The sequence below is a fragment of the Amphibalanus amphitrite genome, unplaced genomic scaffold (assembly GCF_019059575.1).
Source record: "Amphibalanus amphitrite isolate SeventyFive unplaced genomic scaffold, NRLGWU_Aamphi_draft 001567F_arrow, whole genome shotgun sequence".
In the NCBI taxonomy this organism is placed as follows: domain Eukaryota; kingdom Metazoa; phylum Arthropoda; class Thecostraca; order Balanomorpha; family Balanidae; genus Amphibalanus; species Amphibalanus amphitrite.
Window position 1 is genome coordinate 7,419 of NW_024883060.1, and position 134,147 is coordinate 141,565.

A 134,147-nucleotide genomic window follows, 5' to 3' on the forward strand; every position below is an offset into this window, starting at 1 on the left:
TGGAGGCCGCCGCCGGCGCTGAAGACAGCGGCTCGCCCCGCGGGACCACGCCAGTGACGTGCCAGAGGTCGGGTCGAGCGCGCGCCCGTGCGGCGGGCACCCTGTGTAGAGGCGCGCGGCCCGGGTGGGATGGCCCGGCCGGAACTCGCTCACAGGGGTGCACTGAGACCCAGTGTGGAGCCGCGCGGTCCTGGGGCGGTGACCCCGCCGGTAAACGCTCACACGGGGAGCGCCGTGCGCCCGTGCAGCGCTCATGTGATTGGGAAACGTGCGTGTGCGGTGGAGCGTGTGCGATGTTTGGCAGGGATGCGCTCGGCGCCGGGAGAATGGCGGGACGAACCGCTACTGACCCGGCTTTGAGATGGTATTGTTCGCATCAGCTAAACCGACGGAAAACTGGCCCGTGTGGGCCACCCAGTGTTGGCTCTGCTGATGCTATGAGAGGACGATTGTGTCGGGGTTTACTACTATTTTTGGACGGTTTCATATATTTTTGCCTATAGCTGTATTCGGCATCCTATTGCTATGAACCGTTCAGGCCTATCGGACAAAGTCTGCTGAACGTGGGGCCAGCGCAGTTGGTGAATCACACTGTGAATACGAGTATGGAATGGGAACTTCCATGACGCGGGCTGCCCTACTCGGAGAGTATCGTGACTTCGAGACGTGTCGAATTCGCGCCCGGTGGACATTTATTACCATCACGGCGAATCATCTATGTATCGTACCAAATTCAATGACGAGAGAATCATGCGGCTTAGTGTATATTATGCATTTATGTATTATGCATGTGAAATAGCTTGCAATGTGATTGGAAGGCCATCAACGGCTGTTGCATCGTGCGATGAGTATATGAGCGTCTGAGCGGGGCGGGGCGGCAGGTCGTGAACGCTGTCTGCTCTGGCTAATGGTGAGCCGACCGGGCCCGCCGCCGACCGCCCGCCCCTACCGTTACTATTTTACCTTGTTTGGTGCTCCATTCCGATGCCCGGTGTTTTACCTTCGCTGAACGTGAGTAAAGCAAATACATTTTCGATGAGGAAAAATTTTCAGGAAAGTGAACGGCATCTGAAAAGCATAGTGAAGGGTTTGACGTATTTAAAACTGATACTGACCAACTATAAAAATGTGTAATGTACAATATAAAATATTTCTATGCGCGAAATCTACAAACTTTTAACCGGGAAATTTACAGGGATGACAAAAACAGTCTTAGGTATCTCATACATACACAATATCCCGTATATGAGATATCTATGAGAAAACTGCACCAACGCAATTCTTTTAGTTGACTGATCTCACTCGACACTCGACAGCTTGATCTGAATCTGACCTTATGTGACAGTTTATTGATGTCTTAACAGTTGACCTTATGTGACGGTTTATTGATATTGATGTCTCAACAGTAATACCACCTTTTCTGCTCACGCTTCAGAGGGTGGTCCTTCAGTCTTCGCCCTTTGCCCTCGGTTGCCTATTACCAATAGGCAACCGAAGTTCCTACTCCACTCCTACTCCAAAGTTCGCTATGAGTAGTGAGAACGCGTTTGACATTATACCACCGTTCCGTGCTTCTATCCTCAGGATACTGAAATCCTTCTTCTCCACGCCGCAACCCCCCCCCCCCCCTCCGGACTGGACAGGCAACTTTATCTCATGCGGGCTGCTCCCTTGGAGCGGCACCACTGCTCCCGAGGGAGCGCACCCCGTAGCCGGGTGCAGTGAGTGCCTTGGGGCTGGGTGGCCTGTCCTCTGGACGGGCTCAGCCCCGGCGACTCACTAGGGTGCCTGCCCAGATCAATGTCTCCCCCTACATCCTATCATCCTCCCGGCTCTGAAATGGTCTTACTGGACCGAAAGGGCCTAACCCAACAAAACAAACAAAAACAAGACATTATACCTACCCCGGCCACGTGAGCCGGCGCGCCGTTCATCCGCCGGTCCGCAGTGTCGCCGCCGGTCCGCCGTCTGGAATCGATGGCGGTCTGCCCGGGGTACGGGCGGTCTGTCCGCCCCCGCGGCCTCCGGGCGGCCGCCGGGACGGTGCGGCTCGTGTTGCCGGCTTGTTACACCGGTGTGCCATTAGTGGACGGAAACACGGCGGGCAGGAGACACGGCCGAGAACAGAGGGAGCGTTGGGGTGGATCGAGACGGAGCGGAGACCGGCGATAGGGAGACGGCGAGTTGAACGGGATACGACCGCAGACGGTCACCTTTCCAGTTGACGCCCTGAAGAGTACTGCATGCGTCTGAAATAAAACAGGGTTCTTTAGCTTCTCTGAATGGTTACAGCAGCATAGATGCATCTGCATTCTGCACATTGATGGTGGTAAGTCTGTAGCGCAATACAAGCACTTGATGGTTAGGCTGTAGGAACCACGCTACACGCACCTGGTGGTTAGGCTGTACCGCAGTACACGTGACTGGTGGTTGGCTGCACCGCACTACACATCAGAGTTACGACTCAATACACAATGGGTGGACTTTACCCCAGCATATTTGATGGTTAATTGCTGACTGTTGCAGTGTAGCCATACCGCCCTCTCATCTACCAATTATCACCGCCATGGTTACGCTCCATTGAAAGTTCGTGGAAAGTTCTATGTAGTTTCGTGACTGCGTAGCTCGTGCCCATGTTCTTGTCGTCGAAGTTCTCGGCGGCTGCGTGTATTCTTAAGCAATAACATCGTGATAATTAGTGTTGCTCGCCCAAGAATACACGTAGCTCTGCCGAGCCGGGTGCTCAGGTGACCGCAGGCCGTCTTCCGTTCGGGTCTCCCATCGACTTTCGAGCCACCGCTGCACTTCGAGTCCTCCAGACAGATATGCGGTCGGCTCTACGACATTGTGACATGCTTGCTGCATGCTCAATCTGTAAACATGACATTCGCTCCCTGCCAGCAGGGCTGGAAATCCTCAGCATCCAAAGTCTCCTGTATCCAGTAGACACAAGACAAACATTATAGTGAACCTCAAACCTCTCTGACCAGTGTAAGGTCCTCTTAGGCTAGCATTTTTCCATTCAGAGACCTGCATGAGACCTCTGAGGCGCGGCGGATCACCCGACACGAGAGGGCCCTCTGAGGGCTTTTGAGGCCCTTTCAGAATATTGTTGGTCCACCCATTAGCGTCGCCACGGGGGGGGGCAAGCGGGGCAGCTTGCCCCCCCCCCCAACCTCGGACCGGGCACCCCCTGAGATCGATACAAATCCGATGAGATTTTGGAGTGGGGGAAAAATGGGGGTACCTTTCTGAGAATGCCTGTGAGGTCAGACTCTGTTGGAGCGTGCAGTTCAAACCAAAGTCAGATTCGCAGTCGCCAAAATCTTCAAGACTCCGACTCCAGACTCGGAAATGTCAATGCATGCCATGTTCCTAGTTGGTTCTTTATTACATTTTGTAGCTGATTTTCATAAATTTTGGAGTGCTGACACATAATTTTCGTTCAAAGCGTGACACGAAATCTTCGGGGCCCTTCTCAACTCTCGTCAAATGTCTGCGACAGGCACAAGCACCGTTCAAGTGCCGCAGGGCTCATGAGCCTGCTTTTCACACAGGCTCCTAAGGAGCTCCACTGAGCTCTAAGAAGCTTTCGAAGGGCCCAAACCGGTCTCTGAGAGTCCCACTGGTGTCCATGTTCTCTAGAGGGCCCATACAGGGATCTTTGAGGACATTATACATACGTAGACCTCTGAAGGGCCACACGAATCTTTGAGGATGCCTTCGAAAATTTCTGAAAACCTCAACTGGCCTATGATAGTTCAGCCGAACTTTTGAGGCGACAGACTTTACTAACCCCAACCCGGCATCTGAGGGGTCACAACTCACGTGTCCCTCTGAGGACCGCAACACATGTTTCTTATGTCCCTACCAACGTAGGGTCCTTAAGGATTCGACACAGACCCCGACGGTTCACACTGTTATTCGAGGGCTCCAGGCTCACCCTGGGCCTAGTCTCTTAGCGCCCGCCGCCCACACTGGCTTCTGAAAGCTCGTGTGCCCTAAGGGCTTTCCGGGCCCACCTTAGGCTCGGAAAGCCCTAAAGCACCACATACACGTAAATATTTGGGGTGACCCACGCCGATCTCCGGGATCCTAAGCAGGCTTCTGAGAGTCCACACTGCCGACCCTGAGTGGCGTGAAATGGCCTGGAAGTCGCAATCCTATCTCTAAGCACCCTTGCCGTTATGCCGTGCGTAACTTTTGGCTCCGTTAAATATTTTTGGTCGCGTTTGCAGCGCTTCCCTTCACTCGAAAAACCAGAAACTTTTTGTTCACACTCGAGTGAACAAAACACTTCTTCTCACTGCAGCAAGGATGAATGATGTACTTCCGATTCACACTTCCGACATTCTCTCTCACTCTCCGCCGAATGCCCAATTCTTAGCTACAATTGGCGGCTGGGATAAGCCCTATGCATTTCACGTAAAACCTCGGCATGCATGCGTGAATTGAGGTTTTAGCGAGGTGATCCGATTCAAATGGAGCATTTTTCACCTTCTTCTGGGTAATGATCATGAGCGACGAGAGTCTGCACAGGGACCCTCTGCAGTGCGTCGGCAATCGCAGCCACTGTAATTCTAACGGTCGTTTTTGTCCAGAAATTTCAAAATTTTGATTTTTTTTTTGTAAAAAAATACATGCTATAGCTAGAAGGAAAACTTTGTCACCATCGGATTCCTCGCACCATTGCGCGTCGAATGATATGTAAAACAAGTGAGTAACGGCTGGGGAAAGGCAAGATTTAACACAAAACTTGATTTTGCCCCCCCCCCCCAACCGAAAATGTCTGGCGACGCCTATGGGTCCACCTCCCCCCAAATATGGGGCACATGCTTTTGTAGGCCGCAAGGTTAACCCTACCAAACCTTCCCCAGCCCCGTTTGCTATATCAAAATGTATCATGAATTTATTTATTTATACATACAACAACATCCACAAGCATCGTGGCTTTTCAGTTGAGGTGATTACGAGGTGATCCGTAAAATACTTTGGCAAGGATACGGATAGGATACGGGACGTTGTGATAGGATTGTGCAGGACTGCGAGTGCTGCTACTGCCCAGTTGGCGCTGCGCACATCTGCAGCCTGGCAAGAAGGATAAGTATGAGGATATCACCGGGGCCCTAAGAAATGAAAACTTGACGAAAGAAAAGCTGATGAGTGCATGAGCTCGTGGATCGTGGTCGTAGTCGAGTTTCGTAGAAGTTCACCGATTTGTAAATCTTGCTTCCGTTCAAAAGTTCTCACATTTCTCGATAGCATCTTGGACACTGGTCTTGATCACATGTCGCTATTTATTTATCATAGCAGGATAAATAACCAAACGTGTCTTGATACCGCATTATGCGTTATCATATCTGAATGCACTCATTTGCATTGGAGCCGTCTCTTCGAGACCTAACTGACTCTCAACATGCGATAATTTTGATTATCCGCATGCACGGATAAGTTAGATATATAGATAGATAAGCAGATAAGTTATCCGCGATTCGATCTCTTGTAATGACCGTAAGCACTAAATAAGGTTGATCAGACCGGTATTATTAGATTACATATAGGCAGTATTTATAGGAATGACGGCGCGGATACAACAACTGCGAACTCCATATCTGGCCAGAGGGCTGACCGTCTCTTCATAGAGGGGGACCGTCTCTCCAGAGAGGGGACCGTTCCTCCAGAGAGGGGGCGTCACTGCATAGAGGGGGAACGTCTCTCCAGAGAGAGGGCTGCTCCTCCATGCGAGGGAGGTCTGTCCCTCCATAGAAAGTCCCGCCTTTCCAGCGAGGGAGCCGCCCGTCTTTCCAGAGAGGTTTCCCGTCTCTCCAGAGAGGTGGCTGTCCCTCCAGAGAGGGCACGGATGTCCTCCACAGAGAGCGACTCGTCCCCCAGGGAGCGGGTGTCTGTGAGGGGGCGGGGTTCTCACCAAGGAGGTTGACTCGTCCCTCTGCACTCACCCAAGGCCCTAAAACATACACTCACCTGCCGTGGCGTTGGCGCTCGATGGAGCCAGTCCGACCTCAGTCGTGTCACCGTCTGCCGTTTCCGCTGATCTCGCTGTCGGTCAGGTCAGCGGGGTCAGCTGCCGGCCAGCGGTCAGCTGCTGCGCCCCGGGACGGCCGTCAGCTGGCGGTCGAGTCTGCGCCGGCTCGGAGCGCTGCCGGGGGCGCCGGGCGCACGCGCGCCGGCACCGCCAATCGATCAGACCCGACAGCGCCGAGTAGGGCTGCGCGCTTATTCACAAAGTACAGCGAAGGCACACGACAGACGACATTGTAATAATAAGGCTGTGGCACATTGTAATAAAATGGGACATTTTATCAATGAGGTTCGGTAGGCAGATGCTGACTGCAGCATGGTCCGTTGATTATTTTTACTGATCGCTATTGAGGGTTCTTTGATCATTATTGTCAGCAGCCTTTTCTATTGGACGCGATGCGAGTGCGACATTTTCTTCGGTCATTTAGCTCATCCAATTTTAACATTCCATTGCCGACTGAGCGGATACTGGACAATACATATTGTCGTCGGACGTCTCCCTTCGCTTCTAGCTGACCATATTGACGCTTATATAACTGTGTCTATCGCCTACACTCCAAGAACAGTGGCGGTGACGTCCGGATCGCCATCTCAAAGTCGGTGCTGATCGGGTGGGCGGCTGCGAGTCTATCTAATAGACGTTTTTATGAACGATAAGACACTCTTCACGTCACGAAAAACTAAGTTGCAACGTAAAAGAAAAACATTCGATGGACGCACCGTCTCAAACTGTATACCTATTCCGGTGCTACCTATGATACAGCTACATACGTAGGCGAAGTAACAGTAAAGCCTGAAACAGACTCTGTCCGCGCCTACCAGAGCTGCGGTGCCCCACATCGGCCACCTCGACTAATAGAGTCTCAGCGGGCTTTATCGGGGTCAGTCGGTTACGACCTAAAATGTGATGTGGGGGCAAGCTACGAGGTACGGCTCTCGCGAGATTAAGCGGTAGGTTTTGCCCTTTTGCATTTCCGGTTATATCTCAGAAACTAATCGATCTACGATGAAGCCATTTTAAAACGGTCATGGCAGGCTTGTGAACGAACAAGTCTATCGCATCTTCAACACTCAAAATCGTAAGACGACCAAGATTTAGCCTGAAGTACCTACTAAATTTCACAGGTGCAAAACCTGCCGCTAAAACCCGCGAGACCTGTACCTACGTCACGGCATGAAGACATAGGCGGCAGAACGGGGAGGGCACCGGGGCACCGTGTCCCCTTTGATTTTGACATTTTAACATTAGCCCTATGGGCGTTGCATGGAAAGAATGGGACCAAAAGTCGGCAGTGCCCCCCCCCTTAATTGAAGGTGTTCCGCCGCTACTGCATGGAGGAGTAAACCTGAACTAGTGGGAGATCCTGTATTTTCATTTGAATTGCTTCACACGTTGAAGCCAACCAATCGGGACCCAATATTGTATGATGTAGGTAGCTGCCTTCACCGAATACCGATTTCTAGGAACATGTAGGTACGGTTTTATTCTGGTTAAACTTACAATCTTAGCCAGAAATATTTGGAGTGCGGTAAAGATGAGTGTTGTGACTTGTGAGATTATATCCGCTTTTAACCCTCGCCCTGGCAGGGCATTTTTCATAACACGGCCTGGCAGGGGGGGGGGGGTCGATGCGACCCCCCCTCGCGATTGGCCCCTATGGCACCTAGAAACACCAAATTTGGTAGGTAGGTGGGCCCCCCGAAGCTCTCGCCCCTGTGCAAATTTGGTTGCTCTAGGTCAATATTTAGGGGGGTTTTGGGGGGTATAAATGTAAAAAATTCGCTAAAAACAGGTCAAAAGTTTTTCGCTTATAACTTTTGATCTAATTAAGATAGAGCAAAAAGAAAAGCACCAGTGAACTCAGCACGTCAAGGCACGTCGAATGATATACGTTTTAGCTTTCTTGCGTGTACTTAAAGTTTTTCTTAATTTTTAAGTAAACTTTAATTAATCAATTAAGTTCAAGTTAACCAAATTGCATCATATCGCATATCATTCGATTCGGCTGATCACCAGGAACACAATGACACTATTTTTTAAGCTCTAGCGTCATTATGTGCCAAGTTATTGGCAAAAACGTCATTTGACCTCAGTTGACCTCATTTGACCTGACCCATGGATAAGTACACCAAACAAAGAAGCACCAAGTGACCTGCTGTTAAGTACTGTGGTTTCAAAGCACAAAAGTGATAGAACGAAGCGGATATCTCCAGTATTTTCCGAATTTAGTATTTTCCCATAGGCTTAACATTACGACCATGGGTGTCGATTTGTATACCTTTGGGGGTGCTGCAGCACCCCCAATGCTCAAATGAGCACCCCCAATGGTTTTCCGGGCACCCCTAATGTTCCAGTTAGCACCCCCAATGATTTTGTCCCTCAGTAACTCCCACTAACTCTGCTTGAAGAAAATAATTGGTTCTGCAGTCTTTCACTACTAAAACTAAAACAATTACACAACTTGCAATGCATGAAATAAAGATGTAAAGAAAAGAAAAGTTAGTTTTAAGAAGAAGGGCAAAAAAAACGGTAAGTTGCAAAGACACTGGTGTGGGTCCGTCGTACACGGATGTCGGACCCTTAGAGCTGCTGGCGCGTACCCTTTACAAGCCGGCAGGGGGCTCCAGAGACCGGCGACGGGCCCTCAGAGGCCGACAAACAGGGACGGCGCCACAGGGGGGGCAGAGGGGGCAGCCGCCCCCCCCCCCAACTCTGAACACTGGGGCCCTCTTTCAGCCAGCAGGTCAGGTATGGGCGGAATACATTCATTACAATACATTCAGAATGTATTAATACATTAATGTATACAATACGGAATACATTCTGTACTCTCTGACTGTGCAGAAAGAAGACTTCTGGGCAGAGCTGTAGAAATGACTTCAGGAGTGGGGAATTAAGCCAAAAGGGGCCTTCTCAAGGTGCCGCCGCCAAGATAAAACTTACGGGCTTTGGCCCATGTTTTTGGAAAAGGGCCCAATTAAGCACAAAAAAGTGAAAGAAAATCATTTATTTTGTATCTTGGGTGATTGTGGCCCTGTCCTATCTTCCCAGCCTGTAGAAAGGGCCCGGGCCAAAGAGGGCCCATGCCATGTCTGAGAGGGCCCATTCAATATTGAAAGGGCCCAGGCAAGGTCTGGGAGGTAAGTACCATATTATGTCTGAGAAGGGGAGGGCCCATACCAGTCATGACAGGGCCCGCAGCGGTGCTCATATGGCCCTTGGAAGGAGTGCGAGAGCCTGTAAAATGCCTGAGAGGGCCCATACCAGCCGTGACAGGGCCCATATCAGTACTGAGAGGGCCCATAACAGTATTGAGGGGGCCATCGCAAGTAATGTGAGGGCCCGTACCTTGACATATTACTGAGGGTTATGTCAGTCAATGACAATCATGGAAGGGCCCCCAGCAGTACTGAGAGGACTGTTGCAATGACATGGGAGGGCCCGCACCATATCTGAGAGGGCCCATACCACTCATGCGAGGGCCTGCAGAGTGCAGCAGTACTGAGAGGGCCATTAAAAGGTCTGGTAAGGTCCTTAGAATGTCTGAGAGGGTACATAGCAGGCCTCAGGAGCCCCCTAGTAGTATAAAAAGACCCATATCAAGCCTCTGAGGGTCCCTACCAGTCAAAAAGGGCCTTTACCGGGCTCCAATGGCCATGCCAAACTGAGGATCTACCGAACTTCAGAAGGCCCATACCAGACCTCAGGGGCCCCAACTAGGCTTCAGAAGGACCATATCAGGTCTCAAGGGGCCAAGCCAGGTCTCTGAGGCCTCTACTAGGCCTTAGAAGGTTCATAATAGACTTAATGGGGACCAGGCCACAAAGTGCCTATACCAGGCTTCAGAATGTCCATACTAGGCCTAATGGGGCGTAACAGGTCTCTGAATGCCCATTCAAGACCTCAGAGGGCCCATATCCAGTCTCGGGGGAACATAGAAACTAGGCCTCATAGGGTCCCTATGATATCGAAATCGCCCGCGAGTACGCCGCACTAAACCCTGGCCGCCGGTCAACCTTCGGGGTCAACCGTACCATACTTGAGAGGGCCCATACCACTCATGCGAGGGCCTTAAGGTCAACCTAATCGCATTACCCCAGGCGCCGCTCCTGTGTCATGTGTGTAACGGTGTTTTTGGGCCGGCCCTGTCGAGCCGAGCTCCTGTTTGAGCCACTCTGTCCGTCCGAGTCACTTTCCAGCCGGGAGGCGGGGCATGATAAACTCGAGTATTGAAAACACGCTTTTGTTCAGAATTTTGGCTGCTCAGGCTGATTCAGGTTGTTTACGTGGAATTCGTTGGTCAGGATAGTAAACAGCTTCCAACAAAAAAGGTTATCTACAAGGCCCTAAATACAGTTACCTATTCATGTTACCACACGAACAATGTCTTGCCTGTTGTCGAACGGATCCCCTCGGTTTTTCGCGAATAACTCGCGTAAAGAGCGGCTGATCGAGACGGAACTTTCAATACCTTCGCGTTGATCAATTTTACACCTATCCTAAAGATTTAATGACCCTGACCCTAATGAACTTTGACCTGTGACCTACTTTTTTAGACCATGTTTGGCCGGAATCGCGATTCAGCGTATGTCGGCTCGCATGAGCCGCGCGTTTGCAGTGTTTTCGTGGTTTCAAGCGTTCAAACATGGGATATGATGCTGCTTCCATGAATTAGGGTGGGTGACAAGGTCACCGGAAGGTCAGGTCAGCTCATTGACCTTTGATGACCTCGGTTCACTTTGTTCGAGTTTTACATGTTTATAGGCTAGTTTTTGGAGCTGAATTCAAATTTAGCAGCCATTTGAACATTTACGAAGTAATTTTGGTGCTTTCGTAACATGTTACGAAGCTGTCAGAGGCGGTTGCCACCTACTACGAATACGCGGCAAACCCCTTACTGGTTGACCTGACTTGACCTGACCCGACCTGGCCTAAATGCATGAAGATATCGTCTAGGTTCATCACTTACATGATATTCGTGATCATCACCTCGAAAAAACCATAGCAGCCATCCTTTACGACGTTCTAACATGTCCCGATTTTCCCGACTTTTGGGTCATTGGCCTGACCTGGAAGGTTACCCGATGACCAAGGACCTTAAAATTGGGTATCATCGGCTTCCTTTCGTCACGGGCAGCACGCTCGTTTTTTTCTGCGAAGGTCTAGCTTGATCAGGGGCGAAACGGCAAGGGGGGCAACGGACTCCCGCCCATACGTTCGTGGCTAGAAAAACACCAATACGGGCGAGGGTTAAGAGTGTGTCTTTTAACACAAAAGTTATTGTGTAGAAGGCAACGGTGGTGGGAATGGTAGGTCAAGGTACAAATAAAGGCTTGCATAGTATTGACGGTATTGACGATATTTCGGAAAGTTTGGGCCCCCATCTTGTTTGGGCCTTTTTTCTGAAAACCTGCCCCCGCAAGGCAAAATCCGTGGCGCCGTCCCTGCCGACAAAGGGCCATCAAAGGCCGGTGGTACCTTAAGAAACCCTGTGGGGTCGTCTTTAGAGACCGACACGGACTCAGCGCCGATGGGGCCCTCAGAGTAGCCGGTGTGGGGCCTTCAAATGTCACCGGTGGGTGGCCGTCACATGCGCACTTGGGGGCCTTTAGAAGCTACGATGTTGGGCCCCCAGAGCCGCCGATATAGGGCCTTAAGAGGCACTAGTGTGGGGCCCTCAGATATGGCAATGTGGGGCCCTCGGAGCCGCCGGTGTGGAGGGTTCACAGTCGCCGGTGACGGCCCTCACAGGCGCCGTTGTGGGGGCTCTCAGAGACACTGGTTTAGGGCCATCACAGGCGCGCGTGGGGCCCTCAGAACTGCTGTTACGGAACGGACCCTTCATAGGCCGACAAGAAGATATTAAGAGGTCACCGGTGCCTTCAGAAGCCTTGTGGGGTTCTCAGAGACTGGTATGGTGCGCTCAGACGCCGCTGGGATCCTCCGAGTCACCTGTGTGGGATCGTCAGGGTCGCTGGTAACTGACAAGGGCCCTCAGAACCGCCCATGTAGGGTTTTTAAAGCCATTGGTGTAGGGCCTCAGAGTTAGGGGTGTGTGGCCCTTAGAGACGCCGGTGTGGCGCTCAGGGGCGCCGGTGAGGGCCCTCACAGTCGCCGTTATAGGGGCCCTCAGAGAAATGGGTGTGGGGCCATTACAGGCGGGTGTGCAGCTCCTAGAGCTGGCCCCCTATAGGCCGGTTAGGACCCCCAGAGGCCGGCAAGTGGGCCTCAGAGGCTGGCTTGGGGCCCTTATGGAGATCTTAATGTTGGTACTTGTGGGCCCATGAGGTGTTCTTACGAGCCCTGTGGGGCCCTACTTAGTCCAAATATGGCCAACGTGGACCCTCAGCGGCCAATTGGCGCCGCAGGGCCCCTCAGGCCCGAATAACCCGAGGGGCCCCTGAACCTGATGGGGGGGGGGCATGTGCCTCACAGGCCCACCTGGCTACGCCACTGACTGGAAAATCGTAAACCCATAAATATCGAAATGCGATCACCTGTCATTATCAGAGATTATTGTGATCGTCTGATTACCGCCAGAGCTTCGTAGCTACCGTTCCCTCCGCGCAATATCCGCTCCTGCGGACCGCAGGGGCTGCTGCACCGGTGCTAATCGCCGTCATCGGTTACTGTCGCCTTATTACCGAAGTGCCGGGGCTGCAACCAGCTGCCGGCAAATGTACGACTTTTTTTCGGAGACATATTTATGTAATAAGGTAGCCAAGTACCTACCAGGACGAGCAGAATGATGCTGAAGAACGTTCAACCTTTGGGAAATATTAGTGGAAATCCCAGGATTATCAGTAGGTACCTTATGAGGATACCCAACCATGCCTTGTATGTACGGTTGTCCCCCATGGCAAAGCTGCAATCTTTCACCCGGTGCAGGGGTTGAGCACCCCCAACCATTTTGAAAAATCGACACCCCTGATTACGACGTAATGACCTCTAACTGACCTCAGGTCAGTGACCTCAAAAAACCCGAACTATACTATATGTTATACAACTCGGTGAACTTAGCACACCCTGAAAGTTTGAAGGAAATCAGTTCAAAACTGTGAGCAGGACAGGTGCGAAAAGAAAATTGAAATTTGACCATGACCTTGTACCGGTTTTTCTGACCTGGTGACCTGACCCAAGGTCACCCGGACCTGAAATTTTCAGGTCATATGTAAAAAGGTTGCCCCATAGGCTGTGCCAAATTTGGCGGCGCTGCGCGCCGCCGTTTTTACGCTATCTTTGAAAAACCTTAGGGGGGGGTCGCATCGACCCCCCCCCCCTGCCAGGGCGAGGGTTAATCCAACGTCCAACGACCAACAGGCAACAAACCTCTGTGTGACTGCCTGGCCCGAACGAATAAGCCCATGCGCCCTGCCTGACGGGGGAGCCCTGCGGTACAGTATCCCTTCAGGCGTTCGATACCGGTGACATCTATCGGCTACTTTATAAGCAGGCTGAACGTGGGGAGCGCCGTCACCCTAGTAGCACATCAACATTGTATCGATGTTGTATCAATATTGACAACAATGTTGTATCGATGTCAATCTGTTAGCCACTTTCAACATTGATACGATGTTGAATTTCGACATCGTATCAATATTGACAGGACAACATTGTACAACATTGTTTCGATGTTGATACAACATTGTCTCGATGTTGATTTTTGGTTGATTCAACATTATCTCGATATTGATTTCTGGTTGATTCAACATTATCTCGGTGTTGATACAACATTGTCTCGATGTTGATTCTTGGTTGATTCAATATTGTTTCCATATTGATACAACATTGTCTCGATGTTGTCGACAGACCTATACGTGTACGAAATCACGTATCCCGTAATTATCTAAAATATTCCAGTGTCACCGTCACAGTCAATATTCGGGGGAAAATGTATTTCTATGATATATGCACAGCTCTTCACTTTTTCGAGTCAGCTACACTTCACACATCACGTCACGTCACACAACCTCGGCCGCCGCTCAGTCTCCGCCATTTTCACATCTTGAGCGGTTGAGTCAGGGCCGTGGGGGTTGAGTCGCCCGTCGAGCCTCGCACTCCTGTAACAAAGCGGAGATTCCTATGTAACAACGGTAATACATTGGGCCTTTGAGTAAATTCAGTTCAGTCATTTTGCTCAATAGATACTTATGTAAGTGCATGTATGACACATGTACCCTTAATGCATCCCACTACCCTGCATCTATTCTTTTATACTTACCGGGCCCTGTTTCAAGGCATGGCGCTACATTACGCCACCGGCAGCACTTTTTCCCTTTGCCGCAGGCAAGTAAGTGACGACGGTGATCGCCACCATTTTGAAGAGAACGTTTCAGCGCCAGTTTTTTTAAAACTTAGCACTGCAAGAACTAGGATAAATGCACTGATTGTCACACAGCAGAAACTGGCGGAAACCTACATGGTCGGAAGAGGAGACGCAAGACGACACTGGACACCACACACTCAACACACCCGTCCGCACTCTGCGAGCCGGCACAACGGGATGGGGACGCGCGGTCCCCTGTCGCGGTCTCCCCCTCTCTAGCCGGAGGCGAGGATGGGACCGCCCGCTGCCGGCCGCGTACAGTCTTCAAAACAGTCAGCGCCCAACGGTCGCTAGATTCCAGTCGGTACGGTCTCTGAAAGAGCTCAGCGCACGACTGGTAGGACCTACCGTGGTCCGTGATACTTGAATGGCACCGGTGGCACCCGAATAAAATAATGCCTATTACAATAATGCTGCTTAATTCAACGTAGGTTGAGGATGATATAAAAAGATTTATGAAGTAGAGCTATCTTTATTTAAGGATCGATTCACTTTATAACTCTCTATACCTGTGTCATATTCAAGACGTATATGCTTATATAAGATACCAATAGGTACTATTTCTATAAGACCATATTCGTCTAGTTGGAACCTCAGTGATCCCACCCTTACTAGTCCGATTGACGCCTTAGGACCTGTCGAGCTCATGGGACCCCTTACACCCGAGGGAGCATTCTCCCTTCAATATTGTCAAGTGTCAACACAACTGCGGGGCAATATAGTAATTAAATCACAATGTTGGAACTCTACTGTTATCAATATTGTGAAATCAACATCATGACAATGTTGTATCGATGTTGAATCACAATGTTGAAATTCTACATCTGTCGATATTGTGAACTCAACATTGGGACAATGTTGTATCGATGTTGAACTACAATGTTGAACTTCAACCAAGATTCAACAAAGCACAACCAAATTTCAACGTGATATCAACGTTGAATCAATGTTGAATTCGTGTTGAAGCACCAATATTGACAATCAACCTGATTTCAACATATCTCGATGTTGTATCAATGTTGTGTGCTACTAGGGCAGCGACTGCAGCGGCATCTACACGGAACTTACGATGGCGTTAACATGCCACTGCGAACCGCGGAATAACCATGCAACTGAATAGGGAGATGGAAATGCCAAGTCGCGCGGAAAAAGGCGTATGATATTCATGAATTTGATAATTCATCAACAGTACCACGCTTTCATCTTTGAGAGCTTTGATATAAGCTGTAAGACTGCGAGATCTGCTGAAGAAAACCTATGGCTAACATCACCCTTGGCGTGGTTATTTCAGCCGACAGCTTGCCAACTGTAATAAAACTCATTCGGTTTTATGGGGCCAATCAGTCACGTAGGGATGAGCTGAGATTTGTGACATCAAACTGGCCACCAATTATGAGCCGAGTGGCGGCGGATCATGCACTTGTCCGTCAGTTGAATTAAAGCCCTTTGGACGAGTGCGCAATGGCCCGTGATTTGAGACGTTACATGATAAGACACATCAGCCTAATTTAATTTCAATCCCCGGAACGGTCGCTTGTTACCTAATCATTTTATTCCTTACTGTTGCTAGCAACAGTTGATGATTTGGGCGTCTCGATTCACCGACAATTAATGCTCGCGACGAAATCACGCCAGCCTGATCCCCATTTCCACAAACTGAGTTCGCTGCTAGTTTCAGCGATAGACGGCCCGAGTTTAATTCCACCGCTCAACTGCCGCCTCGGAATGGACCCGGAGTTAACGGACCGACCGACCGTTCAGCGGCCCGGCCGGCCGACGGCTCCGTCCCTCCCGTCAGAGGCGGGAGCAGCTCAGCTCGGCTGGTGGCGCTACCGCGGCAGCGATAAAACCAGTCTGACGTCATCGGACCTACCGAGAGGAGGCGATTGCTTGATGGAGCAGCAAAGTGGTTGCCTAACGCAGCTCTTCAGAGATTGAAATGAGAATGACTCACGCGGGGAAGCGTGGCCTAACCACACAGCTTATCTGACAGAAGGCACTCTTAACGGATTTGGGCGGCAATCGTATCTAATGATTCACGAAACATTTCACCCGGCGATACGCTGTGCCATCGCGAATGTCACACTACATCACATTTCTAGGCACCGGTGTAGTACGACAATTGATTCAACGAATTCGGCAAAATACCTTTATTCTGCTTTTATGAACTTCACATAGATCATTTTGCGAACACGTCAACATCCATATTTGGACACATTATATTTTACGAAAAACGGCAGACGGTCCCCACCAACAATGCATGAGAAATAAAACAGTCACGAGATTGTAGCGGCGCGTCTCGGCGCTGCGTGCGTGCGGCGCTGGGCTCTGGTCACAGCCGGGCGGCGCCGACCTGCCGCCCTGCGCCCGGCGCCTCCGTACCACTCTCTCACACACACACAGTCGCTCACAGTCGCTCACTCACAGACACGGCACACACTGACTGAATGGCGGACCGGGCCGGCCGCCGGTCCGCGCTCCTCACACAGACTGGGACACCGTGGTCGGCGGGGGCGGCCGCGCGGCGCGCCGTGGAATGTTTGCGGGCAGCGGGCCGCCGTCACGCGGCCCGGGACGGAGCCGACGGGCGGCTATAGCGAGTCCTCGAGCGGCGCCGCCTCGCCGTCCAGGCTGTCCTTCTTCTTGTGCCCGAATTCGTAGTGCAATTCGTTTGAATTACCTGCAAAGGGCACGGGGCGTTTAATGATGTGGCCAAAAGACGCTGAAACCCGGCCTGATGAACACGTGTAACCGGGCTAGCGGAGGAGCGGCGAAAGAAAACCACCACTCTCCACCTATTCCACATACGAACACACATTTCACTACGGGTCATAATATCCTTAAAACGCGGCACTAAGTAGCCCGTATACGTCAGCTGCAATCAATACAGCCCGTTCTCAGTAAACAGCTTATCAACGTCTTTGTCGTCGATCCCTGCCACAACAGCCGTCTGCGTCCCCCGGGGACTTTATCCGTCTAGTGCGGCACAATGCTACTGTTGGTGGTGTGGTGACATCATCGACCGAGCCCAAGTCAGCAACACGAGAGAGCTACCACAGTCAGAACTCTGAGTGATTGTAAGTCCACCCCAGCGGTAGCTACCCAAACTTTGGGCAGTGCAGATTAATGGCGCGGGCAGGGCGACCTCGCACGACATTTACTGACAAACACGTCTGACGGGCGAAAACTAACGACGTGTTTGTAATGATAAATTTCCCCGCGGATCGATCGGGAAATAATTCAGAGACTTCTTTCATCAGTAGATTTTTCAGGGGTGATGGACGACCTAGTCTGGTAAAACCCGTTTCTTTCCTGTTCCAACAAACACTACCTAGTCTGTAAGTGTGCTATGTACTCTGTAGCGGATCCACACTCGGTGGCGGGTATGCGCGGGCAGCCGGCCGTCCGCCGCCGTACGCACCTGACGCCTTTCTGACGGAGCCGCGCAGCGACGAGGCGCCGCCCGCGATCGGCGCGTCCGGTATAAAGGCGGCCACCAGCAGGGCGCAGATGACCAGCAGGGCGCCGAACACGAACGGCGGCCCGGGCACCAGCTGAAACAGAGCGGCCACCACCAGTCAATGTGACAGGGAGCGGCACAGGGCCCGGGGAGCGCCCGCCAACGACCCAACGCACGGGGCGCCCGCCACCGACCCAACACACGGGGCGGCCGCCACCAGTCAACACACGGGGCGCCCGCCACCGACCCAACACAAAGAGCGGCCCGCCACCGACCCAACACAAAGAGCGGCCCGCCACCGACCCAACACACGGGGCGCCCGCCACCGACCCAACGCACGGAGCGCCCGCCACCGACCCAACAAACGGAGCGCCCGCCACCGACCCAACACACGGGGCGGCCGCCACCAGTCAACACACGGGGCGGCCGCCGTCCAGTCAACGTGACAGGGAGCGGCACCGGGCCCGGGGAGCGCCCACCAGACCGTCACCGTCACACAGAGCGACACACCCACCACCAGTCAACGCGGCACACTCACCGCCACCGTCCCACAGCGCGCGGGGTCTATACAGAGAGCCAACAGCGGATCAACAGGATAGCAGCTGCTTTGATGTTAGGCTCATGGGCCGTCATCCACCACCACAAAGCGTTAGAGCGTGCGTCACACCGGTATACACACAGTCCGTAAGCCGAAAGACACTGATGATATCCACCATGCATTATAGGCCACATAATAGTTACCAGCCACATCAAACCATCAGTCACTCGATCTCACAACCACCTCCCCAAAGGCCCGTCGATAGGCGTTAGAATACTGGAATGACGTGGTGACAATTCCAAAGCCGATTAAAAAAAAACTTTTTTTGGCACAAATATCTTTCCGCCAACAATAATTTTGCTAGTGTCTTAATTACACATGAATTTTATGAATGAGGGAAATGAAACCTTTTACCACCCATCCATGATATTCCATCCTACCGACAACTTTCTTTTCCGCCGAGCCGTGTCCGAGCACACCCAGACCATCCCACACCCGTCAGGTAGTCATCCCCTCCGCCCCGGTCCCTCGCTGCAGACCCCTCCCCGGCCCGCCGAGGGTCGCTGCTCCCCGCTCCCCCGCTCACCTCCGGCATGCCCGGGTGCTGCCGCGTGGCGTTGGCCGGCCGCACGTCGCCGCCCGCCTGCAGCTTGGCCTCGTCCTCGAGGTCCACGTGGAACAGGTAGAAGATGAAGCCGTACAGCGCCGGGCCCAGGCCGTTACACAGGCCGCGCATCCCCGTGATGACGCCCTGCACGACGCCTGCACGACCGGAGGGCGAGCGGTCAGAGACACGGGCGGTGGGGGCGGAGGAGGGCGAGCGGTCAGATACACGGGCGGTGGGGGCGGTGGAAAGATAACGTGCCGCCTGTCTGTCGCCTCACTATATATGGCATGGTAACTGCATATATCGGTACATTGATATAGTTCTGACGTTCAACGTTTTTTTCTCATGAACGCGCAAATTTTTGAAAACTACAGTGGAATCCGCTTAAAAAATCCACCTTGGTGACAAAGTGTTTTGGATTTATTAAGCGGCGGCTTTATTAACCGGTGTCAGCTTTCATTAAAAAGCATGTATCGCAGCTGCACGTTCCGTTCCCCTGCACTACAATCGTACAGGCTAGCATTCCTCATTGTCTTACTTATTACAATGAAAGTGACCACGGGCTCCACCGCACCGGTGTGGTCACGGGGGCCGGACCCCCAATAATTTGACTTTCGTAATGTCGCCTTATGCATAAAGGCGTGCGTTTTAGGGTTGGACATTCCCCCTCCCCCAGCTGCGACCGCAGTGGAGCCCCTGAAAAGAACCAGGGCACACTGCAAAGCTGTCACAGCGATTAAGTCGACATGCCCATCCACGATCACTCCCCGTCATGCCTGCTATGCCAGCGAAACAGTTGAGGGTGCCTGCTTTGCCGGGAACATTTCTCTGAGGTGCTTGGTGATGGCGCTCTTGATACCCCTGAACTCCCTTCTGTCATGGGAAGTCCAACTGCTGCAGACCGCTGCTCCAGTGCGGTTCTTTTTGAGCGGGTCGGATGCCACATTTTGAATGGGGAGATGCCACTGCGGACTTCGAAACTCCCGAGTGGCTTTATTAAGCGGAGTAAGTGGATTTATTAAGCGGATTTTAACTGCGGGTAACTATGGAGGAAATCCGTGAACAGCTCAAGCGGCCACAATAAGCGGCTGGATTCATTATCCGTGGATTTATTAAGCGGATTCCACTGTATTCAAGTAAGTACTTAGGCATACCAACGGCGCCTAGAAAGATAACCAAAACTTAACCGGCGTACTAAAACAAAACAAGCTTTTAATGCTTCCAAAAATACGTTTGCACCTGCGTCATTTTGAACATTCAAACAACTCGAAACGCAGTCCGCCTGCACAGCATTCAAACGAACATAGCTTCTGTCACGTACTGCTTTAGTTGCTGGTGGCCTAGCCCGTCACTCCTGACAAACTCCGCTGTTTGTCGGTGGACTCACCTTGTTTGTCGGCGTCGGCGTGCATAGAGACAAAGGCCGAGATGGCCGGGTACGAGATGCTGGCCATGGCCGCGAGAGAGCCGGCCGCCCACATCATCCACGTCTGGGAGCCGAAACCGTACCTGAACGGGGGACACAGGGGCAGAGCCGTCAGTTCACCGGGGTACAGCGTCTGGGAGCCGAAACCGTACCTGAACGGGGGGAGAAGGAGCTATCAGCACGGGATAACACAGAGTACCCACGGCACATCAGCCGCGTCTGGGAGCCGAAACCGTACCTGAACGGGGGTGAGGGAGCTATCAGCACGGGATAACACACAGGACCCACATCAGCCACGTCTGGGAGCCAACCCCGTACCTGAACGGGAGGAAAGGGGCAGGACCGTCAGCACGGGATAACACATAGGACAGGGCAACTACTCTCAGTGTTTATACACATCGAGTACATACAGAACATATTCAGACTACTATTTCAGAATACATATTCAGACTACCTTCTACCGCCCATCGGTGGGAAAACCCGCGGTCCCAGCCGACCGCAACCCACCGCACTGCACTGCTGAGTCAGATGGATTCGCTCTATTAGGCATAACACAGCCCCTCGCTGTGAGCCTCCCTGGGATCCTGTCGCTGGGCAGAGCTGGGCTGTCCTGGCTGTGAGCCCAGCCAGCACTATAATAGAGCACGGGCCGACCACGTGAGCCGACCCAGCCCGGTCCCAGCTCCCAGACACAGCCCAGGCGGCAGTCACCGGGGGTCACCCAGCTCCCACGTGATCCCAGCTCAGCCTGCGCCCAGCTCTGAACACCAGCCCAGCCCGCACCCGAGAAACCTAGCTCAAACATCACGTGACCTCCGAGAAACACACTCGTCTGAACACGTGACACTGAGCGCGGCGGTGCAAAGTTCATCATTTCCGCACGGCGTCGGCTGCCGGGGGCTGTCAGCGCGCGGCACGCAGCTCTGACCCTGTGCGCGACAATAAGGCCATAGCGGAGGCGGCCGGAGTCTCCACGGGTCGCGTCGGCCCGCGGAACGACCGCCGGAAGTTTCATAAGCGTCGGACCTACGCAGGCCGGCGTCGACGCAGGCGGGTGCCAGGGCTGGGAGGCGGAGCGGGGGCGGGCGGGAGCCAGCGTCCGGGTGGTGAGCGACTGAGCTGCCGGTGGCAGTCCGCGTCAGTGGCAGACGCGAACAGAGACCAGCCCACCGGCACAATGGAAAGGCCGGACCGTGGGAGGGATATGGACTGACATCACAGTCCAGTACGATGTGGGACGCGGGTGGGTGGGTGGGGGTGAGGGAATCTTTGCAGAGCGGTTGGTTAGCTCTGCTATAAACGCACTGAAGATAATATGACAGTGCTGTGGGTGTGGGTGGCAGATATTTTCGGTCAGTAGACAGTCCTTACAAGCGCGCTGCACTCACCACATGAGCTCGAGCATCTCGAACACGAGTCCGACCATGATGGTGTGCTTGGCGCCGATGGTGCGCATCAGGAAGCTGAGCACGGCCGTCTGCGCGATCACAGACAGGATGCCCACGGTGGCGATAAACATGGCCACAGCCTCCTGGCTGAACTTCATCACCTGTGAGCAGAACAGAACAGAACAGGTCAGAACAGAGACACCGCCTCCTGGCTGAACTTCATCACCTGGGGACATAGGCCAGAAGAGAACGTCAGCACGGGACACTGCCTCCTGGCTGAACTTCATCGACGCACACCAGCCGAAAACGGCAAAAGAGTACAAGCACACCATTCGACGTCTCCCAGGACATTGCAATCACCTAAAGGGTTACATCGCTCATCGCTGGAGAGTCATCCCACTTCTAACCAGAGTGACAGCAAGGAGAGCGGGCGCCATCTCCAGCACCCCTCCTCAGTACACAGCGAGACTCGCGTATACACTCACTGTCCGCCACTCCGGCCTCTCCCACGCACCTCTCACCTTTCATCACTCTCACTCCCTCCCCTCCTCCCGCCCCACTCCCACGTGCCCGCGGGAGCTCACATCCGGTTCGCTCCGGCACTCTGCCCGGCTCCGGGTCGCGACCTTCCGCCGCGCTCTTCCCAGCCGGCCCGGATCAATCGCCGGGCGGCTCCGGGGGCGCACACCGACCCCCTGACGTCATCCCGTCCCGACGGGAGTGACATCACTCCCCGGACAGTGACGTCACATCAGTGGCGGCGGAGGCGCTCCGCTGATCGGCCGGGTGAGCAGAGCGTTATGACAGCTACAGAAACTCTCCATGTGGGTGGTAAAGGTCACGGGGCGCCCCGTGCTGCGTACGCCCCAGCGCTGCCGCCGGTGCGCCGCACTGCACCAGACTCGGCGAGCGATGGTGCCTACCGCGGCGGCAGTCCCAGGGGGTACGGACCGATCGGAAACGAGGCCGCAATTCTGCCCCGACACGCACACACACACACCGCCCTCCTCCACTCTCCCCACTCTCCCGCTCTACAGATTACGGCATGTAATTCCATCGGGGACCGCCGGCCGATCTGTCTGCCCCCCTCTCTCTCTCCCCTCCCTCCCTCTGTCTGTCTCCCTCGCCGCTCTCACCAGTCTCAGGTAGACGAAGAAGCACGAGTACTGTCCGGCCTCAGGCAGATAGGAGAGGAACACGGCCAGACACAGAAGCAGCACCGTCCGGTCCTTGCCGATCTTCTTCAGAGCCTGTAGACGAAGGGAACGCACCGTGAACACACGGACCATTGGCACACATAAGTAAGGCAGGGAAAACAGAGCACACAATAGTGGTCTATGTGTGATACCACTTGACCGATTTCATTTCCTAACAGAGCTGCACGTTCTGGGTAAAAGCTCGTCAATAGGGCTATCCTATCGACCAACATAGTGAGTTACCACGCAACTAACGAACACATTACGTAAAAGCTTTCAGTGCGGCTTCTGTAAGACCATGTGACAACAATAAACACTAATGACATCATCAAGGTCACGTCAGCACGCGGCCATCGATCCAGCGAGCCAGCTCCTCGAGCTCCGAACACAGCCGGAGGAACGCCAGCGCCGTCAGCAGGGCCACGGCCTCCTCCCGGTGCGAGCCTCGTACCGCTCTCTCCTCAGCCTCCTCCCGGTGCGAGCCTCGTACCGCTCTCTCCTCAGCCTCCTCCCGGTGCGAGCCTCGAACCGCTCTCTCCTCGGATCGATGCGACTTAATCAGGCATACCGGCGGCGGGCGGTGGACACGACAGCGGCCGATCGGCGCAGACGGGTAAGGCACGGCGCCGGTCCCCCGGGGGGCGGTCGGCGCGCGGCCGCCGCTCCGGCATGGATGGCCACCGACTCCGCTATAGCTGGCTCGCGGCTGGATCATAGCTGACTCGCGGCTCGATCGCCCTTGGCTCGATCACGGTTGGCTCGCAGCTCGATGGCCCTTAGCTCGATCATGGTAGTTCGTAGCTCCATCACGGTTACCCTCGGCTCGATCATGGTTGGCTCGTAGCTCGATCCTCGTTACTCTCGGCCCGATCACGGCGGTGGCACTCCCATCAGCCACACGGCCGAACGCGCTGGCTGCGGCTGAGAGCGCTCCGCCCCGGTTCAATGGCCGGCCCCACTACCTTGTGTAAGACGCCACCCAATGCCAGCAATGGCAGCGAGTTCAGGCCCTCGTTAGGTCCCGTCACAAGACGACACCGTGACGTCATCCCACTGACGTGACGTACGTATGACGCAAGTAACGGCGCCATTACCGGCAGTTACCCTCGAATTACGCTCCGTCCGAGTCAGCCCGGTAATCGATCGGCGAAATGGCGCAATTGGACGAGCGTTTCAATGGTGTTGGAACATAGTACGCCGGGTGTGGGTGTCGGGGAGCGCATAGCGATGCCGTCCCGATGTTTTGATAACCCTAGCGCCACACAAAACTAAGTGCATGACAAACACTTCGGCATATAATGGGCGATTTAAAACGATAATACGTGAGGACTTTAAACGGACCATCCATCATTTTCCCTGGTAGAATTGATAGCAACGTGGCCCAACAAGCAGCCGTAGACGGTAGTCACTCGGAGTTCTGTCGGCATTTTGAGCGGCATGGGAAAATTGGAGTAATTCATCACCCGAGCGGCGAGCCACTACATTGAGTAATTATCACCACGCCACCCACTCGGCCAACAGCATACAATAAAACCCAGACCATATTTCATATTTTCACAAGAATTATACTTAACGTATATAGTTCGATATAAACTTCAGACAGCAGCTGCTCTTGAAAGTTTTAAAACAAAGTTTAAATAATGCATATCGCCATCATTTTATAAAGGATTTAAAAAGAATGGTGAAGAATAATCCACGATTTGCGTTCAAAGCTTCGTTTGCAATATGCAAATACGTACGCCAAACATTCACATCCCTTATCAGGAATTATTATTGAAGCCCTCATTTCTTGATGTCTTTCGCATGCTTGAGACAGATAACAAGAGTTACATAAGCAAGCTTCAACAAAGGGTTACATTTGCCTGAAAACAAGACGTTTGCCAGAAGACCGGTTCAATTCTTCTCCCTGTCCAACAGCAGTCGACAAGACGCCTGTGCCTCTGAGAAGACACGTCAGAGCGGACTATAGCTAACAGCGGTTATGTAATCGCCGACTGAATGGAACACAAACTTCTGATCGATGTAGCCAGTAGTTCACTGAATCTGCGCTGCTCTCTGTACCGGAGGCCTGATCAGAGGAGTGTGATACAGCTGAGCCGGCTGATCAATCAGACGTTCCCTATTTATTTCTGATCGTAATTGAATGTTTCTGAAGTCCAAACGAGCTCAAACCTAGTAGTAAAGTAATCTTGCTCACACCTATCTCTAAGTTCGTGGTGCTGAAGTGTGATAAAACACAATCTTACCGCTATTTCGACTCTAGGCTACTTCTGGCTACTTGGTTGGTGAAAGGTGGGGACGGCTAGTGACTAGCCGTCCCCACCTCCCACCAACCAGCTGTGACCGGCCCCAGCCACCCCGTCCCTCCCACCACCCCGGCCGTCCGCCGGCATCCGCCGCTCTCCGGGATATACTGAGCGTGCAGAGCGCTGGTGGTAGCGTGCCGTCCGGTAATCAACTCAGCCGCTGCCGAGCAGACTAGCGCCGCAGCGACCGACGCCACGCGGAGGCACGAGATATGGCGCCCAGACACGGGGTGGGGAGATGGAGGAGAGGCGGAAACACGGACGGTAGAGGCGCCGAGAGGGTAGGGAAGACAGGGAGCAGGAAGACCGGGGAGGTCAGGAAGTATGTACGTGAGAGGTAGAGAGCTTCGTTAAGGGCGTGGGAACAATTTAGGGAGGCAGGGCAGGATAAGGAAAATGACCAGTAAGACAGAGAAAAGACTCAAGCAGAAAGCTTAGGAAGACCGGTGGGTAAGAACTGGGAGGGACGCCGGCGTTGCATTTCCATATCCCTAGCTCAGCCGGTGCCACCCAGCTGAGCACAGAGCGCGTCAGGAGTCGCCGGCGGCCGTCCGCTCGCGCCTGGTCAGTGTCCAGGGAGACGGACGGCAGGGAGGCGCCTCGTTAGGCCGCAGGTGGCCGTGTGGGGACACGTGACGGCACACACACACCGACACGTGACCGGGAGCCACCGGTCAGAGGAGTCCCCCCATCGCCTGCTCTGTCAGCCGGCGCAGCCCACGCAAACGGCGGCTTTCACTGGCTCGGGTGAGAGCCGCACGGAAATGAAGGCGAAGCCAGGATCCAATATACCATCCGAATAAACTGATGAATAGGAGTTCCGCCTTTTCTTACTATCTCCTAGAAAGCTTCCCGTTGCGGGTTCCAATCATACTAGATGAAAACAACAGTTCGGCTAGCTTGGTAACCAATCACCCGCTTTCCACGCACCGTACCTAATTCAAGTTACCTGCTTCGCCGCCTTCCATTCGTGTACGGTACCCCTGCCTTCCCCACTACCCAAACCCATCCCTCTATCTCCCGCCCCACACCTAGCGCCCCCCATCGCCTCCTCCCCGCCCGCTTGGTGGCCACTCACGGCGAAGGGGTCGGCCTGCTCCCAGGTGATGGTCTTGTCCCAGCTGTTGGGGCGCAGTTTCTCCGGCAGCGACTCGGGCACGGCCACCAGGATGAAGAGCACGTCCAGCACGGCGATGGCCGTGCTCAGCGCAATCACCATGTTCTCGTCGTAGACCTGGGCCAGGTAGGCGCCCAGCGCCGGCGACGTCACCAGGCTGGCCGCGAACGTCGCAGACACCTGGCGGCAGAACCGGGCAACTAGGGTCAGACATCTGGCGGCGGTACCGGGAGTCAGTGAGGGGCGTAACAGACATCTGGCGGCGTAACAACGAAACGGTGGGAGCATGGTTTCCTCTCCATACACAGAGAAACAGTTCAGAATACAAAAAGTAAGCAGCAGCAGAGCATACGTGAATCAGCGAGGGCGTGAATAAGGCATTTCGTTTTGACAACGACGCAGAACATTTCCAATAACTATACAATCAAAAAGAGCAATATGATAATGCCAGCCGAGACACCACAAAGAACGCACCCGGAGTAGGAAGCCTACCATCAGTCATGGTACGATGACTGATGATCAGCTGACTGATGACGATTCGGGAAACAAAGGAGACAGGAAGAGCGATGCACACGAGCCATTATCACAGGAATGTTACCACCAGCCGCGAAAGGAAAACGAAATCGGCGTCTAATGATACCTCGATCCCTCTAGAATGCGCTTGCAACAACTTGATATGCTCACATTTGTTGAACACCATGATAAATTCGTTATATTTATACCACATACTCTCCACCCTCCTCCCACCTACCGCGGCCCGTCCCCTGCAGACCTCCCATCAATGAGAGCGCCACCGGGGGGCCGGAAGGCGGCGATGGCCCGGCGTCCACAGCCTGACCGCTGCCAGCCGTACCGACCATTCGCCCGACCATTCACTCCTTTCTCATCGCCGGCCCGCCCGGGAGCTCGGTCCATAGCACCGGGCGAATGTGGCGCTCCACTCCCCCGCACACTCGCCCCATCTCTGCCCCCCCCCCCCATTGAGATCCCCAGCGGCGCACTGCCGGGGACCCCGGGGCCGCCGGAGGACTCCGGAGGCCGACACAATACCGGTCAGCTCCGGCCGGCCCGGAGAACAGAGCACAGCGCCACCATTGTCCCCAATGGACTGAGACTGACGGGTGGAGACTGGAAAACAGCGAACAGAGAACAGGATCCGGGGAGGGAGGGACTGACGGCAGAGTCCCACGGGACAGGTGCTGGAGAGGCAGAGTCGCGCGGGATAGAGTTTGAGGAGGACCAGTGGTTAAGTGGGCGGCCGAGGTGCACACTGCACAGTCCGGCCCGGCAACACCGTCCCACCAGAGAACATTGAAGGTTAGCTGGAGCATTCTAAAAGCGCTAGTCCTGCTCAACCCACGACAGAGTCGGTGCAGCTGTCTGTCAAGTACAAAGTCGACCGAACGGAGCAGAAACGGCGGCGTTGTCATGCCGTATTTTAGCACCGCCTCCAGCTGACAGCCGCTGAGCCGTCCTTCTATTATCTCCTACAGAAATGGATGGATGCACCCAGGTGGGCCATTTGAAACTATTCTCTACTCACAGTTGAAGCGAGGTGAACGGTTTTAGCGCGGATGAATGACATTTACAGGGTAGTCACTGGGTTGCTGGGCAGAGAGAGGGCGGCGCCAGAACAGGCCAAGGAGAGTTTTTGAGCCCACAAACGTCTGAGAATATGTAGGAGGCACGTGCAACCGCACATCCGCATTCCCAACACGAATCTACAGCAACAAGTGCTTCTCTGCTACGCCCTCCAGAACACATACACCCACTTTTCGTTTATTTGTACGGCATCTGACGCAAAAAGTTCCCGTTGGCGTTCGACTAATATTCCAAAGGCATTCATTTTACTCATTGCTTAGAGTGAATGGCAAAGGATACTAGTGAGCCAAATTTGGTTCTCCTCGCGCAAGCTGCGCCAAAAATCTAACCCGTCAAACGAAATTGAATATCCAATCAGCGACAGGATATGATGGATAGGGGAGAGTGGGGTAAGATGCCCAGGGTGGAAAAGACGCCCCACCCCCTCTAGCGGCGAAACAAAGAATCGAACCGGGAAATTAATGTTTTTAGCGTAAAGCGGAAGCCTGCCTTGTTAACTGCACAAAAATTTGCGAAGCTCAGTCGGGCAACGGCTGGCTGGTGATTGCATGTTTTTTATTTGCTGCTTTCAAAAAATATTTTGGTGTCAAAACATTGTAAATATCAAAGAAAGTAGATAATTTTTGCGTCCCTTGCTACAGTCGTGATACATTAACATCGTGTACTGTGTCCCAAACAGTTTGTTTCAGGGTGTAGTTTTATGGCTAACAAATTGTACTGATTTAATGTTACTTCGGTATCTTGGGGTAAGATGCCCCCTGTCCTGATGGGGAAAGACGCCCCCCTAAATCCGTAGGCTGTCCTTCAAGCAGCCCGTCAAATCATTTATTGCATACTTGTGGTGAGAGGCAAAAGCCGATCTGGGACTATTGAGAGTCCAGTACGATCGGGTGCTCCCCATGCCGGTCTCTCGGCCCACACAGCGACTTTTTGGGCGGCATCTAACTCTGAGAGCCCTCACGACGGCCTCTGTGGGCCCCATTATTGGCTCCAGGGCCCCTCACGACATCCTTTGAGGGCTCGCACGTTGGCTCCACGGGCCGCGCTGGCATCTGAGGTCCCCACGATGGGCTCGAGGGCCCTCAAACATCATTAAGACCTATAAGGGCCCCACAGCGGTCTCCGAACGCCACCACGGAGGCTTGTTTGGCCGCGCTGGACTGTGATGGCCCTAAAGATGACCTCTGAAGCCCCTTACGACTACTTTTGAGGGCCCTTACGATGACGTTTGGTGTCTACTGCAGGCTCGAAGGGACTACTGATTCGTTCAGGCGATTCACGTGCCCATTTATGTCACTTATAGTGCAGGGGGCATCTTACCCAACACCAGGGGGCGTCTTTCCCACCCTGTGGGGTAAGATGCCCCCTTTCACTTCTTCAGGAAAATGCTTAATAGCAAAAAAGGTTATCGTGAGATGATGTTTTTCGTACTCCAGCGTAGATGGGTAGCCATACGGCTTCCACGGTTGACAGTGATGACATCAGTCATCTTTTGCAAGCTCGTTAAAGATTTGGGCTGTACGGGGACTCGAACCCCGGGCCTTTGGATTAGCGCTCCAATGCTCTACCTCTGAGCTATACAGACCAAGTACTTTTAACGAGCTTTCTGCCAAGTTTTATGCAAAAACATCATCTCACGCTCTCAGTCCCAGCGGATAAAAACAACACCTAAAAAAGGTTATCATATTTCAGGCTCGAAAGTGTGATATTTTTGGAAAAAAATGATGTCGGCTTCCGTTGAAACTCCAAATTTTTGCTTTCCGATCGTCATTTTCGAATAATATATGACATAGTAAAACCCTGGGCATCTTTCCCCACTCTCCCCTACCTATTAAGCAAACTGAACATTAAACGGAATTGATGGCTCCAAGTGTCCTACAATTCGTTGAAAAATAGGGAAGAAAAATAGGGAAGCATGCTAAAAGCGATAATCAAGAAATACAAGGAGTGAGTGAGAATGGAAGTGGGGCGCACAGAATCAGTCACATTGAGAGAGGAAATAAAATGGGAAAGGAGCGAGATTGTGCTGTAAAGTAAACACCGAGCATTAACGATATACCACAGAACGGGACGGTAGGGACACCAGTGGCCCGGATGCGGCGTGTTGTGGCCTGTGGGACGGCATGTATGTACAGCAGTGGCCAGCAAGAAGAGAGGAGCGGGGCTACTGCAGCGGGGACCCAGACAGCCAGGGTGGGACAGCATGGGGCAGCCGCCGGTGGGAGGGACAGGGCTGATGGAGCCCGGGTGGGACAGCCGCCAGTGGGAGGGACAGGGCTGAGGGAGCTCGGGTGGGACAGCAGGGGACAGCCACCAGTGGGAGGGACAGGGCTGAGGGAGCCTGGGCGGGATAGCGGCCGGTGAGAGCGCTCCCCAGAGACAGGACGGGTCCGGTTGGTGGGACAGCCGTCGTCATATGGTATGGCAGCCGTTGAGAGCAATGCCCAGCGACAGGACAGGTCCTGTCGACAGCGCCATGTTGGCCGAGGAACCCGATCCCGGCACGGTCTGCCAGCCAGCAGCACCATCGATCAGCTGCCGCTGTGATGACGGAGCACGGCGTCTGAGACGGAGCACTGTCAGACGCACGGCGGCGGCCAGCGCCACGGTAGGAATATATCCAGAACACCAGAAAACCATAATCAGCGGTGGTCGGTAGGTGTATCTGGGTCGAGCAAATCATGGGATTTATTTTTACATCTTAGCTCTCAGAGCACTCGACTGATCTTCCCACTATCGCAGCTAGCAACATATAAACCTACAGTCAGCCCAACTAGAGCCCCCACCTCGCCGGAGACCCACCCCTACCCAGCCCACGCCTCCCTCCCCACCCGGTTCCACCCGGCTCCATCCGAGATCGAGCGGGCGATGCGGGCGGGCGCCGTTTAACAGCCGGTCGTAGCCCCGTGTTCGGACGACCGAGAAGCTCGGCGGCGGCGAGCTTCAGGGCCGAGAGTGGCCACTGAGTGTCGGCGGAGCGGCGAGCCGCCCTACAAACAATGGTCCGGATAGAGGGGGGGATGGCCAAATCCGGCCGCCCAGACGGACGAACGGCCGGAGCGAGAGGGGGGGGGGGCTCCGCCGCCGCCGGACGGAGAAGAGAGCTCTATGGCCGGCCGGAGCGAGAGGAGGGCTCCGCCGCCGCCGGACGGAGCAGAGAGCCCCATCGCCGGCCGGAGCGAGAGGACGGTTCCGCTACCGGATGGCCAATCGGGCCCTCTCTCACCCAGCGGCGCTCTTTGCCTGCCGCTCGTGTCGTGCTACAAGACACCATTTGCGATCTAAAAGCGCACCTAGCAACAAGGCAGAGCAACAGCTGCGTCTTCCCAAATCACCTTGCCTTTCGCCGGTATTTAATCAGCCCAGACGACAGGCGCTAGCTAACAAGGTCAGGTTGCTAGGCAAAGATGAAGGAAAAATCAAACAAAAAGCTGGACAAAAAAGGAGCATATTCACAAGAAGAGCATACCATTGTGAGAAGAGAGGACGACCCACACTGGACCTCGCATGCGGGTTGCGAGTTTGTGGTTTAGCGGGTTTCTTCAAAGTTAGGGAATACACTCTACGTTTAGTAACCCAAGTCCCAAACTGCCATCTAGCGAGGGAGTCTGCGGGCTTTTGACTTGCGGGCGACCTCGCATCGCATTCCAAAAGTTGACTTTGAGTCAACTTTCGGTTTTCCTCGCTGCGAGGGCTGCGAGTTTTGATGTGTTTTGTTGATGTCGGTTCAGGGTGTTGGTTCGTTGTGCTGTTATTGAGATAATACATGATTTTCTGAAGGTGCATCGGCTTCACGACATTCATGGAGTGAGTATATGGGAATTAGAGGTGGCAAAATGTGGACCCGAGGACCCGGTCCAAAGAACCAGTCTGGACCCATATGGGTCCAGACCGGTTCCTAGACATTTGATGACGGGTCCAACCGGGTCCTACCATAAACTATACATCTTGCACACTGCAAATTATTGCAAAATATGAAGTAAATGAAGAGAATGTTTCTTTGCACACAGTAGCTCATGAGTATTCCCAGTGGGAAATAGGCTGTTTTACATGATGCAACTAATGACACCTAGTTTGCATTAATTGACTTTCGGGGAACGGGTCCAAATGGTTCCGATTCCAACTAAGACCGGGTCCGACTGGTTCCAGAAATGTCCAGCCGGGTCTGGTTCGAGTCTGGTTCCCAAAATTTTCATCTTTTGCCACCTCTAATGGGAATGGTGTTCTCACTCTATGTATGAGTGTGATATTCGCAAACCCGTAACCCGCAGACACGCAACCCGCATGCGAGGTCCAGTGTGGGGCGACCTTTATAGGTCGGCCGCTGACTACCCTTCTGACTACAGTCCGACTGATGCCAGTGCCCCAATACGTCCCAGTCCGTAGGCGGCCGAGCGGTCAGCCTCCTCTGTAACTATGACTGCTGACTACTGACTACCCCACTGATGCCAGTGCCCCGATACGTACCAGTCCGTAGGCGGCCGAGCGTTCAGCCTCCTCTGTGACGTCCGCCACGTACGCGAACACTACGGAGAAGGTGACGGCGAACACGCCCGATATACTGATGGTGGCAAAGTACCACCTGTGGAGGGAGCGTCAGACGTCAGTCACCGGGCAGCTCAGGAAGGGGGGGGGGGACACACGATGATCATGTAGATTCCCATGCGCTGCTTCTTTTCAAGCCTTTCTCTGTCGTGCGAAGAAAAAAATGCGGACAAATCGATAAACGACAACTGGTATCCGTCAAGCTTTTCTAGTACCTATCTACTTTACACACAATGAATCTCGGATAACTAATACCTTCCGCCACAAGATGCCACCAAAATCAATTCCATTGGCGAGAGCAAAAATGATTAGATCATATCATTGCAACTGACATGACACCCTCGCGACACAGACATCTAACCGGTGGTTTATTTTCCTAATGCAGCGGCACACAGCAGCAGCCGCTCGGTGTTTATACAGTGCGACAGCCGCGTCCCCTCTATCCACACCCGCCCTCTCAGCTCCGTCCCGAGGCGTCTCCTCCCCGGCCGCGCCGGTACGTACCACGTGTTGAGCCGCATCAGCGGGATGGGGGCGCACGTGAAGAACACTGTGACCAGCAGGAACACCTTGCGGCCCCAGACGTCACTGAGCGCGCCCAGCAGCGGCGCAGAGAGGAACGACAGCAGACCCTGCGGGGCACAGCGAGATGTTACCAGCGGGAACGACAGGAGGCCCTGCGGAATAGAGGGACGTTACTAGGGGGATCGACAAAGGAACCTGGATGATGGTGATGATGAATTGGGGTTTTTGGGCGCCCGGACTACACGGCGGGGCGTTGCTACGGGCGTTGCTACACCCGAACCCGCCGTGTGGCGACAGAAGCTGGAAGGGAACTTTGGGACTTGGGACAAATGTCACAGTCAGAAGACTGAATGACGCGCGTTTACAGAACAAGTCAGCAGGCCACTGAAAATAACTAAAAAGAGAACAAAGTTGTACAGGCTACGTTTCATATCAAACACTTCGTATCAAAGATATGGAGAGACGGAGGTTCGGCATTGTGCAATATGCAATTGCAGGACGCTCTTATTGCCGCGACAATAGACAGAGCCGACCGGACCGAAGCATAGAAGACATCACTGGTATGTCTGCAGAGTGGCCACGGTTCGGGAAGGACCAATACACGGACGGAGCAGTCCAAGCAACAGCCGAGCCCAGCATATGAGCCGAAACATAACATCCCTCAGCGCGACCATCACCACCCGGCTACCGGGTATGACACATGAGCGGGAACTGTGGGCTATGTGTTCTGACCGGCGCCGCCAGTGCTCACTCCAGTTATAGCGGACATGAGAGACGACAGGTGGCGGCGGCGAGGAGCAGTCTGTGTGCGGGACCGGGGCAAAAAATAGTCTGCGTGCGGGACCGGGCGTTATTACCGGACGGACCGAAATACCGCACCGGCGACACGTGGCAACGGCAGGTCACCGAGCAGCCGCCGGCGGGCAGGGCGACACCCAGTCCAGGCGTCCAGACCCCGCTACACTGTGTGCCAGAAATGTACAGATTCTGTTGTGGAAAAATATTTCCTTCGAAGCAGTATGGCGCCAAGTCTGAATATCCATTGTGCCCTATCACAAGTTCCTTCAGGACGCAGAACTCTGAAGTAGAGGCCAGAACTATGAGTAATACCTATCTCCAGATGACCGCTATCAGTGTTCCGTGTCCACTTGTACCGACAATTCCGACACCGGAGCCGACCACAGGACCGAGGACCGCTCCTCCCGCAGCCACCGTCGCGGTTCGGCACAACGACGCCAATTGTGGGTGTCGCCGCGCCGCCCCGAGAGGCGGCAAACGACGGCCAGTGTCGAGACGAGGCCACTGAGGGGCCGCTCCGGTCCGAGCAGTGGCGCACAACGGGGCCAATCCGAGCCACAGAGATCGGGGAAGGATGCTGGAAATGGTACAGACACTGATGGGGACACGGATATCGGCACCGGCACCGCCTGATGGCGAAACATAGCGTGCGGGGAAATATATGTATAGGACTGTGACGACTGAGATCTCGGAACTCGGAAACATTAGCGAAATGGATATCGGCGTCGCACCGGCAGACGGCGAGAACGGTAAGTAATGAGCGAATCGGAGAAGACTAGCGAGCATGATCGCTGAACACTGGAAACATCTCAATGAAGAGATAATAAAGGAAACTATAATATTTTTAGCAGGATACGCCCAATACAAACAACGGTTTAGCCAGAAAAGGATTCAAATACACTTACAACGTCGCTACAAGGTTTTACTTTAACCCGCGCCGGGCCGGTGCTCTGAGATTCCGCGCCGGGCCGCGGGGGGGTGTTTGAACACCCCCCCCTTCTAACTCGGCTCCTGGGCCACGTAGCGACACGCTGTAAGCGGCAATCGAAAGAACGTCACAAATAAGGACGAAAACACTTCGGTCATTTTTTGGGTCAGGTCAAAGGTCAGGTCACCAGAGGTCACCAAAGGTAAAATGTTGACTATTTCAACATTTTGGAAACTGCCAACGGCTATCTCGGGAACCGATAGAGTTACAGCGCCGCAAAAAAGCGCATTCGATAGCCCTTTTACAGACCTTTCTGAGTAATGTTCTCAGATTTGACCTCAGGTCAACGGTTTAGCCTCCAGAGGGCAAAAACTCCAAAAAAAGCCGTTTTTACGAAAAACGTTTTTTCGGCAATAACTTTTGACTCAAAAGAGCTATGACGTTACTTTTGCCAGCATCGTGTTCCTCTCGTCGAGACGCGTCGAATGAACTATAATTTAACCTTGAAAGGTCAATTTGAAAATTTGACCTCAGGTCAAGGTCATGACCTGACCGGAAAAGGTCATGTTGCATATCAGTCGATCCGCAACGTCGAGCCGAACAGATATAAGGCGTTTTCAGCGCTCTAGCACGCCTCTATCAGAAGTTATCATCGAAAAACTGTTAAGATTCTGTTCGTGACCTGAGATGACCTCGGGGACATAACGAGGGGTCACAGTTGCCATTTTCTGGTTCAGTGTGTCTATTTTACCTACGTCTCGATGTTTGAGAGTGTCTAGAATAGCGTTCGTGCAAAACAGACGCTTTTCAATTTTCTCTCATTGACTTATAATGGAGAGGCCGCAAAATTGACCTGACCTTAGGTCACCGATATCAAAATTCCGAGATATACATTTTATAGATAGTGTTGCTCTTATCAATCGCTGAAAGTTTCAAGGCAATCGTTCAGTCGGTGTAGCTATGACGAGCATTCTTATTTTTTCTGAGGTGAGGTCACTTGGCGTGACCTGGTGACCTGACCTAAGGTGACCTGGGTCTGAAATTTTCACAACATGTCCGGAAAAGATGTACGAACAGGTGTGCCAAAAACGGCGGCGCTCCGCGCCGCCGTTTTTGAGATATCTGCGAAAAACCGCAAGGGGGGTGTTCAAACACCCCCCGGCCCGGCGCGGGTTAAATAAATCGAGCTGGCATGTTTTTGACAACATGGCCTATCCCCTACACTCGTCTCCCCTAGTTCCCAGCACCTGAGCCGCTCACAACAGTCCCGCTCCTGCTCGCTACCCTCAACACGTCCACGGCTTCCTTCCTGCGTCTCCGCCGCGCAGATCCGCTCTCATTAGTCACCATGGGACGGCCACGGCCAACAGCAGCTGATAAATGCACGGAGCGGCGCGAGCGGCCGCCGCCGCTGCCGGCCCGACGCATAACGAATGGAGCTGAGACCACGGCCGTTGTGCTGGCCGACCGCCGCCGGGAGGTCGGTGGACAGTGGAAGAAGGGTCAATACCCCTTTCCGTGGGAAAGGTGGTGCTTAACAGCAGAGGTTGACAGTCGGAGCTCAGCAACTACCTGAAGACAGTGACGAGGAGTCCGAAAAAAGACATTGCTACCCAGATATGCGTTGGAAGAAAAATTCGGCATATTCGGCAACTCAAGAGACGGCCACCATCCAAATTGCGGAGGCACCATTTCCCTACAGAGCCCTAACATTGTGGCTGAGTAGAACACCTGACCCTCACCTCTTTCCTGCATAACAAACAATCCCCAAATCTCCCTCCCCCAGCTCTCGACACACTCTTCCCACCTCCCTATGCGTCGGTTGAACCACGCACCGCCCCTGCATCTGGCCTTCACGGCCACCCCGCGTCTCAGCGGCCACCCTCTCGGCGCCGCATCGATCCCTGACAGAGCCGGGTCGCTCCCAGTCAACACGGCCCACATACGGCCCGATTTAGTCGGCCCGGAGGCCAGGCACGTCCCTGGGGCGTCCGAGCGGCGCCACTCGTGTCCGGGACTTAGGAGGCCGCCGTGTCACCGTGACCTCACGACAGGTCACGAGATCAGGCGGTACAAGACGGCGGCGGCAGAGTGGCGTAACATTTACCGATCGATCGTTAGGAGTGGAACCGCACCGGGCAGGGAATGGATTCAGTGGGCGTGCTGGACGGCGGATGACGCGTTAGGAATGGAGCTACCGCAGTGGTCACCCGCATCACTATCGACCATCCCCATCGACCAAGACTGTCACGGTTGGAGACGGCCGCGGTCGATGGCACGGAGCGGTAGCGATCAGGACGGACCAAATGAGATTAGGGCGATCAGACCCGGATTAACCCGCGTCACAAGTTGGAGCGGAGACAGGACGTGAGCTGGACGCTGATCAGGGTCGTGAAACTGCACAAACGGGACATTGGGGAGGGGAGGGAAGGGAGGCTGGTTACTGCTATATTGTAACGTAACGTTAAATTGTTAAGCCGTACCGGTGCCGACATCTACCCAATGTCAGACGGAGGAATCTACCAGCACCGGTCTCCCGTAGTGGCTGTGCGTCGCACCAGGTACTTCAGTTTCAAGTGTTCCGTCTAATTTAGCTTCTGACGCACGTAAGAGAGAGAGAGCAGGCAGCTCAGCTCGGAAACTCTCCCAAAGTAATGAACAGCGGAAATAACGAATTAAAATGAAAGCGAAAGAACACATGATGCAACCAATCTCGAAATGTTGCAGCATATCTGAAGTGCAGCACCGAAAGCAAAGCCGAATGCCAGGTCCTTCCATGTTACGCCTTGTTTTGAGTGCTTAGCCGGATACACATTGTGGAGTAGTCTAAGAAGTTTGTGAAGTTCGAAAGTGATTAGTGGGAGTTCCTTAAGTGCCAAGCCTGCCTTTCTTAGGAAAACTAGCGAAAGTAAAGTTCAATTAACCATTCAAATTATAGCTAAACAGTTTCAGAAACTTGTTTACCCGTATTCATTTGTGCCTCCACATCAAAAATAGACATAAACTCACTCGATATCCGTCATAATGAGATCCTATTATATGGTCGTTTTGTTGACTTAAAGCCATAACGTTTGTATCGCATAGAATCACAAAATCTGACATATCTACAACCAAGGACACATACCGAAACCAGAATTGATTCGGTCTCTGCACCAAAAACTACCGACCCAGCAACAACAGCCCCTCCCCCCTTCCCACCTCCAGGCTAAGCGACAAACGCTGGACTTCCATCCAGCGGCTCCCAGCCCTGCATTGATCGCACTCGCGACATTACGTAAAGCCAATTCCGCGGGCCACTCGGCTATTAATGGACGGCATAGCTGAGCAGGCCGCTGCGACAGGAGACAATCGCACCTGATTACACCTGGTCGCACCTGTTTTGAACAGACGCGCCGTCGGCCGCTCGAGATAATCACCCAGTGCCGGCCGAGAGCCCTCAACTAGTGAGTAGCACGCGAGCCTCGCTATTCGATCTCTGGTAATTGCCATCTGCCACTTTCAATCGGGAACTGCAAACCGCTGTCTAAGGAACGCTGAGCAGGGAAGCACGGGTTTGAATGTGGCCACCAGACCATCGTTGTCGTCAAATGCAGAGATTGGCCAGAAGTCTAACTGGTTCAGAGGACTGAAACTACGACCTGGATCCCTCTAAGGAGAGCGACGGCCTGCTCTCCCGGTCGGGCCGATTGGAGATGGATAGCTCGATGAGGCACAGGGGAGCAGTAAAGTCTGATGTCACTCGCTGCGACCAGACCGATTGCAGGAGCTCCCTCTGCTACGGCAGAGAAGGGCCAGGGGTGCTTGTCTTAGATTTGGGATGTAGCCCAAAAGATACCTCAGCCATCAACGTTAGCCTATTCGAGACGTTCCATGATGATAAATTACGGATGCCCGGTTAGCTAAAAATATGAATTCGTATACAGAACTTCAGTTAAGGTGAGTTCTGCTCAAGAAGAAACAAAGTAGGGAAGGAAAACTCGCCACAACTTTCCGAGGCCTGTTCGAATCCGCGAGTTACATAAGGCCATCACCGCGGCTAAACTGGTGGCCTGGCCGCGGCAGCCGCAGCTGACAGGTTCTCACTCAGCCCGGCCTGACCGCCCGCGGCGCACAGCCGGAGGGGACAGCGGCCCGAGCTCCGGGAGCGGGTCCGGAGCTCCGGGAGTGGGTCCGAGCGCCGGGAGCGAGTACGGAGCTCCGGGAGCGGGTCCCGAGCTCCGGGAGCGAGTACGGAGCTCCGGGAGCGGGTCCCGAGCTCCGGGAGCGGGTACGGAGCTCCGGGGGCGAGTCCGGAGCAGGGAGCACAGGGAGAGGGGACGGAGCAGAGAGTACCGGGAGCATCAGGAGCGTCAGGAGCGTCCATCCCGGCTGCGGCGCGACCTTGGCGGACCGGCTAGGTGCGCACCAATCAATAGAGCCGGCACGCGCGGGGCGCCGGGGCGGCCGGTCCGTCGAAGCGGACAGCCCCCGTCGGCGTCGACGGACGGCCTCAATTGGACCAACTGGGTCGCACGCGCGCGCCTCACGGTCGTGTCAGGGATGCCGGTCAAGGCCGGCCCGTGACGCACCTCCCTGATGGAGATAAATGTCACGGCCGTCGGAAGCGCGCCGCCGAGAGAGAGCCTTATTACCCTCCGGAGAATCCGTCATGCTCATGTCGACGACGGACCGTCTGCTACCAAAGACCGTTTTTTGTCGGCTATGACGCACCCTGAGCGATGGAACTTAGCCGCCAATGACCCCATTTGGAAATGTCAGGCAGTGCGGTTGTCAAGGTGTAACGGCTATTTGAGGCAGACGGGTTATTATCACGAGGAAAAGAGCCGCCAAGTGTCACACTCAGACGCGCTCAGTCGGCAGTATCAGCTGTGTATGGTAGAAACCACACAGCACCTGTTGACACCACGTGGTCTGCATTCCACACACCAAGTGTTCGTTTTCGGCGGCGCTGAACGGGTACTGCCCGCCCGCCCCGCCAGGTGGGCCACGGTTCGAGTTATGCGGCTGTCGCCGTGAGCCGTCCGCACTCTGAGCGCGCACACATCGGACATTCACCTACACATTAACGTGCAGCACGCAGCGGCGCCCTGAAGAGCCCAGCGGGACCGCAACTTAATTGTGACATTAATCATTGAATACCTGCAGCAGACATTCAACAGGCAGTGGTCGCGACCAGGCTTGAATGGAATGGTTACATGTGGAGCACTTCACATGTACTAAATGACGGCGGCATTATTTGACCTACGAACGAGTTGTGTCGTCGAGTGTTGCATACATTTGGTAGATTAACCCGCGCCCAGATGGGGTCTGCCGAGCAACGCGGTCTGATGGGGGAGGGGGCATTTTGGCCCCCCCATCAGATCTCGAGAACCACGCAACATAGCGACAAGCGGTAAACGGTGTTGGATAGCCCCAGCGGGGAACTACCTTGTGACCCAATTTCATTGACCTCGGTCAAACCGATGACGTCACAGGTCAGGTCAAAGGTCGAATTTTCACCGTTTACAGGCATTTCAAGAAATGCGTTGTAAAATCGAGTAAAATGCATTTCATTGAAAATCATCGATGGAGAAATGTTCTTCAAACACATATTTTGCTATTTGAGGTCACTGATACCAGGTCAGGTCACAGAGGTCAGGTCACTGGGGGGGGGGGGGGGGGTCACAATATGAAAGTGTCGTGTGATACATGTTTTATGGTCCATTTTACATGACAAATGCGATTATGTGGGTCAGACAGACTTTAGGGCCAGCTTAGGTCACGTTTTGGTCAAGGTCAGGTCAAGGTCAGGTCAAATTAGGTCAAATTTCAAAGTTGATATTTTTGCATAAAATGGGTATCGATTCGATGCAGCTCGTCACGGGGAGTTCAATGGTGGTCTCCGTTTTGCGCTACGAGGTCTAGAACTGCTAAAAATTGAGTTCAAAAATTTGACGTCATCAATTTTTAACAGTTTTTTCCCTATAACTTGGCCAAAAAAAGAGGTATCGATCTAAAATTTGGTATGTATATCGAAGAGCGCAGGGACTATCACATATATTCCGGTTTTTTTTCGAAATTCGAAAAATTTTTGGAAATTTTTTGAGTTTTTCTAAAAAAATCAATTTTTTTGATTTTTGGGGGTCAAAATCCCAAAATTTCGAAAATCCGAGATGGCAGTTTTGTAGCGCCGTCTTTTCTCTACACAACCACATAAAGAACTTTAAAATTGCTTGTTAACTGTAGAATTGGTGAGCGTTTCAAGATGTCATGTTTTTTGCTCATTTTTGCTCGAACATGACCTCAGTTTGACCTCAATAACTCCTGACCTGAGGTGACCTGTGACTTGAAATTTTGTGTGAAGGTGTCAAATTGATGCCCGGTAAGGTACCCAAAATTTGGCGCCGCCGTTTTCTCGCTATTTAAGAAAAACCACAGGGGGGGGGGGCAAAATGGCCCCCCCATCAGGGCGCGGGTTAAGCAGCCGGCAGCAGTTCACGTAACACATATTGGGCGGCGACAGGCGACCCCGTACTGACCTTTATTCCTACGATAAGGCCATTCATGAGAAATGTGTGGTTCGGAAAAGTTTCATTCAGCACCTGAAACAACGAAGAAGATTGTCAAACTCTGAAAATGTTATCAGTGATGACCTAAACTCCAGCAATTACATATACACATTAAGTCTTCGTACATAATGCATATCCGAAGTTCAGCCGGACATAATTTCACAGCATTGCTACATTAATTGTTACAAAGTACCGTTATATTAAGTACTCCATACTGAACAGAAATAGAAATATAGTGTTTATAAAAGTGTAACAATGAAATTTAGGCAAACCAACATGAGATTAGCGGCACACATATAGAACACCTGACTCGCATATTCCGTTCATGCAATTTACGAGCTCAGACTAACCATAAACTCAGACCACCCCAGCCGGATCGTCGCGTCCCGTCACGGGGTACCGCAGCCGTCCTCAGAACCACTGACGTAGCCCCGAGTCCCCACCAGTACCCAGTCCTACTGAGGTACCCCCGGACCCCCACCGGGGACCATCCACCCGTCGGTACCCCCACCAGGCCCCAGTCCGACTGGGGTGCCCCCGGACCCCCATCGGGACCATCCCCCGGCCGGCGCCCCCACCAGGCCCCAGTCCGACTGAGGTACCCCCGGACCCCCACCGGGGACCATTCCCTGGCCGGCGCCCCGGGCCGCGCTCCGCGGTCGATCACAGCCTCCAACTCTGCCCCAGTGTTCTAAAATTGGATTTTGGTTGGGTGTGACGATGATGACCAAAAAATCTAGGATGAGAAAAAAAAAACAAGTGAAAACCTATATCACTTTCGCAATAAAGGCGTAACGCTACGCTGGCTGATAATAAAAGAACATACCATTCCTGACCACCAAAACTAACCGAAAAAGACGATGCAAATAGGTAAGGATGATATACGGCAGAATTATAACTAGCATCTGATCGCCAAGTGTTTCGAAATCCGTCCCATTTTATCCCAACCTTTGTGTTTGATTGAGACTAATGAAGTTAAGAATCACCCTTGTCTCTTATACAGCTAAGAATGAATACCTACTTCAACCAGTGAGATTTCATTTTCCTCACAAGTCAAAATGCATTGTCACAATTGAATGACTGTCCAGTGGCCATCCTTCTCCTTGCCTTAAATCAATACCTTCCTTTCCGTTTCAGATGCAGACAGCAGATCTTACCGTCAGCATCTGCTAAGTTCCTACTCATGCTTACTGGCACGCATCCAGGACGGTCCTTCTGAGTTCTGCCTGTATATTTCTCCTAAAGTTCATCCGCGGACCTCCATCCTCGCGACGCCAGTCGCCATCATGCGAGCGAACTAGGTCTTTAAGAAGCAGAAGATGCAATGATTCTGTTGAAATCTGTTGTCATATCTTAAGGAGGGTGGGGGAGGGGCGGGTGAGGGAGATCTCTCTATGTGTAGGCTTTGGTACTAGTGCCATGTGGAGAAGTTTTCTTTCTTTTTTAAGCAAAGGAAGTGGGAAGGAACCTGTCGTTGCCGTTGCAAAGGGTATCATTCTGTCGTCCTGTATTATTGATTAAGTGGAGTTGACTCAGACTGTGTATTTGTATGTAAGTGTGTAATGCGTGAGGCGTGGTCATCACTGTGACACTGTCAGACATAAAATCTTAGGTAATCATGATTCCCTTAACCCTGATGGGCAGTTTGTTGACGTAACTGATCGCTATGAAACCAGAAACCGTATAACCATGTGTTCTGGCCTCTGGGACGTTTTGCGCCTACAATATGGCAGCACCGCTTCCAAGATTACTGTATATTTGAGATAATATGCGGCAATATAAGTATGTAGTTTTCGTTCGCATCTGATCTGGTAATATTCGTACAGTGTACGCAGTATAGCTTTGAGCTTTCCATTTTCAACAGATATGACAATGGCCGGATGATACTGGAAATGGTGCCTTTGCTCTGGGCACACGGAACGGGACGCAGTATTGAGTATGCAATTGCAGTCGCACTATGCAGCATGACATACACCGGAAATCTCCCGGCCCGAACGCCGGAACGGCCAGCGATAGTCGGTACTCATTACGATAGTGAAAATGGAAACGGTGTCAGCGCAACTCTTCGAAAGGAACGGTGCACTACATGAGACTAGACAAAGGGTCACTGATTGGGGCACCCCAAACGGAACGATGTGCACTGCGCAGCATAATACGCAATATCGCAATAAAAAGCGTGCAACTAACCAGTAACCAGGGCATCCATATCGGAACGGAACGGGATGCAAAAAAAAAAATGATAAAAGGATGCCACCGACCTCATGGCCGGCCACCGAAACGGAGCGGTAGCTTCGTATCATGTCACGTGATAAGTGCTGAGTGAGAGCGTCAATGATCAGTGATCAGTGATCAGAGCACCCGCAACAGAACGGAGGGCATCAGTGATCACTGATCAGAGCAACTGCAACGGAACGGAGGGCATCGCTGATCAGGACACCCCAAGCGGAAGGGAAAGCGAGAGCACAACTGACCAGAACACCCGAAACGGAACGGGAGTGAACGGAACGCATTAGCGGCTCGCCGAATCGCGATTCCGGCCAAACATGGCCTCAAGAAATAGGTCACAGGTCAAAGGTCATTTGGGTCAGGAATATGAGATTTTCAGAGTAGGTGTCAAATTAATTGACTCGAGGGTCCTGAAAGTTTCGTCGCGATCGGCCGCTTTTTACGCGAGTTATTCTCGAAAAAACGAGAAGGTGGTTCGTTCGACCCCCCCCCCTATACGGGCGAGGGATAATTTATTAAAAAGCTAGGGCCTTCTTAATCCCATCTACCAGCTTCAGAACATGTATTGGGCAGATCTGGGAATACCGTATCTTAAATTTATCCCTAGAGGTGTGCCAAGGTATCCTTTCATTCATCTTGGCTTTCCCTCGGCCGAACGCTTCGTGTTTAAAAACCTTTAGAAACTAATTGAAATGAATAATTGGCGGTAAGATTATTGCAAAGGCATGAGAAATTAACGTAAAATACATCATTACCGGTCTTATAACCTCATTTCGCGTATGAAACCTGCCGGAGTCCACAGAGTTTCATATTCATCCCTAGGGTGTGCCAGGGTGGCGTGTCAGTCATCTTGAACCCCTGCCCGACCCGACGCCTCGAGTTTTAAAGACATCTAAAAACTAATAACGTAAATAATTTGTGGTGAAATTGATATAATATGATCAGAAAAGAACGCAGAATAAATTAGTATCGGTCTCAAAACATTATTTTGCCTATGAAACCAGCCAGAGCCCGCGGAGTTTTAAATTCATCCCTAGGGTGTGCCCAGGCTGGCTTTTCTCATCTTGGACCTCTACCAGGCGCGACGCCTCGAGCTTTAAAGTCCTCTAGAAGCCATTGACGGACATAATTTGTGGCGAAATTAATGCGATAGGATCAGAAATAAGCGCAGAATAAATTGGCATCGGTCTCAAAACATTATTTTACCTATGAAACCAGCCAGAGCCCGCGGAGTTTTAAATTCATCCCTAGGGTGTGCGCAGGGTGGCTTTTCTCATCTTGGACCTCTGCCAGGCCCGACGCATCGAGCTTTAAAGTCCTCTAGAAGCCATTGACGGACATAATTTGTGGTGAAATTGATACAATAGGATCAGAAATGAATGTAGAATAAGTTGGTACCTGTCTCATACCCCTATTTTGCATATGAAAGAAGTTAGAGCCCACCAAGTTTTAAATTCATCCCTAGGGTGTGCTAGGGTGTGCCCAGCTGACTGCGGGTCCAAAGATGAAAATTTTGTAGGCGTATCCTGCGCAACTTAGTCAAAAGCGAATTGCAGAGGTAGTGTTTAATTTGCGCAAGCAGCGGCTCATCCGTTTTGCGTTGGCAGCAAACCACTAATCATAGTTGTTATGAATATCCAAAAGCATTTATTCAGAACACAAGCCTGGTTTTTACAAACAGTTGAGGTGATCAAGGTCATTCAACGCATATATGTTATTAACAGCTGGAAGTGTGCAAGGTTATTTTCTTTCGTTGTCAGTCAGGGTGAGTTGTTGGGTTTGTGCCTTGATTTCGCTTTTTTTCATGGAAATTATGTATTATGTAGCAAACCTATAAGTTCTAACTGTATATATGGCGCTGCTAGGTATATCTGGTAATCTGGCTGTTAATTGTTGAGCATGAGTTGAGCATTTTTCAAAGATGAAAGAATTCCAATTTACCTGGTTTTGGGGATGAGAATATTTTACCCATTAGGTGTGATTTTCCACCCAAAATTTCCAAAAATGGAACACTGCATCCAAAGTTGGACGCACGCCGGCGGCGCTCGCTCCAATCGAGACAAACTCATCAGTCAGCTCCCTGGACGCGCGGTCGGTGACCGATCACAGCTCCGGCAGCCGGGCCGACGGAGCCCAGCCGCAGAACTTACGGCCCAGGGGCAGATCGACAGCTGAGGACCGCTGAACGGAACCACGCGCGGCAGGCTGAACCGTTCACCGTCCCAACTCTAGGGGGAGGGAGGGGCGGAACTATGACCGGGAGCATCCCCCGAGACCGGGACTGGGGCCCATCTCCGCCGCCTAGTAACCGCGGGCGGAGATCCTAGGCCCACCCACTGACCGTACTGGCAACATAGCCACTGAGCACAACGCTGCGACAAGCAGTCCGCTCCGTCGCTACACTCACTGTGATCATCGGCGTGGTCAGCAGGCCCCAGGCGAAAAACTCGAGGAAGATGACCACCAGCGCATGGTAGACGCTCGGCTCGCCGATGCCCGAACTCTGCAGGAGAGATGGGGACCACAGTCAGACAACAGTCGGGTATTGTCAAGGCAGCCGCGGCAGCCGCGCAATGTTCTCGACTGAGAGAGCCTGGGAGGATTGGGGAGGTGGAGGAACGAGAAGGGCAATACGGTGATGACATACCAGGATCATCACTCTCCATAAGTTCTGACTCTGAGACAGAGCAATATGGCCCAGAAGCAGGTCAGACCGCAGCATGATGCAACTTGGGCGAGTCAAAGCGGGGCAATGATGATGTACGTACGGACTCAAGAACACTGGCATATGTCTTATGAAATAAAATGTGCTGCATATGCACAAAGTGTCAGATGAGTAGCGCATAGTCATGGACATTGAATACCTAGCTAAGAGCGGGTAACCATTAGGTCGGCACATAGTCATATAAGCTATAACGCGGTCGACACTGCAATGATGTCAGGTGCATCCCATCACAATGTCACCACGACGGACACGCCAGCAAGGCACGCGAGACCGTCCAGGACGGATAACTCCCAGAATTACAAATTCACCACCACAAGGCTTCATTTGATTTCGAATCCCCGGCTGTGTGATAACCGGAAACGGTGTCAGTCAGCGGCCGTGGGACACAGCCCCCAGACACGGCGGCGGCCGCGGGAACCATCCCCAGACTCTGCGACAGACACGGCGGCGGGCGTGGGAACCATCCCCAGACTCGGCGGCGGCCGTGGGAACCATCCCCAGACTCTGCGACAGACACGGCGGCGGGCGTGGGAACCATCCCCAGACTCGGCGGCGGCCGTGGGAACCATCCCCAGACTCTGCGACAGACACGGCGGCGGGCGTGGGAACCATCCCCAGACTCGGCGGCGGCCGTGGGAACCATCCCCAGACTCTGCGACAGACACGGCGGCGGCCGCGGGACACAGTCCACAGACGCTGCGACAGACACGGCCGCCGTCGAGAATAGGATTCCGTGCCGGCCGCGCCAGTAATGGGCATTGAGTAAGGGGCTCTGATAATAGCCTTCATTTCCGTCCCCAGAGGTGGGTCCAATCAGGGCCGGTCGGTCGGACCAGCATCGGATGAACACGCGGCTATCGGAGTCCTCCTGTCCGTCTTTCTATTTAGCGCAGTGTCCGGTGTCGGGTCTTCAGCTTGCACCCATTACCAGTTCTGACCTCCAATACATTGCAACCGGCCGGATCAGCCACAGCCTTTTTCGCCAGCTCAGTCAAATATCGAGTTACCTCTATTCGCCTCACACACGCTTCCACTGCACGCGCTTCTCTAGTCAGTCCTCAGTGATCCCTGCTGACCGGACTTATCGCCCTCCAGTCACACCCTGCAGTGTTAACCCGTCCATTTCACTGTAGACGGGTGCCGTACCACCGCCCCGTCCCGCCGTATCCCCGGATAAACACCATTAGCGGATGGGCGCCAGGCTGTCGGCGGCAGCGGGCCGTGTCCTGTCCGTCAGACGGGGCGGCAGCCGGCTGTGTCCGGTCCGTCAGACGGGGCGGCAGCCGGCTGTGTCCGGTCCGTCAGACGGGGCGGCAGCTGGCTGTGTCCGGTCCGTCAGACGGGGCGGCAGCCGGCCGTGTCCGGTCCGTCAGACGGGGCGGCAGCCGGCGGTGTCCTGTCCGTCAGACGGGGCGGCAGCCGGCCGTGTCCGGTCCGTCAGACGGGGCGGCAGCCGGCGGTGTCCTGTCCGTCAGACGGGGCGGCAGCCGGCGGTGTCCTGTCCGTCAGACGGGGCGGCAGCCGGCCGTGTCCTGTCCGTCAGACGGGGCGGCAGCCGGCCGTGTCCGGTCCGTCAGACGGGGCGGCAGCCGGCTGTGTCCGGTCCGTCAGACGGGGCGGCAGCCGGCGGTGTCCTGTCCGTCAGACGGGGCGGCAGCCGGCGGTGTCCTGTCCGTCAGACGGGGCGGCAGCCGGCTGTGTCCGGTCCGTCAGACGGGGCGGCAGCCGGCCGTGTCCGGTCCGTCAGACGGGGCGGCAGCCGGCGGTGTCCTGTCCGTCAGACGGGGCGGCAGCCGGCCGTGTCCGGTCCGTCAGACGGGGCGGCAGCCGGCGGTGTCCTGTCCGTCAGACGGGGCGGCAGCCGGCGGTGTCCTGTCCGTCAGACGGGGCGGCAGCCGGCCGTGTCCTGTCCGTCAGACGGGGCGGCAGCCGGCCGTGTCCGGTCCGTCAGACGGGACGGCAGCCGGCTGTGTCCTGTCCGTCAGACGGGGCGGCAGCCGGCTGTGTCCTGTCCGTCAGACGGGGCGGCAACCGGCCGTGTCCGGTCCGTCAGCTGGCCGTGTCCTGTCCGTCAGACGGGGCGGCAGCCGGCCGTGTCCTGTCCGTCAGACGGGGCGGCAGCCGGCCGTGTCCTGTCCGTCAGACGGGGCGGCAGCCGGCCGTGTCCTGTCCGTCGGACGGGGCGGCAGCCGGCCGTGTCCGGTCCGTCAGACGGGGCGGCAGCCGGCCGTGTCCGGTCCGTCAGACGGGGCGGCAGCCGGCGGTGTCCTGTCCGTCAGACGGGGCGGCAGCCGGCGGTGTCCTGTCCGTCAGATGGGGCGGCAGCCGGCCGTGTCCTGTCCGTCAGACGGGGCGGCAGCCGGCCGTGTCCTGTCCGTCAGACGGGGCGGCAGCCGGCTGTGTCCTGTCCGTCAGACGGGGCGGCAGCCGGCTGTGTCCTGTCCGTCAGACGGGGCGGCAGCTGGCTGTGTCCGGTCCGTCAGACGGGGCGGCAGCTGGCTGTGTCCGGTCCGTCAGACCGTGTCCGGTCCGTCAGACGGGGCGGCAGCCGGCGGTGTCCGGTCCGGCAGACAGGGCGGCAGCCGGCCGTGTCCGGTCCGTCAGATGGGGCGAGACGGTTCCCAGAGTAGCCGGTCTACTCGGAGCGGAGCCGCAGCCGGGCTGTCAGCTCCGGGAGTCCGGGTCCGGACCGGGCTCCGGGAGTCGGAGTCCGGGCCGAGCTCCGGGAGTTCAGGAGCGGGCCGTTCTCAGAGAGCCGGCGGCGGTCCGGACAGGGTCGAAACCAGGCCACCAGGACTATTGGCTGCGGATAGGTCTGGTGATAGGGCAGAAACGGTGAACTAGCCACTGCTTTAGCCTATGCCTGACCAGCAGCATGAAACGTTGAATCGGCTATTGCCAATGATCGGTCTGAGCAACAGACGGCACCGTTGGACCGACCACTGCAAATGAACAGGGTCAAGAAGTGAGACGTCGGACGCCAGCAGCAGACAAGACCAGTAAATCTGCCGCGCCAGACAATACCAATCTGTCTGCACCCGCTGGATCTGGTGAGGAGACAGAAGCCGTTGAATCGATCACCACCTGCACTCTGTTCAATCGGCCTGTCGCTCACTAGGTGTAATCAGCTGACGGGGCCGTCAAATAGCCTCCCTGGGAGCCCCGCTCGGCTCGAGTAGAGGGTTCGCTGAACCAGAAATCGGAACTCAGGACAATGGAGCCATAAACGGGACATTCTCGGAATCTGGATGGCCATTGTTAGCGCATGAGCTGAAGCACATTCAATGACAGACAATATCAATCCACTTCCGCACCGATAACCATGCACTCGAGAAGGGAAAGCACGTTTTCGCTGCTTCTTGAAATGAACCGCAGACGTGAACTTCCAGTCGTTATAGACGGGTAAAAGTGGGTATATCATGCCCAATATAGCTATGAAGCCATACAGCAGAGACAGAACACCTGATATGTTATAAATGACTTACGAACAGTTACTTTTATGAACATAGCATGGTATTGAAAAGCCAGATTCTCAATTCATGTTTGAGCCAGGCAGCTAGCAAGGTCGAGATGGGCAGTCATTCACCAACAGCTGACAGCCTAGCTGACAGTAGGACAGCGGACAAGTTTATAGCTGACTGTGACAGCTGTCAGCAGCGGGTGACAGGCGACGTTTACCTCGAACCACCAGCGACAGAGCGTCTCCCAGCCGTGACAGCAGAGGTTCCAGGAGAGCAGCGGCGTCGGCAGCCGGCGGCGCGTCACCACCGCTGACGGCCGCCGCGCCGGGGACGTCAGCACCACCTCCTCCAGGCCGTCATCGCCGTCAGCGGACCCCGGCCGGCCGTCATCGGCGTCAGCGGAGGCGCCCGGGGGCCGCTCGGACGCCGCCGACGCGTCCTCCGACACTCGGTCGGCCTCCAGCGCTCCGGACGCGATCGACACGCTGCACTGGTCGCCGGGCGCCGCCGGCGGCCCGCTCTCCGCCGCAGACGCCATGGCCGACTCCGGCGCAATGGTCTCCGCCGCCGGCCCAGCGCGCGCGCCGTCGCCGACGACGGTCGATGGCGGGCGCAGCCGCGCGCGCCGACGCCGACGAAGACGGCCGCGGCGGCGGCGACCGTCGCCGGGTCGCAAGGTCAATACCCGCCGGGGCCGCGGCCGATCGACGCCGCTCTTGTCAATGCATGGACGGCCGCTCGCGGGCTGCCCGAGCAGAACTGAGGCGGCGGGGAGGAGGGGTGGCGGTCCGCGGCGGCCCCAATATCACGGCACAAAAGGAAGGCATCACAGGCAGGTCACGCGCCGGCAGTAGAGGAGCATACGGCGCGTCTGCAGCGCAATCAGCTGCCCCGAACCGCGGCCACGAGACGAGAAAAAACACGGCCAGGAATAAATACCAGCGAAATGCAGAAGCAAATAATGCAACAAAACTTGAGCTTACGTGAATTGTGCATACCAAAACGAATATAGCAAACAAACAAAAAGCCAAAACGCGGTTACGTAGGTAAGTCCCCTTTCAAAGCGCATAATACGAGCAACTTTCATTTTCTTTTTAGACTGATAGAATTAACAATCAAAATAGATAGGCTCCCACGTTGTTATTTGCTCCCGGGTCAATATAAACCGGTTTAACGTAACGTTTGCATCCCGGCCAAAATTGCCGGGTTAACTGTCCCACCGCTCGAGACTGGCGCTAGGCTGGCCGAGCAAAAAAAAAAAAACTTCTGACATAATCCGGCTGCCGGATAATTACTACTGAAAAATTGACGCAAGTCTCATAAACGTTAGGCCATAGAGTTCAGAGTACGAGCATCCTACGCACTATCCATTTCGCAGGATTCCAAAACAGCCGCAACAGGTGCGTGCAACAAATGTTGAAGTCCGTTTCAATGCGGAAACTGGCCCGTGGGGCGGGCACAGATGGCAGTTGATAAACATCTAGCTACAGGAACCAATGACAGTTGGACCCCGGGTCCAGCTGTAGGACCGATCAGTAGTTGAATTCCAGCTCCAACGGTAGCGTCAAGGTCCAGTGGGCAGCCGATCGGCTCCTCCAGTCAGCCACGGAGACGGCGGCGGCGCGGCGGCGCTCCGTCGACGGTGAGTCACACAGAAGGCATTGTCACGGCGGGCGAACACGGGCGTGGAGCGTGGACCGGCGCACGACGCCGAGTCACGCCAACACACCAACACGGCGAAAAAGCCGTCCAAACAACAGCCGGCACAGGGAGGATGTGGGTCTGGAACTGCCGTCAGGCGCGGAACAACGCATCCACTGAACACAGCCGAGACACGCATAGTAGTATCATAGATCAGCAAAAAACATGACAAGTGATTGTTGCCCTCCTTATGTTTGATACTAACTCACCGATCGCGATGGTGGCTTTACAAGCCAAATTTACCCCACATTGATTGTGACTTGCGAAATATTCCGATGACCAGTGTGAGATCACAGGCTATATTATTAAATCTTGAGCCCCATCAGGGAGCGATACACAGAAGTGTGGCCAAAAATTGCCTCCATACGCCGCAGACAGCGGCCTTCTCCGAAACTGTTTCATCAGAACTGCGCACCTTGGCAATCATTTCGGCAAGCTCTCCCCAAGTTCGGTGGATACGGTCCCGACTAGTAGATTGGATAGGAGATAGGATGCTACTTTAACCTTCACCCACATCCAAGGTTTTTCTAATATCATAGCAAGTTATCGCAGGAGATCAAATGTACAACAGCAATACACACCTGCAAAACCCGGCGACAGAGCGTCAGAGATCTCAGGACTTCCCAGAAAGCTCAACTAGTCGGACAAGTGCGAACCGCATCAACTTCTGAACAACTACGAATGAGCTGGAAATAGACGGCCAACAGCTCTCAGCCAGCCCGGGAGTGCGGCACAGCGGGTCTGTTCATTAAAGCAGGGCCACGAGTCGTACATCACCCGGGAGCCCAAACATCCGTCCGAGGATCGGCGAACTCATAACAACGTCAGTGACGTCACCGACACGCCCCCGATGACGTCGGCGGAGACGGAGAGTGAGCCTCCCAATACCTCCTCTACTGCCGGGGAACGGCCGATACTCGTAATAGCTCTATCGAAAATAGAAGCAATAAATAGATCCACAGTACCAACAAAATAAGGACAGATGGAGCTGTAAACCGGGGCATATTGCAATCGTGAGTCGGCTAATAATGCCTATTGCAAGCGACCCCAATAGCTTCGGCTCTGCCATGCATGCATAGTGCACGTCAATCGTCGCGGCAGTCACAGAGTCTAGAGCCCGGGCCCTGTCCAGTGTCCTGTGTCCCGACCTCCCCGTTCGGTCAGCTGGAGCGGCACCCGGTCGGGTCGGCGCGGTGTCGGCGCCAACACATTTCCCTGTCGTCACGGCCCGGCTCACGGCCGCCGGCCGGCCCTTTCCGCGCCGCTTCCCGTCCAGCTCCGGCCGCACTGCCGCCGGGACAAGGTCGCCACCGGGCGCTCTTCAACCGGGCTCGGACCGCGCCGCCAGCCCGCCGGCCGCGGCCCGGCTCTGCAGAGGTGCTCGAGCACGCGGAATGTGCTATCCGCGGCGGAAGTGAGATACAGAATGGTGATGTCAATCGGAAATTGGAACGATACGTTGCATTACGCAAACGGCGGCTGATTGTCACCGCAGTGACATCACGATCCACTGACGACACAACGTCACCGGGACGAGTTTGAGCGGCACTGGAGTGACGGGCTTTCCGGGAGGAGCTGGTTTGAGCGCCACAGCGGGGCTTCTGTGAGCAAGTGACCAGTCGAGCCAGGCCGGTACGCCGGGTCATGTCTCGGAACCAACACACCAGCACACGGACCACAAATTCCGGCAAATCCGCAACGGTGCGTCGTTTCACTCGTCGGTCTGTTAGGATATACAAATCATTCGTCATTGCAACTGCTTAAGAAATACATAAAAGACAGCACTGCGGAGGAAAGAAATTAGTTCTAGGGATATGAGAGCTTGAAACAGAACAAGAATGACACTGGCCACGACACATTAGTCAATAACTCATCAGGTTACATAACATCCATTCGCAGTGACTACATACAGTCATCGCCCACCATCGATTGGACCAGTCAAACCCACTGTGTGAACAAGGAGTGGCCGATCCAAACCGTGTGCCCCGAATCAAGGTCGGAGACCAGCCGCAGGCTTCCTGCCGCCGGCCCGGTCCTTCCCACAATATATCGGCGCGATAGGAGTGACAAAATGGACATCCGATAGCCGCTATCGCCGCCCAGACCAAACACGCGGTCATGGGACTGACTCAGCCTGTTCAGACCAGTACCAACGGCGAGGGGTCAGCGCCGAGAGAAAGCTCCCCCGGCGGCGGGCGGGCGGGCGGGCGGACGGAGGAGGACGCGCGCCACGGTCAGGGCCGCCGCAGCGCGCCGCGAACGGTGGGATTCTGACGTCACGCCGGAGTGTGGCGCCCGTCCGCGCCCGACCGGTCCCGCGGCGGTGAGAGGCGCCCGGCGACCGGGCTGCAGCCCGACGGTCGGCACAGACTGCCCAGAAGAGCCATGACCACGCGGTTCGACCAGCCACCGCCGCCGCATCTGCCCGGGTACAGCACTATAAACAGCACGGACGGCGTGCGGGCGCGGATGACGCCACTCCGGACTGGCCCAGTCCGCGGGGTGGCCCTGACACGCAGGGGATTACCGGAACACAGAGCCGCCAGACCACTGCGGAATATAGCGGGGGGCCGGACTGACGGCAACGCTGGAAAAACGCCCAACACACGCTGGGCCAAGAGTGAATCGGAAGCATGAACATGCAAATCGCGATTGCTATTCAAATCACATTCAATACTCACGAAAGCGAACGTTAAGAGGTGCTTGCAAACGGTGAAAGTGAAGCAAGTGAATTGTTGATACAGCAAGCCATCATAACTCTGTATACATACGATCGCTACAACTTCCCTATTTACGAGTCGTGATAGGTGGTGAACTAGACACGCCCACCTCGATACATTCATATTGTAGCGCCGTCAGCCTGTTTGCTCACAGCTGCACAAAGAACCCGACCTATGCATTAGTCACTATTGGGTTATGACTCCACACAGGTGCTGTATGACAGGCCACCGCACGCGTCATCTGCGACAGACGCCCGCCTCCCTGCCGCGGGATCCCAGCACCAACTGCGTGCCCCTGGCTTAGAACACACTCGAAATACACCCACCGACACAGCTAACCCATCCAAATACCCACCAGAGGAGACCCCATCCGGGGCGCGCTGTCACCGCCCCTGGGCGGAACAGTGACGGCTCCACTCCGCTCCCAGCACCGAGACCGGGCGACACGTAACGCGCGGCGAGTGACGCCGTGACGGGGCACCCGTGACGCCCAGACGGCACATCTGACCGCCGTGACGGGCGACGCTCGTCGGTCACTCGCCCGTACACCGCGAGCCGACGGCGGCGGCCGGCCAGGTATGCACTGACGGAGGCCCCCACACGGGCAGGGCGCGCACCCTCGCCGATGGCGAAACCCAAACAACGACCCGGCAACGGCCGTATCGAGCGGCGGACACTCGACAGAGGGGCCGGCCCGCACTGGGCCATCGGGGCTGGCCCGGATCGAACCACTGGGACCGGACCACACTGGGACACCGGGGCTGGCCCGTATCGAACCACTGGGACCGGACCACACTGGGACACCGGGGCTGGCCCGTATCGAACCACTGGGACCGGACCGCACTGGGACACCGGGGCTGGCCCGGATCGAACCACTGGGACCGGACCACACTGGGACACCGGGGCTGGCCCGTATCGAACCACTGGGACCGGACCGCACTGGGGCACCGGGGCTGGCCCGGATCGAACCACTGGGACCGGACCACACTGGGACACCGGGGCTGGCCCGTATCGAACCACTGGGACCGGACCGCACTGGGACACCGGGGCTGGCCCGGATCGAACCACTGGGATCGAGCCACTGGGGCTGGCCCGGATCAAACCACTGGGACTGACTGGGCCACCGGGCCGGCCAACAGTGGGCCACCGGGGCTGACTGGGCCAGGGGACGGTCCGCGCCGGGTTAGTGGGGTATATGATGTGTTCATGGTGCATGTAAAAATGGTACTTACCAACACTCCTTCCTTCCTCAGAGATTTTCTTGACCTGATGATCATCCCAACAACTCTTTTGCCTACAATTCTAGGCATTGCTACTTAAATTCACTACCTTAATACCATTTTACATAAAGCACACCATGCATCTCTTGCAAAAGTTATGCCATAGCAAAATCTTTTCAAATATTTAATTCACAATGCAACTGCTATTGGTGTTCTTCAGTTGTTAGAATCTGGAATAAAGAAAGAAAACAAATCATAAACAACAACAAAAAAAGGTAAAATGCCAGAGATGCACATAAATAGCCAGTAATTAGTCATATTCACAACATTTATTTTAAAAAAACTTAGCCAGCCATAAATAGCATTCAGAGACAATAACTTGAAATATGTTTTAGGCACACAATTCACATTGGTCATATAATGTCAGTTATCATAGTCGGTTATCGCTGGGTCAGTTATCACTACTGGGAAGTCAGTCACTACTGAAGTCTCAAATTCAAATAGTAATGGAAAATTTGGTGTTTTAAGGCAGTAGGCATACCAGCTGTAAGATCATTTTATTGTGTGCCCAATATCTACATCTCATGAATGATCCCATGAGATTTACTAGATTGATATTCAACTTCAGCAAAAATCTGAAATTCAGAAGCTGATATGATGCTGACACATGTATGCCAAGGAGCATTGAATTACATGAATTTGTGATAGAAGCAGGGGAATGTTAAAACAGTGCAGCAAGTCAAATTACTCTGAAAGAATCCAAATTCCAACTTATCCCAAAAATAACCATAAGTTGGTGGCAGGCTGGCAGCTGGCCTGTAGCTTGGTGAGGTCAGTGGGAGAACCGGCCATGCACGGCTAAGTGCGTACGTTAGACTTTGGACTCCAAATTATGCCATAGATCAGGTCCAGGAATTGTGCAATCAGAGGGAGAGGGTAGAGGGCAGGGCCAACAAAACAAGCTCTGCTTAGCAGAGGCTCTGTAGGAACCCTTACATTCAAAAGGTTTACATGAAATTTATAAAAAGTGTATTTCATTTAATCTGCAATCACGAAACCATATTTAGCCTGAATATTGATATAGAGAGCCTACAACTAAAATGTTTCAAGGGCCTTCACAGGAAGCAGCCCGAGATCTGAGACCGCGGTGACACTGACACTGAAACAACATATGAGAAATGCGGGAGGTACAGACTATGTATAACCTGAAAAATAGCATACAGCATAACATGGGCACCTCCGAAACAAAATGAACTAAACTACCTAACCAAAAGTAAATATTTGTCATCATACTATCCTTCTCAACGACAGCACGCACCTCAACAGCCTCAACAGCCTGCGCCTGCCGCCTTCCCTTCCAGACAGGTATTGTTGATTGGCGAAAAGTGGTCGTGCGCAACGCGCGTCAAATTCGGTAGCCGAAGTGAAGGGAAACCGCAGCTAAATTGTGAGCACTGTTGAACAATTACAAATCTTCACAAGCCGAATGGGCTGACGAGCATGATTTGGTGTGTTATAGCTTAGATTCTTTCTAAACATGATTTTCCAAGCGTAATTTATCATTAGCTGACTAATATTGATATGAACACGAGAACTCTTCTTTCGTAGCCACCAATCTGCATCCATCCACCACAGAGAAAACCTTTTGCATGCCGAGCCGAGGACTTTATAGTTTATGCTTATCCATTTATCAGCCAGTATCGCTTACTTTTATCCCAATAAATGGCAGTCTGGAGATGGCAATCGAAGTCAGAGAAAGAGAGACGGCTGCCATAGCTCAAGATCGGAGACCATTCACTACTCGCCGAAGTGGAGCCGGATCGACGGCGAAGGGCGTCGATCGGACCTGAGTGAAAAGATACCGACATACATAAACGCACACATATCTGGCATCTGATATCTGGAAGCTGCAGCATTATATAGCTTAAAAAAGTGCAACACAAAATGATTAAAACCCAGCTTCATTCGTCCGACATTCCGATGTCAAACATACGGTCCACGGACAAACAATGACAAACATAGACCCGCCAAGTAACCATACAAACATGTTGTCCTTTTGCTGGATGTTCTTTCAGGTCGATAGATATAAGCGCAGCCTGAGCTACCTTCCAAATAAGCTGACAACTCGCCTAATCCAGCCGATCCCACGGGCACACACAACTCAAAGACTCGGAGCATTTCCATAATATTAAACATCGCAGCGATTCATTCACACAGACGAGCACTGTAACCTCAGTCGGTTGGATACAAGGCTCCGCACTTGGTCAGTGCCAACAGCGATAAAATCGTCCTCTTTATTTGCTAAAATATTGTACAAGTGTTCGAACGTGCGCCAACAATGTCAGAGTGGCGGCGCGGCCACGGGCGTCCTCTGCGCGTGCACTGGGTATGGTGAGGGCGTCCGACGGAGGTGCGCGCGGGGACCGGTGACCGCACACATACCGCTCCTGTCGCGGCGCCCGCTTTGCGCCCACCAGACTCCTCAGTAGCGCCCGGGCGGCGCCGACCAAACAACCAACAACGACGCACCAACAGTTTGTACATGTGACAAAACAGAGCGGTGGCGCGCTGTCCCTCTCTCTCACTCTCGGACTCTCTCCCGGCGCGGCGCGGCGCCGTGCAGGCAGGTGGGTCGGTCAGCAGACGGCAGACGGCGGCGGCGGCGCTAGTCGGGCGGCAGCAGCGCGTGCAGCTGGTACTTGTCCCGGATGTGCGGCCGGACGTCCTCGTTCTGTCCGCAGACACGGGGAGGGGCGGGTTAGAGGCTGGGATACCATTAGACAGACGAGGGGAGATGGGCTGGAGAGGGTCAGAGGCTGGGCTACCATTAGACAGACGCGGGGAGATGGGCTGGAGAGGGTCGGAGGCTGGGCTACCATTAGACAGACGCGGGGAGATGGGCTGGAGAGGGTCGGAGGCTGGGCTACCATTAGACAGACGCGGGGAGATGGGCTGGAGAGGGTCGGAGGCTGGGCTACCATTAGACAGACGCGGGGAGATGGGCTGGAGAGGGTCGGAGGCTGGGCTACCATTAGACAGACGCGGGGAGATGGGCTGGAGAGGGTCGGAGGCTGGGCTACCATTGCACATTGGGGATTTTTCCGATCTAGCACGTATTTATTCGTAGAGGGCAAACCATAGGTAGAATTGTAGCCAGATTGTGCACAGATGTTGGCTGGTGTGTCCTGGTGATAATTTTACCTGTAAATGTGCATAATCAACATAGTATAGGGGGTTCAATTGGACCCCCTCTCAGCCGTTTGGCCCCTGATCAAGCTAGAGCTTCGCGGAAAAGTCAAGCGTGCTGCCTATGACGAAATTAGGCCGAATATATCCAATTTCAAAGTCCAAGGTCATAAGCTGACTTTCCAAGTCGGTTTAATGACCCAACTAGAGTTGGGAAATCGAGACCTCTTGAAACTTCGCAAAGTTAGGGTGTTACGGGGTATTTTGGGGTGCTGATCACGAATTTCATGTTAGTTTTGATCACAGACGATGTCTTTATGCATTTAGGCCAGGTCGGGTCAGGTCAGGTTAGATCAATTAGAAGGCGTCCTGCCGGCCATCCATAGAAGTATCACCTACTACTGATAGCTTCGTAACATGGAACGAAGGCACTAGAACTACTTCGTAAATATTCAAATGGCTGCTAAAATCGAAATCAGCACCAAGAACTACCCTAGAAACAAGTAAAACTCGAAAAAGTGAACCAAGGTCATCAAAAGGTCAATGACCTTGATTTGACCTTCACGTGACCTTGACTCCCACCATTATGCATGGCACCAACATCATTTCACATATTTGAACGTTTAAAACCACAAAAAGACTGGAAACCGCGGATAATGTGAGCTGGCATACGCCGAATCGCGATTCCGGCCAAACATGGTCTCGAGAAATATGCCACAGGTCAAAGGTCAGTTGGGTCAGAGTCATGAAATTTTTACGTTAGATGTAAAATTGATGATCCAGAGGGTACCGAAAGTTTCGGCGCGATCGGCCGCTTTTTGCGCGAGTAATTTGCGGAAAACCATGGGGTTTTATCCGACCCCTTCCCCCTCCCCCTCCCCACAAGTGCGATGGTTAATAAGGTTACGGTATGTATAATTTACGCTTGTCATCCTATTCCTAATGAATGTGTCTCAGAAAATATGCATCATATAAATCACGAAGTAAAATAATTCGCGTATGTCCGGAACATACCTATATCGTGCTGTTTGCCCTAGCGCTCCTCGAGTGGGGTGTTAAGATACTCTAATGTGAATATTCCGTGTTCAGGCAAGTTTCGGCAGCCAAACTAGGCGTTGTCTTGTGCAGAAGAAAGTGGCGAATTCGATAGGATATATTTCGGGGTGGAAAAGTGTGGAGAACATTATTGATTTCCTACATTTATTTAGAATACAATTCCTTCAATATGGTGTCTGTAAGGGTTTTTTGTAAAGGGCATTTTTGTGACCTTAGTAAGGTTGTGGCATACTTTCTGTTTGCCATTCCATTCCTAATAAAGGTGCCTTTCAGACGATATGCAACTTTAAGACCTCGCAAGATTAAAACCAACAGGACAGGACAATGAAATTGAGCTATACTTTCGGGCCTTGCTGAGCCCAATATTGAGTAATCACGCATGAGTGTGAACTTTGGGCGCATTTTTCCTAGTTTTGCTGTGGACATACAGATAAAACAATGCCATATATGAAAAATTCAGACATTTCTTAGCCCTACTGACACAAAAAATAAACAAAAATCCAAAAAATATTTTTTGAATTAATAGGCGCTAGATCGGAAAAATCCCCACTGTGCATTGGAAAGACGCGGGGAGATGGACTGGGGAAGTGTAGAGGCTGGAATACCATTTGGTCAAGGACGAAACAGGGCGAAGCAGAGGCTGGACTACTACTGGAGTGATCGGGAGGAACGGAACGGGGCGGGCGCGAGCCAGAATTACAAGATACTTCCTAGTCACGGCGCGCGTACCGACACTGAGCCTACCAGACCTGGCCGGTTCCTAGTTCTGACAGATGTCGTTAGGAGGTCGAATACGGTTCAGACCTCAGAGGGTTCCGAGGGCTTCGGATTACTGTCAGTTCAGGTCACGTTTTCAGAGCAGCCGTACATAAGTAAACAGGGTTGGCAGGGGGTGGCAAAAACTGGTTTTTGCCAGTGGTTTTAACCGGTTTAAACCGGCTGGCAGAAACCCTGGTGGCAAGAACTGGCAAAAACTGGCTAAAACTCAGATGGCCAAACCTACAACTTTTCTAGTTAGGAATGGATTTGTAATGTACAAATGCATTTCTGGTAGTTATGTAGATGCACTAAACATTCTAAAGCTGCCTCATTACTTATCCCTGCTTAAAATGTCTATGCATGTCGGTAGACATCCACAACGGAACGTATTTCCATGTAGGGGAGAGTGGGGCAAGACAGCCACGGTAAGTAAGGTGCCATGCGGTGCCGTGCGCATATCAGTGGCAGATGCCCCTTCGCACTTCTGATTGTGCAGGACTCACCCAGTCACCCTTGCACTGGCTCATTTGTCACCCCAAAAGGCATCTTACTAGCTCCTTATGGAAAGCCCATGAAAATGTTTGAGTTATGAAGCATTTCAATGGTCAATGTCACTTTTGTTTGAAAGCATAAAGCTTTCACCGAATTCTCCTTAAAATGCTTCATGTTCAAATTCATGTCCAAGCATAGCATTGTGGTATTTCTTAGTTTTTGCCAGTTTTTGCCACTTTTTGCCGGTTAAAACCGGTTTAAACCGGCAAATGGCATAAACTAGTTTTTGCCGGCAAAAATGCCAACCCTGTAAGTAAAGAGTCTCGGTATGAGTGGGTAGCCGTAGGTGGGGTGGCGGAGGACGTAGTAAATTTAAGGAAGTAGGATAAACCAGCTCTCCACTGGATCTCTCCTTACATTTCACAATAAATACCACATCATCGTTCATTTGAACAGTAACTTAGCGTCTCTTAGCGCTATAACTGCACACAAAGCAGATGGATAACGCCAGACGCATTGCTGGACTGGCCAAGAGCGAGCCACTCCAAGCGCAGTCCAATCAGTGACATCTATATTGCTGAGCTTTATAATATGATTGTCTGAGGTTCGTGGAAGGTTATACGAGACGAGCTAGAGCACACGGGCGAAATGAGCGGACGAATGAAGACAGATATGGTTGGAACGCAGCTACCCGGTTGTTATGGGTACGGAGCCATGGATACTAACATTTTATGTGACAACTTCTCATGTAAATGCCGTAGACATTCCTGGACTTTATAAGTAATGAGTCTCCAAAACACACGTGCAAAGGTTAAAATGAACTGATACCTACCAATGAGTGTAGATGCTCTAAAAACGGTATCAGCTTAAGAAGTTCCCTGTCTTGTTTATCGATGAACCAGCTCTCGATCGGAATCCCATTCTCGAACTGAAAAAAAGAACAACGTCAAACGGCTTTACAAATTGAGCCATGCGATACATAACTTATCAGCTAACACGAGTATCGGTAAACGATGTGCGGGTAATATTAGAGTCAAATAAATTCATCACGTCGAAATATTAAACAGAAAGATACTACATCATTAAGATTGCAAACACTCGCAAACCGTGAGCCATATGAAAAAATCAATGTAATGACAAAAAGGCGCTAATTTATGGGATATTACAAATAAAATGACTACTTGGTGCGAATTCCGACAATGCATCCCAAGTAACCCATCTGTGATAATCAGGACGCGTGTGCCCTCGGTACCTGGTAGCCGAAGGCCTGCGGCGAGTTGTCGACGATGATGGTACGCGACAGGTCCCTGCCCAGGATGCTGAGATCTTTGATGTAGTTGCCGTGCACACATACACAGTGGTCGCGGAACAGACGGTACCTGCCGTACACACCGCCACAGTCGGGTTAGTAAAACGCGCGCGTGAGACTGTGACGACATTACGCATTTCTACTTTCTGTTATCAATGTTGAAATTCCGTTGCAAGGGAAAAACGGCTTCAGTATCTGCCATTACAGCATCTCTTCTAATGCTGGCAAAAATCAATTAAATGGTACGCTGACTACGTAGTCAGCTGTCCCCGTGCCAAAACATTCTCATCCAAGCATCTAGCAACCAAATCATTCAGAGCACCCCGGAGTGTCACGTACTTGATGTAGCGCCGATGTGGGTCCAGCAGGTCCACCAGCTTGTCGGCGTAAACCTTTTTGGAGGCGGTGAACAGGATGATCTCGAACATGCTGGACACGTGGTCGAGGAACTCTCGGAAGAAGGGCCGCGTGCGCACAAACACCTGGTAGGTGACGCCTTGGAACGGCACCGGGAAGCTGAACGAGGCGTCCTCCATCGCCTGCAGGCTACAGTGCACCAGAGTCTCGTCCTGTCGGCACGGCCGGGGACCAGATGTGAGCAACATGGCCGGCGGGGGCGTACTGGCAGTGTGTGAACAATACAGGAGGTGTTGCATATACAGGGTGTCCCAGAAGTCTTGAAGCTTTTTTAATTTTGTCGTGTGACCTTGCTATGCCACCGATTAAGGCGAATCATGCCTCAAACGAAAGAGAATGAACTGAAATTTTGTATTTTCATGCGTAGAGCACCACTCTAGTCAGGTGGCCCCCGTTGTGAGTCGCACAAGATTGAGCACGAGAGATCACGTTCTTCGCTGCCGCCAAGATCTCCCGGTTTGCGAAACACCGGTGTCGCCATACCCGTTTCTTGTCAGCTTCAGAGTCTTATTCCCTGAAGCGAGCGACATAATATTAGCGACATAGTTATATTTGCGACGGGTTGATATTCGTTTTAGCCCCATAATAATGCGACGAATCAAAGGATTACAACGGGCTGTTGCTTAGCGCGCTCAAGCAGCTGAGCCTTATTTTTGCAGGATGCGTGCAAACGTGTCAGGAGATTTTCTGATCAGTAAATCATTATGTTGCTTATGTTTTCTCCGAGATCCAATACTCTGTTTCCTGGCTCGCTTCATGAAATAAGGCTCTGAAGCTGACCAGAAACGGGCATGGCGACACCGGTGTTTCGCAAACCGGGAGATCTTGGCGGCAGCGAAGAACGTGATCTCTCGTGCTCAATCTTGTGCGACTCACAACGGGGGCCGCCTGACTAAAGTGGTGCTCTACGCATAAAAATACAAAACTTCAGTTCATTCTCTTTCGTTTGAGGCGTCATTTGCCTTAATCAGTGGCATAGCAAGGTCACACGACAAAAATAAAAAAGCTTCAAGACTTCTGGGACACCCTGTATTTGCCATCTCCCCGGATGGGACGGGTTATGCAAAATGTCAGCTCAAATGGCGAAGATGCCACATTAATATATCGGTAGTTATCCCACAGGACGGGGCCCCCCAACCGGCCGCGGCGACTCACCAGGTCGAGCACCAGTGTGAACTGGGGGCTGCTCCTGGTTTTCAGCGGCAGCGCCGGGTGTCGGGCGCGCATCTCGGGCGTCAGCGGCGGCAGGTGTTTGATGAAGTAGTAGGTGTTGAACTGGTCCCACACCTCGGCGGCCGCCTCGTCCTCCGCCTGCTGCCACTGCTCGCCGTCAGAGGACTCGGCCGGCGCGTACAGGTTCAGCTCCTCACTGCCCTCTGCTGGCACCAGCGCCATCGGCTCGGGTGCCGACCACAGCGACGGGTCGGTGCCCTCCGCCGGACCGCCGCGCTCATCAGACGGCCGACAGCCTGCCGACGAGAGAGAGGATGGGGTTAACATCGCGCTCCTTCGCCGCCCTACAGCCTGTCCGAGAAAGGAGGATGGCGGGGAGGGGATAAACATCGCGCTCCTCTGCGCCAAGGCAGCCAGCTCGGGAAAGAAGAAGGGTAAGGGTAACAAGTACGCTCCTCCGTCACTCGACAGTCTGTTGAGGGGGACTTTGTCACCATGTTTCCACGCTGTAGCAATCCCTCAAACCACTACCAGCGGTACGAATCAGCCCGACCCAGGCAACTGAACGGTGCCTTACACCAAGCCGCGCTCTCCAGGAATCGAGCACTGCATAATTACTGGTTCCGCATCTCACGCCAGGTCTGATACATTCACCGTATATCAGGGCGGACTGTAACTCGATTCGGCACCTGCCTGAATCAGAGCTGAGACACGGAACCACTGCCGACCCACGTGCCATCTATTTGGCCCATCCCCCAAAGGACCCCGAGTGCCACGTGCAATACATTCCAATTACAGCTCCAATGTGTCTGGGGTTCCGCCCGGCATTGAAGCATCTCTTTCTCCTTAACTTCAACGCGCGTTAAAGACGCCACTTTATCATCTATACCAGCAAGTGTGTCGGAATACACCGGGAACGGCGCACCGTCCCGTGACAGCGGGGACTGCAGGTTCGTCCCCCGCTCAATAGATGGCGCTGACTCATTGATCGGTCGTGTAATCATTGATCCAATGACGTGTGACCCACCTAGGAAGCCGGACCCGGCGACCGAACCGAGCGTACCAGGCAGTGGATGAGGGCTAATACAACGCTGGATGTGAGGATAGAAGCTGAGCAGCATACAGACAGCCCACAGCTCACCCGTTCTGAGCTCGCACTCATTCATGGTGTCACCTCACGGTGCCAGAGCACAGTGACCGGTCAAATAGAGTTCACACCGTTCCGTGCTTCTATCCTCAGGATACTGAAATCCTTCTCCTCCACGCCGCAACCCCCTCCGGGCTGGACAGGCAACTTTATCTCATGCGGGCTGCTCCCTTGGAGCGGCACCGCTGCTCCCGAGCAGCCCGAGTGAGTGCCTTGGGGCTGGGTGGCCTGTCCTCTGGACGGGCTCAGCCCCGGCGACTCACTAGGATGCCTGCCCAGACCAATGTCTCCCCCTATATCCTATCATCCTCCCGGCTCTGAAATGGTCTCATTAGACCGAAAGGGCCTAACCCCCAAAAAATAGAGTTAAAAAAAACTGGCAGTTGCTTGAAAAGGAGCGCACAGCTCTTGAGCGCTCAACATATCATTAATGTAAAGGCGGAACCAGCAGACTTTCTGGGTCGAACTACATTCTCACCATACTATGATGACCTGATCCGCCGGACACGGGCGATGGGAATACTGGGGGACATAATCTGAGACTCACCATATTATAATCTGAGGGCAGCGACCCGTCCAATACTCGTATGAGCTCAGCGCTGTGACCTGACCTTACTCACCCATCACCATACCGTGTACCGAGGGTGGTGACCTGCCCCACGGCCCACACTCACCATACTGTGAACTGAGCGCGGTGACCTGACTTTACTCACCATACTGTGAGCTCAGCGCCGTGACCTGCCCCACACTCACCATACCGTGAGCTCAGCGCTGTGACCTGGCCTCACTCACCATACTGTGAGCTGAGCGCGGTGACCTGCCCCAAACTCACCATACTGTGAGCTGAGCGCGGTGACCTCGCCGGCCAGCGGGTACACGGGCGGCGAGAACAGCGTGGTGGTGTTGTGCTGGGCGGGGGCCACCTGCTGCAGCGGCAGCCGCGGCGGAGCAGCCGCCGTGATCAGCTGCTCCTCGGCCGCCGCGGCCGCCGCCGCCACCGCCGCCGCGCCCGGCTTCAGGCTGGTGAAACCCTCCGTCGGCTCGGGGTCCAGGTTCTCCTGTGGGCCGGACAGGGGCTTGTAATAAGAGGAACTAGTAATTGGAGATGCTTCATGTTTAATCTCAAAACAGTGTAAGTACAGTCCCAGGCTTAGTTTGAGCTACAAAGATTCACATGCAGCTTTAGTACAAAATCTTCGACACACAATGACCAGTGAATTCCTTTTACCGGTCTGGGACGAGACGCAGCGGCTGAGACGAAAAAGACCCCAGCTCTCCCGCAGGTAGGTATCCCTCCCACAGACCTCCGGTCTCCCGCGCGCGCGTCACTCACGTTGCAGCTACTGGAGGAGGTGTGGCGGGCGCGGCCGGCCGCCGGCGCCGCGGTCCGCCGTCCGGCGCGGCTCCGGCCTCTCGGCCGTGCTGCCGGCGGCGGTGGCGGGGGTGCACGGCTCGCCAGCAGCGCCGGCCGGCGCGAGCGGCCTGCCGAGGCGCGCCGGGCGGCCGCGGGAGCCGCGCGCGGCGGCTTGGTGGCGCGCGCCCGGCTACTCTGACGCGTCCTCATTCAGCGGAGTCAGCGGCGCCGCATCGCGCTCATCCTGGGGGCACACGGAGAGGAAGATAGGTTAGTGGTCAGGGAACAGCTCGCACAGCGTCACACCCTATAAAAGAAATACAGCACGCAATTTCTCTGTTTTCCTAAAAAAAAAACGCAAAACATTCCAGCAGCAATAACTAACGTCTGACCAACAGGACACCGTATTTCAGTGTCCCCGCTCCGCTCCGACCCGGCCACGGCTGACCGAGCGGACACGGTACACCGGCCCGGTCTGAAGAAATGGCCCGCTGTTACACAACGCAGCTACACACACGCAGCCTGTAGCGACATTTGGGTCGTTTCAACAGACCTCTTCGACGAACGGCCCAAAGACCGTGGCCGAAATCGGGACCGGGATCAAACGACAGACAGATGGCTCCTCCCGACTGGCAGGCCATTCATTTGCAGAGGAACAGATGTCGGAAGGGTGTAAGTGCTTGCAACAGGAAAGTTCCTCGAGTTCAAAAAGCTTGCTCGCAAAAGTAAATCAGGTGGCGGAGCATGAGCCGCTTGATGCAAGGTATCGGCCACCCCAATAATTCCTTCCGTGTTTATGCAGAAATGCACCGATCGCGCCGCGTTTCGGCGGCAGCTGCGGCCAGCCGCGGCAGACGCGCTCTCTCCTCGGCGGCACGTGCGTACGCGGCTGACCCGATTCGCACGGCCTTGCCCCGGGCCGCAGACGCTGGCGCACTCTCTACCCGACCGAGAGCCAGCGGCGTCCGATCTCCCGCCGCAGCCAGCTGACAGCCGGCGGCTGAATCACCTGTGACGTCACGCCCCGCACACACACACACACACACACGGTGGAGGCGCGGTACGGCGGCCCGTCGGCCGAGCGTCGCGCGAGCCAAGGTCACCCAACGGCACCGCGGCGCGGGCACCGGCGGAGACTGGCCCGCAGGCCACGAACCGCAGCAGATGCCATGGGTGATTCGAAGGGAGACAGGCATACCGCATAGGGGAACACTGCCAAAAAGTTTAATTGTGATCGCACAACGAAGAATGAAGGTGACAAGTGTGGAAGTCAATTCTACAAACCCTGCGGCTTGGATTCACAAGGGGTGCGTGAGTCGATCAATGGGATGGGCAGCCAGGTCGAGCCACATCGCGGCCTTCGAGTGGCCCTGTTTGCGATGAGACACACGGAATATGCATCCTCAGCAGTCAGTATGCCACAGAGATGGCTGATGACTGATGGCCTGGAGATGCTGAATGAATACCGACTCCGGCACTCTGTGAGGTTGGAGGGATACTGGGTTTTATGATGCACAGCCTGTCCTGGCTATCCGCGCCCGGGGAGGGTCAGTTACATACGGAGACAAGGAAAAGGAGGAACGAACTACTTCGATGACATATACGAGGGGGTACCCAAAAGTAACGGGAATCGTTCTCTGTAGGCCAAGCCAGTTGTAGCTCGGCATTGCCCTGCTAGGGGCAAACCAGTCTGGCCCCTGGGACTTAGTCTGCACCGTGAGGTGACGAAATAAAGAGGCGCGGTCGCATGGCGCACGTATTTATTGAAGCACTCCCGCCCGATCTGTCGTGTTTTTGCGCATAGCGGAACTGAGCAACAACGCGCATCTGTGCAATTTTGTTTCCTGCTGTGGAAGTCCGCGACTGAAACGGTTGCAATGCTTCAAGTAGCATACAAATATGCTGCCGTGAGCAAGACGCGGGTTTATGAATGATTTTCGCACTTCAAAAGTGGCCAAATGTTATCCCAAAAGCGCCCCAAAAAAGCTTGCCAAGTGAAGTCAAATGTCAAGACAATGCTGATTTGTTTTTTCGATGCAAAGGTAAATGTGCAAAAGGAAATTGTTCCTCCCTGGTCAAACTGCCAATCAGACGTTTTACTTGGACGTTCTGCGGCGTGTGTGAAACACGGTGAGACGAAAACTCCCCGACAGGTGGCGAAGCGGGGAGTGGTGATTTCATCGCGACAGTGTGCCAGCGCACACCGCCTTGAGTGTCAGACAATTTTGGACAAAAAATGCATGACCCCACGGATCTACCCTCCCTATTCACCGGATTTGGCACCCTGTGACCTTTTCCTGGTCCCCAGAATGAAAAAGACCTCAAGGGAAACCATTTCGACGACTTTGATAAGGTAAAAGCAAAAACGACGATGGCTCTGCAAGGCATCACCTTGCAAGAGTTCCAGAGCTGCTTTGAGAGCTGGAAAACGCGTCTGCATAGGTGCATTGTCTCGCAGGAAGAGTACTTTAAGAATGACATGAGTGACGATGTGTAGGGATCAGTGAATAAACAGATATGAAACAATTCCCGTTTCTTTTGGGTACCCCCTCGTACCTAACATCAGCGTGACCAGCCGGCGAGGTCCAGAAACAAGGAAAACGGAAATACCGCGGAAACTAGTAAATCGATCGATTGCAGCGGAACACGCCACTTCCTGTACCCGCAGTTCATCGGAGGAGCACACCGCTCGCGCACTATCCAGTTCCGCTTCTCCCCGCAGTGGGTAAATAGAACTGAGGCGGCAGATGTCGCCCCCTTTCCCCTCACGTACCGCCATACTCCTGAGCAGTAGTTGTAGTCAGTAGTGGGTGTTGGTGGTGATACACCGGCGCACTTTACATTCCACACCCCTACAACGGGAGTAACTGTGGCCCGTCGGCGCACTTTACACAGTACACACCCACCACGGGAGCAGCAGCGAGCGATACACTCCACGCCTCCACGACGGGAGAGCACCGTCCGGACGCCGGCGGACCGATACGCGGAGCCGGCCAGCCGATACGGACAGCCGGAGCTGATAGCTCAGATAGCGGAGAGGGAAGATATCGGCGGCACGCGCCTCCTCTGCCGCGGGCCGGGACACGAGAGCGGTACTACTGTCGGCAGAGAAAAAAGCCAAACAGATCACGCACTACCGGGGAAACACAGCCTGTGAGGCCAGATATCACGGTAAGCGTGAGACGATCTGTCCGATCCAAATGCAATCATCACACTTAAAATAATCACCTGAGCTATCCATTAACCAGTGAATACTCAGTCCACGGTATAGAACAGACATCATCCAGTGATAGAGCGACGAACATCGAACAGAACCCTGGAATGGGCTCACACCGCGTCTCACCAATGCCCAAGGTCATTCACCATGTCGCCACGGCGGCAGAGGCAGGGCGTCGGACGCCGGCGGGGCTGTGCCCTGCTGTTTGTTTGTTTTGTGTCCAGCTGGCCACAAGAGAAGCCCCCGGGCGGAGGACGACAGACCCCGGCTGCCCAGTGCCCAGTGGGTCAGCTATTTGGCCCGCGGCGTGACAGCACCACAACAGCGGCCCGGGCCGGCCGAACGGACGGTAAACTACACACCCGAGGGGTCGACACGGCCCGTGACTCACACGTGACCCTCCGTCACCCGCTCAGCGGTGACGTCAGCGGAGATCACGTGATGGTCACATGGCGGCACTCGGCGAGCACCGCCCGACGAACCGGCAGACCGCGCGGCTGTCAACACCGGCCACCTGACCTTGACTTTCGGCGGAGCTGACAGCGGCGGCACCTGCCACGCAGCGCCAACCCCACCTGGCACACTCGCCGGGGGCCGGGCCATGAATGGGAGCACTGGACATGGCAGCGGCCGGTCTGGATTCCCCCAGTACCGCGGACAAACCACACCTGCGTGCCGGGACAGGGTAGGGGACAGGTGGGGCCGATGGGACAGGTGGGACTACCCGGGACAGGTGGAGGCGGGACAGGTAAGGCAAGGTCGGTCAGCAGTGCAGACAGGTGTCAGCCGCAGCAAATAATGCATTTAAAGGGCCGGGGTGCGGAAATGCCCTGGAGTGGGCGGGTCACACACTGCACCACATTCAACGATCAGCATACCAGCGACACATACCATCTGATCAAGCACCACTACCACACGGTCAGCTCAGCTGCGGGGCAGCAGACACAGCCCGATCCCCGGGTGCCCTGCGGACGCTCCGGGCCGCCGGCTCACCGGGCAGCGGCGGTCGCCGAGCACACAGGTGAGTCGGCCGGCCGGCGCACGTGCCCGTCTCACGGCCCCATGGCCGGCGCGCTCACTCACCGCCGACCGAGTCTCCTCTCCTGGCGCGCCAATTCTCCCAACAGTCCCACGCGCGCACGCACCACGCGCTCCGGCAATGTGGGCCACTCCTGTAGTCGGCGCCGCCGCCGGTACCAGCGCGCGCTCTCGCGTACGTGAGATACTAATTTTAGTCCTTCCGCTCGTATTGATTCGGAGGCAGCGGCCTCCCCCGTCAGAGATGCGGTGGACTCGTCCGAGTTGTGAGTTTCCTCCGCTGGGCGGCGCTGGTGTCGGTGTCGGCGAACCGTTTCCGTGGGCGGTCACCGTCGGAGCGGCGCGGCGACACTGGGGTTGGACAGCGGACCGCCCACCGGCGCTGACTGACCGCCGCCGCCGACATGAATAAGTTACGGACGGAGACGGACCGGCTGATACCGATCACTGCTGAGGGAGCTGGGCCTGAGGACGGTTACCTACCTGGTGGGCGGGACGATAAAGGGCAGCAGGGCATAGCGTGGCATAGCATAACATAGCGAGCGTGCCAGTGCTGCGGAACGTGAGCCAGAAACAGTATGGTGGATTCTGGAGTCGAGATAGATAGGCGGTCCAGCCCTGACCTATGAGCCGCTTCGCTAAAACAAGCCGTGAGCTCGACGATGCATGTTCATTTCGGAAAAAAAAAACGACCCGGAAAGCCCTAACATGTTCGGTAACAGCAACTAATTCTATCTAATGCTTGTGCGAGCACTGAACAAGATGCCCGTCAGTTTCACCACCACTACAGTTGCTGGAGACTTCCACACGCGGGTAGGTCGCGTGTGAGTGGTTTGCGGGTAAGTTGGCGTTTATCTCGCGTTTAAGTCGGCGGGTAACTTTGGTAATGGGCCTTCTACAAACGACCTCTTGAATGAAGTATCGATAAGACGTGCCGGTTCTCCAAAGGTTTTTCTAGAGACACAAAAACTCTTCTTCACCAGGACTGCGAGAGCGGAGACTCAATTCATTGTAGAGTGAAGAGTATGCTCGAAGGTAAGCCGTCAAATGACTCAATGCGCAATTCTTGCGAAGCGAGACACAATCTTTGTTACAGACAGTTTTATACAAAAAAATTGAGATGCTTGTCAGTTTCACTAAGTCTAAAGTTTATAACGATAATCACGGTACAACAAACCGCCCATCTCACAACGCTTAAGTAGGAACCGTTAGACCAACACTCCATCCACTCACCTGTTATGAAGGGAAGTCGTTGCGATCCGGGGGACCGTGTCGTCTACTGCTGCACCCCCGCCATCTGCTGGTGACCTGCGGGAAAAGGCTGGGGTCAGACGACAGCAGAGCCGGGTCACACTGGTGTCCATCTCGACGGGAGGGCACCAGGAAACAATGAACAAGAGGGAAACGACAGAGAGGTAAGAGTGTGGTAGGGTTAATAGGAAGTGGTAAGTACCGGGAACAGAAAGGCAGAGGCATTGAGTTATCGGGGCAGAGCGACGATGGGAGCGAGGACGTGTTGTCGATTTCGGACGAATAATCGTGAGTACTGTCCACTTGTTAAGGCAAGAACGACAAGCGACTGCAATGTCATGACAATATCCACGTCAATGTTCACATTTCGTGTAGGAAGATGACAAGCTCGATTACCGAATATAATGAATGCTTCAGCAGTGTTTTTACCTTTTTGGTTTTGACAGCAGCAGAAAGCATTTCTGGTAGAAAGAAACATTGAAAATACTTGATTTAATCAAGTTGATACGGCACAGGTTTCCATTACAATGGGACAAGCTCACAGCCGCCACATTATCTGTAGTTCACTGTAACAGTCCATCCACATGCAATGACAAACATCGCACCAAATGACATCGCAAAAATAGTCCAGCACCGAAAATGCCAAGAAAAGAAAGGAAAAGTGCAAAAGTCGCCACCAAATTAATCAGCTACTGAAACCACTTCAAATATCCTGTTCCAATTTCCGTGAAAACCGCCAGACATTCGACTTTTCCAACGATCTATAATCAGAATTTCAGAATCCTCTTTCCGAGAGCGTCCCAAGGGTCGAAAACGTACAACATTCTGTCTTGCATATTCTAACCACCAATATACGACATCAAAGAAGCGAACGGCAGGCCAAACATGACTCGGGCCATCGCCATCCAATCCCTGCCATCGCGAAGTCGGAACTCGTCACCGGCCCGCAGTGTATGGCCAGCCCTGACGAGTGGGGCCGGTCGGCCGGCGGGCGAGCGGGGAAGGACGGACAGACGGGCGGCGACGCTGCCCGGCGCCCGCGGCCGTCGGCCCACCTGGCGGCCTCGCCGACTGCTGACGTCACGCGGCGAGCGGGTTAAACGGCCCACGGTATGGGCGGCTGGTGGCGCGGCCCGGCCAGATGACGAAAAGAAAGGGTTGAGCGGCGCGCGGCCCGGGCCCGCTCCGGGAGGACGCGGCAGCTGCCGGCGGCGCGCGCCGCGCCCTCCCAGCGTGGGACGGGACACACGGACTGAAACGGATCGGAACATAAAAAGGGAGATGACCGTGGGAACCCGAAGGACAGAGGAGGCATGTAGGCCGCAGTAGTGGCAGAACACCTTCAATTAAGGGGGGGGGGGCGGGCACTGCCGACTTTTGGTCCCATTCTTTCCATGCAACGCCCATAGGGCTAATGTTAAAATGGCAAAAGCAAGGGGGCATGGCCACGGTGCCCCCCTCCGTTCCGCCACTGATGGTAGGCCGGGTGTAAAATGTCCCTGGAGATTATGTACAGGAGCCAGAACTGATACAATTTGCCCGTGACACCAAGTAGAAATGAAAAATGGAAGAAAGTAACATGCAACAGAACATACACGCTGAATAGAACATACACCGGCATGAGTCCGCCACCGCACTACGATGGTAGTGTCAGGTCGCGCCCGGCGGTACAGCAGGCGCGGTCACTAAGTAGGCGGTAGGCGGCACCCGGGGACGCCGCCGCGCGGCCACCCAGCGGCCGGTCGGCGCCGATACACCCTGGGTCGGCGCGGGGGGCGCACTGTAGGCCGGCAGCCCGAAAAAGCGCTAGAAATTCCCCCAAACTGACTCTCCGCAATATGAACAAAATAGATATCATTTAATCCCAAATTGATCGAAGAATACGATTCCGCTGCCAGTTTTTCCCTAAGGTCAAAATTGAGGTCGTCAGTTGTCACCAAACACAAGACAATTTAGACTCTCTAGTGGCCACCACATTTACCGATTTTCATGGTGCTCTTCAGTGGTAATTTATTAGCTGACCAATCGTCGTTTTGAACGAAATTTCCTCACAGACTAGTTTAGGGCACTGTTGTTCACTGTGCCAACATCATTCTTACATATTGCATCGCTTTTCTGCAAGATAAGCTAGCTTTTTGCAAGCAGCTGCAAGACGTAATTAAAAATCATATCTAATTTTTTAATTAGACTTTTATAAAAATGTGATTTCGAGCAGCTAAAAATGAACATTTTATACTAGCCTCTGATTACTCATCTTTCGTTCCATATAGGTGCTTTGCTGCTTTTCCCTGCTACTTTTCGAGATATGCGCAAGTAAACCACATGATGTAGGGGCAATTGTCACCTCGCCAGCGGTGTAACTTTCTATATGTATGGGGGTGCAGGTGCACCCCCATCCCCTGAAAGTGCACCCCCATCACGTCAAAGTGCACCCCCATAGGCTAAGCGGCGCACCACACGCCGCCCGACACCGATAAGCTCTTGAGCAGATGGCGAGGGTGATTTCCCGGCTACATTCCGTCTCGTGACCGGCGTCGTGATGCTTGCGGGCTTGGGAAGCGTCCAGTCGTATCGTCCCCCAAAAATGGGTGAAAGGGGCACCCCGGCAAAAGCGGGACTTTCTCAGCAAAAGTGGAGCGCCCGAGGCAGAAGTAGGGCACCTCCAAGGTAGGTTGGGATCGTCAAGCATAAGACTGGCGCCCCAGCGGAGGAGAGGCGCCCCCAGTAGGAATGAGGCACCTCAAGCATGGATTCGCCCAGTAGAAGAGCTTCCTCAGTAGAACACGGGCGACTCCAGCAGAAAGGGGCGCCTCACCAGAAGAGGGGTGCCCTAGCAGAAGAAGGACACCCCAGCAGAAAGGGGGCGCCCCACCAGAAGAGGGATGCTTCCAGAAGAAGAGAGGCACTCCAATATAAATGGGGCACCTCAAGCAAAAGTTGGGCTCGTCCAGCAGTAGTGGGGCGCCCCCAGAAGAAGAGGAGCGCTCCCAGCAGAAAGGGGCGCCACACCAGAAAGGGGCGCCCTACCGGGAGAGGGATGCCTAAAAAAGAGAGGCGCCCTAATACAAAAGGGGCACCTGGAACAAAAGTTGGGCTCGTACAGGCGCCCCCAGCAGAGGTGGTGGGACGCCTTTAGCAAAAATAGGGCATACCCGGCAAGGGAAATGTCAGACTCCAGCAGAAAAGTGAAACCCCAGCAGAGGAGGAGCGCCAATCAGAAGTAAGTCTCGCCGAGCAGAATGAGGGGTGACCTCAGCAGGAGAGAGGGAGAGGCGACCCCAGCAGTAGAAGGGCGCCCAATGAAAAAGGTGATTCCAGCAAAAGTGGGTCTCGCCAGTCGACGAGCATAAAAAGGGCACCCCAATTCTATAAGAGGTTGGAATAAAAAAGTAAAATGCCATTCGTTATAAATTCAATTGATTGATTGATATTCGTGCAAACGAATTCAATTTTATTTCATAATACCCAACTTTGTACCATTCGACTCATCTGCATCCATAGGCCTCGCCAGAGATTTTCGGTTGGGGGGGGACAAAATCCAATTTGGTCTTTAATCATGCCTTTCTAAAGTCATTACTTACACGTTTTATATGTCACTCGACGCGCCATGGCGCGCGAGGAATGCAATGGTGATGCAGTTTTTCCTCTAGCTATGAAATGTAGAAAGTATTTTTTTTAGGATTTCCTGGGCAAAATCAGTTACGTCAGTTAAAAACGCATTACCCGTTACGTTAGTTTAGCAGGGTAGAGCCTATTAATGGGAAGGATACAATGGGTCTGTAGGGCCCCTCCCCCTGCCTCCCTCGGACGGGTCCGTGCAGATGATCCCAAACCTTATCCAGAAAAAAGAGTTGCAAATGATCCAGGGAATCGGTTCGCCCTTCTAAATTCCATATTCTCCATATTCTAGCATGCTCAGTTTCCGTGATGGATTTATCGGTGCCTTCGACTCGAATCCGACCCCGGCTTCCAAAACCGACTTCGACTCCGGTCAGAGCTGTCGACTCCGACCGACTCCGACCCCGACCTCGCAGCCCTGCTCAGAGGCACACGTGGCCCCTCTATGATAAGGCCCGTGTAGGTCTTCATAGGCCTGTCGTAAGGATGGTCATCAAAGTCGAAAGGGCCCTCAGAGACTACCATGGGTCCGCCCCTTGCACACCGATGGACCCTCAGAAGCCAATATGGGGCTGTTGAGACCGGCGGAGGCCCTTAAAAGGACTGCCAAAGTGGCTCTCAAAGATTTGCGCCCGAGCCTTCAGAATCAGCGGTGGAAGATCGTAGTGGTGTTCATAAGTGCCGGCCTGAGGGCCCTCAGAGGTCAGTTTGGGTCCCTCGGAAGCTAGCGTGGGATCCCTTCTTAGAGTTCAGTGGGACTTTTTAGGAGCCTACGCACGGCCCTCGTTAGCCCTGTGGTACTTTAACGGCACTTGAACATGTCACAGACCTTTGGCCAGAGTCGGAAACGACCCCAACCCAACCCCGAATTTTTCGAGCTAGGTCTTGACACTAAAATTTCGTGTCAGCGTGCTAGACTGGTGAAACCCGAGTGTAAAATTCAGCTAACACCAGCTAAGACATGGATTGAATCGAAGTTTTGATATGTTCGAATCTGGAGTCGAAGTCCTGAATGTTTTGGCGACTCTCACTCCGACTCTGGCTGGGACTCAACGACTCCAACTGATTTTGACTTCACAGCCATTCTTCAAAACTACCCCCACTTCTAGCCGACCCCAAAATCTCATCGGATCTGCATCGATCTCAGGGGGTGCCCGGTTGAAGGTTGGGGGGGGGGGGGCAAGCTGCCCCGCTTGCCCCCGCCCCCCCCCGTGGCGACGCTAATGGTCTTGACACTAAAATTTCGTGTCAGCGTAGGTACATACTAGACGGACCCGGTCTCTGCGCGTGGACGGAGCGCTGCTCCCGAGAGGAGGTAAGGGGGTCGCTCCCAGCTCCACAACAGTGTTGAAAACCGAGTGTAAAATTCAGCTAACACCAGCCAAGACATGGATTGAATCAAAGTTATGATACGTTCGAGCCTGGAGTCAAAGTCCTGAAAATGTTGGCGACTCTCACTCCGACTCTGGTTGGGACTCGCGACTCCAACCGATTTTGACTTTACAGCCATTCATGAAAACTACCCCCATTTTTTTGCCGACCCCAAAATCTCATCGGATCTGCATTGATCTCAGGGGGAGCCCGGTCGGGGGGGGGGGGGTGGTGGGGGCAAGCTGCCCCGCTTGTCCCCCCGTGGCGACGCTAATGTATAATGTATGCACCATCTATGCACCTTGGAAGCGCCCCTATCCTCATTGAAGGTCGCCCCCATCACCAAGTGCACCCCCATCTCAAAAGCAAAAGTTACACCCCTGCACCTCGCCGCTCTACTGAAGGCCCGGCGCTCTTTAAAGCGCTGGAAGTTTTGAAATACAAACGCGTATAATCAGAATAGAATATATGTCCCTGAGCTCAGAATTGATCAACGCACACAATGCTGTTAAAAATTTTGGCCCAAACTAAAAAATTCAGTCGTTATTAACCCCCAAACACAAGTCAGTGATAATCAACAACAACTTGCTTTTTAGTCAGACTTTTTGAGAAATGTTATTTCGAGCCGCTAAAAATGACCATGCCATACAAACCACTAATCATCTTTCTGTCATGCCCTACTCGCAATTTTTGCTAATGCCTGCTACTCTTCGAGGTCACGTGACCTCACCAATAAAAGTCAATGGGGAAATAAGGAAACTGTTGTTTTTGCGCATGAAATGATCTCAAACTATCTCAAGCACTCGGAATCGTGATTTCATGCACTCCTTGCAAGATCTGATGCTTTACTTTTGCATTTTTGACCTTCCGTGACGTCATTTATGACGTCACTACGGTCATAGGAGTTTCTCGTCAATAACTCATGATCAAATTGAGCCAGCGACTCGGGAAAGCCACCAATGGACTCGGGGAGACCTCCCGAATCGAATGATATGCAATACGACTTCCTTCGATTAAGTTCGTGGCCTGATGGGCTCTGAACTGACCTTGACTCGAGGTCAACACCTTAAGTTGACCTCACCCGGACAAAAAGTATACCATTCGACGCGCCTGAGCCAGGCGAACACGATGGTGCCAAAATCGCTGCTCTGCGGCCATTTTTTGCGAAATTATTTACCAAAAACTAAACCCTACCTTGGGCTTTTTGACTTTACCTCAGAGGTTACCGGTTGACCTGGGACCTTAAAATCGGGTATCAATCGTTTCGTCTTGAAACGGCGCACACGCTTGTTTTTTCCGCGAGGCTCTAGCTCCATTAGGGGCGAAACGGCGAAAAGGGGTCGTACCAACCCTCCCCCCTCGGCTGGCCGAGGGGGGGGGGGGGTCCGACAATAGGTCCGGCGAGGGTTAAGCAGCCCCACGTCGTTTTTAGCATGTTTGCTTGTCACTGAGATCAACAACTCAATCACAGATAATTTCTAGCACTTTTCCGGGCCCCCGGCCCAGTGTGGGGCGGGGGGCGGGGGGCGAACCGAGTTCTCATCGCAGCAGGCTTCGGCCTACTGCCAACATATTTTTCAGTGGAGCAATATTTTCTGCCAACCAAGTTAAGAGCATAGTTCTTTTATCTCTTTTGTGACTTATGAAGGCAGGCAGAAAGCAAATCTACTGACAATTGACCATTGGTAGGTAATATTAGGCTAATATTTTGCTGGCTACCTAATGAGCAATAATTATTTAAAAAAACAGCCCCCAAACACTGTTTCTAGGTGCAACAAAGCACTGTTCTCATTTCTTAAGAACAAAAACTTGATTTTGAAATAAATAGGTAAGCTGAATACTGAGTGGGTATATACTAGGTTTAGTCTTGGATAATTATTGAAGGAAACTGTGCACACACAGTGTTAACAATGTTAAACACACAATGTTAAAATGTCAGCCAGTTAACACCACCCCTAAGTCCTAACCACATTTAACACATCTGAGTGCTGTTCACGGGCACCTGCGGTAGCTGCGGTAGCTGCGGCTCGGCGGTCAGCCGGGTAATGACGTCACAGAAAGTGGGGATGGGGCGGGTGGTGTGACGTCATACGGCTGCGGCCGGCTGCGGTCGCCTGCGTCTCCTGCGGTCGAAACGATCCGACCGCAGCGGCCGCAGGAACCATTTGTGATGCAAAGTGGCGCGGCAGTTGCGCATTCGTGTAACTTGGGCGGAAAATTGACACGGCCGCCTCAGACGAACGCGTGATGACGTGCGCACAAGTGGGCGGGACTTACAGCCTGCGATCTACCGCAGCTACCGCAGGTGTCCGTGAACAGCACTCAGTTTAGATGGTGCCTGCATTTGCAATAGCATAATGACCATGATGATGAATGCAACAAGATAATAATTAATATTGATGTCATATCTAATCCCATATACCTAGTTATGTGGTAATCCTGATCCAGAATAACCAAGAAGAATAAATCCCAACCCATAAAAGGAAACATGCTGATGCCACTTTCCGGTAGGGTTTTGAACTGGTCTTCAAAAGTATTTTTGCAACTTGGGCAGTGGGCTGAGACTAGAACAAATGAGGAGCTTTAATGGCCCAATGGTCACTTAGGCAAAGATGTTCTATTTCTTATTCTGAAATCAATCCGGTGCACAGAAATGTTCCCTTGAGGAAGAATGCCAAGAATGCAGCCACCTTATACCTATGGCAGAGGCCAAATGTCAGCCAGTCAGCATACAGTTGACAGAGCTTAAAGATATAATTGGTCAATGTATAATAGGTTCCCCAGTCCCACCACACAATATCTAATCTAGCCTCTACCCGACCAAAAATGTGCTTGTTATGTAAAAATATATAATTCCTCTAAATAACATTTCGTTCTTCTTTAACAATGATTTTAAGCATAACAACTCATAAATTTGTAGCAAAAATTTAAGGAATTAATCCAGCAAGCATTTGAATAAAACTTGTTAAGCATTCCATTCCATCACCAAAATAAAAAAACAATTAAAAGACATACCTGCTTTAAAAATAAAGTACTCGGTGTCCATAAAACAGCACTGTTCCAGTTCTGGAAAAACGATATCTAAACCGATAAAATGTTAAAAATGCAAGCGTTACCATACCATACCCCAACCCCTAAAATACACGAGAAAACAATAAAATGTTCAACTTAGATTCGAACGCACTTGCAACCAACTTGCAACTAATTACTACTGCTCCTTGCGGCTACAAATCGAGACTTATTTTTCAAAAAAATATATTTAAGTGTTTATAATCGTTTGAATCGAAATTTGACAAATAAGTATCTCAAATTTTTTTTGTAGTATTTGACTTCTATTTAATATATTCTCAGTATTATTTTTTTTGAAAAAAGTTTTCGTAAACTTTGACATTTCAAAAGCATAAACTAGATGGCGCCATTCAAAACAAAACGTTTCATGTCGTCCCCTACATAGATATAAAAGACTTTATAAAGTCTTTATATCTATGGTCCCCTATCTCTCTGCGTGTCCACTAACACGAATGACGTCACGCATGTGGGCGGAGCTATGGGCGGAGCCTAACGCACGCGGCAGTCCAAGCCGCATATTTGAATACCGCGCGGCGGCCGGCGGCAGGGAGGCTGCGGAGACATGGGGGGACATTTTACGCTTTTGTGAAAAAAGCAAAAGATTTAGCGAAAAACACGTAATAGATAACTTGCAGAAAATTGTCTGCTCTTTCAGATAAGATACTTAAGTTTGATATATCTTGTGCAGACTTCATTCTACAGTGCTTCGAAAATCGCTCATTTACATGGGGATTGAACGGGGCTTCGAGACTTGACTCCAAATGACGTCACGAGCTGACGTCACGAAAAGGTAGAATCGCCGGACGACCCTACCTGGTATATAGGGCCTTGGTTTCATTTATGGCGCACTTGTTACATATGAAGTACCCACTTTTCGTGCACTTTTCGTAAAATAACATATCAATCATCAATATTACACCAACACTGATCACTGAACTTTATACACTGATTGTGCCTCAAGGAAGCAGTGTTTTTATATACCCTAAGGAGGATTCCTAGAGATGCTGTGGTAACAAGTACGGATTACAACCATCAGGATACATATAAAAAATCTTTATACCTACAGGATTAGTATAACTCAGTATAACTCATCAAATGCAACGATTTCGGGTTTGGTAACATGCCATATTGATATAAAATGAGTTTTTTCATGCTAATATTTTTGTTTTGTTTTAGCTTTCAAAAATTAACTTGGCTGCCCCACACTTAAAAGCTTACCAGGGTGACTTATTAGAATACCTATTGATGCGAGGTAAAAATGGTTATCAACCCCTCATTACGATCAGTTAATGTAACTGCTGAGCGGTACTGGTCCCTAAAACATGTCTTAGTCTCGCCCCAGGCCAAGGCTATGCCCCAGGCTCACTCATAAAAATGCTAATCAAACATAAGTGGACACCTTTTCGGTAGTAGTAAAGCAGGCGTTAGACTTGTTTTTTTTTTTGCAACTAAGGAGAGGTGTTGTAGGACAGGTTAGGCTAGGTTGTAGGCTTTATGTTGTAGAATGTAGGTTGTAGTAGGTTGTAGGAAAGGTTAGGTCAGTTGGTTTGGTTTGATTAGAAAGGATCTCTGGGTATAGCACCTGGTTGCCTCTCCTTGGTTGCAAGAAAGTGTGATGCCTGCATTATGGCTACCCACTTTTTCATCAGTGATGCAGTGTATTCCAATTCAGTTTTATGGGGAGCAGCAGGTCTAGTCTGGGTGCTGGCTGCTGGGGAAGTAAATGAAGTTGAGTAGGGGAAGGGAAGTAGGTAAGTTGGTACCTGCACAATTATTTAAGCATGCAATGATTCTTTGACACTCACTGGGCAGTGGGCACACATCACACATGAAACCTCTTATGCAGAGGAATAGACTGAAGCACTCAAGGAGTATGTTTTTAAAGGCCTTTGGCCCACCTATCCAAATTCGGGTCATGATAAGTGCCTAAGTAACTAAGCTTAACCATTTCTTTTTTTACAGTGAGTCTTCTGGTATTGGTATGATTCATATCTTATGTTGTTTGTGGATATGTACCTAGCTCTGCACTAAGAGAAAATTTGAATTCAAAACTGCTTTATCTAATTGCATGTAACAGCTCTATATTTTGCTCACAGATCACATAGTGACTTCTCTGCTACAAACTTTCATTTACCACACAATATTCGATAATATCAACAAAGGACAGTATCTCTCATACCTCATCATCCATCACTCAGTGCACAGTGAAAAATGATCTACCGCTGGCCGTCACACTGGGGCCGGACTGGTCTCCGCCAGCTGGTCGGACGCCGCGCCCGCGGCTGCGCCTCCCTCCCCGAGGCCGCGTCCGTCCGCGCGGAGGAGGCTCCCCCGCGCGGTCCGTCGCGGCTGCGCCAGGTGGCGCTGCTGGTCGCCTACCACGGCGACCAGTACTACGGCATGGAGCTGCTGAGGTGAGAGAGCTTGACCGAGGGTCTGCGAGCTCGACGGGTGGTCTGCGCTGCTCAGAGTTGTGCGAGGCTTCAGTGTGGTCTGGCTGTGTCTTGTCAAACGAGCTAATTGTTTCACGTGTGTACACTGTACACTGGCGGATCCAAGCTTGCGTTTTGGGGGGGGGGGGGGGCCAACTCATGCTGGAGCCAAACCTAGGGTACCCCCAAATCCTGTTTTCTCATCGGATTTAGGCCACTTATTTTTCGTCACAGCTCCGACACTATGATTTTTTTTTAACTAGAAAGAAAAATATATAAATAGTAGCCCACCCGACCCATGCCTTTATATTACTTTGTAAGCACTTACCATTGCTTTTGTCGACCAGTTAACCCGCTTCGAGTCAGTGCTTGGGTCCCTTTGCGGGCCGGGAGGTGGTAAAACACCCCCTGTCTAACTCGGCTCCTAGGCCACGCACTGATTGAACTATGTTTCATTATCGTTTGGGGGAGGGGGCAAACGGGTCACTTTAGACCTCTGGGAAGGTGGCATGGCCCTAAATGCCCCCTCCCTGGATCCGCCAGTGTAAGAGACCATTGGAGCTGCAGTTGGGTACCTCAGACGTCAGGGTACGCCCTCAGATGTATAGGACTCGCATGGAGACCTCTTATGCTATAGTGGACTGAAAGGACCCAAAGGAGCCTGTCAAGGGCTCCCGGAGATAGACGTGGGCCCTCAGGAGCCCGCCAGAGCCCCCAATAAGGGATAAGTGAGGCATACCAAGTGCCTGCAATTGCATATTGCATAAGCCATAACGCCTTTACAAATCAATATATTATGTATCAGTGGCAGATCCAAGGGGGGCCACATGGGTCATGACCCCCCTTGGTGCCCGGGGGCACCACAGGCGTGTCAGGGGCACCACCGGCCTAGCAGGGGCACCACCAGCCCGCCAGGGGCACCACAGGCCTAGCAAGTAGCAAGGGCACCACGGGCCTGTGAGGGGCCCCACAGGCTTGTCAGGGGCACCCCAGGTCTGTCAGGGACACCAGAGACCTGTCAGGGGCGCCGCCGGCCTCGCAGGGGCACCATGGGCCTGTCAAAGGGGCACCAGAGACCTAGTAGGGATACCACAGGCCTTACAGGGGCACCACCGGCCTTACAGGGGCACCTTGGGCCTGTCAGGGGCATCACAGTCCTGTCAGGGCCCAGGGGCACCAGCGGCCTAGCAGGGGCACCACAGGCCTGCCAGGGGTACCACCGGTCTAGTAGGGGCACCACCGGCCTCGCAGGGGCACCATGGGCTTGTCAGGGGCCCCACCGGCCTCGCAGTGGCACCACCGGCCTCGCAGGGGCACCACCGGCCTCGCAGGCATCACGGCATCACGCAGGCCGCAGGGGCACCTTGGGCCTGTCGGGGGCATCACGGGCCTGTTGGGGGCACTTAAGGCTTGTCAGGGGCACCACAGTCCTGTCAGGTCCCAGGGGCACCCTAGGCCCGCCAGAGGCACCACAGGCCTGCCAGGGTCCAGGGGCACCACAGGCCTAGCAAGGGCACCACGGGCCTGTCAGGGGCACCTCAGGCTCCCGTGCTACCCCCCCCCCCCCCCCCGGATCCGCCAGTGATGCCACACCACGCGAAACACCGCCAACTACCAGCTGCCGCGTCATAAACACGTGCCAACAACAGTCTTTTTTTGAAGGTCGACTCCGCTCGCGCAACTTTTGACTGACCCTCACTGCTACCATATTGCTTCCATATTATGCTGTGGAAACTTTACTTCACCAAGTGGCTAAAAACCTCCATCAAGGTATATTTTCTTAGAAATTTTTCTGACGTTTTGGGGGGGGGCCAAACAGGCCACTTTAGGCCTTTGGGGGGGGGGCCATGGCCCCCGTGGCCCCCCCCCTGGATCCGCCAGTGCGTGTGTAGATGAAAGCCCGGTGCGTGATCACTGTTTCAGTTGCTTTGTCATCTATCATTAGCAGGCACCTTTGCTTTCTATATAGATGTCAGCAGTGTTGACTTAAGCTGTTTTTGCACAATTTGCGTGGATTTACGTCTGTTGAGTCCTACGAATTCCCACTCATCCGCTGTTACCCACCTTAGACTTCGCTGCGCCAACGTCACTTTGATCCCCCCATCTGACCGGGCTCTCTCTGTTTTCCTCTGACCTTCTGACCTCCTCCCCGCAGAAACTCGGGGTTCCCGACCGTGGAGGAGGCGCTGTTTACGGCTCTGCGCCGGAGCGGTGCCGTGGCCGCCGGCGGAGCACCCTTCCCGCCACACTACTCACGCGCCTCGCGCACGGACCGCGGCGTCTCGGCGCTCGGGCAGGTCGTGTCGCTGAGAATGCGTGAGTGGACGACAGAAGGCTTTGTACGGTCACGGCATGACACGGTGATTCCGTTCTATGACAGTGCCTTTTTGCTTCATGACAAATACGGATGCAAAGTTGTATCGATGTCCATCAATGCTAAGCTGTACATAATCGTAATAACATCATATTTTGCGAATGTTTCGCCTTAAAATGTGTCATGTGACAGACTCGTAACGGAAAACGTGACGGTAATTTGTATGTGATATTGCCGCTCATAGATGGCACTAGTGGCGAGCGCCTGAACTTAGGCTGTACCGCATGACTTGCCGCTATCTCCGAGGGCTGACTATTGTCGGCGCACTCAGCTATCAATAGTCTTAGTGAATGATGCTTTCTGTGATTCATATATTCGATCATGTGCAATCAATGCCTCCTTCAGCCACACAAACTGACGCCCTGTCTGCTGTGCAGGTGTGTGGGACGGCGTTCTGGACGACATCAACTGCCATCTACCGGCCGACATCCGAGTCTGTAGTTTGCGTCGCGTGCCGCCGCGGTTCAGCGCTCAGACCCTATGTGACGACCGGCTGTACTCGTACACCCTGCCCACGTTCGCCTTCACTCCGATGGAAGAGGTATGTCATCACCACTGAAGTAGACAACAGTTGGGGAAAATAGACGCTATTCTGTCGATCGACCATTGATTTGTGATTGTCACGTGACTGACGTCCCCTTCCGACCCTGACAGCCGGTATCTCTCTCGTACCGTGTTCCCGAGTACCGGCTGCGTGCGGGTGGTCTGACGCCCCTGTCACTGTCTGCAGCCGGTATCCCTGTCGTACCGCCTGCCCGAGTGCCGGCTGCGGGTGGTCTGACGCCCCTGTCACTGTCTGCAGCCGGTGTCTCTCTCGTACCGTGTTCCCGAGTGCCGGCTGCGGGAGGTGCGTCAGCTGCTGCGACAGTATGTCGGCTCTCACAGCTTCCACAGCTTCTCACCGGGAGGGTGAGTTGAAGGGAACGGAGCGTTGTGGGGTTACCTTAGTGATAACGTGAGACTGCGAGGTTGGTATTGGTAAACCTAGGCTCACTGGTGGACTGGCGCGTAAACACCTGAATGTGTATAAAAGTGTGGAAAATAAAGGGCGTGACTAGCCCCTTCCCCGTTCCCCTCGGTTCTGACCCGGCAGTCACACTCTCCGTCCCCCGCATTGACCCGGACGTGGCGCAGTTGACCCGCAGTGACCCGGCACTGACCTTTCCGTCCCCCGCAGTGACCCGGCACTGACCTTTCCCTCCCCTGCAGTGACCTGACAGTGACCTCTCCGTTCCGTCCCCGCAGTGACCCGAACGCGGCACAGATGACCCGCAGCGTTATGAGTGTGGAGGTGGACGAGCCGTACCTGACTCACGGCCTGGAGTTCACGAATATCTGGATCAGAGGTGAGCATTTCCAGCAACTACCGGCGATCACTGGGCGATCACACATAACGGAAATGTTGCTTCGTAGACTTTCTGTTCGCGATGCTATCAATTTGCAACACTCGCGTACGCGTGGAGGCTTCAACGAGATATGGGACTTCCCCGTTCCACTTCGGATATTGAGCGGCCTTCCCGGGCTCATTACCGTTTCTTTACGCGGCTGAGCATGCTCTGATGGAATAACCAGAGCTGCCGGCGGGCTAATTAGTGGGCCGGCCGGGCCTCTCCAGTCCCGGGCCTCGTCAGCAGCTAATAACGCCGCTCTCAGAAGACCCGACCGGCCGGCCCGGCTCATTGACGTGGCGTGCCTGTGATACGGCCGCAGCTGCATCCGAAATCAGACATATGATAAACCTACAAATATGAAATGTAGTGTGAGTTAGGGCTAGATAGTGGATATAACAATATATCCATTTGTGCACCTTTTAGTGTAAATGCTGGCTTAGATTATGAATAAAAATAGTAGTGAAGACTGTAGATAGCTCAAGTGTTAACCTTTTCCTGGTTAATGAACCGTTCTCCCCGTTCTCTTGTCAGGGCGCAGTTTCGTGCTGAGTCAGATCCGCCGAATGGTCGGCCTGGCCGTGGCCGTGTGTCGCGGCGCCGCCGGACGGCATGCGGTGACGGACGCCCTGGGTCACCGGCGACTGACTGCCACCACCGCGCCCGGACTGGGACTCATACTGAGACGGGTGAGTCGCCTGGGACTGGGACTGATACTGAGACGGGTGAGTCGCCTGGGACTGGGACTGATACTGAGACGGGTGAGTCGCCTGGGACTGATACTGGGACTGATACTGTGACAGGTGAGCGAACTGGGACTCATACTGAGGCGGGTAAAAGGAACTCGTACTGAGACAAGTGACTGGGACTGATACTGAGACGGGTGAGTACATGGGACTGGGACTGATGCTGAGACGGGTGAGTACATGGGACTGGGACTGATGCTGAGACGGGTGAGCGGCCTGGGAATGATACTTAGACAGGTGAGCGAATTGGGACTGATCTGAGACAGATGAGCGGCGCTGCTTGGAAATGGTGTATCGCTTTATTTGACTCCGGTGAAACTCCTCGTGGTCGTGGGCTAATTTGTACATACATAGAATGGTCTTGCGCGACTACAGTATTGATCATTTCGGTACCAGATTTACACAAACGTTCACACTGCTTCAGATATCCTGATTTCAGCAAGAGGTTCTGGCGTTTTACTGCGAACAAACCAGATAAATGATATTCATTTCACACGTTTCCTATGAACCGCACCGCGCGAAACTAAATTAAAGTGTTTCACCTTGCCAGATTAAACAGCGGAAGTGCAATTTCTGCGAGTCGATTGCCACTTACGGCAAACGACCGGTATAAATAGCGATCTTCGCTACCAGTTGCACGTTATGTCATGGTACGTTCGTAAAAGGTCTATGTCAATTTGAAAGACTTCCTAGCCACTTTCAAAGTTAGGATATGCATATGTAACAAGTAAAGCTATTTGAAGCGCGGGTAAGATCGAGTTAAGCTCGCTCCATGACCCAACTTTAAGTAACTTTACTTGAAATTGCTCCTTAAACTTTGGAAGTTGGCTTGTCCTGGCATAATTAAGCTATAATTTCGGTATTTTGCAAACAGATCATGTCATGGGTAACTCATGTCATCAGTATTCAGAGTCGAGAGCTATTAGAGCTGTTTAATTGAATGTGTTTAGGAAAATTAATTTGACTTCCTCTTTGGGTGAAGGGAAAATTCATTTTGAACTCCGGATTCAGTTTGCTTAATTTACTTTTCAAATTCCTTCGGCTTTATCAAGCAATATATTTTCCATCCACTGTATATTTATTGAGACATATCTATTTGGTTTCGATCAAGCCTGCAAGCCCCTTGCGTCGATGTAAAAACTCTCTGGAGCGGTGGTGCGATTTGTTAGTGTCGGTGGCGGCGGGCCGGCCGCGTGCCTGCCCCGCTCCCGTCCGGTGGCGGGGGCGTCTTTTTGCCGCCGGCGGGCGGTGGGTGGCCTGTGTGGAACGGGGCGGGCGCCGCCGCCGGTCGGACGTGCCGGATATTTATGGGGGCCGCCCGGCCCACGGCCCGCTCCCGCTCTCCCGAAGATGAGTGGCGCCGGAGATCGCAGACCTGGAAATGGTCGCCCCGATGCCGGCCGCCGCGGCCCCGAGCCCGTCCGTCTTGTCCCGGCCGCAGACCGCCTCTCAGCAGAGGGTTTCAGCGTATGCACTGGCGGCGGGATACATTTCCACCGGGGGAGTCGTTGGGCGCCGCGGCTGCCCGCTGCCGGCCCTGCTCGGGGCGGTACCATATGCGGGCCGGGCGGCTCCTCAGGGAGCGTTCCCGTGTGCTCCCCGTCTGTTGGCCGTCCCCGCCTGCTCCCGGCTCCCAGGGGAGTGGCTGATCCGGCGGAACACCGGCGGCTCCCTCTGTCGGCTTTTCCTCGCTCTGATTGGGGGATTTGTCCGTCCAGATAGGATTAACCGCGGACGGCCTCTCACTCCCTCCCTCTCTCCCGCCGCCCCCGCGCCTCTCTCCTCCCGTCTGCCCGTGGCGTGAGTAGCGTCGTTGTGCTGTTTTGCTGACACAGGGGGCGGACCCAGCCCGACGACCTCTGATTAGCAGGCCGCACGCCAGACGGTGGCGGCGGCACGGCCATCCCACTCAGGGACGTGCCAAGCGAGATATGTAGTTAACATATGAGCAACAAACAGGTGGCATACAGGACGCGGAACGGTTGGTATAATTATCGAAGCTACCACAGAAATTACGAGCCTGTTCGATTTAGAGATACATAACAGAATCTGAAACATCTCGTGTTTGGCTGCGCTGAATGTAGTTGGCTTCTTTCTTATTTCTGTCAGTTCCACCAGATACGACTTTAGAAGAGCATAGTGATACGAGGTGACTCGGGACGGGTCCAATATCGACACACTCACAACTCCTGGTATACTGACATAACAGGGTCAACCAGACAATATCTGACAGAAGCGAATTCAATTCACTGTACGGGGCTGCCTTCGAAGGCAGTTATTCACTGGTCTGTTTGAAGGTCACCGAGACATTCAGGCTGAAGGACGGCGTCGGGCTGACGGGTATCGATTACAGATAGAGGGCAGGCTCATCATAAACAGCGCTTGTGATCGAGCACGGACGCACAGGTACGGCGCGTCAGGGACGAGAGCTACGAGGTGGGCGGTGAATGGTAAGTTGCAATCTGCGGGCATGTTTACGGACTCGGTGGCTAATAAGGCAGCGGGCGGGATGCTCTTCTGTCCTGAACTTGTCGCTTGGTGGTACAACTCGTCTTCCCCTAGTGCACTGCACTTCCAGTTCAATTCACTCCACTTCGACCCACCTCACTCCACTCCATTGTGAGCCGAACGATGAGCGCATTAACCCAGCTCTGCTCATACAATATACAATAATTTTGGCCAGTCCCGCTCACTTCCGCAATTTGTGACACCGTAACTGCGCTGCTAACGTCCTATTACCGTGCTGGATATTCTCACCATAAACCCAGCGACGCGGCGACAAGAATATCCCTGGGCGTAATGAGGAGATCAGGTGGCCGGCGCCTCAGTTACCCGCTCTGTGGCGGTGGAGACGGCGTCTTTCCTGGCTCTACAATCAGTCAGCGTGCGGCCTCGGCTCAAAAACGTGTCATCCATCTCCCGTTTTTTCCTCGCCGGACCGCGCTATCCCCTCGTCGTTCCACGCGTCTCCCATCCCTCTCCCTTGTTCTGTCTCTTTTCCGTGTCTCCCGTCTGCTCCTCTGTGTGTGACGTCACAGTTGTGTGGTGGCCCGGCTGACCTGTGACCCGTGTGTGTCCTCTGTGTGCCCCCAGGCCACGTTCGAGACGGTGGCGGACGCGCCGTGGAACGCGCACGGTCCGGTGCGATGGGGCGCCGACTCAGCCGAGACGGTGTCACGGATGGAGCGTCGGCTGATGGAGCACATTTACTCTACGGAGGCTGAGCACATGGTGTATCCTTTGGTGGCGAGAGTGCCGACTCTACTTACTGGCTGTTGGCTGGGCTCAGATAGCGCAGTAGGGCGATGCGAGCGATGGCCAGTGACCACGGCCCCACAGAACAAATGGAGTGTTGTCGTGACAGTGTCGTGTCTGTTGACATTTGCCTGAGTGAGCAACCAGATGAGCTTTTATCGACTGACTATCCCAGGCTACCACTCTGCAGTTATTCATAGAAACTTCCAGTGACACCGTCCCGTACTTTCGCCTCCCTCCGTTGATATCCTCCCGTGGTGTCCCGCCGCCCCCCCCCCCCCCCGCTCCCGCCGCGTGTTTCCTCTATGTGATACCCTGCCGTCCCGACCCGCCGCGTGTCTCCACTGTGTGATACCGTGCCGTCCCGACCCGCCGCGTGTCTCCACTGTGTGATACCCTGCCGTCCCGACCCGCCGCGTGTTTCCACTGTGTGATACCCTGCCGTCCCGACCCGCCGCGTGTTTCCACTGTGTGATACCCTGCCGTCCCGGTCGGCCGGCGAGCCGTGTGTCGCGTCCATCCGTCAGTCGCGGGTCCTCCCCGCTGCATTGTGCGCCCCTCCCTGCCCTCCCCGTCTGACTGGCTGATGGTCCCGCTCCCTGACTGGGGGAGGAGACGCTGTCGCGACGGGTAATGTCCTGTGAATAGTGATAGCCGGGAATACCAGACCGCAAAACCGGGGACATATTCGGAATGGAACACGGACAGCGTCCGCCTCCATGAATGAGATATTGCGCTCTGAATCTAAGTTCCATGCATACTTTGGGCGCCGTGACTAGCTGTACCTATTGAGTTAGACTTGCAGCATTTCTTAAAAAAAAAAACAATCGACCGCGTTCATTTTAAGTTTAGTCTGAAGAAGTTTTTGTCAGATGTCAAAAGCTACTACCCATGTTTTAATCATTACAGCTCAGCTTTTAGGCATTTGTTGGACAAAAAAGTTGCATTTAACAATGATTTATGGTTCATTTTCATTGACCGGAGTACGGTGTAAAATGGAATAGTCACCCTGTAATTAATTGAAATTTTATATCAACATGTTTGACATTATCTTATCCGCATGTTCGGTGGTCCCACTAAATGTCGCTATCGGTTTTTAAACTCCACGACGCTCTGATTCTCATTGTCATGCCGCCCGCCTCCTGGCCATCACCTCGAGCATTCTTCACATTCCGCACGGCCCTCGGAGTGGACATATCAGTGCCGGGGCGATATGGCGTCTCTATGGCCTGTGGCGATGTGACCGAGCCACCATGCATGACAGACAGCGGGCCCGGAGCGCCGCGCGGCGGGACCGTGACGGGAATGGACGGACGCCGCCGGCGTTCCGGCGGGGGCGGGGGCGGGGGCGGTGGGCTGTTACTGAGGACGGGCGTGAATGGCGGCGGCTACGTGCCTGCTGAGCAGGGACTGCTGTGATGTGCGCGCCATTAGGTGTGAGTGGCTGGCTGTGATGGGGTGTCCGGGCCTGAAAGGGGTATATTGGCTGCCCGTCACCCTCAGACGGTGAGAGGTGTCTTTTTGGTGAGTGGTTGGCCCGTGTCAATGGATCGACAGCTGGGGACTGACGACAAACCAATGGCACATTCATGACTGACTTTCATCACCACTCTATTTACACCGGCAGAAGCTTGGCTGTCTAGTCATCTCACATCTGATCAACAGGTGACTTCCACGCCGTAATTACACCTACTGACTGCTGCTCGCTGGGGAATCGTTATAACATCTGTCGTAGCTGCCCTATCATCCACTGGCTAACGACCCGTGTCCACTCTGCCCTGGGACGGCTGATAAAATCCCCGGTACGTCATCAACCCTGTGGCCCCTGGGTCACTCTCTGGGCTGTCTCGCCCGCCTCGCTCGGCGGGCCGGGATTGTCCGCGGGGCCGGCCGGAAGCTGACGAGGCACCGGCCGTCCGCACCGCGCCGCCGGTGCTCGGAGAGTGACGGGCCGACGGACGCCGCGACTGAACGGCGCCGGGGAGAGGCAGCGGTCCGGGGACGTCTCCTCGTCACCGGCCTCTCGGACACTGTGATAGCTGACGATACTGGGGTGGAGGGCGGTATTTCGGGTGATTAAACGTTGTTTCACTGTTACTTTTTCGTAGTTACATTAGCCCCAAATCAAAGGAAGCCGAAATTCGCTTCGTGTAGCATCAAGCTTCATCAATGCGTCATGTATTAAATATCTTTTGTGTCGGCGTTTTCCTGCCAGAGTTTTTTTCCTCTTCTTTGAAACATCTCTCGATGCCTACTCACGCCAACAATTTGAAATATTTCTCTCAAATCCTGTCTCAGGTCCTGGCACTATGCCACATTTGTCTGTGTTTGTCGTCCTTTTATGCCGTCCACAATATGCAGTCTTTTCCTCTCAAATCCCGGCGAGTTCCGGGCCGGTGCGGCGGCGGCAGCGTCCCTGGCCGCCTTTTCACTGGGACTGTGTCGTCAGCTGCTCTCGTGCCTCGGTGGGGTGATGGGGGTGGGGTGGGAACGGGCGGGGGTGGGCGCCCAGCGGCAGACCGGCAGGTGCGGGCCGCTCCACTATTCCCGTCACGCTTCTCTCCCCCTGAATACATAACCTGTGAATGGCGCCGTCCCGCGGCGCTGCCGAGCGAGGCGAGAACTCGATCCGGCACAACAATGCCCGCCCGTAAACAGAGTGAGCTGGCCGCGTATACGGACGCTGTGTGCTCTGGCTGTTTCCTTGACTGTCTGCTCAGTACGTTCCGGTATCTGGACGGGCTGCTCCACAACCGTATCGGTGTGCCGGTGAGGAGCTCCTCCAGGTCACGGTCACCGCTGGGGTACGCCCTGACGCTGACCTTGGATTGCAACTCGGCGAGGAAGACGGATGTGACGACAGTGACGCCTGGTCCCTCAGAGGTCACGGAGGTGATTCCTGAGCCTTCAGAGGTCACGGAGGTGACACCTGAGCCTTCAGAGGTCACGAAGGTTGAACCTGACTCATTAGAGGTCACTGAAGCTAAGCCTGACCCGTCGGAAGTCACAGAAGTTACTCCTGACCCATCTGAGGTCACGAAGATATCACGTGATCCATCAGAAGTCACGAAGGCTAAACCTGACCCGTCAGATGTCACGGAGGCTAAACCTGACCCGTCAGAAGTCACAGAGGTAAAACGCGACCCAGCTGAGGTCACTACAACTAAATCTGATCCATCAGAAGTGGCTACGAGAGATCAGAGGTGATGTAGGTCTGATCCGACCCTACAAGCGCGCTGTGAAGGCACCATTGTAGTAAAGCAGCCGAGCGGACGAGTGCGGTCAGCGGTGGCTGAGGTGGACGACTTTCTCCGTTCTGTGATACGGTTCTCCGGTATTGCTGCGGCTGTATCGGTGAGCGCAGCCTGTGCCGGTTACTCGCCTCGGTCTAGTCATATCGGACGGTATTTGTCGTAGCTATGCTGTAGGGGAAGTGTGGTAAGCATCTCCTACAATTGTGCTAGGTATGATGATCCATAGAATGATGTCAGCTCATTGAGGATCATGCCGTTGTGGTAACGTGAGCACCGCGTACAATGTTTTTCATCGAATGTTGTATGCTTATGAAGTTGGCTCGCTACTTTGTTTGGGGCAAGACGATGTGATATTGCTCAATGTGCTCGTTGTGTTATGAATTTTGGAACAAAGACAGTAAGTTATATGTGTTCTCTCTTTTTCGCTTCGGCGAGTTCCGATACAGTTGAATCTTCCCCACAGTTGTATGTGCGTATTTGAACACCCTCCGAAAGCTCAAACCGAAACTGAAATGCTTGCCTGCAGTGCAGCTTCCATGTTGCGCTGACAAGGTGTGATTTAGGATGAAGCTGTGCTGATTCAGGTCCAGGACACTCATTTTTGTGAGTGTTGATCATATTCGCTTGGCGTTACTGGCCGCAATCAGTCTGATTAGAGATGGACTTCTCTCCAATTCCGCTTGGTATGCGATGCCAATTTGCGATCAGCTGTGTTTTATGGCATGCTTTTCCTCTTCTCGACAGATCGGATCATAGATATAAAGAAGGATCGGACGCTGGCAAATCCAGCTTTGACAAAGTATTGAAGATAAAACTTTTTTCAAACCTTTTGATGAGACTAAGCGACACTTAAAATCTGCTGAAACCTTCTACCCATCCTATCATTAATTTAGCATTGCCTAGAAACGCGACGTTCATATTCATCAATACCAGAAGCCCTGCTCAGACTGGTTTCAAGAGGCAGCATAACGTTATAATTCATCCACTGATGACCTTTACTCTCGAGCGCAAGGACAACGGGCGGCCCTGTTGGGTCGCGAGCGCGAACGATATTTGACGAGAGCCATTGTTGCGCGGCCATTGTTCCTGGGGCCGGCGGGGCGGCGATGAAGGGTGTCGGTCAGGCGGCCGCGGCCCGGCAGAGCAGCCGAGCGCACCGCGGCGGAAATGAGCGAGGGAGAGCGGGGAAAATAGAGGAGGAGGGGTGTGTGAAGGCCTCCGCGGCGACAATGGTCGGAGGAGAGATGAGGGAGGGACGGGAGGGTGGGGAGAGGGGCGTAAATGAGGCACCTCCGTCGACTTCCACACGATTAGGCGCGTCGGCGGCAGGCGGGCTCCCACAGCCGCCGGCCCGCCTGTTCCTCAGTCGCTGGCTCTTTTCGAGGGAAACGGGTATCGGCGTGGAAAGTGAGTCGTTTGCGTCCCGGCTAGATAGCTTATGAATTCATCGCTAGATGGCACTGCTAACGGACGCCTGAAAGTTATGCTGTGCCGCAGTGCTTCCAGCGCCGGGCCGCGCCGGCCGGCTGGCGCGGCGTATTGGGTCAGAGAACGGACACATTTTAGAAGACTTGACACCGGTATGTACTATGTTGGCACTTAGCTGCAGAGGTGGCGATGGACATGATCTTGCCAGCCTAGCGCAATTTATTTATTTTTTGTTTAGACATAAAACGGCAACCACCAGGGGCGCGGGAACTACTTTCCGACTGGGGGGCACACCATAATAGAGATTAACCTAGGGTACCCCCAAATCTAGTTTTCTCACCGGTTTTAGGCCACTTATTTTTCACCCCTCGGCTTTTTCAACAAAAAAAGAAAACATTTGCAAAAAAGTGTGGTATTCCGTCTCAAAGCTGTGGGGGCACCGCCCCCACGGCCCCAGAGTTGGGGGGGGGGGGGGGGGGCAAGCTGCCCCCACTGCCCCCCCCCGGCTCCCGCGCCTATGGCAACCACATGCATTTCGACTTTTCCGTTTAATTAAGTACCTAACGGCGAAAACGATATGAATTGACCTTACACAATGCACATGCTGCTACGTCAAGGACATGAATAAGATTTACCTATGCTTACAGTGCTTCACTTAGGTATGCGGAAACTTTCCTCTCGACGAAGCAAAACCTGTGAAGGAATGAAGGTACGCTGTGCGTGTACAACTTTGATTAAACATTTCATATAAATCAACATACAAACATAGGCGCGGGAGCCGGGGGGGGGGGGGGGGCAGTGGGGGCAGCCTGTCCCCACAACTTTTCATAGGGTCAGGAATCGTCGGGGCAGTTTGTCCTCCCAAAATTAGCGATCGTGGGTCACAAAGGAAAACTGAAGGGAAGAAAACGTTTAAGTAAAAAAAAAACTGTTAACCTGGCTTGACAGCTCATGTGGAAGATTTAAACCTTTATTCCAGCTTACCAAAAAGGCAGTTCTATGACTCAGACGTGACGGAATATCTCACTTTTTTGCAAATGTTTTCGTTTCGTTATTTTCGTTGAAAAGGCCGAGGGGGAAAATAAGTGGCCTAAAACCGGTGAGAAAGCTTTATTTAGGGGTACCCTGTGTTCCAGAAAGTATCAGGTGTGCCCCTCTAGCCTGAAAGTATAGTTCCCGCACCACTGCATACAAATTAATCCAATTCAATGTACCTAAGCATTATGGGTGGATGGGATGATTTTAACAAATTTGGAGAAGAGAATGTCATTTTCTTGTTGCTTTCTTTGGCCAGTTCCGAGTCGAGATCCTTACAAAATGTGATATTTTCTTTCAGTCCCACGAGACCCATTAAATTTGATATTCTCTTCCTGTTCCATCAGACCCGCTAAATTCGATATAAGGTACCGTTTTTATCTGATTTCCGTGGCGTTCCGCCGACTTCGAGCCTGAGTATCGATTTCGGCTACCCGAAGGATAATTAACTTTGAGGTGAACTTTGAGCCATGCGCCCTGTGCGTTGACGTCCACAAGGCCGCGGGCTCAGGGTATTCACGTGACTCAAAGAATGGCAACTGCTTGCTGCGTTTTTAAAGTCCGTACTTTGTGGCACACTTCCTCATTCAATTTTAGTTGGTACGGTTTTTGAATGGTTTTGTAGTAGGTAACTTAGTAAACAAAGATCTGTGACCTATTTGGAGGGCCTTTTATGTGCCTGCATCATCAAACTTCAGCTTCCTTGCTGCACCAAGAATCCTTGTACTTAACGCTGTTCAGATATTTAGTCAGTAATTCGTAGGGGAGTTGTGACTATCTGTAAGCTCAGTGCCCGGTCAGACTTAATACCTACTGTCGGTCTCTGACAGCTGCCGACGGCTGCTGGCAGTCTGGACCGGGCGCGGCCCGCTCCAGTGTAGTTGTTATCGCTCTGAAGTCGATGGCCGGTGTTCACGGTTGGGACACGTGCCCGGCGGATGCCGTGCTATGAGCCGGCTGCAGCAGACAGTGCGGTCCGTCGATATCCGTCGCCGGTCGCCTCAACTATACACCGGCCGGTCGAATAATTAATGCTGGCGTGGCGACCGGCGGCGCTGCGTGTGGCGGGCCGGGGTCATCTGGGGGACGGGCCGTTCTTGTCGGGCCCTCGGCCGCTCCCTGCCCGCCGCCGCCGCCGCCGCCGCCGCCGCCACTCAGTCGCGGCGTGGCTGTGCGGCCGGCGGTCGGGGGCTGACGCGTGGGCGCGGCGACGGGGCGGAGGGTCCCAGCGGGATGTAACCGTACGGCGCCGGAGAGCGGGCGGCTCGCCGCAGCTACCTCGACACTCACAGGTGGGCAGGGCTGCCAACTGGGGAGCTGGCCATTGGACAATATTTCCCATGAGTTAATTAGTTCAAAAATTATAACTGGGTTATTAGCTAAACTGCTTAAAGGTAGTGTGCCACCTTCCAATGATTTCCCATTTTATTTTTCCTAGGATAAGAAGCTTCTGTTTTTACCTAATATCGCAAAAAATCAAAAATGGGCCTGGAATAGTGCCTTTTTCGCCTAAAAGTTTATCGGTTTTTCGATATGTATAACAACTGTAGCGGGCCGACCTGCAAACAGGCGTCGGCAACAATCGCGAATGCGGCGCACATGTGACAATAAGCAAAGGTCATTATAGAGTTACGACCTACGGGAATGAGTTATCAGCTGTCTAATCGTAGACAACACAATGTCGAACCTTAAACTGTAAGCCTGTATTGGTATTGTTTCTTTTATTTGGCTGTCGAACATTATTTATGGTTTGAAATATGATTTTATGTAAAATAATTGATATGAAAAAGCCGTCTCTTAAGTTATGACCCCATTTCACCACACGCAAGTGGCAGAAATGACAATGATCAGCTGACGCATTTTTCTTGGCCGAAGTCAGAGCGCGCGGCCCGACGCACCACCACCGCACCACAAAGTATGAGCAGAAGCCGCGCCCAAAGCCCTGTAACGTGAGGTAGCCGAGTCGGGGCAGCGTGCGCTGACCCAAGCCGGGGCCGCGGCTTTGGGCGCGGTCTACCGCATCCCCGCGGGCAGCCCCGGGCTATCACATGACCAGAGGTGAAAAATACCTGCTACTCGCCTGCGTGCGTAGGTGACAGCCATACGAATACAGAGACAGATTCGAGCATCTCAGTTGATGCATCTAAAATTGATAGCTATGCCGTTTCCGCTAAAATCAGAGCTGTCTTCCCATGGAGGGCCACTATGGACCACGGCACAAAAATTTAACAGCGTCATCTCTTTGTAGACAGCTGGGGCTGAAAAATCCCGCCGGTGCGACAGCCGGTGCGTTGTGAAGCGCCATAGACAACGCAGGAAAAACGGCGACAGCGCGACAGCTCGTCCCCGCTCGTCGCCGGTTGAGCGGTGTGGCGGGGACCGGCGCGGCCTTGGCCGCCGCCGGAGTAGGGAGGGACCGGGCGACTGGGACGGGGGACGTCACATCTGGGCCACAACTGGGGCGAGGTCCATGACCATCGGTCCCAGAAACTTGGTAGGAGCGTTGATAATTGGTTCTGACTACTGAAGCAAAGGCAAGTGAATCAGTGACAACCGCCAATACAATCCTTTCGTGAGTTCTGATTGAACAGGATCGATCCGTCCTGATCAGGAAGGAAGCCAGGAATTCCTGATCAGGAAGCCAGGACGAGCTAGGAAGTCGATCAGACCTATAGGTAAGTGGGATAATAGTGATTTATTTTTTGTTGTTGTGTCACTGAAATGTGTTGATGCTTTGTAATGCCCTGAGTCCGTTTTAGTTTCTAACATTCTAGCCTAATTTTTTAGGGCTTCAAAGGTGATGAGAAAACGTAAAAATATGGTACCTGCTGTTTCAAGATGACTTGTAAAAAAAATCGTGACAGCTAGACATCGCGTAGGTGACAGCTTTTGAGTTTTATTCACCTCTGCACATGACACCGGGAGGACGCGCGGCCCCGGCTTGGGTCAGCGCACGCTGCCCCGACTCGGCTACCTCACGTTACCGGGGCCCTGGCTTTGGGCGCGGTCTACCGCACCACCTAACAGGCGTGTTCGAAACCGCAGGAAATGATGATGAACGGGTTTGTCGAAACTTGATTGGATGAGCCTATCGGTAATAGCGATTTCAGTGTGTGCATTTATTGTTCATAGTGGTGTGAAATGTGGTTGGGGTACGACCGACAACCCGTCGGGGCGAATTTCGCACTGGGGTACTCAAAATTTGAAGAATTTAAGACGTTTCCATGAGTTTTGAAGGTATGGATAAGTTCTAAAAATCCGGTTCTCCTTATCTGGGCCATTAACTCCATACGGTCCAGGAAAGCTGGCACACTACCTTTAAGTGGTTAAATTAGCGCTGAGTGTTTAGGTGCCTTATTATGATGGCAGTGGATATCTAACAGCGCACTTTTATCTTGAGCATTACGCTTATGCACGATGAATTAACCAATTTTTTACCTGTTCGAAGATATTTCAGCAAGGGCAAGGAACACTTTTCATTCATGAAGGTAATTTCACGGTGAATAAAGTAAGTAATTACAATATCAAAACCATGTAAAAGAAAAAATTGTGTAATATGTTGAACCTACGCACCAGAAAGCTGGTATGGATATTCTACGTGTGTTTTCTAACTTCCTTACTTGGCAATGAGAATGTGCGTCGGCAAGATATTGGATGAATACCTACCTGAGTTCTGACAAATATTTTCGTAATTTTGTCATTATATTTTTTTTTATGTAATTTTCCTCGGGAACGAACTGGGGCACATCCATACTCAGGTACGTGTAGGTGGGGTGTGGGACTCAAGACTCAAAATATCGATTCTGCCGGGCAAAATATCGATTCGACAACCTCTGCACAATATATGTACCTTTTAAGACTGCTGATAGCGACGGGGTAGTGTGATAGCGTTTACCAGCCGTTCCGCGGCGGCCTATTAAACTTGGATCCTCGCATTCTTTTCAGTATGACATTCGACAGATTTCAAGACAGCATTCGTTAAGACTGTTCAAACCTCGACCCCGCTGCTCTCGTTCTTTTATAACAATCGCACTCGCCACACTTTCGAGGCGCCTACCGCATGGGCTTTTGGCGTCCCGGTTAGCTGTGGCAGGCATGCTTACGCCTAGTCTTTACGAGAGCCTCGTGAACCGAAGGCACGCGTCCCCAATTTCCTAACCAGCTGTTTGCATGCTGAATGCCATTAGCAAGCCTACTGAGTCTTTCTCAGGCGACGGGAAGATCGACGAGAAGGTAACTGACGACTAAGCGACCTTTTAGCGGCCATTCACAGCTGCACGTAAAATGCGACTTGTCTCAGGAGAAAAAGCTTTGGAGGCTTAGTCCTCACATTTTTGTACATTTTATTCATGCAGGGCTTCCATTGTCCTTTCCGAGACAAATCGCTAATCACGTTCTCTTCCAGAGTTCTCTTCCCTCTCTCTCTCTCTCTCTCTCTCTCTCTCTCTGTCTCTGTCTCTCTCTCTCTCTCTCTCTCTCTCTCTCTCTCTCTCTCTCTCTCTCTCTCTCTCTCTCTCTCTCTCTCTCTCTCTCTCTCTCTCTCTCTCTCTCTCTCTCTCTCTCTCTCTCTCTCTCTCTCTCTCTCTCTCTCTCTCTCTCCAGTGGCCATACCATTGGTGCACTCTATCCCCAAGCAGCACGGCAGCGATGCATCCATAACGTGTCTCCTCGCAGCGTGGCGAGCTATAGAGGTAATGTAGAGGGGGATAGGGGAAGGGGCATACTGACCACTGGGCCGCGACGGTGCCGCGCTGACCGCTCCGTCTCTCCCGGACAGCGTCCGCACGTGCAATCACGCCGAGACGGGAGGAGAGAGACGGCGGTGAAAGACGAGAGAGAGAGGAGATGAAAGAGGCGGGATAGGGTAGAAAGGAGGTGAAGGATGGGAGAGAGAGAGAGAGAGAGAGAGAGAGAGAGGGGGAGAGAGAGAGAGAGAGAGAGAGAGAGAGAGAGAGAGAGAGAGAGAGAGAGAGAGAGAGAGAGAGAGAGAGAGAGAGAGAGAGAGAGAGAGAGAGAGAGAGAGAGAGAGAGAGAGAGAGAGAGAGAGAGGAAGGGAGGGAGAGTGAGAAATATGAGAAGAATAACCTGGCTGTTTTTTGTCACTTTGATAAGGACATCGAACTGTAATTTATACGCGAATGAAATGTTTTAGTGTGAGGCTTCAGGCTTCAACAGCACATTGATTAATATCAAGTATTAATTACCTTGCTGATGATTGGTAGGCTAGCCACCGTCACCTGCAAAGCTTATTATGAATCTCACATTAAGCGTTTATAGTCTCCTTGATGTCTCGTTCATGCCTGCATAGCAGCTGTTCGGAGTGACCACCCCTGGGACGGTGCCTGGTCGCAGACCGGGTTCTGGGTGGAGCCGTTCGTCCGGCCCGGCCCGCTGGCCCGAACGGGCCGAACGGGCCGCGGGCGGCTGGCGGGCGCGCTCCTCTCAGCGGCACTTATCCGGACGGCGGCTCTGGCCGGCAGATCCACCCGCCGCCGCCGGCCGATGATGGAGATCCGGTCCTCGCTTCCTGGCGGCGCCCCGCTGGCAGACGGCCGCCGCCGCCGTCCGCGGCCGCTGCCGCTGCTCCTGACACTGCTGCCGCTGCTGCTGCCCGGTGAGTGCCCAGCGCGCCAAATGAGCTCCGGAAATGTGGCGCGCGTGGCCCGCGCAGACCGCGAATCGCCGTCACAAGGCGGCCTAATCGGGCGTGACGCCATCCGGCGGCGGCGTCAACACGACGAGCGCGGGCGACTCGGCGCGCCGGCGGAGGCAGAGGGCCGGCAGTGATTGATACGGGACGGACACTGGGTGTGAGATCGATGGCTCGCGGGGGAGGGCGGCCGATTCACGGAACGGAAACATGACCGTATTACAGAAGCGAATGATTCATGGAAACGTAAAAGGCGAAAAACAATGCCACCGATAATGAAATCAAATAGAGGATGCGTTTTTGGCTCGTGACCGTCTTTTTCGGCTGCTTTATTGTTACCTTCCATAAAACAGAAAACATGTGATTCCTACTTGTTACAAATCAATAATCATGCCCCTGCAACATTTCATAGTTCTGGTTTTCATAGGATAATTTCTAGAACTGAAAATGGAACTCCAGTTCCACCCACTGCGCACGGCGAGATGGTGACGCGGGGAGGTTATGCTGTGCCGCCGGCCACAGATGTGCTGCGGCGCAGTCTACCTAGCGCGTGCTCTCGGCCGTCCACGAGCGTGGCTGCAATTGGAAAGTCCTCCAGGCTCCAGTCATACCTTAACTGCTATAGGGCCGTTGGCAATGGTTTTACCGGTTCACATAAAGCACATTTATTGGGTGCTTGTCATTTTCTAGTCTGGTCACGCTCAATTTCTGCATGACTTTTTGATGTCCTATTGCTGAAGCTTTCACCATCACGCGATTACCAAGCAGCACGCGGGCTCACATTCCTTCACAAAGCGTTCGTGGCTGTCGTGTTTTGCTGTCAAGGTCAGCCACTGTCCGATCGCTCGATTGAAAGTCGCTGATGGTAGCTGTCGACCGGCCCGCTCACCCGGGCGGACCGAGGAGACGGGCTGCCCGAACGGGCGCCGGTCTTGCACGGCCCATTAGCCACCCGCTACAGCCCGCCCGGCACCCCAAACAGCCCCACTGCCGGCTGCCGGCGTGATATGAATCCACGAAATTGTATTCAAGGAAGGTAAAGGCGTTTTTCATTGTTTCTGAATGCTATCGCAAAAAATACTGAATGCCGTTATATTATTACTGAAGGAGGTATATTACAGTATTTCAATTCTGCATATCAATTGCTATAACGTTGAAATTCCAAAATGGATGCACCTTCGAGGGCACTCACAGCGAGAAGCATTGTTACATTCTCCTTAGCCGTATTTCGCCGTATCCGTCTGGCTTCGCAACTCGGTATTCTTTTCGGTACCTCACATGCGCACCACAGAGCGCCCCCCTCTGACCACTCCTGCCAGTGCCGGAGCTGACAGCACCTCTCTGACCGTCGGCAGCGGCGTCCGGTATCGACTGTTTCCGGTGCAGCTCCGTGAACGGCTCCGACCCACGCTGTCAGGACCCGTTCCACAACAACTACACGGACCTTCTCGTCTCCGGCTGCATGGGAGGCAGGTACGAAAATCAGCGGGGGCGACAATATTGGAGGAGGGTTCGGCACATCGCGAACAGGGAGTATCATTTAAAGGGTACGAAATCATCGCGACAGAGCACAAAGGCACATGACAGGAGTATGTCCATAACTCATGTTCTCTATTCAATAAAGTGTAATAAATTTTCAAGGTCAAGCAACTTCATCTCACCTTCCCAGCTTTTAATTCGCCCTTTGACCTTTATCCGAACGATGTGATTGACGTGTGGGTCTCCCGGCCAGCTAATAAGACGGCGGCTGTCGCAATTGATTTCGCCGGGTCCACAAAAATACGTTACCGTCAATATCCTGGTCCCGATTGGCCTATCGATTGCAAATCACGCTATTCCCGAAAGAATGGTTGGCGTGCTGTTGGTTAGTAGTTAGTAATTAATCTGGTTAACAAATGAAAAATTGACTCTTAGCTACACCACGAACTAGCGCATTTGTTTTGACAATAAAAATGCATCAATATACGCTAAAGGAGTCTTCTCACGTTGAATTGACGATATGTCCTTACTTCGCATTGACGATATTTTCAACTGAAGCTCTAGCTCAAAACTTGAACTTAAAAATTGGAATGAATTGTTTGAAGTGCTCATTGTTCATTCTCGAGCATTTATCTCGATTTTGTAAGACACTTAGGGTGTTCCATATTCCAAAGCTTTTTGTGCAGCTGAAGGGCGATCATTTATCGTTTAATCTTGCCATCCGTCAATTAGCGTGACTGAGGTGTCTGCTGTGATTAACGACGTCGCCGCTCTCATCCGGCGCTAAGTATCAACCGTTGTCGGACCATTACGGTCCCGGCTGTGCCGTGGGCGACACTGGGCCGCCCTCAGAGGCGGCACCGCAGCCGTGCCGCCTATCCGCCCACCCGCTGCCTATCGGCCCACTGGGCGACACCGTACTGACATACGCGGCATGCGCGCAGTGGACCGGCTCTCCAGACACACATACCGCACCCACAGCTGGGCGTAGTGATGTCAATTTCAGAAATTTTGGAAACCAATACCAAACCGATACCGACCAAAACCACTGAGAGTATACCAAAACCGAACCGATTTTCAGAAATAGGGTGAAATACCGACTAGGTACCGAATTGAGGGAACCATCAAACAAATGCTTCAAACTTTCTCAAAACAAATGATAAGCATTAAAAGGTAATACTCTAAAATAAGGCAACAAAAACAAGTCAGGAAATCTCTAAATTATTTTCACTGCAAAAACATATAATTGTATTGTGTAACTATTAACAAATATTCAGGTCAGTTACTTAACTGGGATGTGGATTCAAGTCATCTGCATGAGGTGAATAGGACAAGAACTTGAACCCTGAATCTCATCCATGCCTGAACCCAAGTCAATTCAATTCGAGTCCAGTCAAGACAGGGTTACGTATGTTATCATGATCCAAAAATGGAAACCAAATGACAATGATGGGCTGGGCTATACCATTAATGTAAACAAAATCCATGATAGGTACCTACAGTTCAACTCTCAAGAAGCGATGGTGACGATAGTGACGCAGCCAATTTTTCATCATAAATAAATGTTTAACACAACAAATCTTAATAAACAATTACTTACGAGGCACACTGATAGATAGCAGACACCACTGTAATGATATCGCGATGAAAGCTAAGTAAAATGTCCATAATTTTACGGAATCATTGACACGTGTCACGAGGCATCACTTCCACAATGGCAGCCTTGCAGGCGGCGGCCATTTGCATTTAGGCACGAAACGCACGGAACTGCATAAAATAAAGTTTTTTCTTTTTTGCTTATGTAAACTTAATTAAAAAATATGATGTTCATATTTTGGTATCTTTAAATTAATTCCAGAAAGATTGTACGCCGCTATCGCTAAAAAATGAACCAGAAAACAATGTTGCTCAATTATTTTAAATTAGTTTTGAGCTACATCGAAATTTGGCGCAGCTGCGACATTTAAAAGTTCTTAGATGTTGTTGTGTTGGTCACTGACCTTTTATGTCAGAGGTCACTAACCTCATAAGAGGTATCCGTGTTTTAACTGTACGTGCCGAGAACGCGATATTTTATCTGAGAAAATTTGAACGTTCTCTCGGCACAAACTGAGTGGTGTTATAATTTGGTCTTGAATATGTAAGGCACTCGAATACAGGAATTAAACTAAACGAACTCTAAGTTACAACATAATGGCGACAAGGATGTTGAACTAATTAAGTAGAGTAACGTAACGTCAGATATCGAGTGTTATCATGATAATTTTTATTTGAGAGAAGCTTGGTGCAAAGTAACTTAACAGACGTTTGATTGAGTTGGAGTGAGGCTGAACGGTGAACTGAGTCGTGACTGTTGCATATAATTGTGGATATCACTGTGGACCCGGAACAGGCCACAGCAAGTAAATATGGCGCTCAGTCTCAGCACTCCAGAGAAGTTCCATGAAGGTGAAGACTTCGATATATGGCTAGATGGATTTGAAGTGTACCTGTGTGCTTTAGGCATAGAAGAAGTGACTCGGAAGAGAGCACTGTTGCTTCATTTACTGGGCACTGACATCCAACAGAAACTAAAGGATATGGCTGAAATTGAATCCGATTCAGCACTGCCAAATGACTATGAACGCACCAAAGCAAAGCTGAGACGTATTCTTAAACCCCAGGTCCGAACTCTGTACGAAAGGAACATATTCCACAACATGACCATGATGGACCGAGATGAAAATATTAGAGATTTTGTGGGGCGCTTGAAGAAACAGGCAGAGAAGTGTGACTTTACTCGGGAGCAGAGAACTGAGCTCATTCGTGATATGATAATCTCACGGTGTCCGCACTCTTCGCTGCAAGTCAGAATGCTTGAGGCACAGCACCTGACGGCAGAAGATGCAATCAAAATGTGGGAGTCGTTTCTGCAGGTCCGAGTACAGGCAAAGAAACTTCAAGAGATGAATCTGACAAAAGAAGTCAATCCGAGTCCGGAGCAGGAGCCGAAGAAAGAAGGAGAGTCGGCCTACCGAGTCGTCGGTGAAAGAGGCCAGAAAAGTCCGTTCCAACACGGCGACAGAAAAGGCGGACAGAGTCGAGGCCCATGCTACCGATGCGGAAGGAGTTCGCACAAAGCGAGTGACTGTTTAGTCACCAGAGGGAAAACGTGCAACAAGTGCGGAGGCAAGAACCATTTTGCCAAGATGTGCAAAAGCCGCCAAGATGATGGACCGAGCTACAAGCGGCGAGTGAATGCCACAAGAGACGAAGTCGAAGCAGATCGGACAGTGAGTGATTTCGACGACTTTGCGTTCACGTCCGAGAGCAGCAGCGCTGAAGGACGTGGCACACTGACCTCAGTGCAGCTAAACGGTCAGACTGTGAGGGTTTTGGTTGACACAGGAGCCTCAGCAGATATTATAACAAGAAAGGACTTCAAAACACTGGTCGGTTTCAAGACAGTGAAGACCAACCGGCGTCTGCTGCCGTATGGCTCGAAGATCCCTCTGAAGCTGGATGGTCAGTTCTTGGCGACAACGGCGGTGAACGGCAGAGAGGTCCAGAGCTGCTGGCTGATCGCGGCCCACGGCCAAGTTTCGCTTCTGAGTGGAGTAACGGCGGAGCTGCTCGGACTGATATCCACCGGGAAACACGTCAATCAAGTAGCGGAGAACGGCAGTCAGCGCCTATCACTCGAAGCGATTCTGAAGGAGAACAAGGATGTGTTTGAAGACAAGTTAGGACAACTGGCTGACGTAAAGGCCCATTTGAGGCTAAAGGAAACGGCAGAGCCCGTTTTCAAGAGAGTCAGAACGGTCCCATACGCCCTGCAAGACCAAGTTGAGAGCGAGCTGAAGAAATGGGAAGACAGTGGAATTGCTGAGAAGATCGAATATTCTGACTGGGGAACGCCACTGGTGGTGGTTCCGAAGCCCGGAGGAGGCATCAGGATTTGCGGTGACTACAAATGCACTGTGAACCCTCAGCTTGAGGTTCCGAAACATCCAATGCCAACCTTAGAAGACATTCTGGCAAAGCTGCCAGATATGAAGTTGTTCTGCAAGTTGGATCTCAGCACAGCGTATTTGCAGATGACGCTGGACGAAGAGAGCCAGAAGATGACGGTGCTGAACACTCCGAGGGGACTGCTGAAGATGAAGCGGTTACCATACGGGATAGCAGCCTCTCCAGCTATATTCCAAAGCACGATGGAGAAGGTGCTTGAAGGCCTTCCAGGAGTGACATGCTTCCAAGATGACGTCCTTGTAGCGGGACCAACAGAGGCTGAAACATTAGAGCGGTTAAGTGAAACGCTGAAGCGACTGAAGAAGTGGAAGCTCGTCCTAAAAAGGAAAAAGTGCGAGTTCATGATGAAGTCGATTCGGTATCTTGGAGTGGAACTCAGTGGTGACGGCGTGAAACCAGTGAAGGAGAAGGTGACCCCGGTGTTGGACGCTCCCAGACCTCGGAACACGGGCGAGTTGAGAAGCTTCCTGGGAGCTGTGACCTTCTACGCCAGATTTGTGGCTGCCATGTCGAAAGTGGCGGCGCCGCTGCACAGACTGCTGAAGAAGGGCCAAAAGTGGAAATGGACGGCGACTGAAGAAGCCAGCTTCAACGAGCTGAAGAAGAGGCTCACTCAAGCACCCGTCTTGGCACATTACGACGGACGGAAGCCAGTGCGTTTGATCACGGACGCCAGTCCGTATGGCTTAGGAGCCGTTCTCGTGCAGGTGGACGGAGACGGGAACGAGAGGCCTGTCAGATTTGCCTCCAGAAGCCTATCCACAGCCGAGAAGAATTATGCCCAGGTCGAACGGGAAGGGCTGGCCGTTATCTTCGGTGTGAAACGGTTCCGCCAGTACCTGTGGGGCAGAAAGTTCTCATTAGTGACTGATAACAAGCCACTGACAACGATGCTGGGACCAAAGACGCCAGGCCCTGCTCTAGCAGCTGCCCGAATGCAAAGATGGGCGTTGATTCTGGCAGAGTATACCTATGATGTGGAGTACAGAAAAGCAGCAGACATTCCCATGGCTGACTTCTTGTCTCGTTTGCCAGTTGCGGAAGCAGAGGAGACTGACAGGATCACAGATGAAGCTTCAGTGTGCTTCCTGGAGCAGTGGGACAGGATGGCGCCACTCACCTGTGAACACGTCAAGAGGGCCACTGGTCGAGACAGAGTTCTATCAAAGGTGGCACAGTACCTCCTCAGCGGCTGGCCGGAAAGGATCCCATTCGAGCTGCAACCGTTTGAAGCAAAGAGGAGTGAACTGTCGCTCACCTGTGGCTGTATTCTCTGGGGTAACAGAGTAGTGGTACCGGAGAATCTGCGAGCCGAGGTGCTCAGTGAACTTCATAGCAGCCACCCAGGCATCAGCAAGATGAAGATGTTGGCACGAAGTTATGTTTGGTGGCCAAAGATCGATGAAGATGTTACAGAAGCTGTAAGAGGCTGTGCAGGATGTCAAGCTGGACAAAACGAGAGACCAGCGGTGTTTCTACATCCGTGGGAACATACGAAGAACCCGTGGGAGCGGATCCATCTGGATTACGCAGGACCTTTCAGAGGTCAACATTACCTAGTCGTAGTAGACAGTCATACCAAGTGGCCAGAGATAGTCACCATGAAGACAGTCACGGCAGAAGCAACAATCAGTGAGCTCTCCAAGATATTTGCAAGGTGGGGAATTCCGGTGCAAGTTGTGACGGATAACGGAGCGCAGCTGACCTCGAGAGAGTTTGAAGAGTTTATGACAAAGCTGGGGATAAAACATATCCGAATCGCACCATATCGACCTCAGTCTAACGGACTGGCTGAAAGAATGGTGCAAACAGTCAAGCAGAAGCTCAAAGCATGTCTTCTGAGCGGAGATGACCGTCCGCTGGAACTACAGCTGTCATCGTTCCTGATGATGTACCGAAACACCCAGCACAGCACCACTGGAGTCGCCCCGGCAGAAGCTATGATGGGGAGAGTGATGCGTACCAAACTCGACCTGCTGAAGCCAAGGCCCGCCGACAAGGTGCTAAATGCACAGGCGAAACAGATGGAAAACGGCAGCAAAAGATTTCCAGAATACCAGTCTGGAGACAAGGTGCTGGTACGCAACTATGCAGGCGGACCAAAATGGAAGGAGGGCCATGTTATTGGCCGAACAGGACCAGTGTCCTATCAGGTGGCAGTAGACGGACTGACATGGTCCCGTCACGCAGGACAGCTGCTTCCGCTGGGACATGCCAGCAAGCCAGCCTCGAGAGCAGCCGATCCACGAGCACGCTCATCCGAGACACGAATACTTGGAACTGAAACGGAGTCAAGGAGGAACAATTCACCGCTTCGTCAGCGAGTAACCGAGATGTCCTCCCGCCCAGTGACACGACAATCGGTTCCAGCTGAACCGCGACCACAAGAGGTCAGCAGGAGCAACCCAACTGATGACGACAGGGTCCCTGATACGGGCACGACGCTCTCGGGAGCCGGGTCATCTGTTAAACATTCAAATGACGCTGAAAGGAGCACAGAAGGGAAAGATACAGCAGAAGATGGACACAGCGATGGAGACCCATCCTCTGGCCAGGATGTTACTACATACTCTGGCCGAACGAGGATATTCACTAGAAGTGGCCGAGAAGTACATAGGCCTCTCCGTTTTCAAGCAGGGGAACCATAAAGGTCACAAGCGGAGTGGGGTCACATTTTAGGGGGTGTGAGTTGTTGTGTTGGTCACTGACCTTTTATGTCAGAGGTCACTAACCTCATAAGAGGTATCCGTGTTTTAACTGTACGTGCCGAGAACGCGATATTTTATCTGAGAAAATTTGAACGTTCTCTCGGCACAAACTGAGTGGTGTTATAATTTGGTCTTGAATATGTAAGGCACTCGAATACAGGAATTAAACTAAACGAACTCTAAGTTACAACAGATGTGTTCAGTTTTAAACTGCTAATTGCGAATCAAGCCAAGACCCAATTATATTTTAGGAATGCTTTTGATTACATTGCTAGCGATTTCTATCTGTTGAGGAGAGCAGGAAAGAGAACACTAAGTAAAGAAAATAGATTTTCCACAGGATCTTTTTGAAGTTGAACGAAGTTGAGAATTTGTGGGGTGATGATGAAGTGATGAATGCTGCCTTCAATATTAGATGATATTGGTGAAGCTAGTGCTATAAAAAACAGGGTTTTGACTTTTGGATAATGTAACCGCATTGCAGTGAAATGGAGAGCAAGACAAGGTCAAGATCAATCACAGACTTCTCAAAACAAAGTCAAATTTGTTACCAATGAATGCTTTGGAAATTTTGAGTAAGGTAGTTAGAGTATGTTTTCCAGTATACAGTGAGTTAAACATTGATAGGGGAGAGCGGGGTGAGTTGTATCATGTCCAAGTTGTATCAGGGCGAATTGTGCCAAACTTATCCAATGGATGGCGCTCGCGACACGACCAGCCGACGAGGTTTTCCGGGCGCCATCTTTCCCTGTTCTGTCTTGTGGCTGAGTGGACGCGTCTCGAGGTGAGAGCCGATTTTATGTTTTTTTAATGTCATTCTAAAAAAATGTTGCAAGAAAATGTGTGTTCTGGGCATTTAGATGTGCACGAATTTGAAAGATCTCCGTAGCGGTGGTGAGGGTAGGTTCTAAGGCTGCGTGAGTGAAAACGGATTTCTCCAGCTGTCCGCTGTTTTTTTAGTACGAGGATGTTTTTTCCAAGATGGCGGCTAGGTACATGTTGTATCAGAGCCGGGTGGGGTATGTTGTAACATGTATGTATGTATGTATGTATGGGTATGTTGCTTTTGATCGCGAAAGCTAAGCCCTGGCTCGCGTTTGTAGGTAGCTAGTCAATGCTCGTTCCATTCCGGCACAATGTGTTGGCTTCTTTGCTCTTAACGGGCCACTTTTGCGTCTAGTCTGTTGATGTTTCGTTCGGATTGCATTGACCTAAGTTTGGTCTAATAAAGTGAAGCCTTTGAGCATACCTATACATTGTATTAACCCCATTTAATGTTGTTGTTATGTTCAAAACCAATAGGAAGCACACTCCCTGAAACGTGAAATAGTGATACAAATTACCCCACCATGTGATACAACTCACCCAAGCCATGGGGCAAGTTGTATCAAAAACATTGTTCTATTCGGGAGACCGTAGAAGAAAAACTGGTAGAGGTAGCAGAAAAGTTACTTTGCACAAAAAAGCAGAAGAATCAAGGAAGAGGATAGTATGGAAATAATGAGTTTATCACGGATAGTTACGAGGTTATGGGTCTCGGAGTAAAAACTGATACAACCCACCCCACTCTCCCCTACATGTTTAATGTAATGTATGTAATATTTAATGTATACATGTCTTGCACATTATCTTTTTTGTAAGATAATTATCCTCATGGTATTGGAATTTGCTGGCACTGATAAGTTGCCCTTTAACATTGGTAGACTGATGTGTTCATGGGCGGCGCCACCGGGGGGGACGGGGGGGACAGGTCCCCCGCTATCGAAAGTTAGGGGGGTACAGTACCCCCCTATCGGCGAGGCCCGTTCAATAGTTGATAATAACGCATTGTAGAGTTATCCGTCGCATTTAATGCATCGTTGGTTAATCAAGGCAGGTTCTGAATAAAAATTGCTGTTGGGATGTATTGCAGGGGGTCCTGGCCATCTGCAAAAGGTGTGGAGCTGTGATGCCTGTAGTTATAAGGTGATCGGTAGCGGGGATCGTGCCCCTCCCTTTTTTGGGGCGCCAGGCACAGGGTTATTACCTCCCCACCCCACTGCCAGACCCCATTGCCGACAAAACCAAGTCTACTGAAATTCAATAGATTTCCGTTACTCTATGGATATTGTCCATTCCTAATATGTAAGTCAAATTCAAGCATGGCAGTTCTACCACAGGAACCATTTGAAATCTATGCCATTTAACCCCAGCACTTGGGGAGAAGTGTTCGGATAGATTACAGGCAGGACCAAAAAGCACGCAGTAGCCCAAGACCTTATAATTGGGTAGCATCGGCTCCCTCTCGTCAAGGGGTTCGATAGCACTCTTTTTTTCTTCAAAACTAAGTTCGGTGGGCGGCCGAACGGCTGGGGGTCTAATCGAGCCCCCCTCCCCTTCTTACGTCAGCGGCTGTGAAAATGCCATTACCAGCTGTTGAAACATGGCAGTTGCTTTTGCATGAGTGCACGAAAGGGTTTTAGGTACGTGATACGTGAAAGGTTCTACATGAAAATTGAGATACCTACACCAGCTTATCAAATTGTGCTCACTGTGGTGCGCTCGGTTTTACCTTGACTAGTCTTTGAATTCTGGGGTGAAACAGACCAGCCAAGAGACCTGTTCCATAAGGAGAGCCACTAATGCTAAAGAGATGAGGGATGAGGTTTCCAGAGACCTTCATTACCTCCCAAAGGGGGTGCCCCGCCATTTGCCAATCCCTGCTGTAGTTGTTACGATTGGAGGGTGAATATGAGAACGATGCAGGTCGTGCCAGCTCGATCATGACGAACACAATGGTGCCGACATCACAGCTCTACTGCCATTTTTGACGAAGTTAATCAACAAGGACCGGAATCCAACCTGGGGCATTTCACCTGCAGAGGTCGTCGGACCTGAGACCCTTTCACTCAATTTTTTTTTTTCAACGGTGCATGCGCTCGTTTTTTCCGCGAAGCTCTTGGTAAGAAAATCCATCAGAAAGTGTGATCAAATAACGGCTGGTGACCTTCCATGACCTAGCATGACCTTTTGAGTGACCACCGATGACATGACCACTGACGGCTAGCCATTAGCTGCACCCTGCCCGTTGCATATGGATCAGGTGGTGATGTCATGATTCTGAAATTATATAGCAGTTTTGGCGCACTTGTCAGAGCAGAAGACATTCCCACTTTTCCTCCATGACTATTTGATGGTGAAGCCATAAAGCTGACCAGACGTAAGATCGAAAATTTGAAAGTACGAAACGTAAGAATAGTTGGCACTGCTACTCATACCTAAGCAATTCGCAGCTTGTAGGAAACCAGCTTTGAGTTGGCAAGACTGCAAATTTTGATTTAGACTTTAGAGGCAAGGATGCTTGAAAAGGTGATCGATCTTAGGTGTCCTAGGATAAGTTTGGAAACGGGATGCACCATTCGATGTGTTTTGGGCTTTGCCAAGTTTCGCGGCGTTACGTGCCTCGTTTTTTTTTTTTGCATACACGATCAGTATCTACTTTTGGGATTTTCGGTCAGGCAAGGTCCCCGTCCCCCCCTATCGAAAACCCGTGGCGCCGCCCCTGGATGTGTTTGATGTTGCAGTTAACGTGTTTGCCCATTGGTTATAACATCATGCATTTGGGAGAAATGTGTCATGATTGTCCTTTTTCTTCATCCAATGTCATTTAGCAAATCAAATTTGAGTTAAGAAGGTTTGTAAAAAATGTTTAAATTTTTATGACAGTATAGTTGACTTTCATAATACCGACAAAATACCAAATGCTTTTGGTATAAAATACCGAATACCGAATCGGTATCGGTTCGGTATTGGCATACCGAAATTTTGGTAACCGATTGACACCACTAGCTGGGCGACACTGGGGCGCCATCAGAGGCGGCACTGTAACCGCGCCGGACGCACGGCGCGCCGCACCGCTCGTCTAAAGGGTCGGGCGACACCGTGCACATTGCGCAATGCACAGTGCACACACAGATATAGCGTACTTATGACGCGTCGGCTTAGTGCCGGTCATTTGGGGTCGGAGGTCGGAGGTCCGGTGCACTCACGGTCCGGTGTAAATTCTTGTACCAGAACGATTTCTCCAGATTTGTAAACTGTTGTTGGTGTGAACTGACTCCCGTTTATGTTGCAGAAAACAGAGGAACGGCCTCTTCCCTGCCAGCGCCTGTGTTAAACTCTCAGGATTTTACAGTAAGTAGGTATCGGCTTACATTTTTTGTTTTTGTTTTTAAGGAAAAAATGTTTTCCGAACTTCCTCTGATCAGTGTACAGGGACAGACTTCCTCACTCCTCAGCGGCTGTCCAGTGTCTATTCCTGCGTCCATCGTTGGACCGATGCACATAAATGGTTGCATTCATTCGACCATTCTGCACTTACTACCAGAGGGAGACGGGCGGCCGCTCTGACGTAAGGAAACAAAGGAACTTTCTGCCCAGATGCGATGATATTGGTGATTTCTACAGACGTTTATGGCGAGACTCGTCTATTAGATCGACCATTAGATTGGCCATGAGGCTCGCGCAACGCACACGGTCATTGCTATTTCCGCTAAGGCCACAGTGATGTATCGTGCCAGGTCGACTCCATTTTTATTTCTTGTTGGTCAAGTTTGTTCCAGTGCTGCCAATTTCACTCTGAAAGTGTTAATATGATAGCCCTGTAGAATGTAGATAACTATCTACCGACTGATTATTGGCACTGGTGCGGGCGAGGCGTCAATTTGATACGACCCCTTTCAATCAGAGAGATAGGTGTTGACTGTTCAGTCAGGTGGCAACTATGGCCGCCGCCGTGGGGGACGGTATCGTATGACCGGTGGTGGGCGGGGAGGGGGGGGGGCCTCCCCTCCGGCGGTGAGTGGGACAGGGCGGGCCGGGGTCACGCCCATTAATCAGGCTCGGATCGCGAACACCGACCCCGCGGCGCCGCCCCAGCTAACGATGGCGCTGGTACCGGGATGCCCGTCAACTTGCAGACACAATGGGATGGCGAGGGCAGACTCCACCCGCTAAGTGCTGATGTGCTATCGGTACGTGCCGTTGAGTCTTGTTCAGTTTCCTCATGGATGTGTTGGTACGCTACGAATTCCCCTACTGTAATTTAGAGAACCATTTTCAGTTTCAGTAAATAAGCGACCCTTCTTCGGGTCACCACTCCTCACTAACCACACTGACCGTTCCACACTGACCGTTCCACAATGACCATACTGACGTTCCTCACTGACCTTTCCGCAGGCGATGACGGGACCAGTATGATCATTAGGGACTGCGCCGTGGACAGCGCCACGCTGACCATCGATACGGAGCTGACACGGATGTCGCACTGCGGCAGCTTCGAGTTTCAGGACAGGTAACGGCACGCGCCGGAATGAAATTACGGTGTGATGACTGTTGCTGTTTGGAGTGTTGTATTGAGAGCGGTGAGAATGCCAGCTTGATAAAAACGGTACTTTATTACGGTGCGATTTCATTATTATGTAACCTTACCTCTAACATTTAACTGTTAGCTACGCTGTATAACTGAGTTGCGTCTAATCCACGTCATTGAGCAGCCTGCAAGCTGAAGATTGCGGCTGTTAAGTGCTGAACGGTGACTGATATCCCCGCATGTGACGTACAGTTCAGCGCTGCCGTGTGTTTCAGGTATGTTCACGGCTGTATCTCGGCCTGTGACAGTTTCGACGGCTGTAACACGGCGGTAATGCGCCGCGGCGGCTGGCTGCTGGCTCCAGCGCTGGCCCTAACGCTGGCTGCAAACACAGGTGTGGTTCAACACGTGCTACTGGCACTGACACTAGCTGCTGCACCTCCCAGTCCACCCGACAGGTAACGAACAAACTTGTGATCACAGAGGACCGCGGAGCCATGGGAAACTGGAGAATACCTACTCAGGAGCCTTATTATAGAGGGACTCAACAGAAAACAGCGGAGAAGCTCCGAGGGCCTGCAGCTAGTAAACCGTCTGATAGCTAAATGGAACCATCAATAAGAAAGATGCCTAAGGGCAAGACGATGACGATGACAACGATGACCTGAAGTCTGAAGATTATTTAATTTTTAAAGGGCGTCTGTAATAAGCAGAGGTTAATAGAAAATCATGAATTGAGGTCTACAAAACTGTAGATATGGCACGTAGTCGCACACACAAGTCGGAAGCGCAGACATCACAGAAATACCATACACAGAGGTATTTAAGATGAAGATCAACACTGGAACCATGCTTGACAATTATGCAAGCTAGAATACTATGTGTAGCAGTACGTCACAGTGCAACAAACTGACTATTGTCATTTGACAACGTGATTTTTTTCCAGCCGGCATGCTGTACCCGAAGCTAAATACCGTCCATATCTGTGTTCACCGTCAGTTCAACAAGCTGTCGCACTGTGTACCTAACAATGCATCACCGCCAGTCTTTAGATGACATGGAAAAGAGATGAAGACTGAAAATGTCCAAGCGATTGGAAAGAAAACGGCAACAGCCCACAGTTCTCGCGACTCTCAGTGTTCGTTAGACGTTAATCGCTGAGTTATATAAGTGCTTTGTTTGTGGATTAGATAGAGATAGTGCCTGATGGAAGTTACGGTCAAACTGTAGTGGGCAATGAGCACACGTGACCAATGACCACTCGTGGAAATACCACACTTTGTTCAAAGAATCCAGCAATGTTTCAATAGTTAAGCGTGAATAGGACGAACCAATAACAGTCTAGTAGGTTTTATGCAAAAGTTTTGTTATGAGACGCAACGAATTTCACAAATGTGCCGCATTATAATTACAATTGTGCTGGACGGACCCATCGTCGCTCGTACGTTGCGCTGCCCGTGCCTACCGTTTGTTTTGTATTTTTTTTCATAACCTGTCGACCGAAATAGTTGTGTTTAGAACATTCACCCATGGTAAGTAAATGAAACGACAACACATTATGTTTGGTGAAGTTAGTGCAATGAATTCGAAGTCAATACACTGGTGTTTGTATTCGTAACGTGAGTTTTTTATTTAATGCAATGTGTGTGCGGGATATCGTTGTGTATTTCGTCAGCTATACGAGATCCCCAGCCCACCCTGGCCGCCCGCTGGAGGCCGGTGATTCCGGGCTCGAGCCGCCAAACGAGGAGTGTGACGAGCCGCATCGGCGTGACGCAGTGTTTGGACCGCCGCGCCCGCTGTTTGGCCGTGTTTAGAGCCCGGGGCACATGCTGTGACTCTCATCCCATTCCGCGAAACATAGGACTATACACAGGCTGCCAGCTGGAAACGTAAAACGCTGTTGGGAAGCCTAAAGCCATCGCTACACTTGGCTGGCTGTGGTCACACAACCAGTCCTGTGCCGACTGGCGCAGATTCTAGGTACGTTTCGTGTTACGTGTAAATGCTCTGAGTCCCTATTCCAGTGATGTCCCCTGTCCAGTGATGTATGCATCTCGTTGGCGCTTTACTGCAGCTCGTTCGGAGTGTTACGCACAAGATGTGACTTGAAACTTGGAAGTTTACACGGCTATAATTCAAGTTACTGCTGATAAAATCTGTTTGTCGTCCAGTTTTCACAGTACCGGCCACAGCACATCTTCTCGTTCCGCGTGGGCCTCCGACGGGTCCCTCTGGTTCCGCGTGTGTCTCCGACGGGTCCCTCTCGTTCCGCGTTTGCCTCCGACGGGTCCCTCTGGTTCCGCGTGTGCCTCTGACTGGTGACTGGTCCTCCTCGTTCCGTATGTGTCTCTGAATGATTTATTCAGCCGCGGTGTGACCGGTGTATGTGTGTCTGTGACTGTATGTGACTGGTCGACGGTGCCGCTCCCTCCCCGCCGGGCGGGGAGGTGGGTGTCAGCTACAGAGGTCGCTCGTCAGAGGCGCCGCTGGGGGTCACCGTGTCAAAACGATGCCCCGACAGGCCATCGGCACGGTCGGCTCCGTTTAAACGATCTGTGTAGGACGCGATGCCTGTATAGGTCTGGTTTCTGTATGACGAAGGAAATAGTTAGTGCTACGAATCGCTTCTGAGATTGTTATGGTGTTAGACCGCAGGTGTACGAACTTGCGTCGCAGTCAGATATTACATCAGTTTACATTGCCCTTAAACTGATACCATTCAATTGGAAACAACAAAGTCCGTACAAAATATATTTCATATCAGTAACGGCATGCACACTTAAACATTGCACCCCAAGATACAAACACAATACTGATTGGTGGGTGTGGCTCAAAACGTTTTTATGTCCACCGCTCGCACGTAATACATTTGCGTCAATATCGTCAACTTCTTAACTCATTGTTTACTTTTAATGCGAAAGAAAAAATAGACAGTATGGACTTCAATCATCGGAACACTGCGTTTGTCTTGTATTTGGTCTTTCCAATGAAAGCATTTACATAACCGTCATAAGATATAGAGCTATCAATTTTGCGATTGCTTGGCTCATTAAAGATTCAGAGCATTAAAGCAACTCAGGAAGGCATCGATAGTATCACCAAAAACTCAAGTACGAAAAAAATCGTAGAGGAATCTCTCTGATACAGTTTGATTTGAGTCAATACGAATAAAGGCGTAATTTGACAGAGAGAACAAATATAGGTACCTTCTGAACTACTGTGCACTGTGTTATTTTTTTGGATGAGATTATGTCCATGGCACACTATTAAAAAAATTGTAATTCATGAGCAGTGGTTGTGCGGGCGTGAACCATGCTTGACTAGGTGCTTCTCATTACTAACACAGCAAACAGTTTTACATTTAATGCCTAATACTGTCTTACCATCAAGAGCAAGTACGAACTCATATTCGCTACCACTGTGTCCTCACACCACGGACGAAACTGCGGCTGGAAATGCACGTAAACAAGCGAACGGCGTATTTGTGCGCGATGTGCGTGTGTTCAGTGCCTTCAGTGCCGTATAGTGATTACACGTTAGCGGATGATAAGATAAATATGCGTCTAAAAAGAAACACACTTTGAAAGGGAAACACAGAAACCGATGCACCACCACCTTCCTTAGTAAGGTGACCTCAGCTTCACATTGCTCAAATACTACTCAGGCTTTAATGAGATCTGTTGCTAACATATGTAATTGACCGTAGTATTCCGCATACAGTAAAACAGTTGATAAAAAGCAGGAGAAAAGCTACCAGCACTCACATGGCTGGCATCATCATCTCTATTCGAGGCACAAATGGAACGTCCTCGATCATCAGAAGAACATCCTAGAACATTTATCTTTTTACGGCTTAAAAAAAACGAAATAATTAGATCACAACCAAGCATGACAAACTATCTCACCCCGACATAACACAGATGCAACATTATATCTATATGCCGGTCGGTCACATCATTTACGCCATTAGATGATATAGCAGTAACAGAACCCTGGTTTTGGGAGGCCACCCTGTGGATATGCACTCTGTCGACACCACGGTGAGTTCGTGGGTCCTCTGTCAGACGTCAATCCTGGTCTGGATGTCTTTGAGTGACCAGCTACCACGGCAGTTTCCACTGAACCGTGCAGCACCGTTCAACTGCAGTAGCAGTCACTGCCCGAGTGCGGGGTGGGCGCACCGGGCCTTCGCCAGCCTGTTACCGTGCAGAGACCAGCGAGTAACCCTTGCTAGGTCACTGAGTGACCCGTCGGTGGGTCAGCGGGTGACCCCTGGTAGGTCAGCGAGTCACCTATCGAACCACCGCTGCCACTAGGGCTGACCAGAGCAGGACCGCAGCGGTCAGCGCGCTGACTCCAGCCCCGTTACAGCCATCGATATCATCGCAGCTCTGAAGGCAGCCCTTCAGGTACCTGCGGCAAGGAGCACGGGTGAGGCAATGAGCTCCATGTCGAAAGTTTGGGACAAGGGCGGTCGACGGAAGAATAGATATGGCATTTGATCGCCAGGCTCCAACACAGCAGCTGCGGGAAGGCAGGTGTCATAGCGCCACGTTTTTAGACTGCCGCCCTTCAATTCACCGAATCCTCATGGAAAAACTGCACACGTCTGATCAATTTAGTGGAAAGTTAGCAATAATTCGGAACCGTGTCAGTTGCAGATAATTGTATTTAGGTTGTCTTAGTTAGAAGTGCAGAGGAATGCAGCCAGACATATTAGCCCAATAGTTAAGAATTTGACCTATGACAGCCTTAACTTTCTCCCAGTGACCACTGACCAGTCACGTGTCGAGTCTTCTATTGCTCTTGTCACGTTTTGTCGAATATTATCAGCTCTCAACCATCCCCCCTCTCTATCTCTCCCTTCCTCCATCTTTCCCTCCCTCTCTTCTCCTCTCTCTCTCTCTCTCTCTCTCTCTCTCTCTCTCTCTCTCTCTCTCTCTCTCCCTCTCTCTCTCTCTCTCTCTCTCTTTCACTCACTCACTCACTCACTCACTCACTCACTCACTCACTCACGCTCCCTCCCTCCCTCCCTCCCTCCCTCCCTCCCTCTCTCTCTCTCTCTCTCTCTCTCTCTCTCTCTCTATCTTTCTTTCTCTCTGTCTCCTGCCATATTCGTATGATCCTTTGTGTCCCAGTCTTTTGACGTTCCACGCCTTTCACGTCGGCTCCCTGTCCCTCCTCTGTGTTGTTCCCGCCACTCGCCGGTCCGAAGCGGTGGTATTCGGTAGCGCTCTCACCTGCCCTGGAACTCGAGTCCGCCGCAGTGCGACATTCGGATGATCTCCGTGTCGGTCGTGAGGGTGCCGCTGTCCAGGGCGCAGCCGCGAACCATCAGTCGTTTGCCCGTGTCGGCTGCACGGGATAAACAACCGTCAATTAATCAGTAATTCCATCACATCAGCACTTTATCAGTGATGAAACAGGATAAACACATCACACATCTTAACGTAATGGCAGCTCCCGGACACCAGCTAAACTCACAATGGTTATAGCTCATCAGTAGATAAAGCTACAGCCACGCATTGGAACGCAGGGGGAGCGTAGACTGTACCGCAATACAGTCGTGTCATGCGGAACAGTATATTCGTGCGTCTGTCCACACTATTCGCATTCGACGGACTTCTTTAGCCTTCACTAGAATACGATCGACTGATCGAGCAGGAGTATCCTTTGTCCTTTCCGTTATCTATGGAGGCGAGACCGTTCACACACGTAAAAAGACTCGCATCTGATTTAGCCCTCGCAGTTATAGGGGGAACGGACCACCTCCTCGGCTTTTTTGCGAATAACTCGCGCAAAAAGGAGCCGATTGCAACTAAACTTTCTGTACCCTTCAATTTTACACATACCGTCTAAATTCCATGACCTTGACCCAAATGACCTTTGACTTGTAATCTATTACTCGAGACCATGTTTGGCCGGAATCGCGATTCGGCGTATGTTGGCTCATATTATCCGCGCGTTTGCAGTCTTTTTATGGTTTTAACCCGCGCCCCAGTGGCGGTCTCAGCCAACTTCGCCCTAGTGGGGTGGGGGGGGGGGGGGGGCATATGTTACCACCCACCTCTAACTCAAAAACTAAGAGGGCTAGAAAGACGCGGTAAAAAGCAGTCAATAGCTCTCGATGCGTACGTTTGAGAGTATTTCTTTCATCTTAGAAATCATTTCATCTTAGAGCAATATTGGGGTCACTAGAGGTCATCAAAGGTCAAAATTTGCCAATTGTCATTACATTTTTTTTCAGAAAACATGCCATTATCTCAGGAACTATGATAGCTAGAAAAACGCATGGAAAAGCAATCGATAGCTTTTGAACTCTTCTTTTGATTACGATGGTCGCATGCGAGGCTCCCCATGGTGTGACGAAACTTTGGGAAAGGAAAACAGACGTCACGTCTTACGGAAAACTCCATTGAGCTTGATGCAAGCAGTGGCCGGGAAGAGGCCGTTCCTGTCCTTCCGTCCGCCCATGCAGGGTGACTCGTAGATCTCGCTGGTGAAGTTGTTGTGGAAGGGATCCTCGCACATGGGGTTGTCGTAGTCGTTCGATACGCACTTGAAGCAGTCGATGGCAGAGACATCTGGAACAGGGGGCCGCTAGTTCAGCGTCGGCCGCTCGGCGGCGCCCGCAGCGGCGCATCGATGGCTGGAAAATACCAAAGGTCGCCGATCCCCCGGCGGTCCCCCGGGACGCTGTTCAGCGGCCATCAACGCGCCTAACGCTAATTTAATCAGGTTACATGACTTATTGGCCGTCATTTTGAGGCCAGAGTCGGCCCTCAGGGACGTTGTTTGACAACTGACGACCGGTCAGGAGCGCGAAAGGTCCGGCTCGACGGACAAATTTAGTGTCGGGTCTATCGAATCCCGTCCGTTGATGATTGAGGGCGTCTTTCCGCCTCGTTTTGCAACAGTGGTAACCATTTTACCACGGCTGGGTGCACAGATATCCAGGAGGCTGCCAGAGAAAATGATGGGAGGTCCCGGGCCCGTACTATCATCGATTTGACGAAACCGAGACGTTCAAATAGTTTATCTGATGACGTAGCAAAAGTAATACGTAGGACTGCGTGAACAGTTCTTGGCATCTTTGCGCTAGCCCTTTGGTACATGTTTTATTGTTTGGCTCATTTACACGTACCTATCCAATTTCAAGATAAACATTTTCCTGGGTCAAGAATGGCTTGTTTGTTTGAGCTACCGTCTAAAAAGACTCATTAAGTTTTTCATAAGATCTTTTCCGAGTGCCAGAGCCAACAACCTTAGCGCACCTAGTCATCCCAGTGGTGCTAGAAATGTTCTTAGTCTTATAATTCTATTGAATCCAAAGGTCATTGTTACAATGAAGCAATGTCATGCATGGATACAGATGCGCCGCTGCATCCAGTTACAGCTGCATATCTTCCGTCGTTGCAATATGGGACAAGGCCCCAGACGGCCCTTCGGCTCGATGTCGTCAGGAATGCCAAATGTCGTCACTGCTATTCATCAGGTAGATGGATCAGCAGCCATTGACAGCGGCGATTGAACAGACGGCTGTGCCATCGACTACTGGGAGCGGCGCCACCTGTTGGCCGGCAGCCCGGGCTCCCGACTGAGAGCTCGACGTGCTGATGCTGCAACTGCAGCCCATCCGGAATGATGCAGCCTTTCTCTCCGGGACAGAGTCGCGGCACGACACGAATTGACAAAAACTGAGAGACGAGTCGACTCCGGGAGAGAGAGAGAGAGGGATGTTGAAGCGGATATAAACTGACGAGGCGAAATTCATCTGCTGGTGGCAGGCTGGCGACTGGAGATTTTACAGGGTGTCAGGTCAATAAACAGGGATGTAAAGCCGGCGAATACGAGGCAGAACGGTGCTGCGCTGCTCGCACGTAAAAGCAGAGTGCCTACTGTTCATATCAGGTCACCTTGGCAGAGACTGGCGCAGGTAAGCTAGTACGCATGCAGTGAACTTGTATGTTACCTCCGTTGCGACTACATTTAGTAAATTCGATCAAATATTGAGTGTAACATTGCAATACATGTGCCAATTTTTCGTCACTAATAAGCTTATGTGTAAGGTAATACGAAACAAGCCTAAAACAAGCTCTTACTCATCGGGAAAACGTCAGTTCATATAATTTTTTACATTATAATTGTTAAATTATTTTCTCGCACCAGGTGCCCGAGTCCCCTCGGTTAAATGAGTGGCCGGCCGTATTGAGAAAGTACGTCGCTATTTGAGGCGACGTTGAGGGATTGCTCCGGGCTGTGGTCGGACGGGTCGGCAGACCGGCCGTGCGGCCACACCGTGACGCAGGGTACCCGACAGCCCACTCAGGCCGACTGCTAATGAACACCACAGTGAGCAAACGGTTCAGTCCAACCGGCTAATGAACGCCACAGTGAGCAAATGGCTATATTTCCCACACAATATTGCTGCCTAGAGGTCTGCATTTCAGCACGACCATACCTATATACCTATTATGTAAACGTGTTGTCTTTTAAAAAATACGCTTTGATACATGTACATTGTTATATTTAAATTCGTTTATACTTAAAAAGCCCCACTTCTATTATACCTGTACAATGTGTACCTACACACCTACCTCTTACGCAAATGCGCGCAGCCTGTGTCCGAATCATAGGCGGCGGAACGGGGAGGGCACCGGGGCACCGTGCCCCCTTTGATTTAGGCATTTTAACATTAACTCTATGGGCGTTGCATGGAAAGAATGGGACCAAAAGTCGGCAGTGGCCCCCCCTTAATTGAAGGTGTTCCGCCGCTACTGGTCCGAATTACGTTATTATTGCGTTATGATTATTAAGTTGGACAATTGGAGGACATTGAAATTAACCTCGCTGATTTCCCAAAAGCTTCTGCTCCTAGCATTTCTGAAGGAAGATAGAATCAATCTGAACAAAGACTCAGAGCTGACGGTCACCATTACCCTCCTAGACACAAAAGAAAATAACTGTCCAATTGTGTTAGCTTATTGCTGCCCGTGCACCAATTATTTCTAAGTGGTATCAGCGAGCCTCAGATAAGGCTGTATACTGCCGTGGTGTGTTCCATGCCTGAGAGGGCACGACGGCTGTAGGTCAGCTCGCATCTGTGTGTAAACCGGCACAGAGCACAGAGCTCACCGATTGCCAGACTCCGTCAGCAAGATACCCCGGCTTCTGAGAGAGTACAATGTGGCTACAGCTCTGCTCAGAGTTCACCAACGCCAAGGGCCGGGTCAGGTACTCTGAGACAGCAATTTCGCCACTCTGTCGACGGCTTAAGTTCGGAAGTGGTCGGTGATTGCACTTGATCCGGCCGTCTCCGGACAGCTGTCAGCGGGCCTTTGTCGGCCGCTGGCCGCAGCCCGGCGGTCTGAGCTGACAGCCAGAACTGGCGCGGCTCTGAACTGCCGCCGACAGTGCAGCGGCCGGACAGCGCCGGAGCCACGTGAGCGGCGCCGGACCGGCCCGGCCGGCGACCGGCATTCAGCGCCAGGAGCCCGCCGTCACGTCGGTCCCGCATCCATTATTCATTAGGTGTTTTCGTCAGCCCGAGAAGCCGTCAATGCAGCCGGCGGAGGGCTACTCGGTCGTCAAACGACACTGTAAGAGCTTCGAATGTCCCGTTAGAATGTGAAATCAGAGCATTTCCTTCCATATCCCACATAAGGTCCGGATCGCTGGTGGACAAGACGAGACCAGTAGGCAAATTTACGATCACCGCCCCCAAAAAATCTTCATTTTTTAACATTTTACCAACCTCCATTGCATATTTAGTTTCCAAATTAAAGAATTATTCCATATCTGTAATGAGTCATGACCTTTCATCACACACGCTCCGAACGGTTGACAAGGCATGGTCGGTTTACAAAACTATTGTGTGTCCACCTGGAGTCGACGTTACACCCTCTATGACTAGTCGGAGGGGCGGGGGCGAGGTCGGCCGTTCCCGGCAAATATTTACACCGTCGCTAGCAAATAGACTGCGAGGAGGCCCGTTATTACACCGCCCCGAGCGCGGCCGGGCAAGAACCCATGGATACGCCGTACCGATGACCTGGCCGCGTCGATCCTGGCTAATAATAGGTGTCACAGCGCGCACCGCGCCCGTCGGCGGACGTTACTATCGCCGGGCGGCTCCGGGAGAAGTCGACCCACACCCCCGGCCGACCGACTGTCATCATACGTCATGAGGGCGGCCGAGTCACGGCAGCCAGACCTTTTTCTCGGATTAGCCGAGTGAATAAATGAGCTGAGTGTTGGACAGTGCACTGAGGGAGGACGGAGATGGAACAGGGCGGGGTGAGGGGGTGAGGAGCTGGGCCACGTATGGACGCATCGACCGCCGTGGGTGTCGTCAGTCGTCACCATCGCTCCGTGTGGCTGCGGGGCGCAGTGAATGCGGCACACGCGAATACAGGCCGGCGATGACTCACGGACCTGGCCGCGCCGCCACTGCGCCGTCACAACAGCGCGTCGGCCGCAGCGGCTGGCCGACGAATCGCTACCATCGCCACTATCAGCCGCGTGTTGTTTTTGTGGCCATCGCGGTGCCGCCGCCGCCGCCGGCGACTCGTTATCTGACCGGCCGTTACCGCCCACCATAGGTCAACACTGCCGGCCGGACGGCAAAACTTACCTGACATCGGTCAACACACGGTGGAGCAGGAAGAGCTACCAGGCAGCAAGACCATTCACTCAACGACCAGCAGCAGACAACGAAACACTGCCACATAACAACAAAGGATGCCTGTCTCGACGCAAAAATAAATATTGATTCAATCATCCAGCATAAAGTCTAGCCAACTACCACCTTCCCAGGCTGGGGGATCTGTGAGAATTATTCACCGTCTTCCACTCCTCACATCCTTTCCATGCATATTTCCTAGCCTTGATTCCTCACCAGCGCCACCTATGCCAAATTTGCCCATTTAGTCTCGCTTGGTAGCCGCTAGATGGCAGGAAGTGTGGCTCTAACCGCATCGGTCATGGAAGTGCGTGTCGACTTGACCGTGAAAACCGTTGTCACGTGACTGGCACGATGCCAAAATCAGCTGTTTGTTCAGCTGTTCAAATGAGCTGCGCGGCAGGGTGCGGCACTGAAAAAGGGGCAGATACATACTGGAATCACGGGCAGAGACAGTCTGGAAGCCTCGTGGTTGTTTAAACGCTGTGTGACACAAGAACCAGCAAACTCAAGAATAGTGACGATAATCAACCCGATCAAGAAGCCATACTAAAGGTTTACTTTGAGCGTAAAGCCACTGAGTTTTACAAGGATTTGGACACGAGGGCAAGAATTACTGAGTTCTGTACAAACATTCAAGAAGCGCATACCAAGGTAAGCGAGACTAATCAAATTGGCTATCACTGTGGCATAATAATTTCCATTCATCCAAAAATCCTTACAGATCGTCTTACCCGATAAACCTCAGTTAGTGTGCAGGTTATAAGCCATCCGAGCCTTATAACGCAGTCGGGGCGTGTGGTTCTGTTCCGGCCGGCGCACAGCCGCTAATGTCACGAACAATGGCCTCTCACAGGGCGGCCAGCGGCGCGGCAAACCCAGCCCAATAGCTAATGGATAGACAAATCTACGGCACCCCCCCCCCCCCCGAAAACAGCCATAGCTCGTGGCCGTGTTGACGTTATCAGTGAATAGCACAGTTCCAGGCGCTCGGAACACGGGCAGACTCTGTACGCGATGACCTTTGGCTGCAGCTTTCCAAACAAACACAATCACATTGCTATTGTCATGTGTTTCGTGAACGGGTTACAGGAGCAACTCCGTGAATTTTCCATTGTGTATTATCACATGATTACTGTAACACGACGTTGTTCCGACAGAGCTAGCAGGCTTTCTTCTCCGTTTGTCACTGAACCCGCTGGACCTGGCCAATTATCATTACGATCTCGATGCATATTCTTAGCCGATGAACGAGCCCTGGAATTTCTTCATAGGCAGGTCTGAGGTCGTAATAAAATTAGCTAAAGAACAATTCGCTGAAGTTCAGTGTCCTGAAGTTCAGCAGCTGACGCCAAACTTTCACTGGGCACATCGCCTACCCAACGCGATTCCGATAAATGCCATTCCCGAATGAGAAGTCGATTCGAAATGCGAGACACGAACAGGAAACGGCCGACTTCAAGTGCCGCAGCGGACGCATGGTTAGTTATTGCCATCGCGGGACCACTCACCCGATGAAACGGCTATCATACTTATCGAGCCGGTTGGCTCTAACGGCTATACGCCGAAGGCAATGAATATATTCGGCATCGGCTCAGGGTAGGTTCAATCGTCTGTGGGGCTACAACGATGCTGAGTAGGCACACTTTGCCTTTAACGGCCGTTCCTGTGCGTTCGGTGTGAGTTCCGAACGCGGGAAAAGGTCAATGGGAGGGGGGGGGGATGTAACGGAAGTTAGCCCACATTCAGCCCACATTCGGCCCAGCCCAGATTGGGGCTGGCAGATCTAGGGAAAAATATAGAAATCTAGGGAAAAATCTAGAAATCTAGCGAAAAATCTAAAAACCGTTTTACGCCTAAACGGCTGGACGAAACTGAAAAATAACACCACCATTTGAAAGATCTCTTCACCCCGGACCTAATGATATGGTTAAATACCGGATCAATTTAACCAAAAGCATGATTTAACCAGGATGAAAATTGTCGGTCAATGGGGCGGCCCCTACGATTTTCTTCAAAATCGGCATGGTGATACTACAGGCCCAGATGACCAATCTGGCTGAAGAAACCCCTATGGGCATTGAAATCTATGGGGTAAAAACGCCCTTGGAAAGTTTTACCCACGCATTTCTGGCAAGACTATCGCACGAATCCCCCCAATATGGATATCATATGAAAGCTCATGAAAACCCAAACAAAACGGTGGGGTAAAATTTACCCATTACCCCATCCAGGGTAAAGTTTACCCAAGATGAAAATTTTCGGTCAATGGGGCGGCCCCTACGATTTTCTTCAAAATCGGCATGGTGATACTACAGGGCCAGATGACCAATCTGGCTGAAGAAACCCCTATGGGCATTGAAATCTATGGGGTAAAAACGCCCTTGGAAAGTTTTACCCACGCATTTCTGGCAAGACTATCTCACGCATCCCCCCAATATGGGTATCATATGAAAGCCCATAAAAACCCAAACAAAATGGTTGGGTAAAATTTACCCATTACCCCATCCAGGGTAAAGTTTACCCAAGATGAAAATTTTCGGTCAATGGGGCGGCCCCTACGATTTTCTTCAAAATCGGCATGGTGATACTACAGGCCCAGATGACCAATCTGGCTAAAGAAACCCCTATGGGCATTGAAATCTATGGGGTAAAAACGCCCTTGGAAAGTTTTACCCACGCATTTCTGGCAAGACTATCGCACGCATCCCCCAATATGGGTATCATATGAAAGCCCATGAAAACCCAAACAAAATGGTTGGGTAAAATTTACCCATTACCCCATCCAGGGTAAAGTTTACCCAAGATGAAAATTTTCGGTCAATGGGGCGGCCCCTACGATTTTCTTCAAAATCGGCATGGTGATACTACAGGCCCAGATGACCAATCTGGCTGAAGAAACCCCTATGGGCATTGAAATATATGGGGTAAAAACGCCCTTGGAAAGTTTTACCCACACATTTCTGGCAAAACTATCGCACGCATCCCCCCAATATGGGTATCATATGAAAGCTCATGAAAACCCAAACAAAATGGTTGGGTAAAATTTACCCATTACCCCATCCAGGGTAAAGTTTACCCAAGATGAAAATTTTCGGTCAATGGGGCGGCCCCTACGATTTTCTTCAAAATCGGCATGGTGATACTACAGGCCCAGATGACCAATCTGGCTGAAGAAACCCCTATGGGCATTGAAATCTATGGGGTAAAAACGCCCTTGGAAAGTTTTACCCACGCATTTCTGGCAAGACTATCTCACGCATCCCCCCAATATGGGTATCATATGAAAGCCCATAAAAACCCAAACAAAATGGTTGGGTAAAATTTACCCATTACCCCATCCAGGGTAAAGTTTACCCAAGATGAAAATTTTCGGTCAATGGGGCGGCCCCTACGATTTTCTTCAAAATCGGCATGGTGATACTACAGGCCCAGATGACCAATCTGGCTAAAGAAACCCCTATGGGCATTGAAATCTATGGGGTAAAAACGCCCTTGGAAAGTTTTACCCACGCATTTCTGGCAAGACTATCGCACGCATCCCCCAATATGGGTATCATATGAAAGCCCATGAAAACCCAAACAAAATGGTTGGGTAAAATTTACCCATTACCCCATCCAGGGTAAAGTTTACCCAAGATGAAAATTTTCGGTCAATGGGGCGGCCCCTACGATTTTCTTCAAAATCGGCATGGTGATACTACAGGCCCAGATGACCAATCTGGCTGAAGAAACCCCTATGGGCATTGAAATATATGGGGTAAAAACGCCCTTGGAAAGTTTTACCCACACATTTCTGGCAAAACTATCGCACGCATCCCCCCAATATGGGTATCATATGAAAGCTCATGAAAACCCAAACAAAATGGTTGGGTAAAATTTACCCATTACCCCATCCAGGGTAAAGTTTACCCAAGATGAAAATTTTCGGTCAATGGGGCGGCCCCTACGATTTTCTTCAAAATCGGCATGGTGATACTACAGGCCCAGATGACCAATCTGGCTGAAGAAACCCCTATGGGCATTGAAATCTATGGGGTAAAAACGCCCTTGGAAAGTTTTACCCACGCATTTCTGGCAAGACTATCGCACGCATCCCCCCAATATGGATATCATATGAAAGCTCATGAAAACCCAAACAAAACGGTGGGGTAAAATTTACCCATTACCCCATCCAGGGTAAAGTTTACCCAAGATGAAAATTTTCGGTCAATGGGGCGGCCCCTACGATTTTCTTCAAAATCGGCATGGTGATACTACAGGCCCAGATGACCAATCTGGCTGAAGAAACCCCTATGGGCATTGAAATCTATGGGGTAAAAACGCCCTTGGAAAGTTTTACCCACACATTTCTGGCAAAACTATCGCACGCATCCCCCCAATATGGGTATCATATGAAAGCTCATGAAAACCCAAACAAAATGGTTGGGTAAAATTTACCCATTACCCCATCCAGGGTAAAGTTTACCCAAGATGAAAATTTTCGGTCAATGGGGCGGCCCCTACGATTTTCTTCAAAATCGGCATGGTGATACTACAGGCCCAGATGACCAATCTGGCTGAAGAAACCCCTATGGGCATTGAAATCTATGGGGTAAAAACGCCCTTGGAAAGTTTTACCCACGCATTTCTGGCAAGACTATCGCACGCATCCCCCCAATATGGATATCATATGAAAGCTCATGAAAACCCAAACAAAATGGTTGAGTAAAATTTACCCATTACCCCATCCAGGGTAAAGTTTACCCAAGATGAAAATTTTCGGTCAATGGGGCGGCCCCTACGATTTTCTTCAAAATCGGCATGGTGATACTACAGGCCCAGATGACCAATCTGGCTGAAGAAACCCCTATGGGCATTGAAATCTATGGGGTAAAAACGCCCTTGGAAAGTTTTACCCACGCATTTCTGGCAAGACTATCGCACGCATCCCCCCAATATGGATATCATATGAAAGCTCATGAAAACCCAAACAAAACGGTGGGGTAAAATTTACCCATTACCCCATCCAGGGTAAAGTTTACCCAAGATGAAAATTTTCGGTCAATGGGGCGGCCCCTACGATTTTCTTCAAAATCGGCATGGTGATACTACAGGCCCAGATGACCAATCTGGCTGAAGAAACCCCTATGGGCATTGAAATCTATGGGGTAAAAACGCCCTTGCAAAGTTTTACCCACACATTTCTGGCAAAACTATCGCACGCATCCCCCCAATATGGGTATCATATGAAAGCTCATGAAAACCCAAACAAAACGGTGGGGTAAAATTTACCCATTACCCCATCCAGGGTAAAGTTTACCCAAGATGAAAATTTTCGGTCAATGGGGCGGCCCCTACGATTTTCTTCAAAATCGGCATGGTGATACTACAGGCCCAGATGACCAATCTGGCTGAAGAAACCCCTATGGGCATTGAAATCTATGGGGTAAAAACGCCCTTGCAAAGTTTTACCCACACATTTCTGGCAAAACTATCGCACGCATCCCCCCAATATGGGTATCATATGAAAGCTCATGAAAACCCAAACAAAATGGTTGGGTAAAATTTACCCATTACCCCATCCAGGGTAAAGTTTACCCAAGATGAAAATTTTCGGTCAATGGGGCGGCCCCTACGATTTTCTTCAAAATCGGCATGGTGATACTACAGGCCCAGATGACCAATCTGGCTGAAGAAACCCCTATGGGCATTGAAATCTATGGGGTAAAAACGCCCTTGGAAAGTTTTACCCACACATTTCTGGCAAAACTATCGCACGCATCCCCCCAATATGGATATCATATGAAAGCTCATGAAAACTCAAACAAAACGGTGGGGTAAAATTTACCCATTACCCCATCCAGGGTAAAGTTTACCCAAGATGAAAATTTTCGGTCAATGGGGCGGCCCCTACGATTTTCTTCAAAATCGGCATGGTGATACTACAGGCCCAGATGACCAATCTGGCTGAAGAAACCCCTATGGGCATTGAAATCTATGGGGTAAAAACGCCCTTGGAAAGTTTTACCCACACATTTCTGGCAAAACTATCGCACGCATCCCCCCAATATGGGTATCATATGAAAGCTCATGAAAACCCAAACAAAATGGTTGGGTAAAATTTACCCATTACCCCATCCAGGGTAAAGTTTACCCAAGATGAAAATTTTCGGTCAATGGGGCGGCCCCTACGATTTTCTTCAAAATCGGCATGGTGATACTACAGGCCCAGATGACCAATCTGGCTGAAGAAACCCCTATGGGCATTGAAAATCTATGGGGTAAAAAACGCCCTTGGAAAGTTTTACCCACGCATTTCTGGCAAGACTATCGCACGCATCCCCCCAATATGGATATCATATGAAAGCTCATGAAAACCCAAACAAAATGGTTGAGTAAAATTTACCCATTACCCCATCCAGGGTAAAGTTTACCCAAGATGAAAATTTTCGGTCAATGGGGCGGCCCCTACGATTTTCTTCAAAATCGGCATGGTGATACTACGGCCCAGATGACCAATCTGGCTGAAGAAACCCCTAGGGCATTGAAATATATGGGGTAAAAACGCCTTGGAAAGTTTACCCACGCATTTCTGGCAAGACTATCGCACGCATCCATCCCCAATTGGATATCATATGAAGCTCATGAAAAACCCAAACAAAACGGTGGGGTAAAATTTACCCATTACCCATCCGGGTAAAGTTTACCCAAGATGAAAATTTCGGTCAATGGGGCGGCCCCTACGATTTTCTTCAAAATGGGCATGGTGATACTACAGCCCAGATGACCAATTGGCTGAAGACAAACCCCTATGGGCATGAAATCTATGGGGTAAAACGCCCTTGGAAAGTTTTACCCACACATTTCTGGCAAAAACTATCGCACGCATCCCCCAATATGGTATCATATGAAAGCCCATAAAACCCACAACAAAATGGTTGGGTAACAATTTACCATTACCCCATCCAGGGTAAAGTTTTACCCAAGATGAAAATTTCGGTCAATGGGGCGGCCCCTACGATTTTCTTCAAAATCGGCATGGTGATTACTACAGGCCAGATGACCAATCTGGCTGAAGAAACCCCTATGGGCATTGAAATCTATGGGTAAAAACGCCCTTGGAAAGTTTTACCACGCTTTCTGGCAAGACTATCGCACGCATCCCCCAATATGGATATCATATGAAAGCTCATGAAAACCCAAACAAAATGTTGAGTAAAATTAACCCATTACCCCATCCAGGGTAAAGTTTACCCAAGATGAAAATTTCGGTCATGGGGCGGCCCTACGATTTTCTTCAAAATCGGCATGGTGTTACAGGCCCAGATGACCATCTGGCTGAAGAACCCCTATGGGCATTGAAATCTATGGGGTAAAAACGCCCTTGGAAAGTTTTACCCACGCATTTCTGGCAAGACTATCGCACGCATCCCCCAATATGGATATCATATGAAAGCTCATGAAAACCAAAACAAAACGGGGGTAAAATTTACCCATTACCCATCCAGGGTTAAAGTTTACCCAAGATGAAAATTTTCGGTCAATGGGGCGGCCCTACGATTTTCTTCAAAATCGGCATGGTGAACTACAGGCCCAGATGACCAATCTGGCTGAAGAAAACCCCTATGGGCATTGAAATCTATGGGGTAAAAACGCCCTTGAAAGTTTTACCCACGCCATTTCTGGCAAGACTATCGCACGAATCCCCCCAATATGGATATCATATGAAAGCTCATGAAAACCCAAACAACGGTGGGTAAAATTTACCCATTACCCCATCCAGGGTAAAGTTTACCCAAGATGAAAATTTTCGGTCAATGGGGCGGCCCCTACGATTTTCTTCAAAATCGGCATGGTGATACTATACAGGGCCAGAATGACCAATCTGGCTGAAGAAACCCCTATGGGGATTGAAATTATGGGTAAAAACGCCCTTGGAAAGTTTTACCCACGCATTTCTGGCAAGACTATCTCACGTCCCCCCAATATGGGTATCTATGAAAGCCCATAAAACCCAAACAAAATGGTTGGGTAAAATTTACCCATTACCCCATCCAGGGTAAAGTTTACCCAAATGAAAATTTCGGTCAATGGGGCGGCCCCTACGATTTTTCTTTCAAAATCGCATGGTGTACTACAGGCCCAGGATGACCAATCTGGCTAAAGAAAACCCCTATGGGCATTGAAATCTATGGGGTAAAAAACGCCCTTGGAAGTTTTACCACGCATTTCTGGCAAGACTATCGCACGCATTCCCCCAATATGGGTATCATATGAAGCCCATGAAACCAAACAAAATGGTTGGGTAAAATTTTACCCAGACCCCATCCAGGGTAAAGTTTACCCAAGATGAAAATTTTCGGTCAATGGGGCGGCCCCTACGATTTTCTTCAAAATCGGCATGGTGATACTACGGCCAGATGACCAATCTGGCTGAAGAACCCTATGGGCATTGAAAATATATGGGGTAAAAAACGGCCCTTGGAAAGTTTTACCCACACATTTCTGGCA

General features: G+C 52.1%; 6 protein-coding genes across 30 annotated transcripts in view; 3 read left to right on the forward strand and 3 right to left on the reverse strand.

Moving 5' to 3' along the window:
- LOC122373888 (ras-related protein Rab-35-like) overlaps nt 1–1,046 on the forward strand; it is a 5,189-nt gene extending 4,143 nt beyond the window's left edge. For all 11 annotated transcript variants that reach the window (XM_043352314.1, XM_043352316.1, XM_043352321.1 and 8 more), the window contains one exon: nt 1–1,046. This exon is cut by the window's left edge and continues 282 nt beyond it. The gene's annotated coding sequence lies outside the window, so the exon portion shown is untranslated.
- Nucleotides 1,047–16,501: 15,455 nt separating this feature from the next.
- Nucleotides 16,502–57,358, reverse strand: LOC122373885 (hippocampus abundant transcript 1 protein-like). 5 transcript variants are annotated; one of them, XM_043352305.1, is made up of 13 exons: nt 56,722–57,358; nt 55,416–55,633; nt 45,984–46,079; nt 41,321–41,383; nt 33,056–33,183; nt 32,474–32,588; nt 26,366–26,584; nt 22,922–23,035; nt 21,786–21,946; nt 20,359–20,480; nt 18,951–19,126; nt 17,788–17,917; nt 16,502–17,046 (listed from the first exon to the last, which is right to left on the reverse strand). In XM_043352305.1, the coding sequence occupies exons 2-13, from the start codon at nt 55,491–55,493 to the stop codon at nt 16,958–16,960; spliced, it is 1,491 nt and encodes a 496-aa protein (XP_043208240.1). In that variant the 5' UTR covers nt 55,494–55,633; nt 56,722–57,358; the 3' UTR covers nt 16,502–16,957. The 5 variants fall into 5 exon arrangements, with proteins under 5 accessions (XP_043208240.1, XP_043208238.1, XP_043208239.1 ...); XM_043352303.1 differs by having other exon boundaries at nt 17,788–17,920; XM_043352304.1 differs by having other exon boundaries at nt 17,788–17,920; nt 56,701–57,358.
- Nucleotides 57,359–57,571: 213 nt separating this feature from the next.
- Nucleotides 57,572–79,953, reverse strand: LOC122373886 (CTD small phosphatase-like protein 2). Of its 4 annotated transcripts, none has more exons than XM_043352306.1 (9): nt 79,807–79,953; nt 71,785–71,859; nt 66,276–66,540; nt 65,775–66,000; nt 63,778–64,091; nt 62,545–62,774; nt 62,149–62,275; nt 61,729–61,824; nt 57,572–58,134 (listed from the first exon to the last, which is right to left on the reverse strand). In XM_043352306.1, the coding sequence occupies exons 3-9, from the start codon at nt 66,504–66,506 to the stop codon at nt 58,069–58,071; spliced, it is 1,290 nt and encodes a 429-aa protein (XP_043208241.1). In that variant the 5' UTR covers nt 66,507–66,540; nt 71,785–71,859; nt 79,807–79,953; the 3' UTR covers nt 57,572–58,068. The 4 variants fall into 4 exon arrangements, with proteins under 4 accessions (XP_043208241.1, XP_043208242.1, XP_043208243.1 ...); XM_043352307.1 differs by lacking the exon at nt 79,807–79,953 and adding an exon at nt 72,232–72,397; XM_043352308.1 differs by lacking the exons at nt 71,785–71,859; nt 79,807–79,953 and adding an exon at nt 70,597–70,735.
- A 787-nt stretch (nt 79,954–80,740) lies between these two features.
- On the forward strand, nt 80,741–93,720 carry LOC122373890 (tRNA pseudouridine synthase A-like). 8 transcript variants are annotated; one of them, XM_043352326.1, is made up of 9 exons: nt 80,741–80,876; nt 81,957–82,274; nt 84,448–84,608; nt 85,044–85,207; nt 85,469–85,575; nt 85,912–86,012; nt 86,589–86,743; nt 89,894–90,033; nt 92,776–93,720. In XM_043352326.1, the coding sequence occupies exons 2-9, from the start codon at nt 82,072–82,074 to the stop codon at nt 93,260–93,262; spliced, it is 1,518 nt and encodes a 505-aa protein (XP_043208261.1). In that variant the 5' UTR covers nt 80,741–80,876; nt 81,957–82,071; the 3' UTR covers nt 93,263–93,720. The 8 variants fall into 8 exon arrangements, with proteins under 8 accessions (XP_043208261.1, XP_043208264.1, XP_043208263.1 ...); XM_043352329.1 differs by having other exon boundaries at nt 82,059–82,274; XM_043352328.1 differs by having other exon boundaries at nt 80,760–80,811.
- A 3,204-nt stretch (nt 93,721–96,924) lies between these two features.
- On the forward strand, nt 96,925–116,584 carry LOC122373891. The gene is made up of 6 exons (XM_043352331.1): nt 96,925–97,064; nt 101,253–101,386; nt 102,778–102,895; nt 113,735–113,793; nt 114,838–114,952; nt 115,246–116,584. Exons 2-6 carry the CDS (start codon nt 101,275–101,277, stop codon nt 115,430–115,432), a joined length of 591 nt encoding a protein of 196 aa, XP_043208266.1. The 5' UTR covers nt 96,925–97,064; nt 101,253–101,274; the 3' UTR covers nt 115,433–116,584.
- Nucleotides 116,585–117,711: 1,127 nt separating this feature from the next.
- LOC122373892 lies at nt 117,712–121,586 on the reverse strand. Its single transcript, XM_043352332.1, has 3 exons — nt 121,378–121,586; nt 120,214–120,328; nt 117,712–119,386 (listed from the first exon to the last, which is right to left on the reverse strand). Exons 1-3 carry the CDS (start codon nt 121,502–121,504, stop codon nt 119,266–119,268), a joined length of 363 nt encoding a protein of 120 aa, XP_043208267.1. The 5' UTR covers nt 121,505–121,586; the 3' UTR covers nt 117,712–119,265.
- Nucleotides 121,587–134,147: the final 12,561 nt, after the last annotated feature.

Excerpts from the sequence above, each read along its gene's own strand:
- LOC122373886 (XM_043352306.1), bottom strand. The coding sequence starts at position 66,506 with ATGAGGACGCGTCAGAGTAGCCGGGCGCGCGCCACCAAGCCGCCGCGC. Across the intron at positions 66,001-66,275 it reads CCTCCTCCAGTAGCTGCAAC|GAGAACCTGGACCCCGAGCC; the intron begins GTGAGTGACGCG and ends TCCGGCCCACAG. Across the intron at positions 58,135-61,728 it reads TAGAGCATCTACACTCATTG|AACGAGGACGTCCGGCCGCA; the intron begins GTAGGTATCAGT and ends GTCTGCGGACAG.
- LOC122373891 (XM_043352331.1), top strand. The coding sequence starts at position 101,275 with ATGATGGAGATCCGGTCCTCGCTTCCTGGCGGCGCCCCGCTGGCAGAC. Across the intron at positions 101,387-102,777 it reads GCTGCCGCTGCTGCTGCCCG|CGGCGTCCGGTATCGACTGT; the intron begins GTGAGTGCCCAG and ends GACCGTCGGCAG. Across the intron at positions 102,896-113,734 it reads TCCGGCTGCATGGGAGGCAG|AAAACAGAGGAACGGCCTCT; the intron begins GTACGAAAATCA and ends TTTATGTTGCAG.
- LOC122373885 (XM_043352301.1), bottom strand. The coding sequence starts at position 50,300 with ATGGCGTCTGCGGCGGAGAGCGGGCCGCCGGCGGCGCCCGGCGACCAG. Across the intron at positions 46,080-49,979 it reads TCTGTCGCTGGTGGTTCGAG|AGTTCGGGCATCGGCGAGCC; the intron begins GTAAACGTCGCC and ends TCTCTCCTGCAG. Across the intron at positions 41,384-45,983 it reads TGACCACGCCGATGATCACA|GTGCTGAATGAAACTTTTCC; the intron begins GTGAGTGTAGCG and ends TCGTTGTTTCAG.
- LOC122373890 (XM_043352326.1), top strand. The coding sequence starts at position 82,072 with ATGATCTACCGCTGGCCGTCACACTGGGGCCGGACTGGTCTCCGCCAG. Across the intron at positions 82,275-84,447 it reads TACGGCATGGAGCTGCTGAG|AAACTCGGGGTTCCCGACCG; the intron begins GTGAGAGAGCTT and ends TCCTCCCCGCAG. Across the intron at positions 85,576-85,911 it reads CACAGCTTCTCACCGGGAGG|TGACCCGAACGCGGCACAGA; the intron begins GTGAGTTGAAGG and ends CCGTCCCCGCAG.
- LOC122373892 (XM_043352332.1), bottom strand. The coding sequence starts at position 121,504 with ATGTGCGAGGATCCCTTCCACAACAACTTCACCAGCGAGATCTACGAG. Across the intron at positions 120,329-121,377 it reads CAAGCTCAATGGAGTTTTCC|CCGACACGGGCAAACGACTG; the intron begins GTAAGACGTGAC and ends TATCCCGTGCAG. Across the intron at positions 119,387-120,213 it reads GGACTCGAGTTCCAGGGCAG|GTACCTGAAGGGCTGCCTTC; the intron begins GTGAGAGCGCTA and ends TCCTTGCCGCAG.